Below are 126,843 nucleotides of genomic sequence, written 5' to 3' on the forward strand. Positions count from 1 at the left end.
TCACTGTCACTCCCTAAGGCGATGGCTCTGTCGCATCGGGCTCTGGCTCTCCATCCACAGTGGGCTCGGGCTCATGCTCCGCAAATCGGGGTGGTGGTTGGCTGGGTTCTGGGTCATGCTGTGAGACATCTGCGAGGTGTGGCTGGACGTTGATGTCACAGACTGCATCCGCTTTGTCCGCTGTGAGTGTGGAACCCTACCCATAGCGCGAAATTGATTCAGTGTGGATCTTCCCTGGGCATGACAGGTGTGGGAGATTAACTATTAATGACTTGATGCAGACAGGAACAGGAAGAACCAAATATGGGCAACAGAGGGAGAAACTAACACGAACAGTCCAATGGGGTGTGACAGTAACTTCAATTGTTTATTTTGATCTTCAGTGTAATTTTAAATACTGTCACAAATCCTGTCCTTGTTATTCACCATCAGAGGGCTCCACTACCATTCAGTCTATTTCCCACCGAACTTCCATAATGAGTTTGTCATAATGGCCAACATAGTTTAGTAATATTGTAACATAGTAACATTGTTTACTTGTGTCTGGCTCTGCTTGTTTTGACCATGCTCTTTTAAATAAAGCCTGCATTTGGATCCCCAACTCCGTTGCAACAAGGCCTGAGCAGTTTCCATGGCTGTGGGGGCTATTGAGGGGCAGCAGACGTCAGGCTTTAGAAAACTGATCAATTATGACCAAGGTCATGGTAAACTTATAGGGGGGAAAAGGGGTGATTTTGCCCCTCTTAATATCTAACAGTGAACTGAAATATGGTAAAGAACAGAGACCAACGAGCTTCGCAATGATTCATTATCTTGCTGTTCTTGTTGTATTCATTGTTCTTGTGATCACTTGTGATTTGAAATGGATGAATAGCTTCTTCAAGCCAGTGTCACTATTTATCATTTGCTGCTTTCATTGAGAATAGTTGTTTATTGCCGACATTATAGTTTTTTTTTTTTGTCTTTTGCAGGCATGAGTATATGGGGGGAAAAGGCACAGGGGTAGAGTTTGCCGGTTGTCCTAGATATTGGGACAGGACTGCCCCGATACCATTATCAGAGGCATCGACCTCCACCACGAAAGGCTGGTTGGGATCAGGATCCCTGAGAATGGGGGCTTAGTGAAACATGGGTGGCTTCATCATTCCACTTGAGCTTGGTGAGTTTACCTTTCAGCAGTAATGTTAATGGTGCAGCAATAAGGCTATAATTGCGGGTAAACGATCTCAGTCGAGAAAGAAGGGTCTTATCTAGCGAAATGATCAGTTATTCTCATAAAAATAATACAATTTATATAATTTTTAATCTCAAACGCTCGTCTTGTCTTACTCTCCCTGAACTCCAGGAGAGGTTTTTTTTTCAGGTTCATGACAGTTAAGGTATGTCGAAAAATCTCATGTTCTCCCTCAACTTCAAAATCATCCTATATCGCTGTCTTACTGTTTTTGTTAAGGGTGTCTGATCTTCTTTGCATGTTCACTTTGCATAGACTGGGCCGGTACTTCTGCAGCAATGTAGGATGATTTTGAAATAATTTTTGAAGTTAAGGGAAAAAATACGATTGGAGTTTTTTGACATACCCTAACTGTCTTGAGCCAGAATAAGCAGAGTTCAGGCAGATCAAGACAAGACGAGCATTTGAGATTAAAAAGTATATTGTATTATTTTTATGAAAATAACTGATCGTTTGAGTAGATAAGACCCTTCTTCCTGGGGATTGTTTACAACCGCATTTGGGATCGTTTGAAGCCGCATTTAAGCAGCATTTTGGAAGTTCAAACTTGGGGCACCATAGTTTGCCTCCTGTTTGGTGTGTCTCCCAACACAGTCTCAAGAGCATGGAGGAGATACCAGGAGATTGGCTTTTACACAAGATGACCCTGTACAGCTTTTATCTGCTCCTTTGTGCAAGGAGAAAAAGGAGGAGCAATGCCAGTGCCCTCCAAAATGACTTCCAGCAGGCTATTGGTGTGCATGTTTCTGCTTAAACCATCAGAAACAAACTCCATAAGGGTGATCCTGAGGCTGTGATGTTGAGCTTGCACTGTGCCGGGCCAAGCACCATGCAGCTCGACAGGCATTTGTCAGTGAACACCAAAACTGGTGGATCCACCATTGGCACCCCGTTCTGTTCACAGAGTTTTTTTTTATTTTTTTTTGCAGGCATGAGTTTATGGACTGCCCCGATAGCATTATCAGAAGCATCGACCTCCACTATGAAAGGCAGGTTGGGATCAGAATGCCTGAGAATGGGGACTGTGGTGCAATTATTCTTCAGGTTAGTGAAAGCATGGGTTTACCTTTCAGCAGTAATGTCAAGGATGCAGCAATAAGGCTATAATTGTGGGTAAACTGTTGGTAGAAGTTGGCAAACCCAAGGAATTTCTGAAGGTCTTTGACAGTGGTAGGCTGAGGAAATTCTGTGACTGCTTTCACTTTTGAGTCATCCATTTCAACCTCCTGATGACTAATTAACACTTTTTGGCCTTCACGTACAGTTGGTTATCTAGCAACCTTGACAAGACAGTTTCAACATGATTGATGTGTTCATACTTTGAATAAATGAGGATGTCATCAATGTCAGTGACAACATACTGATTCAGAGTGTCTCTCAAGATCTAATCGATGAAGGACTGGAACACCACCAGTGCATTGGCCAGCCCATACAGCATCACTTGGTACTCGTAGTGCCCCCTAGTGGTGAGAAACTTTCCATTTGTTCCCCTCTTGGATCTGGATTAGGTTGTATGTGCTCCGGAGGTCCAACTTGGTGTAGATATTGGCTTCACAGAGCTGTTCTAGAGCCGCAGGTACTAATGGCAGTGGTATCAGAACGGAGGGAGGGGGATGTACGCCCCCTCTTTCTTCTCTACAAAAAAACAAAAAAACAAAAAACAAAAACAGCAGCAACAGGAGATGTGGAGGAACAGATGAAGCTGGAGTTTGGAACTCCCTCAATGTATTCGTGGCTTGTGTGCACTTTTTGGAAAGTCATGCTATCAGAAAGGAATGACTATATTGCTTACTGTCAGGGCTTTCAATGCTAGTGGTGAGACATGGGTTCATGAACATGGTGTTCATACAATGAGAGTGGCAGAATTGTGACCACTGAGTGAGTTCTCCTTGATTCCATGAGATGACAGGGTTGTGAACAGATAACCTGGATGATGTTGTGGCTCAATCACACAAAAGGAGATGGCTTTTTGGTGAAACAGTACAATGTGGAGTTGCATGGGAAGAGTCTGTTGAGTGATGCCATCTCCAGTGAATTTATTTTTCACAGTGCTGATTTTCATGGGTGGAATGCATGGCTGAGTGGGAAGGTTGAATTTGCTGATGAGGTCTCAGTGAGGTCTGAATTTCACAATACTGTGAAATTGAGAAAAGTGTTTTCAATAGCAATTCGGACAGGAAACACGAAATTAGGTTGCATTGGTGGTCTTTGGGGCTTTGTGAGGACAAATGACGCTGTGATGGCCTGTCTTTCCACAGTAGTAGCAGAGGTTGTGCCTGTGGCATCATACCCTCTCTTCCTTAGTAAGCTTAGCAAAACCAAGTTGCATGGGTTTATGTTTGGACTGGATTTTTGAATGGTTGGCACTTTCGGTATAAATGGACACATATTCACATATAAGTCAGCTCTGAGTGCCATTTCATTAGATTTGTTTTATTGATAGTGACAGTCATTAACTCGCATGTAGCCTTATAGCACAGCAGGTTACGCCATGCTCATTCCCTTATCTCAGGGAACCGAGTTTACATTAGTAACTGGATCGTTCTCTATTGAACGGTTTCTCCTGCCGCATTGCTATGCATATGGGGCATGCATCCAATAGTACCCTGATATAAGCAAAAGCAGAACGAAGCTGCTCTGCAAGCCCAGTCCTGGAGCACCTGTAATAAGGGCTCCTATAAGCATGATCCAATTATGAGGCCCAAGCCACCAATGGCCTACGAAGCACGTGAAGAGCCACTCTGAGTGCTGAAATAGGCCAGAGTGCTTCTTCTTTAAATTAAGCTGGAGCATCCATTCAGGTAGTAACAGTATCTGACAGTTTAGAGAGGTTTCGTTGCATGTTTGTTGATCAGGAAGTTAAACAAGACACTTTCTTTGACATGGGTCATCTGCTAGATGGACTGCAGATAGGAGGTACGCCAGAGCAACAGGGAGAACTAAGTGTACTTCTAAAGAAGTATGCCAATGTGTTTGCAGCCTTTGAAGACGATCTATCTCATGGGAAAGGTGGGACATGAGATATTTTTGGTGGATGACACAGCAGTCTCTCAGTCCTACTGACGCATAGCTCTGAACCATCTCAAAGAAGTCAGGCAGAATAATCCCAAGTTGCTCAGAAGAGGTGTCATACACAAACCAGTTCCTGGCTGATTGGAGTGTCAGACTTTGTGTGGACTACAGGAAATTAAATACTAAGACCAGATGTGGTGCTTTCTCATTACCACGCAAAAACGAGAGCCTGTTGGATGGAGCAGATATATATATATTTTTTAAAATAGACCTTGCCAATGGGTATCACCAAGGCCCAATCCCAATTCTATTTTGTTGATTTCTGATGATGTCACATCCTGTTTTGGCGGCGCGATGGTCGGTCGCAGCGGCTCATGGCTCTCCTTTTTGGTGCTCTTTTTTGTTGTTTTTATACGTTTTTGTTGTTTGTCTGTGCAATGGCGGTTACGCGAATGCACACTATACACGTCAGGACCTCATAGATATCGGAAAACAACACCAGACATCGATATCTAGGGTTTTTCATCACGCACATAATATCCCTGACGAGATAGCGAGACCAGCGGGTTCTCCGTGGATTGTTGTCAGCTCTAGGAGGCGGCGCAGACGGAGGAGGGAGAGGAAGCAGAGACGAGGCTGTAGGTCTGGTGTTATGCTAAGGCTAAGAAAACAACCGTACAAGCCACCTCTGCCGAGTCTGTATCTCACCAACGCCAGATCCCTGGTAAACAAAACGGACTATTTAGAACTAAAACTTCCTGGAAATCGATATGTTCGAGACTGCTGTTTATTGATCATAACAGAAACCTGGCTACACCCGGATATACCCGACGCTAGCATGCAGCTAGCAGGTCACACTCTGCTACGTTGGGACAGAACAAAGGACTCTGGTAAGAGCAGAGGAGGGGGGCTCTGTGTTTATGTACATGACAACTGGTGCAATAACGGGACAATTATTGGAAAACATTGTTCCCCGGACCTTGAGTACATGTCTGTAAGATGCCGGCCTTTTTTCTTACCGAGAGAATTAACTGTTGTGATCGTTACGGCTGTGTACATCCCGCCCAATGCAAAAGTAAACATTGCCCTCTCGCTCCTGCTAAACACCATGAATGAACATCAGCGGGCCCTCCCTGATGGTGTTCATATAATTGCAGGAAACTTTAATAAGGCCAATCTGAAGTCTGTACTCCCAAAATTTTATCAGCATGTGAAGTGTTCGACTAGAGAAGAGAATACTCTGGATCATGTTTATTCTAATATCAAGCACGCTTACAGAGCCATACCCCTCCCTCACCTCGGCCGGTCAGACCATCTTTCCCTCTTGCTCTCCCCAGCCTACACCCCCCTCATTCGCAGCAACAGGCCCACTACAAAATCTGTAACGATTTGGCCTGACAATGCACTCTTTAGACTGCAGGACTGTTTCAAACAGACTGACTGGGACATGTTTAAACATCAGGATCTGGAAACATTCACAGGAACGGTGCTAGACTACATCAAGTTCTGCATTGGGAATGTGACTCTGGATAAAAACATCAGTGTTTTTTCAAATCAGAAACCCTGGATGACCAGCCAGGTCCATAGACTCCTCAAAGCCCACGATGCTGCCTTCAGGTCAGGCGACAGAGCCCTGTACAGAGCTGCCCCAGCCGACCTGAAAAAAGGTATCAAAAAAGCCAAGACGGACCATAAGAGGAGATTAGAGTCCCATCTGTCCAGCAATAATACACGAGAGGTGTGGCAGGGCATTCGTGACATCATTAACTACAAAGATTGTCATGTGACAACAGGAGACCTGAGTGTGCCGCTGGCAGAGGAGCTGAATAGCTTCTTTGCCCGCTTTGAAGAAGAACAACAACAGCACTCATCTACTCCAGCCCTGCTCCCACTCCAACCACCACCCTCATCTGGTTCCTGCACCAATCCACTCACTGTTACAGAGCAAGATGTCAGACGGGTGCTCCTAGCAGTGAACCCCAGGAAAGCAGCTGGCCCAGATGGAGTACCTGGCAAGGTGCTGAGGGCTTTTCCCCCCCAGCTTGCCCTCATCTTTACTGCAATCTTTAACCTCTCCTTAGCCCAGGCAGTCATCCCATCCTGTTTAAAGTCTGCCATAATCATTCCAGTACCGAAGAAGTCTCCCATCACCAGCCTGAACGATTATCGTCCTGTGGCCCTCACCCCAGTAATCATGAAGTGCTTTGAGAGACTGGTTCTTCGTCACATCAAGGAATATCTTCCCACAAATTTCGACCCCCACCATATCGCATATCGCACAAAAAGATCCACAGAGGATGCTATCGCCTTAGCCCTCCATGCTGTGCTGGGCCACCTGGAGCAGCAGCAGAGCTATGCTCGGATGCTCTTCGTGGATTACAGCTCAGCTTTCAATACAATAATTCCAGGCATACTCTTTAACAAACTGGACATTCTTGGCCTCCCTTCTCTCACATGTGCCTGGATAAAAGACTTTCTTACTAACCGGTCCCAGATTGTGAGACTTGGCTCTCACTTGTCGTCCACCCGCACGCTGAACATCGGCTCTCCACAGGGCTGTGTGCTGAGCCCCTTCCTGTACTGTCTCTACACCCATGACTGGAGTGCATCCTATGACAGTAACCTTATTGTGAAATTTACTGATGACACCACAGTGGTTGGACTCATTTCGAGAGGTGATGAAGTACCGTACAGGAAGGAGGTCCTGAAGCTGGCAACCTGGTGCTCAGAGAATAACCTAGCTCTGAACACCAAGAAAACCAAAGAGATCATTGTTGACTTCAGGAGGCACAGCACCGACTTAGCCCCACTCTACATCAATGGCGAGTGTGTGGAGAGAGTCCATACTTTCCGGTTTCTTGGTGTCTTCATCTCGGACAACATCTCATGGACAGTGAACACCACAGCAATTATTAAGAAGGCCCAGCAGAGACTTTACTTCCTGAGAGTTCTCAGGAAGCACAATCTGGGCTCCAGCCTGTTGCTGACCTTCTACCGTGCGTCCATTGAGAGTCCGCTGACATACTGCATTACTGTATGGTATGGTAGCTGCACCATGGCAGACAGAGAGAGGCTTCAGAGGGTAGTCAAAGCAGCACAACAGATCATTGGCTGCCCTCTCCCCACCCTGCTGGACATTTACACCTCCCGCTGCCTCAGCAGAGCTGAGAACATAATTAAGGACAGTTCACACCCTGCTTCCGATCTGTTTAACCTGTTACCCCCAGGAAGGCGCTACAGGTGCATCAGAGCTAAGACAAATAGATTTAAAAATAGTTTTTTTCCCAATAGCCATTACCATTCTTAATTTACACTTGCATTGACCTCACACATGCATATACACGGGCTGACTCGAATTACACTGGACTTATGCATTATACATTTCATTGTGCAATATTATTTTTGACAGTTGAATGTGAATATCTACCTTGAATATATTTATCAATGTGCAATAACTTTTACAATTGCTGTGCAATTTTATTGTAAATCTCTCTTGCGCTATTATAGAAACTGTTTATTCCATCTCATTCTACCCCCCCTCTATCCCCTATTTGCACTACTATGTTACTTTATTTACTGTAACTTTTGTTATGTTGTATTGTAAAATATCTTTTACATGTTGCACTGAGTAGTGAGATGCTCTTAATCTCATCGTACATGTATATAATGTACATTGTATATGTGTACAGTGACAATAAAAGGCATTCATTCATTCATACCCCTTCACCTACCCCTACTCCTACACCCACTTCTTCCCTTTGTCCCTTGAAACAGAGTGTCAAGGGGTTGGGGTAAAAATAGTCCCCTAAGAAATGGCACACCACTACTATGCTGTTACACATCATTATATGTCGTCTAGCTCCTACAAAACACACACCTGCGTACTGTACTGTACACCAATACTGGTGTGCTGGTGTGCATTAGAGTCGTGTATGCTGAGATAATTCTCATACCTTTTTGTTTGAAGAGTGGTCCTGAAATATCTTTGTTTGAAGGCGCTATCTACCCCTACAGGGGTAGGTGTGTCTCAAATCTCTTCTGGTTGAAGGTATAGGGGTAAGGGGTAGAAATGGGATTGGGCCTAAATGTCTGTACATGAGAAAGACTGCCACAAGACTGCATTTATTACCCTGTCAGGCTATATGATTATCACTGTATGTCCTTTGGGCTTTGCAACGCATCCACAATGTTTCAGCACTTTATGCAGATAATTATCATTGACCTGGTGACCTCCTAGACAATTTGTTAGTGTGGAAACTGGTAAGACTTTTCAAAAGGCTGAGAGGCTGGCATTTCCTGCAGTCGGAGGTCAGGTTTCTTGGACATTGTGTCTCAGCACAATGGAGTGAGCACGGACCCTGTGGTTAAAGGAACACTCCACTTTTTTTTTGAAAACAGGCTCATTTTTCAACTCCCCTAAAGTTAAACAGTTGAGTTTTACCATTTTCGAATCCGTTCAGCCGATCTCCTGGTACTGGCGGTAGCACTTTTAGCATAGCTAAGCATAGATCATTGAATCCGATTAGACCATGCACAAGGAAAGACTCTGGGATGCACATCTACAGACAAAAGAGTATGCTGAAAGAAAAGCAGCTGACAGAGTGACACAGAAAGAAGAGAAAGTGTATTGTCCAACAGTGGAGGTTGGACAGTATGTGTACCTCCATTACTGACCTCCAGAGAGGAACAAACGACCTCCAAGACATATGGTCGTCCTCCATGTATAAAGTGCCAGAGGCCCAGGGATCGATGTATGCCAATAGAAAGAGGACAGATTAAAAGGGTCCGGTGCCAGCACCAAGGATTCAGAAAACCACCTGTTAAGGGAAAAACCTACCTCATTCTTGGAAAAAGAGGTGTCGCCACTGGACGTAGAGTGTGTGCTGGTGGAAGAGGTCCAATGTCCAAGGAAAGCACCAGTTTTTAATGCTACCCTGGAAAGACAAGAAACACCCATTGTTGAAACTGAAAGTGGTACTAGAGCTAAGAGGGAGGAAATTGGTAATGTTTTATGATTCGAGAGTAATGAGGCTTTTAGTAAAATCTTGCAAACAGAGCCAGAGCCTATGCTCGTACCTAGAAGGAAAAGAGAAAGTAGTACTTGGATAAATGTACTTGTCCTGAGCTATTAAAGGAGAAGTTCACTTTCAGAACAAAAACATACAGATAATTTACTCACCCCCTTGTCATCCAAGATGTTCATGTCTTTCTTTCTTCAGTCATAAAGAAATTATGTTTTTTGAGGAAAACATTTCAGGAATGTTCTCCATATAGTGGACTTTTATGGTGCCCGTGAGTTTGAATTTCCAAAATGGATCCCATTGACTGCCATTACATGAGTGACAGACTGCAATGCTAAAAAGATGATAAATATTCACATGTATTAGTGTAATATTCCATTGGGGAGTAGTACAGAGAGTACAGACTGTTTTGTGATTTACAAAGAATCATGAATGATTGTGAGCTGATGTAGCACTGAATTGGCCCTCTGTGAGATCTGGATTGTTTTCATTAATGCAGGTATGTGATTATTGTTTTATAATGTATAGTATAACTATATATGTTGTACATTTTATGAAAGTATTTTGAAACGTGTGTAACTTGGATTCCAAATTCAAGACTAATCTGTGGTAAAGCTAATTGTCAGGCATTCACCACAGCCACCTCCATCTGCCACCTCACCTACAGCACTGCCCACTCGTTCCGCATCACCGGAGTTCTGATTGCGCACACCTGCACCCAATTACCACCGCCCTATAAAAGACTTTCTCCCTCATTCAGTCATTGTCTGGTCTACCGTTCACATCCCCTTCGCTAGCCCCAGACCTCATGCTACTTCCTCAAGGAATCTCCGGTGTGTGCTACTGCCTCTCTGCTCTTCCGCCTGGACTTATATTCACTCATCAACACAAAGACTATCAGATAAGAAACTTGAATACCACTTACTCCTTGCATTCTGCATCCCGCATCCCTCCAATGGGCAAAAGCTATTTGGAATTCAAACAATCCCATAATTAATTCTTTTGAACAATTCACCGAGCACTTTTCCGAAGTTTTCAGCACCGCTACAGACACGCTAACCACTTCCGATCAGCTGTTCCGTCTTCAACAAGCTGTTCCTCGGCACCTATCGTCTAGGACTCAACCCGGAAATTCGTGCCGCCATGGCGCTGTATGACGACTCCACTGGGTTGGAGTCCTTCCTACAACAAACCACCCATGTTTCCCAGCGACTAGCCACCTGCCAGCCTCCAGTAACCACTCCTCAGTCCGCTTCGGTGGCTGCTTGCTCCCCAGTACCAGAACCAATGCAAGTGGACTCTACTCGCCTCTCACGTACTGAACGAAATCGCCGTATCGCATTGGGATTATGTTTATACTGTGGTCATCAAGGTCATCTCATCCGCAACTGTCCAGTCCAACCCCCACGCCCAGTGGTGAATACCATACAATCTGACGTTGAAACTGCTCATTTTACATTATTACCTGTAGTACTTCCTACTGCTGAACATTTGCTGTCTGTCTCTGCTTTGGTTGACTCAGGATCCTCCTGCAACTTAATCGCACAGGAAATGTCTAAACCAACTTCAACTGTCACGCCGTCATTCTCACGAATATGCCGTAAAAACCATTCAGGGAAAACCACTCGGGCGTAGGAGGATCCGTCATTCATCACCCTTCATCACTCTTCAAGTTGAACTGTTTCATTCTGAGAGAATTCGGTTCCTGGTACTGGAGGATTCTACCTTAAGTATCATCCTGGGATGCCGGTGGCTACCGCAACATCTCCCCGAACTCCACTGGGATCCCTGTGACATCACCAGCTGGAGTGATCCCTGCTATGAACAATGCCTTTCCAACATCCCAAGACCACCACCCGTTCCGATTCATCTGTTATCTACCCAGGTTGAAAGTCCCGAACCTGAGTTCCCTCCAGAAATCCTGGCGGAGTATATGGCTTTCCAGGATGTATTCAGTAAACAAGCAGCCACCCATCTTCCACCACATCGGCCATGGGACTGCGCCATTGAACTGCTGCCTGAAGCTCAACTACCTAAGGGAAAAATATATCCTCTGTCCATCCCGGAGCGCCAGGCGCCAGACCATCATCACCAATCACAAGAACCTGCAGTACCTAAGGGAAGCCCGACGACTAAACCCTCGACAGGCCCGTTGGGCACTTTTCCTGACACGATTCAATTTCATCATCACCTACAGACCTGGATCGAAGAATGTCACCGCGGATGCTCTCTCACGGCAATTCTCTCCAGAGGCACCTTCAGAACCCGAACCCATAATTCCCTCCAACTTGATCGTAAGCCCCATCATCTGGGATCTGGACCGGGAAATTCAGCAAGCCACCCTCCAGGAGCCAGCTCCGCCGGATTGCCCTGAAGGGAGAACCTACGTGCCTCGCTCCGAACGTCAAACCCTTCTGGGCCCAGCTCACAACTCTCCGGGCTCTGGACACCCAGGCAGCAGAAGGAGCCTCTCGCTCCTACAATCTCGTTACTGGTGGCCCAATATGCACCGTGATACCATCAGGTACATCCAAAGCTGCTCAGTCTGTGCCAAGTCTAACTCTCCCCGTCAACTCCCTACAGGAAAGCTGGTTCCACTACCTATCCCACAGAGGCCCTGGTCCCATCTTGGAGTAGACTTCATCCCTGACCTACCTAACTCAGAAGGTAACACTTGTGTCCTAGTTATTGTAGATAATTTCTCTAAATCCTGTAAATTAGTTCCTTTGAGAGGACTACCCACGGCAATGGAAACTGCTGAACAGCTGTTCCACCAGGTCTTCCAACATTTCGGTCTCCCGGAGGAGATTGTGTCGGACCGGGGTCCTCAATTCATCTCTCATGTCTGGAAAGCTTTCTTTAAGCTGCTTGGTGTGTCTGTTAACCTTTCCTCCAGTTACCACCCACAGACTAATGGCCAGACTGAGAGGAAGATCCAGGAGCTGGGACGTTACCTCCGGGCATACTGCCATGACGACCAACACAGCTGGAGCAGGTTCCTCCCGTGGGCCGAGTACGCACAAAACTCCCTGCGCCCCCGGCCTAACACCTTTCCAGTGCGTACTCGGGTATCAGCCTCTGCTGTTACCCTCTAATGTTCCAGCTGCTGACCACTGGTTTCGAGAGAGCGAGAGAGTGTGGGACTCAGCACACCATCATCTCCAGCGGGCAGTACGGATTCACGGCGTTGAGGGGGCCGCCTGGAATACCTCGTTGACTGGGAGGGGTACGGCCCGGAGCAAAGATCCTGGGTGAATCGAGATGATGTACTGGACGCATTGCTCTTGCTGGAATTCCATTACAGCCACCCGGATCGCCCAGCCCCTTGCAGTCGCAGCCACCATTGGCGTCGTGTTAGGGCGTCGGGAGCTGCCCCTAGAGGAGGAGGGTAATGTCAGGCATTCATCACAGCCACCTCCATTTGCCACCTCACCCACAGCACCGCCCACTCGTTCCGCATCACTGGAGTTCTGATTGCGCACACCTGTGGATGAGACCCCATTTCCTTCAGGAGGGAGTTCAGCTGGGGGTGTTCTGTTCTCGCAAGACAGTCAAGATGGACACATCCCTTACGGGCTGGAGGGCTGTCTATCAAGGACGCTCAGTCCATGGAGCTTGGACAGAGGTGCATCGTGGTTGGCACATAAATCGTTTGAAATCCGCATTCTGAATTACCTCGATGACTGGCTCATCCTGGCCCAGTCCGAGGATGAGCTATTATCTCACAGATCCACTTGGTTTGCCTGGGACTCAGGGTCAGTTTTGCCAAGAGTGTGCTGTCTCCCAGCCAATAGATATCGTTCCTGGGAACAGTTCTCGACTCAACCCAAATAAGGGCCGTAGTCGTGCCAGAACGACACTGGCTATTCAGCAGCTCCTGGCCTCATTTAAAGTTGGAGCCTCTCGCCCTGTCTTCTCCGCCTGCTGTGCAGCCCGTGCCGCAGACCCAATTTCCTGTGCCATATCTCTAATATTGTCCTTCCTGCAAAAGCTGTTGGATAAGGGTCGTTCCCCTTCCACGCTCAAGGTCTATGTAGCAACCATAGCAGCTCTCATGCTCCTATAGCTGGCCAGTCAGTGGGCAGGAACAACCTAGTTGTTCTTTTTTGAAGAGATCTAGGAGGCTCAACCCGCCTCACCCCATTACCGTCCCTTCATGGGATTTGCCCACAGTGATGAGGGCCCTGAAGAGCCCCTCTCTTTGAGGCGCTTCTGACCTCCGCCCTCTGATGTTGAAAACCGCTCTACTACTGGTGTTAGCATTGGTAAAACGTATGGGGGACCTGCAGGCGCTCCCTGTGAGCCCTGCCTGCCTCAAATTCGGGCACTATTATGCTGGCATACTCCTCTTTGCGCCTAAAATGATCCATGGGAGTCAGAGCCCACTTGACTAGAGGCGTCGGCTCGTCCTGGGTTTGGTTTAACGGTGTGTCCATTGCAGAAATTTGCGTAGGGTCCTCTCTGCTTAAGATGGCCTCACTCTTGACAAAGCCAGTACTGGGCAGTTGCTTCCTTTCTGTATGCTCTTGGCACTCAGTCAAGTTCGGAGGCTGTACAATTTCCTTGGGATGATTACTTAGGCTGGGCCATCCTCTGTGAGTTTGGTCCTATTGTTTCCTGTGGGTTTCCCTGCAAAATAAGCTCCTCTGGTGCTTTGGGCGAGATCAATTATTAGTCGTTCCTCTAGCATAGCATGACGGGATTGTACTGGTTCCCTATAGTGTCTTAGCAAATGCAGTATGAGTGAAATATTGATAGGGAACGTACTCGGGTACAGGAACGAGTACTGCGTTGCTGGCTGTGCTATGTAGCTGCATGACTCAGTCACTGCTTCAGTCAAAGCAACCTGTGGATCCTATGGCGAAATGCGTGTTTATATAGCCAGATGGCCCTGCCCGAAAAAGGCTTCAGTCATCAGAGAAAAAGGAATTTTTCCATAGCATCTTAGCAGACACAGTACTTGTTCCTGTATCTCAGGGAACCGAGATTTCGTTAGTAACCGAGTACGTTTTTCACTAATCACGCATAAACATTGCTTTCTCAAAAACACAATCATGTACATACATGCTGTTTACATATTATTTTAGCACAGTTTGCAACTGAAAAAAGCACAAATTTCAGAGCATATCAAAACTTCTCCAGGCCCCCAAAACACCCCCAGGCACCAGAGGGTTAAATTGTGATCATGTAAAATACAAATTCAATCCTACTAAAATATTTTATTAGCCTACATGACACCCATATCTGTGTAACGATAATGATCCACTGGAGGCGAGTTGAATGAGATGAACCTAAGTGCAGCTTTATTGTAATCCAAATGTGATATTCAAACAAACATTAATCCAAACCATGACTTGACTTGACTTGACTTGAATGAAACAGACATAACTTGGCATTAATAAAAAAGGCATGAACATAAACATAGACTCACCAACAGCAGGAAGAATATTACGTTAATACACGGCAAGAGACAATGCCAACATGAGGGCTATATCAAATAGAAAGGGTCACATGACATGAACAAACCAATGAACAAACAGACTAGAACAACCGATGAGAACATGACACATTAACAATAGGCTACCTTTAGCTTTACGCTGGAGTTGGTTCACCCTCCGCCTATGGGGGTATTTCATGTAAATATTTTATTTTAAGGGGTTTGGCTGACATAAATGCTTGGAAACCCTTCCATTACATGAACACACATTGATAAACATAAAAACAACAATGACAGGTCTTCCAGGTTTAAAATATTTTTGTCCAAACTTTCAGAACCAACAATTACTGAAGGTCAATGGATATGAGGACGACGTAGTTGTAGCGAATTTTAGCTCAAAGGGAAATGTATATAAATAATTACAATTAATTATGATTAATTACAATTACTTATATCAGCTGCCAGTAGTAACTGTAGCAGAATCAATTTTCCATCAACTAATCTGTTCGCTCAGCGAACATTCAGTATAATCTTCAGTATAATTCAGTATTCAGTATAATCAACTCTAAGAAATGATATTTTCTTGGCCACAGAAAATAACTTTCTTAAAGTACCATTGCATTAGAGCATGTAGCTCGAATCGGAATCGTAAAGGGACATTAATTTGCAAGGCAGAATCAGAATCAAAACTCATGTAATTTGTGCACAATAGTTTATTAACGAAGGACTAACACATAACTAATCTAAACAAACAAACATGAAATCACTCATACATGGGGGAATGGTCAGTGGGAAGCAGTTAGAGAGAGAGACAAGGAAATGAAGCTATGAAAAAAAGTCAGTTAACCACCTGCTGTGAAACCATCAGTGCTGTCTACATCTTATACTAAACCTCTGTATGTTTAGTTAAGTGTACGATACTTGCATTGCCTTGGTCGTCGAACAAGTGTCCAAATGCAGTCTCTGAAAGTCTTGGTGGTTTGAAGCAGTGGTGGTTTTGGAATTGCAATCACGTTCTTCCGGGTCTGAAGAGTGATGAATTCCAAAGATGTCCTGACTCGTTGGTGACTGGGAGTTTCTTCCCATGTGAAAAGTGACGAAGAACCAAGAGCTGAGAGGGACCCAGCTGAAGTCCTGTGATCTTTGAGGAATGGAAAGACAAGGCCGCAAGGCCTGACGCACGCTTAGGGAAGTCCTGAAGAGTTCTAGCTCATCTTCTTAGGTTCTCCAAGAACCACTGACTGACTGAGGCGAGTCATGAAGATGAATTCCAGGGTTAGGTCGAACTGTCTGGCTCTTTGTGATCGAGAGCCACAGCTCTGTATGTTGGGCCTGTCGGGCCCGCCGGGCACGCCCTGTGCCGGCTCCGGCTCCCAGTGGGTTCCTCCACACGGGCAGCAATCGGAAGACGTTGCAGACGAGTGAGAAAGTGAAGAGAGAGAGAAGAGAGAGGGGTCGATGCCTTTAAACTCTCTGGAGGCTGTGCCTCCAGGAGGTCCATGAATCAATGGTAACTTTCACCTTTGGAGAGAAGGTTTAGGACTCTTTGTCTGTGAGCATGGTAATCTGCATATGTAATTCGATTGGGTGTTGATGCAAAAACTACTAAGGTTTCTTAAAACACTAACATGTTGCAAAGGTATCAACATCTAATTTACACCATCTTTTAGATCATTAAAATACGAACTCAAAGAGTCCAAGCATGACATAGGTGGGTTATACTACTAGTCATCTATCATAATACATGCATAAAACAGTAGAAAGACAAATACAAATACAACAGACAAAATTAAAATACATTGCAGTAATACTGTACACAATAACCTGGGCTATGTGTGATAGGAAGGTCAAAGAAAGGTTTGTCTGTGAATGAATAGGAAGGAGTCTATCTCTATAGGCACTGTGTCTTTCCTATGGCAAATGTAGCATGGGCAGATGTGCATTCCTTGAAGCAATAAAACCTGTGGTATCAGATCGTTGTCCTGGCAACTGAGCCCTTTTGGGGTGTTAGTTGCTTTGGGGGGGTTTGTCTCCAGAGCTCCAGCATGTAGCTGGCCTGTTGTGTTTAAAGACTATTTGTTAAATGTAACAATTAATGTATGTCTGATTGGTCCAGACGCTACATAGTGTTTAGTAAGTTGCATAATTATTTGTTTCATACATGGTCTAATACAGGGGTCTCCAAACTCTGTTCTGGAGGGTTGGTGTCCTGAAGAGTTTAGCTCCAAGTTGCCTCAACACACCTGCTTGGAAGTTTCTAGTATGCCTAGTAAGACCTTGATTAGCTGATTCAGGTATGTTTAATTAGGGTTGGACCTAAACTCTGCAGGAGACCGGCCCTTTAGGACAAAGTTTGAAGACCCCTGGTCTAGTAACTTGAGAGGTGATTTTTTCCCCCCAAAATCAGAAGCATGGTTTGCATTTATTTACATGACATTTGTGAATATAGTCAAAGCTGAATGGTTTGACACACAGTAGGATTTTTATAAAGGAAAATTTACAAGAAAGAAAAAAGAATTAGGGAAAATCTTCTAATTAAGATTTGAAAATAACCAGAAGATTAACTTGTTTTTGAGTGTTGTTTATTTCAACCTCCTTGTTTTTCTGACCTAAGGGACTTAACATTGAGTCACATTACCATTACGATAAAGCACATGAGAATATGGCAACCCCCTAATTGCATACTCAACAACAATATAAGATCATGTTTAGTTTGTGCATCTACAGAAAACGTAGAGAGATATTCCAGAGGAACACACTTGATATTTTTGATGTGCAGACTTTTTAACAGTAGGCAACACAGATCAGTCTTCTGGATTCCTTGATGTCACCTTAGCATCATCGACTGCAGTGTGTCTCTGTTTTGCTTTAAATTGCTTTCCTAATTATAGCTTTAAATCATTATATTAAACTATATCATTTAATTAACAGGATATTTAGTTAAAAAAATCTTCACGATTGTGAAATGAACAGTTCAGAATTGAACAAACGCAAAGACTTTTTTGGAGAGGCTGTTTTCAAAAACTTCACTGTGGTCTTGTTTGGTATCATTATCAATTGTATTAACAGTTTGCTGGTTTATACTTTCTTCAAGAACCCTGTCTTTGCTCAAGAGCCCCGCTATATCCTCTACATGCAGCTGATCATCAATGACATGGTTACACTGTCTTTCACTGTGACTTTGTTTGTGCTTTCTTACACACTACCAGGCTTTAATGTTGCTGTCTGCTGCATCATCATCTTCATTGGAGGCATTGTCTACAAGAACACACCACTAAACCTGGCCGGCATGGCTACTGAGCGCTTTGTGGCCGTCTGCTACCCTCTACATCATTCACGAATATGCACCATCCAAAACACCAAAATCCTGATCTGCATCATCTGGCTGGTGGGAGCCGTGCCTGCCGTGGTGAAACTCATGTAATTTGTGCACAATAGTTTATTAACGAAGGACTAACACATAACTAATCTAAACAAACAAACATGAAGTCACTCATACATGGGGGAATGGTCAGTGAGAAGCAGTTAGAGAGAGAAACAAGGAAATGAAGCTATGAAAGAGTCAGTTAACCACCTGCTGTGAAACCATCAGTGTTATCTACAGCTTATACTAAACCTCTGTATGTTTAGTTAAGTGTACGATACTTGCATTGCCTTGGTCGTCGAACAAGTGTCCAAATGCAGTCTCTGAAAGTCTTGGTTTGGAGCAGTGGTGGGTTTTGGAATTGCAATCACGTTTCTCCGGGTCTGAAGAGTGATGAATTCCAAAGATGTTCTGACTCAATGGTGACTGGGAGTTTCTTCCCATGTGAAAGTGAAGAAGAACCAAGAGCTGAGAGGGACTCAGCTGAAGTCCTGTGATCCTTGGGGAATGAAAAGACAAGGCCGCAAGGCCTGGCGCGTGCTTAGGAAAGTCCTGAAGAGTTCTAGCTCATCTTCTTAGGTTCTAAAAGAACCACTGACTGACTGAGGCGAGTCATGAAGATGAATTCCAGGGTTAAGTCAAACTGTCTGGCTCTTTGTGGTCGAGAGCCACAGCTCTGTATGTTGGGCCTGTCGGGCCCGCCGGGCACGCCCTGTGCCGGCTCCGGCTCCCCGTGGGTTCCTCCACACGGGCAGCAATCGGAAGATGTTACACACGAGTGAAGAGAGTGAAGAAGAAGGAAGAACAAGAACAAGGGAGGCGGTCAACCGTTTGCCTTTAAGCTCTCTGGAGGCTGTGCCTCCAGGAGGTCCGCGAACCAATGGTAACTTTCGCCTTTGAAGGGAAAGTTTATGACTCTTTGTCTGTGAGCATGGTATTTTGCATATGTAATTCGATTGGGTGTTGATGCAAAAACTACTAAGGTTTCTTAAAACACTAATATGTTGCAAAGGTATCAACATCTAATTTACACCACCTTTTAGATCATTAAAACACGAACTCAAAGAGTCCAAGCATGACATAGGTGGGTTACACTACTAGTCATCTATCAAAATACATGCATAAAACAGTAGAAAGACAAATACAAATACAACAGACAAAATTAGAATACAATGCAGTAATACTGTACACAATGACCTGGGCTATGTGTGATAGGAAGGTCAAAGAAAGGTTTGTCTGCGAATGAGTAGGAAAGAGTCCATTTCTATAGGCATTGTGTCTTTCCTATAGAGAAATGTAGTGTGGGAGATTCTCTCTACATACTTGCAGGTTGTAAAGTTTATCTGATCTGGCCGAGGTATTCTGGTGTCCATGGTAACCAGGGGCCTAGTGGGCCATTGGAGACATCTCGGCAGACAGTGTTGTGGATTGGGCGAGGGGGTCTGTGATTATTTGTTAATTTAATGAATCATTGATTTAGCGAATCAAATGAACCATTGTGTGTCTGATTGGCCCAAACGCTACACTTCAGTCTTTTCTTTAAAAAAAAATAATGTCAGTGCAGTTCATGTCAGGAACCATTATTTGTAGAACCAAATAATACCTTTCAAGGAAGAGTTTTTAGGTTTTATTTGTTCAACTTCAGTGTTTCCAGAACCTAAAAATAACTTATACAGAATGTTCCCTATTGGTTATTTTTGGGGTGTTATTTTTTTAACCATGTACAGTAAAGTTCCAGCGCTGTGCACTTGTGTAATTAACAAAAGTAATGGTTGTTTTGTTTTTACTGGCTGACTCTTTATTGAATATTTACTTATAAAAAGTGGTTTTTCTCAACCACTTTGCCTCATTTTTTGAAACCGTCTTAACATTCTCTAAACTGTAAGTGCAATTTTCACAGCGGTATGCATGCATTGTTCACTTGCAGAAAGCAAGCTTGAGGTGCAGAGCCAGTGGTTGTTTTGTAGGCAAACATCAATGCCTTGAATTTAATGCAAGCAGTTATTGGTAGCCTGTGCAAAGTTGATGAACAGAAGTGTGACCTGTTCTTTTTGGCTCATTAAAGACTACTCTGTCTGCCACATTCTGGATTAATTGCAGAGGTTTGATAAAACTGGCTGGAAGACCTGTGTTGCAATAGTCCAGCCTGGATAGAACAAGAGCTTGAGTTGTGTAGCATGTTCTGATAGAAAGGGCCTGATCTTCCTAATGTTGTATAAAGAAAATTGGCAGGATCTGGTAGATTTAGCAATGTGGTCTGGGAAATTCAGCTGATCATCAATCACAACTCCAAGGTTCCTGGCTGTCCTTGAAGGAGTTATGGTTGATGTGCCTAGCTGGATGTTGAAGTTGTAATGAAGTGATGGGTTTGCTAAAACCACAAACAGTTCGGTCTTATCAAGATTAAGTTGAAGGTGATGGTTCTTCATCCAACATAAAATGTCTGTTAGACATGCTGAGATGCAAGCAGCTATGGAATGAGAAATAGAGTGAAGTGTCATCAGAATAGCTGTGATATGAAAGCCATGTTTTAAATGACAGAACCTAGTGATGCCACATAGTTCTTGGTCCAAGAACTGAGCCCTGAGGCAACCCAGTAGCTAGATGTTGTAACTCGGACATCTCACTCCTCCAATATACCTTTAAGGACATATCTGAGAGGTGAGACTCAAAGCAAAGCACTGTATGTGTTATGTCAGGAACCATATTGAGTTTAAGTGAGCAGGAAGTGATCTGACATGTGCAGTGGAGTAACTAGCACAAGATCAGTGGAGCAGTGTTGTGTGTAAATAAGGTCCAGTTGGTTATCTAATTTGTTAGTAGCTGCTTGAGATCAAAAGAGGCAGGCAGAATGTAAAAGTCTGCAGCCTGAGGTTTATGTAGGTGGACATTTAAGTCTCCAAGGATAACTAGAGAAGTACTGTATCATCTTCAGGGAAGTTTGAGCATAACACATCTAACTCATTCAAGAAGGTAACTAGTGGACCTGGGGGTCAAAAAACAATTACAAAATTGGTTTTAAGAGGGTGGTAATGGTAACAGAATGTGAAAAGTTATAGTCAGGGGATGAATAAAAAGCAATACTTATGTCGCTTGTCTGAGTCCTCGCTCAGTGGAGTCACGCATATAGAGTCACTGTCTTATACTCTTCGGTCTTCACTCGAGGGCTGCTGCGACCGCTGCCATGGTATACCGACCTCTCTTATACCCATCTTACAAACTGTAATTAAATTCAGCTAAACAAGCTTTACTTTTTATCACAACAAAGGGCCAAGCAAGCACATTCCTGTTGTGAACTGTGAATTTTCAATTTACACATAACACGTTTCTAGATATAAATGTACTGTACAAATAGAAATGTATTTATACAGCATTGCCATAGCTGCTGATCACAGCTTGTAAATGCTTTTCGTTGCCTGACTGAAGTAATTCTGACATGATGTGAATGCAGGATTATTTTATGACTAGTTTATTCCTTTGTCACAGTTCCAGAGGGTGCAAATCTGAATCTGGTTGTGTGTGGGAGTAACAGAGAATTAAAAACCTTCATATCAAACCTGATCCTGAATCAGAGCGAGAGAAGATCAGAGCTCAGCTCAGAGTGTGTGAGGAGAGACGTGGAGCTTCATGGACGTCTGATCAGTCTGGTGGAGCTTCCAGCTCTGTTCAACACTCAGCTCTCAGAGGAGGAAGTGATGCGTCAGACTCACCGCTGTGTGTCTCTCTGTCATCCTGGAGTTCATGTTTTCATCATCATCATTCCTGATGCTCCACTTAATAATGAAGACAAAGCAGAAATGGAGAAATTAAAGAGAATATTTAGCTCAAGAATCAACAAACACATCATGATCCTCATAAAGCAGAATTCAGAGCATCAGACAGAAAAACTGAATGAAGAAACACAGTCTGTCATTCAGAGTTTTGGAGGACGACATCAGTTCATTGACCTGAACACACAAGTGTCTGTGTTGATGGAGAAACTGGAGCAGATTGTTGAGAAAAATAGTGGTGTTTGTTTCTCCACTGAGACATTGTTTGAAGCACAGATGGAAAAACTGCTGAAATCAGATGAAATGAAGAGGAAAATCCATCCATTAGAGACATGGTTTCAGTCACAAGGTAATGATCGGAAAATCTAAATGGATTAAACATACTCTTTGTAATTGCTAAAGTCTACACAGATGTGTGAGAGAATAACATTATTTGCAGAGATCAGAAGAAACAATAGCACATGAATTCTCAGTATAAATTGCATACATCATTCTCTGATATTTAAATAATTGACAATCTTCATTTGAAATGTAACTTTTCTTTGATCTATCATTAGACTCAAGAGAAAGAGAAGATGAACTGACGATTGTGCTGCTGGGAAAAACTGGAGTTGGGAAGAGTTCAACTGGAAACACCATCTTAGGAAGAAAAGCATTTAAAGCAGACATTTCTCAAACATCTGTAACTAAAGTGTGTCAGAGAGAAACAGCTGAAATCAGCGGCAGACGCATTACTGTGATCGACACTCCAGGACTGTTTGATACTGAACTGACTAAAGAGGAGATCCAGAGAGAAATCACCAACTGTATTTCCATGATCCTGCCTGGACCACATGTGTTTCTCTTACTGATACCAGTAGGACGATTCACTGAAGAAGAGGAAAAATCAGTAAAGATCATTCAAGGTACGTTTGGTGAAAACTCATTAAAGTATATCATAGTGCTCTTCACCAGAGGAGACTTTCTGAAGAACAAAATCATTGAACAGTATCTGGGAGAACCTGGATCTACTCTTAAAAACCTGACTGAAGCATGTGGAAACAGATTTCTTGTGTTCAATAATGAAACTGGAGACCAAACACAGGTGACTGATCTACTGCAGAAGATAGACAACATGGTGAAAGCAAACGGAGGGAGTTACTACTCATGTAAGATATTCAGAGAGATGGAAAGACAAATACAAGAACAACAAAAGAACATACTGATGGAGAAAGTGGAGCAACTGAACAGAGAAAAAGAAGAATTGATGATAAAACATGAAGAAGAAAAAAAGGGGTTGATAATGAAAATGGAGGAAGATCATGACAAAGAGAGAAGGAGAAGAGAAGAAAAATCTAAAAGAGACATTAAAGAAAGAGAGGAACAAGAGAGAGAGATACGAGAGGAGATGAAGAGAGAACGAGAGGAATGGGAGAAACAGAAACAACAGGAAAGACAAAGAAGAGAAGAAGCGGAGGAGAAATGGAGAAAGAAAGAACATGAAATGTGGGGTGAAAATTATCAGAGACTTAAACAAGAGATAGACAGAATGAAGATGAGGATGGAGGTAGAAAGACAGAATCATGATAAAGACAGAAAGAGAAGAGAAGAAGAGGATGAGAGAAAGAGAAAGAAAGAACAGGAAACATGGGATAAATATTACCAGAGACTTGAACAAGAGATAGAGAGAATGAACATGACAATGGAGGAGGAAAGAGAGAATCATGATAAAGAGAGAAAGAGAAGAGGACTTTAGAGAGAGAGAACCGTATAAAAAAGATACATTAATGACACTGAGAAACAAGAGAGAAGATGGGAAAGGATCTGAAGAAAGAACAAGAGGAACAACAGAAATTACAAAATAGGAGAAGAAATGGAGTAATAAAGAAAACGTACAGGCAATATGGGATGACTTAGGAGAGAAAGTTCAAACATGAAGACGAGAGAGTTCAGATAAACCTGGAATACACTTAATAAATGCACTTAAGTTGCTTTTTGGTATTTAATGTATTTGCTCTCTCTCTCTCTCTCTCTCTCTCTCTCTCTCTCTCTCTCTCTCTATATATATATATATATATATATATATATATATATATATATATTTTTTTTTTTTTTTTTTTTATTGTACTAAATGCATATTAAATGTCTTATTTTGGAACAACTTACATATGTTAAATATAGAGGTCAACTGATTAATCAGTTTTGCTGTTTGGTTATCGATTAAAATCCATACTAATTATTTTTGCCGGGTTGCATGTGTAAACTCTGTTTTAATTTGATCTATCCAATAACAGTGTAAAGACTTCAATTAAGTAATAATTGTGTATAGTAAAAGGGATAAAAAAAATACATATCTTTTCTGCAGTGGAGATCAAAATTATAGAACAGTCTATAAAAAACACATTTCCTCCTCCACCTTTCACTGACTTCTTTACGCACTGGGGGTTGAGTCTTTCCCCAGTTTGAAGCTGAACATAATGTTTTCCATCAGACCCAAAAATATTAAACTTGCTCTATTCACTAAAGTTGAATGTTGGATGAGTTCTCATCTGTCCATGCAACACTGGTTCTCAGCAAAGGTGAGTGTAGCCTTTAGATTCTTTCTACTGATGAGAGGCTTCACTGCACTGCAGAGTGTGCTCTCAGTCCGACTTCTCTTAAACGTGCCAAAAGAGATCCTTATCTTGTTCAGCGCTGAACTGGCGAGCAATTCTAGCTGCAATGTTAAACCGAATCCTCACTGAGATTCTCCTCATTATGATGCCTTCTCTTGCATTTGTCTTATATGGACAACCAGCCTTATTGGGGGACTTAAAAAAATCACATACTGGAACAATCTAACTTCTTATGACTAATAAGATATATATATATATATATATAAATATAAAACAGTGTCCTACTGTGAGATTTACAATGAGAATGAAACAGGAAAGGGTCCTCTAAGTTAAAGATGACCATGATATTGCCTGATTTTTTTTCTTTTTCAGAATTATAAAAAAAAATCCTGCCAGAGTTGATGCAAAGTCAAGTCACAACTTTTTTTTTAATAGAAAATAAAATTAAAGATTTACTCTTTGTATTGTTTGATATGTTACAGATATCTGCCTTTCAAATGTATATATTTTTTTAATTTGTTGGATTTTAAAACTTTGGCAATTTTATTTTGTGACCTCAACATAAAGAGGGCTTTTGTGTCTAGGACTTTTGTCCCTTATCTCAAGAATCTGTGATATACAATTGAATACAAATCTATTGTTGATTTTAACCTTTAATAGTATAATAATGTAACAGATGACTGGGTTTCCTATAGTTTACAGCATTAGCCAAGAGTTTTTTTCTTGAGAAAAATAAGCATGTACTGTACATGATATGTATTGCAGTCAAATCACAACTTATGAATTCAAATTGTGAAGTGTCAATTCGCAGCCCTAATAAAAACACAGTACCGGCCACTGTAACAGCTGGACTTTTGCTGAATTCTGAGGAGGACAGAAAACCTGGAAGAGACTGATCTGGTTACTTGGCTCATTTAAAAGTCATTTTCAAAAGCTGAAGTGATTTTCTTGTTTTATTAGTTAGAATAAACTTGAACAATCTATTAATGCCTACTGATTACCAGTGAATAATATGTTATTCCAATTAACCATTCTAACAATGGTTAAATAAATTGATTATTAAAATAATCACTTGTTACAGCCTTACACTTGAGTTTGCTGTATGGCCCCAGGACACAAAGTGTTGTTAATCTGGTCCTGTCTGCAGGCGGTATGCAGGATAGTTCTTGTCTTTTAGCATTTTTCTTTCAGTTTTAATTCTGAAGGTGTATGTGTTGAAATGCCGTCAGGTTCAGGTAAGAATCAAATTAGATACAAATATTTGCAGCAAAGTTTCCTTAATGATTTATGAAGTACTTATGAAATATTAGCCAGCAGTCTTTCTTTGTTTAGTTTATTAAATTATATTTCACTGAGCTCTTACATTTATGTTTAAAAGTTACCCTGAACACCAGGAAGAAACTAAACAGGTTTTCTGTAAGGGATAGGTTTACGGTTAGGGTTGGGTGAGGGGATAAACAGTATCATTTGGTCAGTATAAAAACTATAGAAGTCTATGGAAAGTCACCACAATTCACAAATACAAATGTGTGTGTGTGCACCTGGTATTTATCACGTTATGGGACCAAATGTCCCCACAAGGATAGTAATACCAGTAAATTCTGACCTTGTGGGGACATTTGTGAGGTCCCCATGAAGAAACAGGCTTATAAATCATGCACAATGACTTTTTTTTCAGAAAGTAAAAGTGTGCACAGTCTCCTGTAAGGGCTAGGTTTAGGTGTAGGGTAGGTGTAGGGCGATAGAAAATACGGTTTGTACAGTATAGAAACCATTACACCTATGGAATGTCCCCATAAAACATGTAAACACAACGTGTGTGTGTGTATGTTTTCTATAGCAGTAGCAGATCTATAGAAATCTGATTGTCCTAAAAGTAAGTACACTAGCAATGATATTAAAATGTAACTTGAAACATTTCTGTTTTCCCTTTCATGATATAGGTAAATCTCTGAAATGATCTTTGAATAATATTGTCATTGCAAAAATGCAGTGTTGTTGCAGTTAAAGTTTGGGAGTTATGCACAACAGACTTCCGTGTACTGTAAAACAGGTCTCGTCGCATTCAGCTTTCAGTATGTATTAGCTCTGTTAAATATAGAGCTGTTTTACTCAAGATGCCTTCAAATGAGATACCAAAGATGATATGATGATCATAACCAATACCAATCATATGCTAATTGATATCTGAATTTATTTTTATTCATTATTTTTTTGATGTCTTTATTAGTAAGTTTAAAGATGGGTATATCTATGTGGCTTTTGTAAGAATGAGTCAAAATTATTTTGAACCCAAGTTTCACTGTTTATTTTTGATATGTTATACAAATTTGTTATGATATCAGTTATCAGTTACAATGGTCTTGTGTAACTGGTTTATTGGAGATGGATAATATAATTTAAATTGTTATTTGGTAAATACCATATACACAAAGCAAAATACATGTCTACTGATCAATAATGGTTCTAATCTCAATACAGAACAATCATCCTTTTTTTTTTTTTTAAGAGAATTCATTTACTGAATGTATAACTGCTTGTTTTGAACAGATGAATCTATATATCCTTCTGTTGTTAAAAAAAAAAAAAAGGCAGGAGAATGCTTCAAACTTTGTGTCAGAAACTGCATACTGAATGAGTAGGTACTTAATTTCAATAACTTGTTTAACAAGTGCTTAAAGAGTACGTACTCTACAGCCAAATCTTAAAGTGGCCCTGAGCCTGGTAACCCTTTGAAAATGAGATTTGTGTTTTTTTTTTTTTTTTTTTTTTTTTTTTTTATATAATATATGCTGGGATTGTTCTCTAATGTATCTATTCCTATTGATGCGGGATTTAGTATTAATGGGAACTTGTGAAATTAGTTTGGGAGCAGTTTTTTTTCTCTTTCCCCTATTTCACCTTTAAGTTTTGGTAATTTTTTTTTTTTTTTTTTTTTAACATAGTAATTGAAGTAGTTGTTCAGTTTAATTCAAATTTATTTGTATAGCGCTTTTCAAGATGCATATCATTGCAAAGCAACTTTACACCAAATTAACGTTTTTACAATATATGTAGTAGTAGCTTGATGTACATATGGCAGAGATGTGTGGTAAAGATCAATTAATGACATAATAAAACATAATCAAACAGACAAAGAACACTATAAATTAGTAGCAGAATTCGGTAGTGCTGCATGTTGTTTCAGGGTTGGCATCATCTGAAGTCCTCTGTGGGGTTGGCATCATCTCTTCTTAAGTGTTCTGGATTCACACTGGAGCTAGAGAAACTCTGGGGGGGCAGCCGTGGCCTAATGGTTAGGGGGTCCATTCATAGGCATGAAGAATGGAAGTCGGGCTTGTAACTGAAAGGTTGCTGGTTCGAGTCCCAGGTCCAGCAGGGATTGAGGGTGCACCGTAAAAAACAATTTGTTGAGTCAACTTAAAATAATTTGTAACCTGGCTGCCTTAAAAAAGTTTTTAAGTTAAGAGTCAACTAAGTCAACTAAAAAAAAAGTTTATTCAACTTGAAATGTTAAATTATGCTAAGTGACAACTTAGATATTTGAGTTGAATCAACTTAAAATTTTAAGGCAGCTGGGTTACTTACCCATCTGTTAAGTTTAGCAAACACAAATATCTAAGTTGTTACTTAGTACAACTTAACATTTCAAGTTGACTGAACTTATTTTAGTTGACTGAACTTAAAATTTTAAGGCAGCAGGGTAACAAATTCTTTTAAGCTGACTCAACAAATTGTGTTTTTTTTTTTTTTTTTACAGTGTGGGGCAAGTGAATAACCAGCGCTCTCTCCACCCTCAATACCACAACTGAGGTGAGTCCCTTGAGCAAGGCACCGGTCCCCCAACAACTGCCCGCAGTGATAGGAGTATGGCTGCCCACTGCTCTGGGTGTGTGTTCACTACTCACTACTATGTGCACTTGTGCACTTGGATGGGTTAACTGCAGAGCACAAATTCCGAGTATGGGTCACCATACTTGGCCACATGTCACGTCCTTTCCTAAAAGTAGAGCATGTTTGACAGAGGGTGTGCTTCTAAGAGCAACTCAGAGACTTGATGCTTCTAGAGGAGTTTAAAAATTGTGTCCGAGAGGCTCTGGCCACCTATTTGAATAAACAGAAAGTTTTGTGATACATCGCATTGTGATAAACTCACTGTTGGTTTCTGGTCAGGTAGTGATAGGGTGTACAGCCCTGTTTACCAGTTGAGGGAGTTTCCATCATTTTGGGTAATGATTTGGCTGGTGACAAAGTTATACCAAACCTTCAAGTTACTAAAGTGCCTATGTCTGGTAAGAGTGTCGGTGAACTGCTTCAGTCCTTTCCTGATGTTTTTTTCGGTATGTGCTGTGACTCGTGCAATGGCTAAACAGACCCCTGAGAACATAGATGAAAATAAATGTGTGAATTTTACCCTAGCCGATACCTTTTTGGTGGGTTCTGAGAGGAGAGATTCAGATAAAGAGGGGTTTGTTGACTCTTTAGTAGCAGCAGGTAAGGGAGGGTTAGAAATATCTAAGGAGAGTTCTTCCATTGAGACCTCAATTATGAGGGACCAACTCATTGTGGAGCAGAGTAAAAATTCTACTTTAACTTCTCTGCTTGATGAACTGAGTACTGAACAAGAATTGAAAGAGCTGGCTTCAGGGTATTTTCTGAAAGAAGGGGTTCTGATGCAAAAATGGCACCCTCCTTTTTTTGTCTAGGCATGATGACTGGGGCGATGCTTTTCAGATTGTGGTTCCTCAGGTTTTTCGTGAAGAGATTCTTAAGCTAGCACATGACTGTAGCATGGCAGGACATCTTGGGGTGAATAAAATCTGTAATCGAATATTGCAAAATCTACTGGCTTGGTCTTAAAAGGATGCGGTGGCTTATTGTAGGACCTGCCATATTTGTCAGATAGCTGGTAAGCCAAACCCAACCATACCTGTTGCTCCTTTGCATCCTATTCCAGCCTTTGATGAGCCATTTGGTGGAGTTCTGGTGGACTGTGTTGGCCCTCTACGTAAAACCAAGCATGGTAACCAATATCTATTGACTATTATGTGTGCTTCAACTCGTTTTCCTGAGGCTATCCCTTTAAGGAAGATAACTGCCCCTGTGATAGTGCAAGCCTTGTTGAAGTGTTTCTTTTTTTGTTTTTTTTTTTTTTTGTTTTTTTCAGTGTTTGGGCTTCCTAAAACCATTAAGTCAGAATCCTCTAATTTGCTGGACTATGTTAGTAATTTTCGCTATCAGCTTAGTAAGGCCTGTGATATTGCTCATTCTAATCTTACTGTGTCACAGAAAAAGATTAAATCAGGTTTTAGCTTTGCTTCCTGTCTATGGTTCTTCGCCGCAGGTACGTTATTCCGGGCCTTACACAGTTGAGCGCAAGGTGGGCGAAATGTCGTTTCTACACCAGGCAGACGTAAACGTCTCGGTTACGTATGGTAACCCTCGTTCCCTGATGGAGGGAACGGAGACGTTGTGTCGAGTAGTGTACAACACTAGGGGGTCGCTCTTGAGAGCCCAAACACCTCTGACAGTATAGAAAACAGGCCAATGAAATTGGGTGTGCAGATTTCACAGCTGGCCACGCCCCGGCCATCCGGGTACAAGTAGGGCAGCCTGTGCATCTGCTCACTCGTTCTGATCTGAGGAGCCGAGCGTCTCAACTCACTCAGAGGCGGTCCAGAGTTGTGGCATGGGAGACACAACGTCTCCGTTCCCTCCATCAGGGAACGAGGGTTACCATACGTAACCGAGACGTTCCCTATCTGTCGTACACTCCGAGTTGTGTCGAGTAGTGTACAACACTAGGGGTCCCCATCAAATCACGCCACAAGTCTGGCCGCGTCACGAGTGACCGGGCGCAGATAGTAACAGGCCAGCGTGTTAACATAAGTGCGACTCACCTCTTCGTGACCTTCCAACATCCAAGAACTGACCTGTTACAGCAGTGTCCTGCAGCCGGGCCTGCCTCAGTGGAGCGGCTGAGTGTCTTGGCGGACGTTGGGGAAGTGACTATTTCCCGAAGGAAAAAGGCACTACGGAGCTCACAACCTGCCCAGAGGGGGGGTATAAAGTGAATATCATTAGATATGGGACCTGATGTGGGTCTCACGCTAGGGGAGACTACCAAATTCAGATCCTAGAGACAAACCTGTCATTAGGGGAAACACCTGGAATTCACCGGCCCGAATTCCAGGCACGAACGTTGATGGAGAGGGCTTGAAGGTTTCCCACTCTTAACAGGGGTGAGCACTACCGGGGGGGCCGTCTCACAGAGAGGGCACCGAATCACCCAGCTGAGGGCTCAACGGGTCTTACTGTAGGCCCGAGGACCACAGATAGACCAAGAGGGGATGTGCCCCACCGATCTGCCTTCTACCAAGTCATGGTGGCTGTACACGGACCCTGATATAGAAGCAGAAAGGTGCCTATTCAGGCCTCCTTGGAGGAGGGATAGCACAGATTTGATGCCGCAACTCCGTGGGTTCTACCCTTAGGAAGAACCTCTGCGCCAACCCCAGGGCATGCCACCGTCTGGCTCAATCCCGTATAGGGTGCTTCCCACTGTGGGTGGAAGGTTTCTGGAGGCTTCCTGGTCGCATTTAGGGACCAAAGAAGAAGCTCCAGAAATCTGGGCGCAGGTGCCAGATTGTGCCCCTCCCCTGAGGAAGGAGGTTCCTTCTCAGGGGGGGTGTGTCAGGAAGGCAACGATGGTAGGAGCACGCGCTCCGAGAACCAAGTTCCGTTGGGCCACACCGAGCTACCAAGAGAATCCATTTCGAAACCTTCCTGACATTGCACCGTGTCTGTGCAACAAGGCTTACTGGGGAGTAAGCCGTACGGTCTGCTGAGTATTAACGGACCTGAACCGAGGGAGTCCTTGGTCAGGCCGTATACCCTACTGCAATGAGTGGATTCCGGTGAGACACAGAACCCCTGTGCCTGGCCGAATCGACTCTAAAACAGCCGGACCGTCTGAGGGTGGAGCCCCCCCACTCACCTCGGGGCGAACCTGTCACCCGGACAGTGAGTGGCGCACCACAGCCTGAGGCTCCAGGGCAAGAGATGGCGGGTGAGTTGTGATATGTGAAAGTAGCGTACACCTTCCTAGTGTATGCCACAGTCACTGTGTTGTCAGCGCCGACCAACACACGTTTGTCATGACCGAGGCCGAATCCCTTCAGGGCCCAAGTATTGTCAACAACTCCAGGCGATAGAATGCCCAAGCAGCCGAGGGCCCAACCGAACCCTGAGGCTGCAAACCCGTTGCACACGGCACCCCAGCTTGACTTGGAAGCAACTGTTGCGACACAGCGCGTCTAGACACCTGTCCCAGGGGCAACCTGCCCGCAGGACTAGCTTGTCCCCAAGGGCTGAAGGTTTGCAACACAAAGTGTGACGTACACACGATGTGAGCTTAGTGCCGCGTCCATCTCGGGACTCGGTATGAAGTCAGTGCTACAGCGGTTTCATATGGATCAGGTCAGCGGCGTAACTGCGGCTGAAGCTGCCATATGTCCCAGGAGCCCTGGTACATGAGGGAGACCGCTGTGGTGAACCCGGAGTGCACCCACGCACAACAGCACTGACTGTACACAGTCCTAGGCAAACGCGTAGAACAGTGACCGAGTCTATATGGAGAAAAAGGCAACCCGCGTCCTTCAGGTCTATGGCCACAAACCAACCTTGAACTCTGACACACGTGAGAATGTGCTTGAGGGTTAACATCCTGAACGGGAGCTTGAGCAGGGCCCGATTCAAGACCCTCAGATCCAAGATTGGTCTGAGACCGCCACCTTTCTTGGGTACAATGAAGTAGGGGCTGTAGAACCCCTTCTTCATCTCGGCTGAGGGGACAGCCTCTATCGCACCCTTCGCCAGAAGGACTGCGATTTTTTGCTCGAAGAACCGTGGTGTTGGGGCCCTGAACCGACATAGTGAGAACACCACGGAACTTGGGTGGACGCCATCCCAGAAGACCTGAAGTCCCAATCCAGCCAGGTGGTTGAGAACCACATCCCTGAGAGTGCAAACCGCACCTCGTGAGTGTGCTAAGACAGCCAGTCACAGAGATAACTGAGAATGCACATGCCCTCTACCCCGGAGGGGGGGGGGGCGAGGGCAGCCCCCTGACCTTCGTAAAGGTGCGGGACGATAGGGATAGGCTGCAGGGGGAACCTTGTACTGATGAGCCCGCCCTTGAAGACAGAGTCTTGGAGGGAAAGGCATAACAGTATGCGTCCTTCAGGTCCAACGCCACCGACCAATCTTAAACCCTGACCACACAAGAGCTATGCCAGCCCTATATCCAGGGCTAACATTTGAATTTCAAAAACTCTTGTTTCAGATTGGCATGCGTTGACCACCCATCCTGGTACAACGAAGTAGGGGCTAGAACCCCTACCCTCATTTTGGCTGCCGGGGTAGGCTCTATCGCACCCTTCCCAGGGGGGGCTGCGATTCCTGCTTAAGAACCACAACATTCTCGCCCTTCTCTGAGTCGATATTGAGAGAATGCCATAGACTTCAGCGGGTGCCTTGCAACCTGAGTTGCTTAGCCAAGTCAGTTAGTTCTTGAGAAGCTAAGGGAGGGATCGCACCCACGTAGGGACTCAGCTAGCAGTCTCAGTGAACTATACCCGATGTACCAGGAATGGGGATGTCGCTGAATAAGGCAAGGAGCATCGTGCTTGGAGAAGAAGCCCCAAGGACACGGTGTGTCTTTGCCAACACGCAGAAACCAGGTAAGTGCCCAACCACCCTGGTCTGCAGACTCAGCACCTAGCCGTCAATGGAGGGCTATTGCTGCAAAATCACCGGGATAACCGGGCCTATATACTGACCCGGCAGTGACTGACTGTGGAGACAGACAGTCAGAACCGTTGTGCCGAATCCACCTCTCATCCCCGGGTCGAGAGTGGATCTGGGTGGGTCAGTTAGGCCGCCTGCTCTGCATTGCTTGTCTGAGGACAAGCTAGAAGCCTAACGAGGGTTCTAGCCAGCCTACTGACAAGCTGGTGTTGCCACCTTCCCACAAGAACTTTGACCGTTGGGCGGGTCTGGCCGGAGGCCCGGCTGTCGCGGGGCCTCAGGAGTTCTATAGGGGGCCGTCCGTGGCGACGACAGACAGGAGTAGTCGGGGGGACAGGGCCGAAGCCTGACCCACAGCTGCTCCTTAACCACCGTGAAGGACTTGCGTGCAAATGCTATCACGGTGTTGCCAGAAGGACCGACCTGGGAAATGGGGGGGGAGCGAACTTCCAATTTCCCGCATTTCCGACAGGTGAAGCCACAGGTGGCGTTCCTGGACCAACAAAGTGGACATCGCCCTCCCCAGAGCGTGCGCCACGACCTCATAGCTTACCGAGCGTAATCGGTATCGTACGCAGTTCCCGCAGCTCTAGGTTGGCACCACCCTCGTATCGAATCGCAGCAGGCGGACGCAGCTTGTCCAGAAGCCATGCAAGCCTTGCCCGGAAAGAACTTACAGACTCTGGACGGGGGTCATGGGAGGAACCCAACAAGCGGCGGCGTATTGAGGGCAGTGCCCCTCAATCGCTCCCTCCGCCCTGTGAACCTCTGAAACCCCCTCGCTGGACCCCCATCGAGGATGGTGTAGGAGGAGAAGTTGGACTATCACGTCCCACCCGTTTTCTCTTTTTTTTAAACGGACTTTCTGCGATACCATCAACCTCTCGTGCACCTTCGGAAAACAGGCACTGGAAACGAGCATACCGGTCGTTACCCAGATGTCTATTAACCAGCCCTTCCATGACCGCCATATTAGCGTCTGCCTCCAACTGAGAATCAACGCTCCACAGAGGTTTGCTCAGCTGAAGCTTCAGCTTTAAACAGTACACGCCCTCCTAGCGATGCTGCCGCTAACCTTTTCCGCCCATTTAGAAGCTCCGAATAAGAAAGTCAGCTGTACTGAGACAGACTAACAAACTCGTCCGAAAGCTCGACCGCGGGACGCGAGGAGCGAGAGGTTCGCGGGGTTTTCACCCGGCGAAACCATCCGTGCTTCCTAATACTCGCCACTGACGCCCCTAGCAACGGCCTCGTACCCGGAGATAGAAGGACCGTAGCGGAAAGCAGTCAGGGTGAGCCGCGGCTTCGTGAAAAGCACACGGCTCGCGAGCAAGCGCGTCCATGATCATGTTCTCGCCAGCAAAACATGAATCAACAACAAAGGCTGTATCAGCGTGAGCATAACTTCAGACTGAACACAACCGTCGTGTTTGATCGTACGGGAAGGTAAGCCGCAACCAGGATGGCACGGAGGGAAAGATATGTTAACCAACACACAATCCCACCGCGCTAGCTCTTTCAGAGAAATACCTTCTTAGAAGGAAGATTCCTCCTCAAGATCGCCGTCGACGCACGCAGGGGAACTCTCACAACACTTATCTGTGTATGAGAGGGAGAGACCGCTGCCTGTGCTGCTGATCCAACGACGAAAGAGGTGAATGTTGCCGCTTCTCACGCAGAGACGCTGCATTCGGCTCCGAAGAACAGAACGAGTGAGCAGATGCACAGGCTGCCCTACTTGTACCCGGATGGCCGGGCGTGGCCAGCTGTGAAATCTGCACACCCAATTTCATTGGCCTGTTTTCTATACTGTCAGAGGTGTTTGGGCTCTCAAGAGCGACCCTAGTGTCGTACACTACTCGACACAACTCGGAGTTTTCCAACTGCATGTCAACTAACACTCCTTAGAGCAATGATTCCCAACCACGTTCCTGGAGGCCCCCCAAGACTGCATGTTTTCCATGTTTCCTTAATCAAGCACACCTGATTCAGATAACTGGCTCATTAGTAGAGACTCCAAGACCTGAAATGGAGATGCAAAATGTGCAGTGTTGGGGGGCCTCCAGGAACGTGGTTGGGAACCACTTGGTGATTTAAAAAAAAAAAAAAAAAAAAAAAACGTTTTTGCCAATGCATGTTTATTCAGGTCTTTTTATAAAAAAACAAACAAACCAAACCAAAACAAAAGAAAACAAAAGAAAACAAAAGAAAACAAACAAAACACACACACATGTTTGTTTTTGTGAATCATGGGGACTTTCCATAGACTTAACCCCTAAACCTAGCCCTCACAGAAAACATGTTTACATCGTTACACTTTCAGATAAACACCATTTACTATTTTTAATCATTTTTTAACATTGTGGGGACCGCAGGCCAGTCCCCACAATGTCAAAAATTTCAGGTTTTACTATCCTTGTGGGGACCAAATGTCCAAAACAAGTACAAACACACACACACACAAATGAATCTTGATATCCTCTACCAAAGACATAGCATAACGTATGAATGAAATATCATTTGAGGTTTTTATTTACTTATTTATATTATCTGCAGAAGAGGGAAAATAGGAAGAAACGGCACTATTTCAATTTGTGATCTGCTAGAAGGAAGAAGGAGAAAGCAGGTGTGTTTGTGCATTACATTTATGTCCAGTTGGTGGCGGTGATGCACTAGATCTTTTGGTAACTAGACTTTGATTTTCTCCGAGATGGTGCAGGAGCGCACAGGTGTGTTTAACAGCGATTACAAATCAAAAGTGTTTAAAAGACTTCTGGATTCTGCTCCTACAGCACAAGATCGTCTATAGTATTGCAAGTAAGTCTGAATGCTTTCACAGTTATTCAGGAGAATGATGAACGGGTTATATATAATATATAAGTAAGCGTGGTTTAAGATATAACTCATACCTGTGGCCAAAGTAAACGACCGAGAAGCAGAAAGATATTGCTAGAACTACCGTTTAAGACTACTCATGTTAAAACATTTTTACAAGTCTGTAAAAATATAGCATTAAGAATAATTCTAAAAGGGTTATTTTATATCTTTTCCCCTTTTTCTATTTTAAGACGCGAAGCCGAAAGTATTCTGTGGTCAAACCTGTCCTCCCGAATAGACAGGTCGATAAACTCAATCAACAAATGAATGTTCTTTTAAACGTATTAATGTTCCGAAAGTTGCTGCATAGTACTGTGCATGTAAATAAGAGCATGTGTTGTGAGTAATCTGAATGATCTAAAGAGATTATGACTCAAACATTCTGCACTAGGTATTTTTCTTCATCTCTGAACCATCATGATATTGATCTCAGTGACACATTGTCATGTCCAGGTCATGATGAGCGTCTGATCGTCTTCAGAGACACAAAGTTCCCAGTGTTGATCAGTTTATCTGCAGTATGTCAGAGGAGAAAGGAAAGGACTCCCCTTCTGAGATGAGTCTCTCACAGAAACAGAGGTAAGACAGTTTTCAGAGGGGAAAAAAACAAACACTTTTCAACAAGGAGTGTTTTCTCTCACCATTGTCATGTCAAATGCTTTACAAAACAAATTAGAACTTGCTATAAATGTTTTCACACTGGTTAAAAACAGCTTAAAACTCGTTAATTGTCTAATATAGGCTACAGGAATTTTTAGCCTAGTTGAATATGATTTATATGATTTAAATCTGATTTATCATATATGATAAGTCCTGTACAACCCCAAAATTAAAATGTTTTACATATTGGTTTCAGGTTGCACATTTAGTTGACAGAAATTGTAAAAATATATATATATATATATATATATTTGGTAACTTAAACAACTCAAAATAATCATGGCAAACTGAAGTATCTTTTGCTGTAAAGTGTTCTCTCTCTGTCACTTTAAATCTATACAACACAGATTGGCAGTGCCGGTTGTGGGGCCCTAGGCAGGATAATGAATTGACAAATGAAAAGAAAGCACATCAAATAACAATTCTAATATTTAAATGTAAATGTGTATTAATTGTAACCAATCCATTATTCAATTAATGCAAAAATATGTAAACAGATTAAAAAGAATAGAAGTGCAGGTGAACTTGAAAAATAAAACTATAGAGATATACATGAAACATAAATAAGTCTGGAAAGAGGGGAGACCTGTGTTTTGTTTTTTTTTTTTGGCAGGGAGGATAAGGGAATAGACAATTATTCAAGGCCTGGTCCTACGGGGTGCTAGAGGATGTTGATCACCCCCAGATGAAGCTGTAATTGTAGCATATTGGTGAAAAAGATTTGGCAAACACTACATTGTGTATTTGTGTTCACGCCCTGGAGTAGCCAATCACAGTCATATCTGTTGATTTCTTTAATGCAGAGGCCAATCAGATGCATTCAAGTTAGAATCCACACTCAAAACACTGTCACTTTTCTTCAGTGTTGAGTCCTGCTTGCTTATGAATCATCTCATTATAACAGTGTAAATATAATGCAAATAAGAAATTAATTGTGCTGTGTAGAGAGTTTGATTTATTGCAATATAACTTTGTGAGATCGCAAAGAACTAAAACTACTGATAGCTTTTTAGCGGTTATACAGGAGCAATCTTTGCGCCATAGCAATGAATGGCAAAAAAAAAAAAATAAATAAATAAATAAATAAAAATAAATTAAATAAAAATAACATTTGAAGTTAAACCCTTTCATCAAAATTGTTCTAAAACCAAAACAATACCCATTCGTGTCTTAGGACAACGTTGATGAACTTTTTGATCCACTTCAAATGTTGAATACTATATATAATATTAAGGCTAGATAATCCTCAAAACTAATTTCAGAAGCAACCTCAGAGATTTGATTCTGGAACCGGGTCTGTAATTATTTAACGCTAAATGTGGCTTATCCTAAAAAGGAGAAATCATAGAAATCAGATGTTTTTTTTTTTTTTTTTTTTTTCTTTTTTGTTTGTTTGTTTTTTAAACTTGACTTTTATTTATTTATTTATTTATTTTAAATACTTGTACCCCCCAGGATACCATGCCCCTTTGGGGGTATAAACTCTCTGAAAACAGAACACTTGTTTATCAATGCTTGTTACAACATGGTTGTAATTCCTCAATGCTGAGGAATGATTAAAACAAAGACCTAAGGTTAGTCTCTTTTTAAAGAAGATAAATAGCAGATTATTGCTGAAGTGAAATTATTTATAAATATATATATATATATATATAGATAGATAGATAGATAGATAGATAGATAGATCTTTTTTTTATGCAGTTTTCTGTCATAAATCGATCATTTTCTGTCACAATATTTCTTTGACTACAAAACAGTTACCAAGTATGTAAATGTGACTGTCAGACGTTTCCAATGATGTGTTTTGTTAAGATTACAGAAAGATTTGATTTTCTAAATCACAGAGTCTTCATATATCTTTTTATATCATGACTTATACCCCAATGTGTCCACTGAGATGCTAACATTTCAAGACAGATTACAACAAAAGTATGCATTTAATTAATAAAATTTCAATGTAAACCTAATAAGCTAATGCTACACAACAGCTTTTTAAAAAGGTTGGTCTCCTCCAATGTGTAAATATGTGAACTAGATCAACGCTTATTTGACGGTAAGTAGATTTCCCACTACAGGCACCCATGCGGTTTTAAATGCTGGTGGTGAGCTAAACAAAGAATGTAGAAACAAAGAATACAGAAACAGTCACATCATCTAAATATTCACTACAAACACCCTTTCAAAATGAAACCAAGAAATAAGACCTACAGTTTCACTGCTTCTCACCACAGCTTCTCAAATGCTTGTATGCCTCAGGATATGTTGCCCCTTGTAATTGTCCCTCATATAACAAGTCCGTCTGTGATCATGGGCATCACTGCATTTATAAAACAAGTACTAATACTACAGGATTAAATATTATGTATAGAAGTGAGATTTTTTTTTTTCTCAGCTTTGTAAAGATACTGTTTGTATTCCATTTCTACCACACCTTCACTTTAATCTCTTTCTCATTCTTTCATTTCAATTTAATTAAATATAACATTGATGTGTAACGAGATTTCATGATGTTATGAGAGGCAATATCCAGTGAATTCCAAAATCTGAACCAACAAAATCTGCGCACAAAATCTGAATTGTAACAAAAAAAGGTTTTCAGATGAACCTTTTTCTTTATTTGCCAAATATTATAAAGAACACGTAAAGTTTGTTGTGTCTGTTTGTAGGGCTCCACAATTTGGCCAAAATTTTAGTTTTTTGTTTTCTGATTATTTTTTTTATAATTAAATAAAAACTTTAAAGAAAATAATTATTGATAATGATTATTATCAGTATAGTTTACAGAAAACTGCAGTGTGACATGTTAACATGCAGGAAGCCTACAACAATAAGTTTTTAGAAAGGTCTAAGGATCTATTATAAAATAAAGTATTATGATTAAAAATCTTTAACAGTAATCTCCTAATTTTTTGTCAGGAAATCATATGCATCTACAGGTACTGGGAGAGAGAGAAAACTCTTTTAGAAAAGGATAAAAGTTTAGAGATTTTTACCCAAAATAAGGTGTTGTGAGCATTAGTGAGTGCACACACAGAAGCAAATATGCAATATGATGTTATAGGAAATCCCTAGTATAAACAAAGGCTGTTGCTGTAGCTGTATCACTGTAGCTGAATAAAAAAAAAAACACATTTTAACTGATGAAACGATACAAAAAAACATACAATTGCAACTTGATTTATCTCTATTCTTAAAGCTGTGTTGGGTATTTTTAGGGACCAAAACATTTTTTCACTGTTAACTAGTTGCTTAATACAGTAGCATGCATTTTACTAGGAAATTGGCTATTCATTAGTACTTCGCACATAATCTGCAAGACCAAAGTTCAACATCCCTAATCCTACCCAATACATAAACTACCTTACTAAGCAGTAATTAAGAGTTTAAGGTGAAAATCATAGTTAATAGTTAATTGATAGCAAGAATTTATAAAATAAGGTGACCAATTCATAATGCAGTGCTAATCGACATTGCCTTTATCACTGTATAGAATACTATAAAGTAATGATTTCTGTGACATGAAATCACATCAGATCCCAAAAGGAAGTTATTTCAAACACTCGAGTGATGTTATGAAATACATTTTTAGCAAAAACATCATTAAATGTTCACTTTGTTGGTTTGTAAACAGGCTCAAACCCATGTCCGCATGCTACTGTGGTATATTTATTCATCGTACAGACCGTCATGCGTGATACGAAGTTAGAAGAGGTGTGTTCGAATTGAAACAATACTGCACCTAAACACATTGGTGTTTGACATCAAAGTACTGCAAGAGCAATTTGAAAGCATGCAGAACTGTCTTGAAAAAGAAAAGTATTGAAAAAGTAAACCGTATTGTACAGAATGGCATTGTTATACAGGATGCGTTCACCCCCGTAATGCTGCTGCCTAAACCAGCACTCCAACCTTTCATTAAAGATGAACTGTTGCTTGTAGAGCTTTCAAAACATGCTAAAGTAGTGTCCCAAATGAAAAAGATCCCGCTTGACTGTAGATCACTGAAGTTTGATTTAGATGACAGGTTTACGTGGTCTTGAAGTATGATGTAGATGAATTTGATTTTGATTATTTGGGTTTGTTTAGTTGGTTTTTGCCTCCTTTGATATAATAAGAGGGCCACATTAGAAGTGTATGTGCTGAGAAATTTAATGATGCTGAAACAGAAAAAAATTAAAGGATTTGTGGGAGTGTTAAAGCTGGGGTCAGTGTCACTATTGCTAGAGAAGATACGAATGAGGAAGGTGGGAGAAGTGAGACTACTAAGACGGAGAATGGAGGTGAATAGGTGCAGACAGAGTAGAAATGAAACTTGTGTGTTACATGAGGATGTTAATGCTGTCGCAGAAGAGAGCTTGCACACTGACATTTTCTGAACTGTGATGGAAGGGGACTTATACTTTTCTCTTTTTTTTTTTTACACTGAGGTATATATTGTAGTTTCCTTTTAGAATTTAAGATTGATTGTATTAAATAAACTTTGAAAAAAGCTCTCCCTCTCTTCTTTGTGTCATTAGTGGAAGATCAGGCTCACATGTGTCCAGCTCTGTGTCTATGCATGCAGAGTCAATGGGTGGACCACCAGGTTTGAGTGAGGAAACGCCATCAATTAACAAAAGGTATTCTTGTTTTGAGTTATATGGCACTAGCTGATTTCTCTACTAGGATATTTGTGATAGAAATTAAGTAAATGACACAATAAATCACACACGTTCTGCTTCCTTCTTCACTGAACTGTGTCTAGAGCATCTTTTCAGTATATAGTACAGTTAGTAGGCAGCCACTAGGGAGCATAAATTCACTGTGGAGTAGAGATCGGATGAGCTCAAACGTCACCCGAATCCGCAGCTCCAAATAAATGATCCGCCCGCACCTGTATTTTTCTCTGATTTAGATAACCGCACCCGACCTATTTCCCGATGGTCATTTACAATTATTCTAATTCTTAGTTTTGTATGATGATATGATGAATGTGATGAACACTTATAACCTTAATCACTCGTGCTTTTAAGCCAAATCCACGCTAAAAAGAATAACGTTAACTGATATCTGGACGTGACGTATTGTTTTCGGTATAATGTACTGATTCAAATTAGTAATCAATAATAATTTTTATTTTAATACTGTGCCTCTTTTGACATGCTCTCGCCCTGAACAGGCAGCAAATGTGGTGCTGGCGCGGACGGAGCTCCTTCCTTCAGGCGCAATGATAAAACATATTTCAAAGGAAGCCGGCGCTAGGGTCCAAATCGTCTTTGCTGTGTGTTTTGAGCGAATATTTGCATTTATTCACATAAAATTTAGTTAGAAATGGTGGCCTGTCATGATTTGGGCTAATGCAGGACACTACTGAATGATGAAAATCAGAGGGAATTTAGAAGTGGGTATACGCAAAGCCGACTGGAAAAGAAATGGGTATACGCGGGTTCTACACACCACTGCATATTAACCTTATTCCCTATTTAAAACGTATGTTAGAAAATACAGTTAATATTTGCGTCATTATTGATTTATCTCATCCACCCGCGACCCACCCGCAAATAATCAGAATGCAGTTTTTTTTAGTATACCCGCGGATTATCCGCAGGCAGCCACTATAACCGCCATCCGCGCATCACTACTGTGGAGCAATCAGAAGCAGGAGCAATCTTTGCACCATAGCAATGAATGGCAAAAAAAATAAAAATAAAAATAACATTTGAAGTTAAACCCCTTCATCAAAGTTGTCCTAAAACCAAAACAATACCCATTTGTGTCTTAGGACAACGTTGATGAACTTTTTGATCCACTTCAAATGTTGAATACTATATATAATATTAAGGCTAGATAATCCTCAAAACTAATTTCAGAAGCAACCTCAGAGATTTGATTCTGGAGCTGGGTCTGTAATTATTTAACGCTAAATGTGGCTTACACTAAAAAGGAGAAATCATAGAAATCAGATGTTTTTTCATTAGTACTTCGCACATAATCTGCAAGACCAAAGTTCAACATCCCTAATCCTACCCAATACATAAACTACCCTACTAAGCAGTAATTAAGAGTTTAAGGCGAAAATCATAGTTAATAGTTAATTGATAGCAAGAATTAGACCTTAAAATAAGGTGACCAATTCATAATGCAGTGCTAATCGACATTGCCTTTATCACTGTATAGAATACTATAAAGTAATGATTTCTGTGACATGAAATCACATCAGATCCAAAACGGAAGTTATTTCAAACACTTGAGTGATGTTATGAAATACATTTTTAGCAAAAACATCATTAAATGTTCACTTTGTTGGTTTGTAAACAGGCTCAAACCCATGCAAGCATGCTACTGTGGTAGATTTATTCATCGTACAGACCGTCATGCGTGATACGAAGTTAGAAGAGGCGTGTTCGAATTGAAACAATACTGCACCTAAACACATTGGTGTTTGACATCAAAGTACTGCAAGAGCAATTTGAAAGCATGCAGAACTGTCTTGAAAAAGAAAAGTATTGAAAAAGTAAACCGTATTGTACAGAATGGCATTGTTATACAGGATGCGTTCACCCCCGTAATGCTGCTGCCTAAACCAGCACTCCAACCTTTCATTAAAGATGAACTGTTGCTTGTAGAGCTTTCAAAACATGCTAAAGTAGTGTCCCAAATGAAAAAGATCCTGCCTGACTGTAGATCACTGTAGTTTGATTTAGATGACAGGTTTACGTGGTCTTGAAGTATGATGTAGATGAATTTGATTTTGATTATTTGGGTTTGTTTAGTTGGTTTTTGCCACCTTTGATATAATAAGAGGGCCACATTAGAAGTGTATGTGCTGAGAAAATTAATGATGCTGAAACCGTAAAAAATCAAAGGATTTGTGGGAATGTTGAAGCTGGGGTCAGTGTCACTATTGCTAGAGAAGATACGAATGAGGAAGGTGGGAGAAGTAACACTACTAAGACTGAGAATGGAGGTGAGTAGGTGCAGACAGAGTAGAAATGAAACTTGTGTGTTACATGAGGATGTAAATGCTGTCGCAGAAGAGAGCTTGCACACTGACATTTTCTGAACTGTGATGGAAGGGGACTTGCACTTTTTTTTTAGGTATATACTGTAGTTTCCTTTTAGAATTTAAGATTGATTGTATTAAATAAAGTTTGAAAAAGCTCTCCCTCTCTTCTTTGTGTCATTAGTGGAAGATCAGGCTCACATGTGTCCAGCTCTGTGTCTATGCATGCAGAGTCAATGGGTGGACCACCAGGTTTGAGTGAGGAAACGCCATCAATTAACAAAAGGTATTCTTGTTTTGAGTTATATGGCACTAGCTGATTTCTCTACTAGGATATTTGTGATAGAAATTAAGTAAATGACACAATAAATCACACACGTTCTGCTTCCTTCTTCACTGAACTGTGTCTAGAGCATCTTTTCAGTATATAGTACAGTTCCACAGGCAGCCACTAGGGAGCATAAATTCACTGTGGAGTAGAGATGCGCGGATGAGCTCAAACGTCACCCGAATCCGCAGCTCCAAATAAATGATCCGCCCGCACCTGTATTTTTCTCTGATTTAGATAACCGCACCCGACCCGCACCCGATGGTCATTTACAATTATTCTAATTCTTAGTTTTGTATGATGATATGATGAATGTGATGAACACTTATAAGCTTAATCACTCGTGCTTTTAAGCCAAATCCACGCTAAAAAGAATAACGTTAACTGATATCTGGACGTGACGTATTGTTTTCGGTATAATGTACTGATTCAAATTAGTAATCAATAATAATTTTTATTTTAATACTCGGCGTGCCTCTCTTGACATGCTCTCGCGTATGAACAGGCAGCAAATGTGGTGCTGGCGCGGACGGAGCGGGCGCGGGCGCATCAGGCGCAATGATAAAACATATTTCAAAGGAAGCCGGCGCTAGGGTCCTTACCGTCTTTGCTGGGTGTTTTGAGCGAATATTTGCATTTATTCACATACGATTTAGTTAGAAATGGTGGCCTGTCATGATTTGGGCTAATGCAGGACACTACTGAATGATGCGCATCAGAGGGAATTTAGAAGTGGGTATACGCAAAGCCGACTGGAAAAGAAATGGGTATACGCGGGTTCTACACACCACTGCATATTAACCTACTCGAGTATTTAAAACGTATGTTAGAAAATACAGTTAATATTTGCGTCATTATTGATTTATCTCATCCACCCGCGACCCACCCGCAAATAATCAGAATGCAGTTTTTTATTACCCGACCCGCGGATTATCCGCAGCGAACGCAGATATAACCGCCATCCGCGCATCACTACTGTGGAGCAATCAGAAGCAGGAGCAATCTTTGCACCATAGCAATGAATGGCAAAAATAAATAAAAATAACATTTGAAGTTAAACCCTTTCATCAAAGTTGTCCTAAAACCAAAACAATACCCATTTGTGTCTTAGGACAACGTTGATGAACTTTTTGATCCACTTCAAATGTTGAATACTATATATAATATTAAGGCTAGATAATCCTCAAAACTAATTTCAGAAGCAACCTCAGAGATTTGATTCTGGAGCTGGGTCTGTAATTATTTAACGCTAAATGTGGCTTACACTAAAAAGGAGAAATCATAGAAATCAAATGTTTTTTCATTAGTACTTCGCACATAATCTGCAAGACCAAAGTTCAACATCCCTAATCCTACCCAATACATAAACTACCTTACTAAGCAGTAATTAAGAGTTTAAGGCGAAAATCATAGTTAATAGTTAATTGATAGCAAGAATTAGACCTTAAAATAAGGTGACCAATTCATAATGCAGTGCTAATCGACATTGCCTTTATCACTGTATAGAATACTATAAAGTAATGATTTCTGTGACATGAAATCACATCAGATCCAAAACGGAAGTTATTTCAAACACTTGAGTGATGTTATGAAATACATTTTTAGCAAAAACATCATTAAATGTTCACTTTGTTGGTTTGTAAACAGGCTCAAACCCATGCAAGCATGCTACTGTGGTAGATTTATTCATCGTACAGACCGTCATGCGTGATACGAAGTTAGAAGAGGTGTGTTCGAATTGAAACAATACTGCACCTAAACACATTGGTGTTTGACATCAAAGTACTGCAAGAGCAATTTGAAAGCATGCAGAACTGTCTTGAAAAAGAAAAGTATTGAAAAAGTAAACCGTATTGTACAGAATGGCATTGTTATACAGGATGCGTTCACCCCCGTAATGCTGCTGCCTAAACCAGCACTCCAACCTTTCATTAAAGATGAACTCTTGCTTGTAGAGCTTTCAAAATGCTAAAGTAGTGTCCCAAATGAAAAAGATCCCGCTTGACTGTAGATCACTGTAGTTTGATTTAGATGACAGGTTTATGTGGTCTTGAAGTATGATGTAGATGAATTTAATTTTGATTATTTGGTTTTGGTTAGTTGGTTTTTGCCTCCTTTGATATAATAAGAGGGCCACATTAGAAGTGTATGTGCTGAGAAAATTAATGATGCTGAAACCGTAAAAAAATCAAAGGATTTGTGGGAATGTTGAAGCTGGGGTCAGTGTCACTATTGCTAGAGAAGATACGAATGAGGAAGGTGGGAAAAGTGAGACTACTAAGACTGAGAATGGAGGTGAATAGGTGCAGACAGAGTAGAAATGAAACTTGTGTGTTACATGAGGATGTTAATGCTGTCGCAGAAGAGAGCTTGCACACTGACATTTTCTGAACTGTGATGGAAGGGGACTTGCACTTTTTTTTTTAGGTATATACTGTAGTTTCCTTTTAGAATTTAAGATTGATTGTATTAAATAAAGTTTGAAAAAAGCTCTCCCTCTCTTCTTTGTGTCATTAGTGGAAGATCAGGCTCACATGTGTCCAGCTCTGTGTCTATGCATGCAGAGTCAATGGGTGGACCACCAGGTTTGAGTGAGGAAACGCCATCAATTAACGAAAGGTACTTCTTGTTTTGAGTTATATGGCACTAGCTTATTTCTCTACTAGGATATTTGTGATAGAAATTAAGTAAATGACACAATAAATCACACATGTTATGCTTCCTTCTTCACTGAACTGTGTCTAGAGCATCTTTTCAGTATGTACTACAGTTCCACAGGCAGCCACTAGGGAGCATAAATTCACTGTGGAAAATAGATCTTGCATCAAACATGAAGGCGTTTATCTATCTACAGAAATGACCATTTGCAACATTAAACCTTTTCAAACAAGACTGAAGAACTCATGTGATAGTTTTTTTCCTGTTCTTTGCATCATTCATTTTCTACTTATAAGACAGAAAAAACTTACATTTTCACTTAAATAGAACTTTCTCTTTAACAGAATTAACTTATAGCTGCAGCATTAACAGCTGATGCGGTGTCTTAAAAAAAAAGCAAGAGGTTTCTGTAATATTTTGCTTTAACTACATTTCATTTTATTCACCATTTTAACAGGCTGCAATGTGAGACATTAGATTCACACAGGAACAACAAGAATTTTGCAGACAAACTCCTAGAAATCTTCCAGGTAGAAAAAAATATTGTCCTATCCTAGCAAACTACACAATAATGGAAGGCTTATTTATTCAGCTTGCAGATGATGTAGAAATCTCTATTTTAAGATCCTTATGACTGGTTTTTGTGGTCCTGGGTCACAAATATGGATGTGGATTTGGATCAGTTTTGTTCTTTTGTCTTAGTTTGTTTTGCTTTGTTTGTAGGATCTTGAGAAGAAAATAATCACATTTCTAAAGAATGAGCTGGATACATTTAGGAAAGTATTACAAAAAGAAAACATGCAATCCTTTGTGAAGGACTTTAATGAGAACAGACGCAATATCAAAGAAGCAGCTCTTGATCTTACACTCTACTTCCTGAGACAGATGAAGCAAGATGAAGCTGCTGATACTCTAGAAGGTAAGAGACTCTGTTAGCTGCTTCCAGCAATGTGCCAATCTGTTTTCTCTTCCACAATCACTGTTATGACTTACTGTGTTTTTCATATTATGTGTTCATAACCTGCCCTGTCTCTTCCAATTACAGACTTCCTTTAGATTTCCACATTCTGTTCTGCACATAACAAACCCAGAGACTAAACAATCTGTATATTTTATTCCTTTGTTTAGATGAGCTGATCTTCATTCATCAGCTAAAATGTGGCCTAAAGAAGAAGTATCAATGTGTGTTTGAAGGAATTGCAAAGCAAGGTGACTCTACACTTCTGAATAACATCTACACAGATCTCTATATCACTCAGGGTGGTAGTGAACAGATCAATACTGAACATGAGGTAAGACAGATTGAAGTTGCTTCCAGACGTCATGAATCACAAGAAATACAGGTTGAATGCAAAAATTTGTTTGAAACACCTGAACAAGACAAGCAGATCAGAACTGTACTGACAAAAGGAGTTGCTGGCATCGGAAAATCAGTCTCTGTGCAAAAGTTTGTTCTGGATTGGGCTGAAGAAAAAGAAAGTCAAGATATCAGCTTCATATTTCCTCTTCCATTTAGAGAGATTAACTTAAAGGAGCAAGAAAAACTAAGTTTGATGGACATTATAACTCAGTTTATCCCAGAGACAAAAGGACTGAACCTTACAAGAAGGAACCAAAAAGTTCTGTTCATTCTTGATGGACTGGATGAATTCCGTCTTCCTCTAAACTTTAAGGATAATGAGACATTGCATGATGTATCTTCACCAGCCTCTCTCGATGTTCTCCTGACAAACCTCATCAAGGGAAATCTGCTTCCTTCTGCTCTCATCTGGATCACCACCAGACCAGCAGCTGCCAGTAAGATTCCTCCTGACTATATCGACCAGCTGACAGAGATACGAGGATTCAATGATGCACAAAAGGAGGAGTACTTCAGAAAAAGAATCACAGATGAGAATCTGGCCAAAGAAATCATTGATCATGTTAAAAAATCAAAGAGTCTCTTTATCATGTGCCACATCCCAGTCTTCTGCTGGATTTCAGCCACTGTTCTCCAGAACATTTTAGAGGCAAAAAGAAAATATGATGTGAAAAGAAATCAGGCTGGTGATGCCTCCAAAACACTACAGGAGTCAAATACTGAAAACACTCCTAAAACTTTGACACAAATGTACACACACTTTCTTAGATTTCAGATCCAGCAGAGCAGACGAAAGTATGATGGAGAATATACACCAGATGTTTCCTGGGATAAAGATGCCATCCTTTCACTGGGTAAACTGGCATTTCATCAGCTGGAAAAAAACAATGTAATCTTCTATGAATCAGACCTGGAAGCCTGTGGTATTGACGTCTATAAGGCATCAGTGTATTCAGGCATGTGTACCCAGATCTTTAAAGAGGAAACGGGGATTGTTCTTGGTACCATGTACTGCTTTGTTCACTTGAGCATTCAAGAGTTTATTGCAGCCCTTTATGCACATTTGTTTCTAAACATCAACAAGAAATGTGTGTTTGATCAAAACTCTACAGAACAGGAAAACAAAACTACAAAGAGTGGTAGTGGTTATCTGGACATTTTCCGTCGTGGACTGTCACTCCAGTCCAAAAACAACATGATTGATTTGCTCAAGACTGCAGTGGACAAGGCACTAGAGAGTGATAATGGACACCTGGATCTTTTTCTTCGATTCCTCCTTGGTTTGTCACTCCAGTCCAATCAGCGACTCTTACAGGGCCTGTTGACACAGCAGGATGGAAATGACCAGATCAAAAATGAAATAGTTCAGTACATCAAGCAAAAATTGGAAGCTAATCTGTCTCCAGAGAGATCCATCAATCTGTTCTACTGTCTGAATGAACTAAACGACCAAACTCTGGTGAAAGACATTCAGACCCACCTTAGCAAAGGAAGTCTCTCATCTACTGATCTTTCACCTGCCCAGTGGTCTGCTTTGGCCTTTGTGTTGTTGACATCAGAGGAGGAGCTGGAGGAGTTTGAGCTTCAGAAATTCAAGAAATCAGATGAGTGTCTCATTAGATTATTGACAGTCATCAAAACCTCCAAAAGAGCTCTGTAAGTTAATCATTTTTGGTTTCATCTGAAAAATACATGGTAACATTTTACGGTAAGGGTACAGGAATTATTATGAATTCATGCATAAATTCATGCATTAATTATGCACTAATTCATGTATTAATTATGCACTAATTCATGTATTAATATGTTATGAATTATCAGGAACTAAGATGAATTCAAAGCATTTCATTCATGACTTAATGGATGAACAACACCTTAATTAAGACATTAACTGTGATGGGTACATGATCATGATTTATGATTTATTACTCATGATCATAATGTTTTCTTTGTTCACAAAAAATTAATGAATTAACCTTGTCCGACAGCTTATCAGAATTTTCAGCTCAAGTCCGACCCAAGTCTGTCTTTTCCCCCCCTTTTCGCAAAACAGCTTATACTACTGTTTCAGCTATTAAAATAGTTAAGTTTTATTTGTAATGGCAAAGTGATTTTATTTCTTTTTCCATTTTTTTATTAGCTTAAGTTAATTTAGAAAATCATTTGAAGCATTTTTTTTATTTAGTTATATATATATATATATATATATATATATATATATATTGTTTTTTAAAGTAACGACCGGTTAGCAGAAGACTGTTCATAGTCTGTTTAATCAATCATTCTTAAATCATCACGACTTGCCTAAAATATACAGTTCAAGCATAATACAATGTTAGTTTAAATGTTAAACCTAGATAAATGTGTGCTATTAGGCGCATATTCAATTGTTTGTGTGGAGAGAAGTTAATGCTTAATTAATGATGACTAATGAATTTGGATGTCAACAGAATTCACATGCTGTGTGCTGCGATTGGCCAATGTTGGGGTCTGTCCATTTACCTATTTGCTTATTTATTTTTTTTGTGAAAAAAGAAAACATTATGATAATCTGTAATAAATCATAAATCATGATCATGTACCAATCTTAGTTAATGTCTTAATTAAGATGTTGTTCATCCATGAAGTCCATGAACATGAATGAAATACTTTGAATTCATGTTAGTTCCTGATAATTCATGACATATTAATGCATGAATTTATGCATTAATTCATGGTAATTCATGTACCATTACTGTAAAGTGTTACCAAATACATTTATCTAGGGTTCCCATTGTGGAAGACCTGGACAAGTAATTACTGATTTTTTTTAGTCCTGGAAAATGTGTGGAAAAATGTAAAAATATAAACACGTCATGGAAAACCTTGTTGTTCTGGAAAATTGTGATTGTCTTGCTGAGAATGAAGAGTTTCCATTCTCATTCTCATTTCATTCATTTTCAATGAAACAATTAATGTTAGTAGCAACAAATGCTTTATTCAGGGATGCTGAGGTTTGACATATGAGAAAAGTATTTTGAATTATGATGGTTAGTCCATCAAATGTCCACTCAGATGTTTGCAGTAAATGCCAACAGATAATCAGCTAACTAGTGATTGTGATTTATTTTAATATATAATTCCAGCCTTTCTGCAGTACCAGTAGTACCAAATATTAGGTCAGTGTGGTACCCATTGATAGGCAGCTGCTTTCAAACATTCCTGTGCATAGTTTTTGTGAGGGCCCTGTAAAGAGCATTGTGTTTTTACAACATGTTTTTACAACATTATTCATTGTAGCCAGTGTTGAGCACATGATCACAATGGTTATGGTGTTTAATCAAAATTCACAATGTTTTTCCTTAAAACCATAGAACTAGCACTTGTATAAATCAAATGTATAATGCATTGTAATTAAAGCTACAGAAGAAATAATATAGTAACTATTTGTATTTAGCAAATGTATTCAATCTAATTATTATGTTATCTTAATTCCCTTACAGGCTAAATGATTGTGGCTTAACAGACAAAAGCTGTTCAGCTCTGGCTACAGTTCTTGGATCAGATACCAGTCTGAAAGAGCTGAACATGAACAATAATAATCTACAGGATTCAGGAGTGAAGTTGCACTGGACTGGAAAATGTGAAGTGTCATTTGGAGATACTGAGGTACGTTGTGTGACAATAGACAAAAGTTGAGCTCAACAAAAACATAAGGTGAAAAACAGACATAGATAATGAAGAAGTCTGTATGCTTTGCTTTTATATTTATGCCTGCCGTAGTGTTCATTTTTTATTTGGTCTGTCATTGATACTCCTAAGGCGATGCATTTTGCTATACCATTTACAGAATGTATTTGGTTATGTTCAAGGTAGGTATTATGGAGATAATATAATGCCATAAAGATTTGCATGTGAAGAGTATGCATCGTACAAGTGTACATAAGACTGTAAGCGTAAATTAAATTTGCATGCGCAAGAGAAGCTTTGTAGGGCAGGGCAGCCCTATCTTACCCCAGTAATATTTACTATTTACCCCTGTTAACCTTCAAATCGATGGAGAGAAGAAGGTAGGAAGAAGAGAAAGAGGAAAAAAAAAGAGAGCAAGAGGAAGAATAATAACAATGTATTATTAATTCTGTGCATTAATGCCGTATCTACGTAAATTTACATAATCATACATAAACAATTCATATATACACACATACATATACATACATACATACATACATATGTATATATATGTATGTATATATATATACATACATATACCTACACGCACACATTACGTATAGTCTCTATTACGTAAGTCTCCATTTATAAACTATGATATGATCCATACTGTATATTTCATATTATAGAAAGAAGGTTATATATCAAATATGTAACTTTCTTTCTATACATATAGATACAAATGCGTGCATGTGTAATTATAAAATTACATAATTATATATCAAGTTAAGTAGATTAAGAATATACTAAAATGTGGTGTATATATATATATATATATTATATATATGTATGAATATGTATGTATATGTGTAAAATAGTTATGGGACCCTAACATTTCTTCTTATTTTGTAGTTTAGGCCATCAATTCACTTTTAGGTATTTAATATAGTATACATAACAATATGGGATACAAAATAAAAAATAGATAGATGATATCTACATGTCTAGAAAGGAGAGGAGAGGTGTGAATTGTAATGTAAATGTGTCCAATTGGTTTTTAACTACAGTGGTTTGTCTTTCATCACCTATGTGTTCTTTTAATAATTGAAACCATTGTGTAACAGAAATTTGGTTTTTATTTTTCCTAGTTTATAAGAATTGTTTTCTTAGCGATAGCTAGAGACAAGAGTAGTGTGTTCTATTGTGGTGGATAGGACCACTATCGTTAAAATGATAGACACTTAGCATACAGTTTGGTTTGGCGGTATGGTTCTGTTCTGAGCAGCAATAATAACCCCCCCCAGGGTAGACAGAACAGAACAAAGCGGATATCATTAATGTACTTAATGATATTTAAGTGTAAGACATTATTTAGATTAGACCCAGATTAATTAAGCTCTGATAAAGAATTCATGTTCATTTTTCTTCTATTTTTATTGAAATTTTATGTTATGTGTAACAAAAGGCTTTCTATGCGTTCAAGTTTGACTGATAATGCAAAAATTGAGAGTTCACATACTGGTTTAAAAACAAACAAATAAATAAATAAAATAAACTTGACCAAAAGTAGTATCTGAGAATGTCTGGATATATATCCAAATCTATAACCTAATAAAAGTAAGCAAATATATCTAAAAACCTCCAGTCTCTCTTGAAGCATCTTGAGACGTTGCCACAGTTCTTCTGGATTTAGTCTGTCTCAGTTTGTTCGGTTTCTTCATGTCATTCCAGATGGACTGGATGGTGATGAGATCAGATCTCTGTGTGGAGCACTGGCTGTTGTCAGACTCCTTGTGCAAACAATAATCTGACCAGATTATTAATATGAATAGCAAAATGTTTGGAAATGTAAAGTGATATTTCCTACAGCACAAGAAATAACTGACTTTTTAGCTGGTGCAAATACTAGTATCTTAAGACTATTGCACAGCACTATATAGAACAAAAATACATTTCAAAGCTTGAAAGTGACTGTAAGATGGAGATACTACAGTAAATTGATGTCTAACAATTTAAATTATGTTAGGGATTTACATTGCTAAGGTCATTTCTAGAATAATTGATTAATCATCTGAATGTGACATCTTCATTCTGGTTCTAGGCTTTCAGACTGCAGTATCACTGAAGAAGCTTATAAAGCTCTGGCTTCAGCTCTGAGATCAAACCCTTCACACCTGATAGAGCTGGATCTCACAGGAAATGATCCTGGACAATCAGGAGTGAAGGCGCTTAATGATTTACTACAGGATCCAAACTGTCAACTCAAGACACTGAGGTGAGATGTGATGAAGTAATGCAAAATTATATCCAAGTGAATTATTTATAGAAATATTATTTATAAATTCTACATTTAAATTTTGTGTAGTTTCAGAATCAGATGCTGTTTTCACCAAGTTTGGTTAAGAACTGAATTGATTCCTGTTTTATCATCTCTTTGCAGGTTTTTGGGTCCTGCTGCAGATGAAGCCTGTCAGTATGTGACTGGAATTGTGGGTAAAAACCCGTTACTCCTGAGAGAGCTGAATCTGAGTGAACATGAACTAGGAGACACACGAGTGAATCAGATCGCTGCTCTACTGCAGGATAAACACTGTAAACTCAACACACTGATGTACGTTTTTTTCACTGTTACAAGGACACATTAAATTCTTGCTGCTGGGTGTTTTTTATGTGTCTTGTATAAGAAATTGCTGACTGAAAAACCATATGTGACTTTTTTAATGTGATTGTCGTCATCATCATTATCACCAGTGTTTGTCAACTGTCGGGTAAAACATGCTGGTAAATATTAAGATTAAAACTGAACTGTGTTTTCTCTTTATGCAGTCTGAATAACAACTGTATCACAGAAGGAGGTTGTCGTGCTCTGGCTGCAGCTCTAAATTCAAACCCTTCAAATCTGACAGAGCTGGATCTGAGTGAGAATAAACTAGGAAACCCAGGAATGAAGATCATCTTGAGACTGTTTGAAAATATACAGTGTAGACTGGAAAAGCTGAAGTAAGTATTTAAAAAGTGTATCTCTTTAAAAGAAGCATCTCAAAGCGCTTAGTTTTTTTCAGTCAACTTAATTCAAAGCAAAATTGATGCCACTTTGTTCATTCTTTAAGTGAACACTAGTGATTAGATTCACTGTTTTAAACTACTGCCTTGTACATCAGAATAGAGTACAGGATGACACATCCAGTCTGTAATGCCTGTGAGAGTCACAGCACTTGTCACTGGAGCTGCTGGAGACAAGACCTCGATTTGGCTTTTTTAAAGGATGACAGTGGAGTTCAGTAAACAGATTTTGTGAGGAAACAGATCACTTTATCAACTGACAGCCTCTCTGTTAATCTTTAACAACATGTTTACCACTAAACATTCACTTTGGACTGAGATATATTTAGAAATAAATGCAGTTTTATAAGATAACCCTAACAACTTTCAAGCGACTGCTGAAAACTCATCTCTTTCGAAACTATTTGACTTAAAAGAAAAAATCTTTATTCTACTCTTTTCCCTTTCTAGCTTGTACTTATCTGAACAATGCCTGTTTTATGGTATTATGAGCACTTCCTACGTCGTAAAAGCGTCTGCTAAATGAATAAATGTAAATGTAAGATAAGATATGGAGAATTGTTTTATTTTTATTTTGTTTATTTCTATCTCCAAACAAAATCAGACTATCGTAAAACTGAAAGAATTCAGTGATTCAGAATCAGGTTTAAAATGAAATATATTTTATTCTAAGATGTGGTTTTGGTAATCATAATTTATTTCTGATATTTTTGTTTTGGCTAGTAGAAGTTTTGAATGGCTGAGTTATTTTGAGCTTAAAACATGAATTTGGAAGGTTCACTTAATTTTATGTTCATGTAATTTTCAACATTTCTTGGCAAATTACGTTAACAGATTTCACCAGATTTGTGTTTATAAACCTGTTGTGATCTAAACATAGAAAATTAAAGGTCACTGTGTAGTTTTCCACCAAAATAAAAGCCTGAGGGCTTAACAATCAAAAGTAAAGAAATTAAGGCATAAATATTACAATAGTAAATTTATCATTCCATCCTTCAAAACTGAAATCCTTCTCCAAGCTGCTTGTTCTATGTAGCGTTGTAAGTATGGTTTAGGCTTAAGAATTGTACTGTTAAATACAAAATATTATTATAATTATCTTTTTTTGTTTTTTTTTGTTCGCAGTATAATTATAAAAACCTCATATTGGTGGATAAAAGTAGTAGCTAAAGCTGCTACTTGTATAATTGTATGTATAGCTTAATCAGTTTTGTTCTCTCTTCTACAGGTTAAAGTGCATCAGCATTACAGATGAAGGTTGTGCTGCTCTGGCATCAGCGTTTCATTCAAACCTTAGAGAGCTGGATCTGAGCAGGAATTAGATAGGAGACTCTGGAGTGACAGAAATCTCCAGTCTGCTGAGAAATTCACAGTGCACACTACAGATACTCAGGTCTGAATTTGGTTAATCTAAACATGAATGTTGTCACGAATCTGGTCGGTGTCCCGCTGTCCGCTCACCACCAGATGTCACTCTCGCCCTTTCACACACAGACTGTTGCACCACACCCCGGACTACATTTCCCATCAGCCATTACACTTGACCCACGACCAATCAGCGGCGCTATAAAAGCCCCTGTATTTCGCCGTGCTAACCACGGATTGTTGTATTGTTGTTTGCTAGCGTTTTCCTGTTTCCAAGTTCCTAGTTCCCGTGGTTTTTGACTTCTCGCCTGCATTATCGTTTACGTCTGTCTAGCCGCCTGCCTTGTGGATTATCGCTCTCGTTTCCTGGACTATTCTTTCCTACTGCCTGTGTTATTCCTGTTTGCTCCCGTCTCGACCTTGCCTGTACGACCATGTCTTTGTCTCGCCCAATAAAAAGCTTGCATATGGATCCGCTCGCCTCTCGTCTCGTTCATCCTGTGACAGAACAATCCGTCCAAGCACAAGCCTACTCCAGAGCCCCCGCCAGTTGGAGAGGCCGCGCCAATGCCTCCTGAGGTGTCAGCTTCGGCTGTGGATCCTCCCGTGGAGGCGGCGTCCCCCTACAGACTCTCTGCCTCTCCCCATATTCTCTCTACCTCCTCTGTCTCTGCTGTTTCCAGGTCCCAGGCCATAACGCGGTTTCCTGCTCCGCCCCAGCTCCCGTCTGGTCACAAGCCTGTTCCAGAGCTCCCGTCCGGTCACAAGCCTGTTCCAGAGCTCCCGTCCGGTCACAAGCCTGTTCCAGAGCTCCCGTCCGGTCACAAGCCTGTTCCAGAGCTCCCGTCCGGTCACAAGCCTGCTCCAGAGCTCCCGTCCGGTCACAAGCCTGCTCCAGAGCTCCCGCTGGGTCACAAGCCAGCTCCAGAGTGCTCGCCTGGTCACAAGCCTGTTCCAGAGCTCCCGTCTGGTCACAAGCCTGCTCCAGAGCTCCCGCCTAGTCACAAGCCAGCCCCAGAGTTTTCGCCTGGTCACAAGCCTGTTCCAGAGTGCCTATGTCACGAATCTGGTCGGTGTCCCGCTGTCCGCTCACCACCAGATGTCACTCTCGCCCTTTCACACACAGACTGTTGCACCACACCCCGGACTACATTTCCCATCAGCCATTACACTTGACCCACGACCAATCAGCGGCGCTATAAAAGCCCCTGTATTTCGCCGTGCTAACCACGGATTGTTGTATTGTTGTTTGCTAGCGTTTTCCTGTTCCGCCCGGAGGGCGGCTAGGGCGGCTTCGCCTCCTGTTCCGCCCGGAGGGCTGCTCTGCCTCCTGTTCCGCCCTGGAGGATCGCCCCCTCCTCCTGTTCCGCCTCGGATTCCGCCCTGGAGGGCTCCTGCGCCTCCTGCTCTCCCTCCGGCTCCGCCCTGGAGGGCAGGAGGCGCAGGAGCCCTCCAGGGCGGAACCGGAGGCGGGACAGGCGACGCCCGAGCCTCCGAGGCGGAACAGGAGGCGGGGCGATCCTCCAGGGCGGAACAGGAGGCAGAGCAGCCCTCCGGGGCGGAACAGGAGGCGAAGCCGCCCTCCGGGGCGGAACAGGAGGCGAAGCCGCCCTCCGGGGCGGAACAGGAAAACGCTAGCAAACAACAATACAACAATCCGTGGTTAGCACGGCGAAATACAGGGGCTTTTATAGCGCCGCTGATTGGTCGTGGGTCAAGTGTAATGGCTGATGGGAAATGTAGTCCGGGGTGTGGTGCAACAGTCTGTGTGTGAAAGGGCGAGAGTGACATCTGGTGGTGAGCGGACAGCGGGACACCGACCAGATTCGTGACAAATGTAAATGCTCCAGCTGGTCTGTAAACTGGTGCTGTATCACAAGGAATGGGTCAGTAATGTGAAATTGGTGTGTTGGTGTAGATACATTTATAAAACTGACAAACAGATTGCTGTTTTGAGATGATGGAAAATGTTAATATCCTAATGGTTTAATAAATGTTATTGAAGTCTTTTAATGTGTGTGTACTTTAATTAATTAATTAATTAATTAATTAATTAATTTATTTATTTGTTTATTTTTGTCTTTCTGTAGACTTTCAGATTGCAGTATCAATGAAAAAGGTTATAAAGCTCTGGCTTCAGCTCTGAGATCAAACCCTTCACACCCGATAGAGCTGGATCTCACAGGAAATGATCCTGGACAATCAGGAGTGAAGAAGCTCAATGATTTACTACAGGATGGACTCTGTTCATTAAAAATCTTCAGGTGAAGGAAAAAAAAAAAACTTAACATATTTAAAAATGAACCACAGATGTGAAATCAGCTGTATGAAAATAGAAGGGTCAAATGCACCATTGTTGAATAAGAATGACATGAACTGGAATTAAATAGCAGTTCAGAGAAATTCAACACACACAACAGAATTTGTGGCAAAAATAATTTAAAAATACAAATGATCTGAAATCCTTATCTTGTTCCTGTAGGTTTTTGAAAAGTCCTGCTGCAGAGGAAGCATGTGAGTATCTCACTGGAGTTCTGGGTAAAAGTCCATTACTACTGAAAGAACTGGATCTGAGTGGAGATAAATTAGGAGATCTGGATGGGGAGAAACTCTCTGCTCTTTTGATGGACTCTCATAGCAAACTGGAGAAAATAATGTGAGTAAACATGATTTATACATTGAAACCTCTTTGTTTATTCATTATTAAAGACTGTCAGTCACATGTGTAATCAGATATGAAGAACTGTTGATCTGATGTGTGTTGAATATGTGCTGAATAATAATAATCAAGCGTTGTGTTAGTTCAGGCAGAACACATCAGTCAAGCTCACATCAGCTGATAGTCATCTGTTCCTGTCGTGTACCAATCCAGTCTTGACACTTATCACAGTGGTCCATTTAATTCCATTTTTTCAGCATCTCTTCTTTCACATCACTGCTCACAATCAAACTCCGTCCTCCAACCCCAACTCCACCCAACTCAACCTGTAATCTAATCTGACTTTTCTTTCTTTCTGTATCAGTTCACTACATTGCAAGCATTCTCTACCATGTATTTGTACAACTTATGTAAATTGTAAATATGTATGGCATATACTGGATCTGTTCTGTACCCCAGATGGATTTGACTTGCTGCTCTCCCCACTCTGTTCAAGCATGGCTGCATGTTTTGCCTAGAACAGAACCATACCACCAACACTAACAGTGTGCAATATAATTGTAATGAATATATTTGATGAAAGTGGTCCTGACTGAAATGCTGTTTCTGTGTTCAGGCTGAATAACTGTAAGCTGACAGAGAAAAGCTGTTCAGTTCTAGCAACTGTTCTCTCCTCCAAAACCATCCTGAAAGAGATGAACCTGAACAACAGTTGTCTGCTGGACTCAGGAGTCAAAGAGATCTGTGAGGGACTGAAGAACCCTGTGTGTGAGCTGAAGATACTGAGGTGAGTACATTTCACCAACAGCTACACTCAACACCACAGCAATGGGATTAGTATTGCACGCTGGCTGATTGTGGGAATAAAAATGCAAATTGTTATATATATATATATATATATATATATATATATATTTAGCTGTTCCTGTCATCATATATATGTGTGTGTGTATATATGTGTGTGTATATTTACATTAGAAGATTGTTTATTTTGATGCAGAATGTCTTTACAAACACATTAAACAGGAGACTTTTCAGACACTCAGCACCAGGTGCTGGTCTGTGGCCTGTATCATTTCATATTAAAGTGTGAAAGAAACTATGAGCATTCAGTGTCTAGTTACAGTTGAAATCTATAGTTTACATACAACGTGCAGAATCTGCAAATTGTTAATTATTTTGCCAAAATAAGAGGGATCAATTTTCTCTTATGTCCAGCAAGCATACGATAATGTCGGTATTTTCACGTCCTTTAATTGGATGATGGCCAGAGAGCGTACTAGTAGTCAGAGCTAGCAAACAGATATTTTGACAGTATTATTACTGTTTCTAAGGTTTCTTACTGCATGATATTGTTTATTTACTACTGACCTGGATAAGATATTTCACTTAAAATATGTTTATATACGGTCCACAAGAGCAAATAATAGTTGAATTAAAAAAAAAGAACCCCATTCAGAAGTTTATATACACTTGATTATTTTTTATGATCAACATTTTTATTCAGATTTAGTTTAACATCAGAAACGTATATAACAATTCACATTTCGACGTCTGAAGAAGCATATTTATTTATTATATTTATTATTATAATATTATTTATCATTATTTATAATATTTACTATATTTCTGAAAAAAAATGGTGTGTTTGTGTAGATACGTTTATAACATTGAAAAACAGATTGCTTTTTAGAGATGATTGAAAATGTTGATATCCTAATGATGTAATAAATGCTAATCAAGTCTTTGTTTGTGTGTGTGTGTGTGTGTGTGTGTGTCTTTTGTCTTTCTGTAGACTTTCAGACTGCAGTATCACTGAAGAAGGTTATAAAGCTCTGGCTTCAGCTCTGAGATCAAACCCTTCACACCTGATAGAGCTGGATCTCACAGGAAATGATCCTGGACAATCAGGAGTGAAGGAGCTCAGTGATTTACTACAGGATCCAAACTGTCAACTCAAGACACTGAGGTGAGATGTGATGAAGTAATACAAAATAAATGATATGTAGGTGAACTTTTTCTTTTTTTACTTATATAATATGTTGAACAACCTGTTGCTGCATCGGAGTTAACGAAGAATAAATAACTAGGCTTTTAAGTAATATTTTATCAGAATCACATTTATTGCCAAGTAATGTAGGTATACATTTATGAGAAATTTGTCTTGGTAAATTGGTGTTTGACAAACCCAACAGAAAATCATTAATAAATAAGAATAAAGAACAATAAACAATTAAAGTAAGGCAAGTAAGCTATACAGTAAAATCAAGAAAAAAAAATTAGGAAGGTATAATAAAATGAATTATGTTGTCCATTATATAAAGATGAATTGAATCTGGCTTCATCTTCTCTTCTGCAGGTTTCTGGGTCCTGCTGCAGATGAAGCCTGTCAGTATGTGACTGGAATTGTGGGTAAAAACCTGTTACTCCTGAGAGAGCTGAATCTGAGTGGACGAAAACTTGGATACCCACGAGTGAATCAGATCGCTGCTCTACTGCAGGATAAACACTGTAAACTCAACACACTGATGTATGTTTATTCATTGTTACAAAGACACTTTTAAATTCTTGCTGCTGGGTGTTTTAATGTGTCGTGTATAAGAGATTGCTGACTGAAAAACCATGTGTGACTTTTGTAATGTGATTGTCATCATCATCATCACCATCACCAGTATTTGTCAACTGTCAGCTAAAACATACTGGTAAATATTAAGATTAAAACTGAATTGTGTTTTTTCTTTATGCAGTCTGAATAACAACTGTATCACAGAAGGAGGTTGTCATGTTCTGGCTGCAGCTCTAAATTCAAACCCTTCAAATCTGACAGAGCTGAATCTGAGTGAGAATAAACTAGGAAATCCAGGAATAAAGATCATCTTGACTCTGTTTAAAAATGTACAGTGTAGACTGGAAAAGCTGAAGTAAGTATTTTAAAAGTATATCCCATTAAAAAGTGCTGGCCGACCTCCTCAGTGCCGCAATCCTGCTCAGCATCGAGGGCTCTTCTTACAGCGTGTCCCTCCTTCCTCCCGGGTTTCGGCACCATTTTAACATAATTTGTAGAACGGAAAGAAGCAGGTGGGAACCGGCGAACATTTAAAGAACATTTAAACATTTGTGTGCGGCAGTCGTCCATGAGGGGCTGCCACTTTACTTTTGTGTTTATTTTATTATTAAAGTCTTTAAATGTACGCCGGTTCCCGCCTCCTTCTTCCCGTTTTACAAACTATGTTACAGTTGTATAAGGCAAATCTACAGGACTGGGTTGTAGTAGTGATATGATCTGTGAAGCTTACCTGATCATCAGTCACAACTCCAAGGTTCCTGGCAGTCCTGGAAGGCTCTATGGTTTATGAACCTAGCTTTATAGAGAAGTTGTGATGAAGTGCTGGGTTGGCTGAGATCATGAGCAGTTCTGTCTCAGCAAGCTTGTGTTGAAGGTAGTGGTCTTTCATCCAGTCAGAAATGTCTGTCAAGTCGCCTTTCCACTATCTCAGACGAACGACAAGTGACAGACCGGTAGTCATTAATTTCCAATGGAGAGTAGTGCAGGAGCTGCGTGGAGTTCTGATAATATACATATGCAGAAATTTTGGATCCGATTTGAGCTGCGGGTCCGTTAAAATATTTGAACTTCTGTGGTTAGATGTATGTGACCACTGACCGGATGTGATGTATTCTATTAAAAACAATAAGCATGCGGTTAGAATTACCAATATTTGTTCACTTTAACATTATTCATTAAACTCTATTTCTGTAAAATGGTACTTTGGTATAATTGGCAGAAATAATTATTTTATCATTATTAAATCATTATTTACATTGATTAGCCCCATAAAACCTACTACGTTTTTATTTAGGGGTCATATGTTTTGTGACAAAACATTAATACATTGATTATATTTATTCAAATCATCAATTTTACCAAGGTGAAAATGCTGAGGTAAGGGTTTGAAAAGTTCTGTGCGACTGCCACTAAGGGGAGAAATGCGACAGTTGTGTCCAAATGTTGTGTGTAGTGGAAAGGCGACTTCAGACAGGCTGCAATGCGAACAGGTACTGTTGGGTGATCTGGTTGGAATGAGAAGTAGAGTTGAGTATCATCAGCATAGCAGTGATAGGAAAAGCCATGCTTCTAGATGACAGATCCTAATGATGACATGTAGATGGAGAAGAGAAGTGGTCCAGGGACTGAGCCCTGAGAAACCACCACACATTTAGTAGCTTTTATCCAAAGAGACCTACAATAGAAGCAATCAGAGCAACAAGAGAGCAACAGTATCCAAGTGCTGTGATAAATTTCAGTTAGTCTAACAGTATATCTTGCAGGAGTTTTTTTTTTTTATATATATAATTTTTAAACTAGACAAAAACAAATAGAATAGAATACAATAGAATAGAATAGAATAGAAATAGAATTGTGCTAGTATCAATTGGTCAGGTGCTGGCAGAAAAGATGCGTCTTTAGACATTTTATGAAAATGGCTAAAGACTCAGTTAATCGAATTGAGATGGGCAGGTCATTCCACCAACTGAGAACGGTCAAGAAAATTGTACGCATGGTTCATTTGCAGAACGCAAGCTTCTGGAGGGCACGTAAGTCTAGTTATATTGTTGCAGTGCCAGTGGTTTTCTTGTAGACAAACACCAGTACCTTGAATTTGATGCGAGTAGCTATTGGCAGCCTGTGCAAACTGATGAAGAGGGGTGTGATATGATCTTCAGCTTGTTAAAGACCACACTCACTGCTGCATTCTGAATCAGTTGCAGAGACTTGATAGTGCATGCAGGAAGGTTACCCAAGAGCACATTATTATAGTCCAGTCTGGAGAGAACAAGGTAATGGATAAGGAATTGTGCAGCCTGCTCTGATAGGAAGGGTCTAATCTAATCTAATGTTGTATAAGGCAAATCTGCAGGACTGGGTTGTAGTAGCGATATGGTCTGTCAAGCTTAACTGATCATCAGTCATAACCCCAAGGTTCCTGCAGTCCTGGAAGGCTCTATGGTTTATGAACCTAGTTGTATAGAGAAGTTGTAATGAAGTGCTGGGTTGGCTTTCATTCAGCCAGAAATGTCTGTCGGACAGGCTGCAATGCATCGGATCATCTGGTTGAAATGAGAAGTAGAGTTGAGTGTCATCAGCATAGCAGTGATAGGAAGAGCCATGCTTCTGAATGACAAAACCTAATGATGACATGTAGATGGAGAAGAGAAGTGGTCCAAGCACTGAGCCATGAGGAACCCCCGTAGCAAGAAGCTGTAACTTAGAAACCTCACCCCTCCAAGACACCTTGAAGGACCTTACAGCACTTGAGAGGTGAGACTTGAACCACTGGAGTGTGGTACCTGAGATGCCCATCTCCAAGAGGGTGGAGAGGAGGATCTTCAGGTATAACTGAAGAAAAAATGGCGTAAAAAAAGTGCGTAGGGATAGGATCTAGCAGACAGGTTGTAGGATGATTAGAAGAGATAAGTTTGGAAACATCAGCCTCTGAGAGTGGAGAGAAAGAAGAGAGAGTGTGTATTTGTTGTTAAGTTTGTGTCTGTATATGGTGTGGAGAATTGGCCACTGATTGATGTTGTTTTATTCATGAAGAATGTTGCAAAGTCATCAGCTGTAAAAGTCGATGTAGGAGGGGGAGGAGGAAGACAAAGAAGAGAAGAGAAGGTTTTGAAAAGTGTGCAAGAGTCAGGACAATTGTTAATTTGGTTGTGGTAGTATGTTGTTTTAGCAGTGGAGACATTTGCAGAGAAGGAAACGAGGAGTGACTGATACACACTAAGGTCAGTAGAGGTTTGTGATTTGTGCCACTTCCTCTCTGCAGCCCTAAGTCTAGAGTGATGTTCATGTGAAATTAATACAGCCATTTCAGGAATTTTCTCCATATAGTGGACTTCAATGTTGCCTGCGAGTTTGAACTTCCAAAATACAATTTAAATGAAAAAAAAAAAGAGAATCTTTTCTAGTGAAACACTTTTATTTTCTTAAAAAAAAAAAATACAATTGTAATAAATGCTAATAAAGTCTTTGTGTGTGTGTGTGTGTCTGTGTGTGTGTCTGTGTGTGTGTGTGTGTGTGTGTGTGTGTGTGTGTGTGTGTGTGTGTGTGTGTGTGTACTTGTTTTTGCTACATTGTGGAGACCAAATGTCCCCACAAGGATAGTAAAACCTGAAATTTTTGACATTGTGGGGACCGGCTTGTGGTCACCATGGGTACAAAAGCTTATAAATCATACAGAATAAGATTCTTTGAGAAAGTAAAAATGCAGAAAGTTTTCTGTAAGGGTTAGGTTTAGGGGTAGGGTTAGGGTAAGGGGATAGAAAATACAGTGTGGACAGTATACAAACCATTGCGCCTATGGAGAGTCCCCACAAAGATAATAAACCAGACATGTGTGTGTGTGTGTGTTTTGTCTTTTTGTAGACTTTCAGACTGCAGTATCACTGAAGAAGGTTATAAAGCTCTGGCTTCAGCACTGAGATCAAACCCTTCACACCTGATAGAGCTGGATCTCACAGGAAATGATCCTGGACAATCAGGAGTGAAGGAGCTCAATGATTTACTACAGGATGCAAATTGTCAAATCAAGACAATGAGGTGAGATGTGATGAAGTAATACAAAATAAATGATGTAGATGATTTTTTTTCTTTTTTTACTTCTATAATAAGTAGACCTGTTGCTGCATCAAAGTTAACAAAGAAAAAAACTATTTATAGGCTTTTAAGAAATATTTTATCAGAATCATGTTTATTGCCAAGTAATTTGCTTCATCTTCTCTTCTGCAGGTTTTTGGGTCCTGCTGCAGATGAAGCCTGTCAGTATGTGACTGGAATTGTGGGTAAAAACCCGTTACTCCTGAGAGAGCTGAATCTGAGTGGACATGAACTAGGAGACACACGAGTGAATCAGATCGCTGCTCTACTGCAGGATAAACACTGTCAACTCAACACACTGATGTATGTTTATTCATTGTTACAGAGACACTTTTAAATTATTGCTGCTGGGTCATTTTTTGGTCTTGTATAAGAGATTGCTGACTGAAAAGCCATATGTGACTTTTGTAATGTGATTGTCATCATCATCATCATCATCACCAGTGTTTGTCAACTGTCAGCTAAAACATACTGGTAAATATTAAGATTAAAACTGAATTGTGTTTTTTCTTTATGCAGTCTGAATAACAACTGTATCACAGAAGGAGGTTGTCATGTTCTGGCTGCAGCTCTAAATTCAAACCCTTCAAATCTGACAGAGCTGAATCTGAGTGAGAATAAACTAGGAAATACAGGAATGAAGATCATCTTGACTCTGTTTGAAAATGTACAGTGTAAACTGGAAAAGCTGAAGTAAGTATTTTAAAAGTGTATCCCATTCATTACCCAGACTGTAGTGACCCACCACAGTTTCATGAATTAAAAAATATTTTTACACTTGTCATCAGGACTGCACAATTAATCAGAATGAACGCAAAATTGTGATATGAGAGTGCAGTTATCAAATCACAAAAGGCTGCAATTTAATTAAATATATAGTCTGCAGTGCCACATGCTTAAGAGTGAAGTGCATTTACATGTGAGCAGATAATGAGTTAGCATCAATAAATCTTATCCTTCAACCAGTACCATCCAACATTTAGCATCAGCACACTGGAAAAAATAACCATGTCAGCTACAACACAACTCACATTAATAACAACTTTTATTTTATATAGTGCATTTAAAAGAAGCATTCCAAAGCGCTTAGATTGGCAGCTTCGTTTTTTCAGTCAACTTAATTCAAATTTGTGAGGAATTGGCTAATCACTTTATCAACTGAAAGCCTCTCCATTAATCTTTAACATGTTTACCACTAAACGTTCCTTCTGGACAGAGGTATATTTGGAAACAAATGCAGTTTTATAAGATAAGTTATGAAGAATTGTTTTATTTTCTTTTTATTTATTTATTTATTTTTTTGTATCTAAAAAAACAAAATTTGACTGTCATAAAAAAACACTGAATGCATTCAATAACTCACAATCAGGTTTAAAATTAAATGTAATGTAATGTAAATGTAATTTAAGATATGTTTTGGTAATCATGATTTATTTCTGATATTTTTGTTTTGGCCTGTAGAGGTTCTGAATGGCTGTTAATGTAAAAAAAAAAAAAAAAAGTGAGTGAGTTATTTTGAGCTTGAATTTGGAAGGTTCATTTAATTTTTTTGTTCATGTAATTTCCTACATGATTTAAAAAAAAAAGATTTTTTTGGCAGATGATGTTAACAGATTTCACCAGATTTGTGCAATAAAGTGTTTATAAACCTGCTGTGAACTAAACACAGAAACTTAAAGGTCACTGTGTAGTTTTCCACCAAAATAAAAGCCTGAGAGCTTAACATTCAAAAGTAAAGAAATTAAGACAATTATTATTATAGTAAATTTATCATTCCATCCTTCAAAACTGAAATCCTTCTCCAAATTGCTTGTTCTGTGTAGCATTGTAAGTATGGTTTAGGCTAAATAATTGTACTGTAAAATACAAAATTTACATTTTTTATTTATATATATTTTTTTATTTATTTTACAGTATAATTATAATATCAAATAAAAAAAATCAATAATTATCATGAAAATCTCATATTGGTGGATAAAAGTAGTAAAGCTAAAGCTGCTATTTGGGTAATTGTATGTATAGCTTAATCGGTTTTGTTTTCTCTTCTACAGGTTAAACTGCATCAGTATTACAGATGAAGGTTGTGCTGCTCTGGCATCAGCATTTAATTCAGACCTCAAAGAGCTGGATCTGAGCAGGAATCAAATAGGTCACTCTGGAGTGACAGAAATCTCCAGTCTGCTGAGAAATTCACAGGGCACACTACAGATACTCAGGTCTGAATTTGGTTAATCTAAACATGAATCAATGTAAAGCTCCAGCTGGTCTATAAACTGGTGTCACAAGGAATGGGTCAGTAGTGTGAAATTGGTGTATTGGTGTAGATTCATTTATAAAATAATGACAAACAGATTGCTGTTTTGAGATGATGGAAAATGTTAATATCCTAATGGTTTAGTGAATGCTAATGACGTATTTTAATATGTGTGTGTGTGTGTGTTTATTTATTTTTGTCTTTCTGTAGACTTTCAGACTGCAGTATCACTGAAAAAGGTTATAAAGCTCTGGCTTCAGCTCTCAGATCAAACCCTTCACACCTGATAGAGCTGGATCTCACAGGAAATGATCCTGGAAAATCAGGAGTGAAGTTGCTCAATGATTTACTACAGGATGGACTCTGTTTATTAAAGACCATCAGGTGAAAAAACAAAAACAAACAAACAAAAAAAAACTTATAATATTTAAAAATGAACCACAGATATGAAATAAGCTGTATGAAAATAGAAGGGTCAAATGCACCATTGTTGAATAGGAATGACATGAACTGGAATTAAATAGCAGTTCAGAGAAATTCAACACACACAACAGAATGTGTGGCAAAAATAATGTAAATATGTAAATGATCTGAAAACTTTATTGTCTTCCTGTAGGTTTTTGAAAAGTCCTGTTGCAGAGGAAGTGTGTGAGTTTCTCACTGGAGTTCTGGGTAAAAGTCCATTACTACTGAAAGAACTGGATCTGAGTGGAGATAAATTAGGAGATCTGGATGGGGAGAAACTCTCTGCTCTTTTGATGGACTCTCATAGCAAACTGGAGAAAATAATGTGAGTGAACATGATTTATACATTGAAACCTTTGTTTATTCATTATTAAAGACTGTCAGTCACATGTGTAATCAGATATGAAGAGCTGTTGATCTGATGTGTGATGAATATGTGCTGAATAATAGTAAAGCATTGTGTTAGTTCAGGCAGAACACGTCAGTCAAGCTCACATCAGCTGATAGTCAGCTGTTCCTGACGTGTACCAATCCAGTCTTGACACTTATCACAGTGGTCCATTTAATTCCATTTTTTCAGCATCTCTTCTTTCACATCACTGCTCACAATCAAACCTCGTCCTCCAACCCCAACTCCACCCAACTCACCTGTAATCTAATCTGACTTTTCTTTCTTTCTGTATCAGTTCACTACATTGCAAGTATTCTCTACCATGTATTTGTATTTTCTACAGGTTATGTAAATTGTGAATTGTAATTATGTAGGCATATACTGAACCTGTTCTGTACCCCAGATGGGTTTGACTTGCTCCTCTCGCCGCTCTGTCCAGGCATCGCTGCATTTTTTGCCCGGAAAAGAACCATACCACCAACACTAACAGTGTGCAATATACAGTCATGTGAAAAAGTTCAGACACCCTATTGAATTTCATGGTTTTCTGTATCAGGACATAATAAAAAAATTATCTGGTCCTTGGCAGGTCTTAAAATTTGGAAAATAAATCCTCAGATAAACATCATCACATGACATATCACACTGTGTCATTATTTATTTAAGAAAAATACAGCCAAGAGGGAAAGGCCATGTGTTCTGCCTGTAGCAGCAATAACTTGAAGCATTCATTTTCTATATGACTTTATCAGTCTCTCACATCGTTCTGGAGGAATTTGGACCACTCTTCTTATTCGATGTTGCTCCAGTTTATTGAGGTTTGTGGGCATTTGCTTATGCACAGCTCTCACCACAGCATTTGAGTCAGGGTGAGCTCTGGACTTGGACTGGGCTATTGCAACACCTTGATTCTTTTCTTTTCAGCTATTCTGTTGTAGATTTGATGGTGTGCTTGGGATCACTGTCCTGTTGCAAAACCCAGTTTTGGCCTAACATTAGATGTCGGACAAATGCCTTCGCATTTGACTCTAGATACTCTACTTTGATATACAGAGTAGTTCATGGCCAACTCAATGACTGTGAGGTGCCCAGGTCCTGTGGCTACAAAACAAGCCCAAAATGATCAGCCCTCCTCCAGCATGCTTGTCTTTTGGTATGAGGTGTTTGTGCTGATATGCTCTTTAGGTTTTCACCAAACTTGGCGCTGTGCATTATGACCAAACATCTCCACTTCACTCTCGTCTGTTCAAAGGACATTATTCTAGAAGACTTGTGTTTTGTTCAGATGTAACTTTACAGACCTAAACTGTGCTGCATTGTTTTTTTTTTTTAGATAGAAGATGCTTTCTTCTGCTAAGCCTTCCAAACATGCCATTTTTGTCCCATATTTTTCTAATGGTATTGTCATGAACTTTATCATTTAACATGTTAACTGAGGCCTGTAGAGTCTGAGGTGTAGTTCTTGGGTTGTCTGCCATTTCTCTGAGCTTTACACGGTCTGATCTTGGGGAGAATTTTCTGGGACATCCACTCCTGGAATGAGAGGTGTCTGTTTTAAATGTCTTCCACTTGTGAATAAACTTCAAATTGTTTGGAAATGGCCGTATTACTCCTCTCAGATTGATGGCAGCAACAATTGCTTCTCTAAGATGATTGCTGATGTCTTACCTCCTTGGCATTGTGTTAACACACACCTGAAGGCTCCAGACCAGCAAACTGCCAAAGCTTTTGCGTTTATAGAAGCTCTCAGACTTGCTGATGATCAGTTAATCAAAGGTATTTGATTAGCAGTGCTTGACTGTTATTTAGCCTCTTAATTCCAGTGTCAGGGTGTCCTAACTTTGTCATACATAGCTTTTCCATTTTGGCTTTATTTTTGTTCAGTAAATAATGACACGGTGCAATTTGTCATGCGTTGTTCATCTGAGGTTTTATTTTCTAAATTTTAAGAGCGGCCAAGGACCAGTTTTGTTTTAATGATGTCCTGATTCAGAAAACCATGGAATTCAGTATGGTGTCCTAACGTTTTCAAATGACTGTAATTGTAATGAATATACTTGATGAAAGTGGTCCTGACTGAAATGCAGTTTTTGTGTTCAGGCTGAATAACTGTAAGCTGACAGAGAAAAGCTGTTCAGTTCTAGCTACTGTTCTCTCCTCCAAAACCATCCTGAAAGAGATGAACCTGAACAACAGTCATCTGCTGTACCCAGGAGTCAAAGAGATCTGTGAGGGACTGAAGAATCCTGTGTGTGAGCTGAAGATATTGAAGTGAGTACATTTTACCAACAGATACACTCAACACCACAGCAATGAGATTTTAGAATTAGAATTTAGTTTATTTTGATGCAGAATGTCTTTACAAACACAATAAGCAGGAAACTTTTCAGATGTGCACTCCACTCCACCTCAGCACCAGGTGCTAGTCAGTGGCCTGTATCATTTCATATCAAAGTGTGAAAAGACTACAAGCATGCAATGTCTAGTTAGAGTTGAAGTCAAAGGTTTACATATACCTTGCAGAATCTGCAAATTGTTAATTATTTTGCCAAAACAATTTTCTCTTGTGGACTATATGTAAATGTAAGAAATTATATCAAATTTAATTATTCAGTTGGGAATTAAATCTAAAGGATTCTGAATCGACTTGATTAACTGATTCAGAATTAATAGTTTACACATTATTAACTGTTCATCCACCAAAAGTTTAACTTAGTATATTTTACGAATTCTGGGTGTTTATATTATTTCCATAGCCATTGGATTATACTATAAACAAAGTACTAGGTTGTTATTGTGAGCTAGGTAGCAAACTCTAGAGCAAATACAATAACTTAGTGAGCATAAAAGAAAAGACAATGTCCTTTTCTATGAAACAAGGATTTATTGAACTACTGTAAGATACATAAACTAAACTACAAAAATACATACACACATACACACACTTACACATACATGGATACGATTCAAGGAATGAGAATTATGGCGTTTGAATGGGATCCCAAAATTGGCTTTAGTGTAACAGCTGTGACTTGACTTGGCTTGGCTGGAACGGCTGTGACGTGACTTGGCTTGGCTGGAACGGCTGTGATGTGACTTGGCTTGGCTGGAACAACTGTGACTTGACTTGACCTTGCAGGAACAGCAGCTGGTGCAGGTTCAGGAGAAGCAGACATGACGTTAACAGGCTGTGGCTTGGCTGACGTGGCGTTAGTGGTCACTGGCGTGGCGGCCATCTTTGCGACAGGCTCTGGCGTGGCAGCCATCTTTGCGACAGGCTCTGGCGTGGCGGCCATCTTTTGTGCAGACTTTCTAAGGGTGGCCATCTTGTATGGTGGTTCTGGGCGCTTGGGTGAAACCTTGCTTGACCTTGAAGGAACGATGCCCGTGACCTTGCTTGACTCAGGAATGACAGCTTTGGCTTGACTGGACTTGGAAGCTTGACTGGACTTGGAAGCTTGACGGGACTTGGAAGCTCGACGGGACTTGGAAGCTTGACTGGACTCTGGAGTGGCAGCTATGACTCTACTTGACTCCGGAAACACAGCTGCAACTTGACTGGACTCAGGAAACACAGCTGCAACTTGACTGGACTTGGAAACTTGACTTGACTCTGGTGTGGCAGCTGTGACATAACGAAGCTCTGTTTTTCGCCACCATTTTGTGAACAGGCTCCTCCGTTGCTGCCATTTTGTGCATGGGTTCCGCTGTCACCGCTATTGCTTGAGCGCGCTCCAGCGTGGCCACCATTTCACGAATGAGCCAAGCGGCCAGCGTGTCCGTGGCATCACGCTCTCACGCGGCCGCCATTTTGTGAGCGGGGTGCGTGGCCCGCACTGACACCAGTGGACCAGTCGCATTTGAGTTTTGATTTTAGCGGTTGGTTAATTCCCTCAATGAAAAAGTCAATGTCCAGAAACTCTTGAATGTAGCCCTCGAGCGATCATGTGCCCTGCTCGAGGGCTAACAACAGTCTAGCAGTGTCCGTACCTGTGAAATGGCTGTGATGAAAGCTGCTGGATCCTTTGTTGATGGAGCATTCTGTTACAGTGGGAGTGAGACGAGAGGCGAGAGGATCCATTTTCAAGCTTTTATTTAAGGGACGAGACAAAGACATGGTTGAAAACAGGCATGGTCAGAACAGTAGCAAACAGGTGTTCGTAAAGCAGGCGTGGGTCAAACAGCGGCGAACATAATCCGTTAAGGGGCTAGACGAAAGGGATAAATCCGAGAAAACAAGCGAGGGTCCAAAAGCCAGGCGGTAAGATGGACGAGACGAGATGGCCAGGCAGGAACGCTAAACACAGGAACTACACTAAGGATAACTACACAATGAAACAAAGGATAACTACACAATGAAAACTATACAATGCTCCATGACCAGAACATGAACATCCGGGGCTTTTATAGAACGCCTGATTGGCCACAGGTGTATGGCGCAATCAGTGCGGTGGGTGCTGGGAGATGTAGTCCGGGGTGTAGTGCAACTTTTCTTCAAGATTTTGTTAATCACTTCAGTAAGTGTAGTAATGCAAGCATCCTACATAATATATCAACTTTTCATACACGTCAACATCTTGGAAATAAAACAAGCTCTCATTCAACACCAAACATCGGATATCTTGCACACACATTAATAACTTTGTCTACCTAAAGGGGTTATGAGCATTGGCTACTTTATAGGTTACATTATGCACATCAAGCACATAAAATACATAGACAACACATAACCGGAATTATTTGCTCTACTAGCAATGGTGATAAATGATTGTCTTTTTAGCATTGTTTATATAAATTCATGTATTCTTTGTTGGGGGGAAAGAACATTTGGAAGAACATTGGTCAGGAGAGTGTCATGTTGTCAGTGTCCAGTGAGCCCTGCAGACTGGACGTGTCAGTGTAAATCTGTCTTTCCTGTTTATTCGATTATGAATTTATGCATGGCTGGTCACCAGTTGCCCTGACCATCTGTTCTTGAGATGGCCTCAGACGAGAGGGAAAGTTCCTTCTCCCCAGTTAGGGGAGCCATGTTATCACTGTTTTATTGTTCTATGGGCCTGCGGCATGTCTAGCAGATCTCTCTCCTCTTCCATGTGTAAGCAAAATGGGTCAAACGAGCACCAATAACTATTTAGTTTGCATGTTTCTAAAGTACAGAGGTATCTTGTCCCCTGCGGAGATAAGCACAAATGATCCAGACAAGGAGATGTTATTGCTGGGATCAGAAGATTCCAATAGCCTCTTGAGGGGCCGCAGGGATGGCCATTAATGAAGTTTATTGCTTAGGCTGGTCAGAGGGGAAACTTTAGATTCCCCTGGAATGTAGTGATGCTGTGGTTCTTCGGTGATTTGTTCGATGGAGGTCCTACATAAACATGTGGACTATATGCAAACCGTTGCTTTAACCAAACAGATTTCATGTTGGCAACACTGGGGCCATCTTGCAGGCATACAATATCATTGCCATTTTCACGTCCTTTGATTGGATGATGGCCAGAGAGTGTACTAGTATTCAGAGCTAGCAAACAGCTGTTTTGACAGTATTATTACTGTTTCTAAGGTTATTGTTTATTTAGTACTGACCTGAATGAAATATTTCAAAAGATGTTTACATACAGTCTACAAGAGAAAATAATAGTTTTCGAAAGTTTACATATACTTGATTCTTTTTTTATCAACATTTTTTATATTTAGATTTAGAAACATATGGCAATTGACAGTTCAAAAGAACTGTGTACAAACAAATGCCATGAAGCCGTCCACTTGTACAAAAGGAGAGGAAGAAAAATAGAAGAAATAAAAGTCAGATAAGCATAATAGGGACATCACAACATTACAATTTCCAAATGAGTAATTAGAGTATAGTTACAAGCATGCGTTACTGTTGCATTACATCATTGCCGACAGAATCTGTTTGATCATCTAAATTGTAAATAAGGTGTTGGCTAGCACACGCGACGTCCTCTACATGAGACCTACTTTGACTGGTAAGCGCCTGCGAGGTGGATTCTACCAATGACAACAAAGTAAGCATGATGTACGCGTTCTGTAGCTGGAAATGCAATCATTATTTTTAGTTTATTTCTGTCAAAGGAAAGAACATTATTGTGCATTGTCAGATGGGAATAAAATCTCTTAAACCGTGAAAAACACTATATCCATTTTAAAACACCTGAAAGAGCAGCACGGCACATTAAAAAGTCTTGAGAATGTACCGGGTGCAGAGAGCAACACACCAACTTCCATTGTCTTCACATGAGTCATGCGGGAAGCAATAGAAAAGTTGATTTGGGGGACTCCCGCAAAATAGAAATATCTAAACATAAAATATCTAAAACAAATGAATTGCTATTCATGTATTGCACAAAAGCAACAAGAACAATTAATATAAAACAAAAACGATTAACACGTGTAAGCATAGGCAGAGTTTCTACTTATAACATGGTAAACAATGTTGATTTCTGGAATGCAATAGACAATCAGAGAATCCACTCACCGCTCAAAATGCCATGCATTCTGTAACCACACACGCAGCAGCCTATTGGTTATAGTAAAAATAACAGTGGTTTGTGAATGTTGATGCTTTAATAACAAATATTTTATCGGGAGCCTTTATGCTGGGATGTAACACACAAACTTACTATTTCACGTAAAGTTTGTGGATGTACATAAAAAAGTAATGTAACATGTAATGTAACTTTTGAAATAAATCATAACAAAAATAATCAGAACCGTAATTTGATTACTTTTAAAAGGAGTAATCAGTAATCAGTAATTTAATTACATTTTCAGAGTAACTTGCCCAACACTGATGATAGCCAAGTAAAAGTTGCGGGAGTTTTGGTTCTATCCATAACTTTAAAATAGTATTTTTGGCAGCAGTACTTGCAGCTTAAAAGGTCCTTTTTTAGATGAACAGTCAACTGGAGAATGGAATCGTCTAACATTAGAAAAAATAGCGGATCTCGAGGTATATCCAAGTGCAGAAAATCTGAAAGAACAGAACATACAAATTTCCCAAAAAAAGACCCACCACTGGGTGTTTTCAAAACGTGCAAAAACCTACTGTAGATTTATTACAGTATTAAATGACAATAAGGATCAGATCGAACTTTAATCTTATATAGTACACTAGGATTGATTCATTTATTATATATCATCTGATGTGCAAGGTTCTTAGAAGCAGTGAAAAGTCTAGTCCATACCACATCCCAATCGGGTTGAGCAAGACCTTCCCTTTTTCAGGAGTGGATAGCTGGAATATAAGTATACTGCAGTGAAAGGACTGAATTATAAATCTTAGAAACTAAACCACTAGGAGTAGTATTAATGTCCAACTACTCCCTGAGAGGATGTGACAGCACAGTGGTGGCCCAAGGAACACTGTAAGCCATTAAAGCTGACCTCAGTCTTATATACAAAGAAAGAAAATGCTGGTAAAGAAAACTCTGCACTTAAGTTTGAGGCTATTACAATAAATGCCATTCAGTGTATGAACACCAGCATTACTTAGTGTAATGAGGAGTCAACGTGATTGGGATCCATGTGCAACTTTATTAGCGTCAAACTCATAAACAGACAGATCAGGGTCAAACAGGAACAAACTGAGCAATGTAGACAAACCAATAACAGTAACAGAGTCCAGGCAAGAGATCGGGGCAGGCGGCTATCAAACAGAGTAATTCCAAACAAACGAAGCAAGGGTCACAAGGCAGGCAGCAGGCAGACAGACAGAGTTCCAAGACAATCGGGTTGGCAATGAAAGATCAGGAAATAACCCTCAGAAATGTTAGCAGTGGCACAACAAGACTTTGCGGGGAACTGAGCGTGAGCGTGCTATTTAAAGGGTCGGTAATGGCTGCTACCTGTGCCGGTGATCAGCCCCAGGCACGGGGTTGTGGGAAATGGAGTCCAAATTGAAACTAATACTCCGGTAAGGGGTCCCTCTGAGTTCGTGACATTTAGTCTATGGGCTAACATTTTTTTTGTAGCCCAGAGTTTTGCATCTGTAGTTCTTAAACCAATAGGCCAATAACTGGCAGATTCTAAGGGATCTTTGCCCTTCTTGAGTAAAAGGGTTATGAAAGCTGTGTTTTGATTCCTGTGACAGGTTCCATTTTTAATCACGAAATTAAGAGTTAAGAATAAGTGACAATACTTCACTGACCAAAATTATAAATGGAACACTTTTGTTTTTGCCCCCATTTTTCATGAGCTGAACTCAAAGATCTAAGTGATCTGTGGTTGTGAGGCCGGTTGGATGTACTGCCAAATTCTCTGGCTTATGGTAGAGAAATGAACATTCAATTCACGGGCAACAGCTCTGGTGGACATTCCTGCAGTCAGCATGCCAATTGCACGCTCCCTCAAAACTTGTGACATCTGTTGCATTGTGTTGTGTGATAAAACTGCACATTTTAGAGTGGCCTTTTATTGTGGGCAGCCTAAGGCACACCTGTGCAATAATCATGCTGTCTAATCAGCATCTTGATATGCCACACCTATGAGGTGGATGGATTATCCTGGCAAAGGAGAAGTGCTCACTAACACAGATTTAGACAGATTTGTGAACAATATTTGAGAGAATAAGCCTTTTGTGTACATAGAAAAGGTCTTAGATCTTTGAGTTCAGTTCAAGTGTTGCATTTATAATTTTGGTCAGTGTATATCCTAGATGGTGGAAATTAATTCAGGGGGAATTCAGTCACTACCTTTAGCTTTGTTTTTTGGCATGGAGTCTAGAGCCAGCTTCAGTTCATCTAGTTACAGTGAGCAATTGCGCATCTAAGTGATGTTCATTAAATTTGGGGAGGGGAAACTGCTGAAGAAGTATATAGTTCATAGCAAGATTTAAAGAATGAGTAACCAAATATTAGCTGGTCCACCATGACTTGATGGGCAAAAAAAAAAATAAATAAATAAAAATAAAAATAAATAAACAATACTATGGGCCAGCAACTGTTTGGTTACCCACATTTTTCAAATTAACATTTATGTTAAGCAGAAAAAAGAACACAAAACACAAGAACTGGTTTATTTTTACATTTGTTCATTCAATTTCTTAAATGCTGCTGTACCTAAAGCATTGGACTGGATCCGGGGGGACTGCAGTGACTGTCTGATCTGGATACAGACTGGATCTGGTGGTTAATGTGACCTCGGAATAAGAAAGAAACAGACTAATATTAGCGTAGATGCCATTCTTCTGACGATGCACTGAGTATGTCAGGTGTTATGGGAAGTATTCCTGGTTCCGGTTGACCTATTTAATGCAGCCTAACAATCCTTTAACAGATTTGAATTATAGGAATATGTTTATGTGTTATGTGTAAGCCAGGTTAAATAGATGGGTCTTTAATCTAGATTTAAACTGACAGAGTGTGTCTGCATCCCCAACAGTGTTGGGTAGATTGTTCCAGTGTTTGGGTGCTAGATAAGAAAATGATCTGCCGCCCGCAGTTGATTTTGATATTCTAGGTATTATCAGATTGCCAGAGTTTTGAGAATGCAGCGGTCATGAGAGACTATAATGTCATAAGAGCTCGCTCAGGTACTGAGGAGCTAAACCATTTAGGGCTTTATAAGTAATTATCAAGATTTTAAAATCTATATGATGTTTAATAGGGAACCAGTGCAGTGTTGACAGAACCGGGCTAATATGGTCATACTTTCTGGTTCTAGTAAAAAACTCTAGCTGCTGCATTTTGTACCAGCTGGAGTTTGTTTATTAAGTGTGCAGAACAACCACCCAATAAAGCATTACAATAATCTAATCTTGAGGTCATAAACGCATGAATTAACGTTTCAGCATTTGACATTTGCAGTTGTGCAAATGCTAGAGATGTGGTTTTCAAAAGAAAGATTTCCATCAAATAGCACACCTAGGTTCTTTACTGATGACAAAGAATTGACAGAACAGCCATCAAGTATTAGACAGTGTTTTAGGTTATTACACGCGGAGGTTTTAGGTCCAATAACAACACCACTGTTTTTTTCAGAATTTAGCAGTAAGAAATTACTTGTCATCCAGTTTTTTTATCTCAGCTACACAATCTGTTAGTTTTTCAAATTGGTATGTTTCACTTGTGATCGATATAATACTTCTTCATTTACTGCACTACCACTAATGCCAACATAATTTTCAAGCCTGTTCAAGAGAATGTTGTGGTCAACTGTATCGAATGCACCACTAAGATCCAGTAGCACTAACAGAGAGACACAACCACGATCGGATGATAAGAGCAGATCATTCGTAACTCTAATAAGAACAGTCTCAGTACTATGGTACAGTCTAAAACCGGAAATCCTCACAGATATAATTTTTCTGTAGGAAGGAAGATAATTGTGAGGATATTACCTTTTCTAATATCTTTGACAGAAAAAGGAGATTTGAGATTGGTCTGTAATTAATTAATTTGTTGGAGTCAAATTTTTTTTTTTTAATGAGAGGCTTAATAGCAGCTAGTTTGAAAGTTTTGGGGACATATCCTAATGACAGTGATGAATTAATAATATTCAGAAGAGGATCTATGAGATCTGGAAGCAAGTCTTTTAGTAGCCTAGATGGAATAGGGTCTAGCATACAAGTTGTTGATTTAGATAATTTAACAAGTTCATACAATTCTTCCTCTTCTATAGTAGAAAAGGAGTGGAATTGTTCCCCAGGAGATCTATAGGACACTATCTGATGCAATACTGTAATTGATGGCTGCATGGTGACAATTTTGTCTCTAATAGTATCGATCCTGGAAGTAAAGTAGTTCATAAAGTCATTACTGCTATGCTGAGGGGCACAGTCAATGCCTGTTGGTTCTTTATTTTTTCTTAATTTAGCCACTGTATTGAATAAATACCTAGGGTTATGTTTGTTTTCTTCTAAAAGAGTCGAAAAGTAATCAGATCTTGCAGTTTTAAATGCTTTTCTATATGATAGGATACATCCATGCCAAGCAGGACAAAAAAAACTCTAGTTTTGTTTTCCTACAGCTGCGCTCCATTTTCCGGGCTGCTCTCTTTAAGGTGTGCCCATTATACCACGGGGTTGGACTGTTTTCCTTAATCTTCCTTAGGCGCAGATGAGCGACCGTATTTATAGTCCTAGAAAAGAGAGAGTCAATAGTTTCTGTTACATCATCAAGTTTTTCTGAGCTATTGGACATGCTGAGGAATTCAGATAAGTCAGGAAGATTATTTAGCAGCCTTTTGTAGTAGAAGTGATGGTTCTACCATACTTGCAATAAGGAGTTGAATTGACAGTTTTTCTTATTTGGAGTATACACAAGACTAGATAATGGTCTAAGATATCATCACTTTGCTGCAGAATTTCAACGGCATTAACATAATTTCCATGTGACCCTATTAAGTCTAGAGTATGATTTTGACAATGATTGGGACCTGACATGTGTTGTCTAGCTCCAGTATAGTTCAGAATGTCTATAAATGCTCCTAGTGCATCATTTTCATTATCAACATGGATGTTAAAGTCACCCACTATTAAGACCTTATCTGTAGCCAACACCAACTCAGATAGAAAATCAGCAAATTGTTTAAGAAAATCTGTATGGTGCCCTGGTGGCCTGTGTACATTAGCAAGTACAAACATCACGGGGATTTATAATTAACACTTGTCTCACTGGATAATGTTATATGAAGCACCATTACTTCAAACGAGTTATACTTGAAGCTGCTCTCTGAGAAACACTGAAAATATTGCTATAAATTGTAGAAACACCTCCCCCTTTACCTTTTAGATATGGCTCATGTTTATAAGAGTAATCATGAGGGGTAGACTTGTTTAAGATAAAGTAATCATCTGGTTTTAGCCAGGTTTCTGCCAAACAGAGCACATCAAGGTTATGATCAATGATCATATCATTTACAAAAAGCATTTTTGTAGAAAGGGACTGTCACACCCCTGGACTCTTTAGTTGGTTTCTACCATTTCCCCCTGCAGCTCTGTGTTTTGGTATCGCCCTAATTGTCTGCACCTGTGTTTGTATCAGTCTGTGTGTATATATAGTGTGTGTTCCCCTCTTGCCTTGTCGGACGTTGATGTTACTACCCTGTGTTCCTGTGTCTCCTGTGTTCCTCGTTGGATTTATTAAATACCTTTTGTTTATTTATGTCGTTGTTCGTGTGCTTCGTCTGAGCATGACAGAACGTCCGACCGAAACAGTTTTTTCGTACCTTCCCCTCCGTTTTATTTTCCGTTACTTTTTCCTCAGTTTTTTGTTTCCGTTGTGTTTCCCCTATGGCTTCCTTACTCTGTCCAGAATTCATCCTCCTTCAGCTGAAGCAATAAAAAAAAAAGAGCTGAAGGAATTTGCGTCTGACCAGGTGCGAGAGCCGGCCACAATTCCCGCGACGGTGGACGTTCCTGATGGGCGTGAGGGTGCTGAGGACAGCACCGCCCACTGCACCACCGCTGAGAGTGAGCAACGCCTGGATCTGGGACAAATTTTTCTGGAACAAGATTTGACTAATGTCTTAGAAGATATATATGAAGACATGCCCGCTCTTCTTCCACCATCTAAACTGCCTGACAACCTAGAACAAGATCTGATTAATTTCTCTGAAGATGTATATAAAGACATGCCCGCTCTTCTTCCACCATCTAAATTACCTGACTGCCTGGATTTCCCACCCACCCTCCCTCTGTCTATTGTTTCTGCGGCCTCAGTCCCGCCACCGCTGTCTCCTGGCAGCCCATCTGCTCACCCTCAGCCCACCATCTGTGCGGTGAGTTCGCCACAGGTCTGCCAGTCTCCATCGGTGTCATGGCTGGAGGATCCCTCATCTTCGCCTCCAGCCTCTGAGTCCTGGACTCCACCTCGGCCCTCCGACCCTGCGGCTCCACCCCGTCTCTCAGCTCCCTCGTCTCCACAGTCGCCCAACGGTCCACCAGCTCCACCGGGCTCCATCGTCCCTCCGGCTCCGCCCTGGTCAGTCGTCGCCCCACCTTCGCCTCTGGACTCTACTCCTCTGGCTGCGCCTCGTCGCTCCGTCCCTCCGGCTCTGTGGACCTCCTCCCTCCCACAGGCACAGCCTCGGTCCTCTGTCGCTCCGGCTCCGCCGTGGACCTCCGGATCTCCGCCTCCGCCTTGGTCGCCAGAGCCTTGGGCTCCGCCTGGGCCCTCCGGATCCTTGGGGTCGCCCAGGATCATCGGCTCTCCGTCTCCGCCTCGAGCTCTACCACCACCTGCTCCGCCTCCGTCGGTCGGCCCCATGGAGTCGTTAGCCTTTCCTCCACCTTGGCTCCTCCCTCCATCGGCTCCACCGTGGGGCTCCATTATGGCTGCGGTCTGGGTCTCACCTGGCTCCTCCTGCTCCAGCCCCCTCCTGTTGTCACCTCCTTGGCTCCTCCCTCCGTCATCACCCCCATGGAATATCCCATCATCACCCTGGACTCCATCTTCTGCCCTCCTCCCGGGAGTCCGTCCTCCGCCGAAGCCCCCTCCTAAGACTTTGTACATCTTGTTTTCTCTGTTTGTCGGCACGAGGACGCGCCTTCCGGGAGGGGGAGGCTGATTTCGGTGACGTGAGGCAGCTAGCAGACGGTCGGTTTAGCCAGTCTGTCTGCTTCCTGACCTGGGCCCCAGTTAGTCAAGTGCAAACTCTAAGACTATATGCCATATTACTAGTAGAGCAGCACCACCCCTGGAGGGATGAAGACCATCTCTTTTCAACAGGGCACCACTTAGACATCCAGCCATTTAGTGACGACAGTCTGCTATGTGTATCGTCACCACAATAAGCAGGGAGGGGACCAAAGCAAATTACAGTGTCTGACATCTTACTTGCAAGTTCACACACCTCTTTAACATTATTTTTAGTGATCTCAGACTGGCGAAGTTGAACATCATTTGTGCTGACATGAATTATAATCGTACTGAATTTACGTTTAGCATTAGCCAGCACTTTTAAATTTGCCAATATGTCAGGCGCTCTGGCTCCCGGTAAACATTGGACTGTTGTGGCTGGTGTCTCTATTTTCACGTTCCGTACAATAGAATCACCAATAACTAGAACACTTTTGATCAGGTTTCTCAGTGGATGCGTCACTGAGTGGGGAGAACCTGTTTGATGTTCTGATCGGAAAGGGAGGAGCATGTTTTGACCCGTGACTATGCCGTTTCACAGTCACCCAGTTGCCCTGCTGCAAAGGCAAAGTTACTGGAACCGAACAATGTATAGGATTCCCTGAGCTAGTCGCATCCAAAGCCGTATCTAAGGCCCTCACATTCTTATTATCCTCGATTAAAGTTTGGATGCATGTCTCTAGTCTTAACCGTAACTTCAAAAACCCTTGGAGAAACCAAGGTAGAGCACCTTATAACACCAGTTACTGCTCTTTGACTTTGTTTGGAAGGCTCAAATTGAGTTAGGGCGTTTTGCCTTTGTTTAGCCACGCGTCAGTATAAAGTTACAATGCTGACTCTTAGTTATATGGTGTTTTGCCTTTGTTTTACTGTCCATTAAAATCTGCCGTGTTTTAATTACGGTGTAGCTTGTATACTTTCATACATATGATCTGTCACTGAAGCATTAGACAAACGAATTGGATAGATCGCGATCGGCCAGACAGCTCCATATAATAACGCAACAATATGTAAATGTGAATAATCTTTAAAGATTTTATTTTCTTTCTTTTTTTTACTTTTTATAATGCAGATTATTCAGCTAGTTGGATGCATGTGGAATCGAATGCCGTAGCATGTAGCATGATCAATTATAAAATCAGTAGGCTAGGAAAAGTTTGCAATTAAATCCATATCCTACCTTTTCTTGTAACCCGATAAAATCAATCCACAAGCATTCTGGCCATTCCTGGTTGCTGGCATTCACATCAATCCATAAGTCCTTCTTTTAGGTTAAGCTATTTCATTCACATCAATATAAAAACTATTATGCTATCTCTAGCATTCTCTTACGTTACTGAGCATAGCAAACTGTGATAGGAGTACCAGTAGTGGTACTCAGGCTCCCTCTAGTGGTACACAAAGGAAGTTACCACATTTTGCCTTGGTGTGATTTTTTTTTTTTATTTTTTTTTTAATGTAGATACTTTCCATTGCTAAAGCATCTAATTGCCAAATTTCCAGTGTCCTACCTATAATTAATTTGGCTGGACAAATAAAAAACTTTAAAGTCATTTTTCTCATTTTCACACTTGCCTTGCCTTTGGTAGTGCTGCAAACTACCAGAAAAGGAGAAGAAGCCATTACTTACCGTAGTTGTAGAAGGATTTCAACTCACCACTGTTGTTTGATGAACTCGTGAAGAGAAAGGCAGGGGGAGAAAACAACAAGGGTTGTAGATGCAGATAGAAATACAAAAATAAAAGTAAATGGCAAGCTAACTGGATAACATGCTGCAGGCACACTGCACTCGCGGTTGTAGAATAAAAACGAGCGTTCAACTAGAGCGAAGGAAAAAGGAAAGCGGTAGTAGACGTGAATAGAAACATGAGTGGAAACGTGAATGGCAGGCTAACCGGCAAACGGAATGCTAACACACAGCACCTAGCATTCACATCAAGTCTATCATTAATGTGAATAAAAGAACAAAAGAAAAAGAGAAATCGATTGCTCTAGTCGCTGATTAACTTTTGTAGCTTATAAATAAAGTTTATGAATAAAGATTAATCTGTATAGTTTATGGATATGAAATTTATAGTTTGTGTGGAGATTGTTTAAATATCACTTAAATTAAAAATTTCAGAGCCTATTAAATGTTAAAAATAATGTCTTTCAGTTATACTGTAATGTTGAATGGTTATAATTAATAGGTAAATTTGAGGGAAAATGCATTTAATAGAGACAAAAACTGTAAATGTGTTTAGTCATTGTAGTAAATATGTTGTAAATATGTTTAGTCATTGTAGTAGTAATAACTGCCTGTTTTTGCAGTTTCATGGCCGGTAAAAAAAAAATACAAAAAAATTGCGGGTAAATTTTATCACGTCACAGGCTTTTGGCAGGTGTGGCAAAAAGTTAGTTTTAAGCCGTTAGTATATATATTTGACTGTTTTTTCATTTGTTACCATTAGCTATTAAAAATATTTTGACAGCATTTATTAATCTGTTCATGTTAGTTTATGTAGTTATTCATTGTTCATGTCAGTTTACAGTGTATTTACTAACAGAAAACTTTTTTAAATGCTAGTTGTTCATTAGTTCATAAAATCATTAGTTCATGTTAACTAAACTAAATAGTTAATGTTACCCAGTAAAACCTCTGAACTTGGATAAATAGCTCACATCATCTTAATGGGTAATTTTCAACCTTTCCAGACCTTTTATAACATTTGCGTAGTTTGTAGTATATTTAAATGAACAACATGTAGTCGTTCTCCAGTCTTTCTCTGTCAGCAAAAGGCTGTTGGAAGATGAAAAAAATAAATAAATTTAAAGTTGATCATCATAGATCTGAATGATTGTTCTTTCTCTTTCTGTTTTCAGTCTGTGTGGATGCAGAATTACAGAGGAACAGTGTCTCATCCTGACTTCAGCTCTGAAATCAAACCCATCACACCTGAGAGAACTGAACCTGAGTGAGAATGAACTAGGAGACTCTGGAGTGAAAAACCTCAGAGATCTACTGATGAACACACAATTCAAGCTGGAGAAACTACAGTTAGTAGTTTTCTAGTAGTAGTTAGTAGTTAGTAGTTTTCTAGTAGTAGAGTTAAAGTTGATTTATTTTAAGACAAGTGGTCTTAAAATATATTGATTAAAGCAGTGCCCTGATTTTGCCATATTGTTTAATTTGCAGCATTTGATACAATATTCTAATTGTGTAAATGCAGAAAGCTGTCTTTTATCAGAGAATAAAGAATAGAGGCATTAAATAAATAGCTAAAGTCAAGTAAAATAAGTAAGTAGAAGCAGTACCTGCCCGCATACAAAACTAATGTGACTCAAACTATTAGAAACTAAATACCTGCTGTAGCTCTTCAATATTAGGATCATCATAGATCCTGAACCTTAGTTTGAATTAAATAAAAAAAACACAGGAGTGAATCACTTATGTGATGTACTAAAGGATTTACACTGTAAACAGAAGAGATTGAGGTCAGTAACATTCACATAGAATCAAGAAACAAGATGATAAATGTTTTTGCCATTGCAGGTTAAGCTGCTGTGAAATGACAGATGAAGGTTGTTCTGCTGTGACTTCAGCTCTGAAATCAAACCCATCACACCTGAGAGAACTGAACCTGAGCAGGAATAATCTAGGAAACTCTGGAGTGAAAAACCTCAGTGATCTACTGATGAAAACACAATTCAAGCTGGAGAAACTAGAGTTAGTATCATTATACTGTACAGCAGTTACAGTGAGATTAAAGTTCACTGTTTAGTTTAAGACTGCTGGGTCTTGTCACATCATTTCCAGCGCTGCACTTTCTGGCATTTCTCCATCTTGATTCATCAAAGATTCAGGAATACTATGTTTTTATGTGTATCTGTAAAACAGCATGAAACTTGTCAACAAAAAACAGTCTAACAAATCACAGATGTTTCTGACAATTAGATTTATACTGGACTAATAGTATATTTCACTATTTATTATTATTATTATTATTATTATTAAAGGAAATGTGTATTTATGTAGTTATAAACTATGCTCTAAAATGGCTTGAAAAATCAAAAAAAACATTTGATTTGATTGATTTGATTATTTTCTTCCATTAGAAATGTGAAAGTAGACCATTTAATGTTGTTAATTTATTGTTTCTATATTGATTCTACATATTAATTTGCATTGGTAAAATTCACTTATTTGTTGACTGATGGATTGTAACTAGTCTCCTCAAATTCCTCTCTTGGTTTGTTTATTCATATGTTAGAAGTTTCCATGATTTTGCTGGTTTATTAGTGAAAGTATGACATTTGCTCATGATGCATCATAGATCTGATTAATTGTCTTTTCTCTTTCTGTCTTCAGTCTGTGTGGATGCAGTATTACAGAGAAACAGTGTCTCATCCTGACTTCAGCTCTGAAATCAAACCCATCACACCTGAGAGAACTGAACCTGAGTGTGAATCAAATAAAAGACACAGGAGTGAATCACTTATGTCATGTACTGAAGGATTCACACTGTAAACTGGAGAGATTGAGGTCAGAAACATTCACATACAAGAATCAAAATGATTAAAATCACTTTAACAGTTTAAACCAAAACACTTTGTAATAACTAATGATACAGACAACTTCTTAAGTGAGCCTATCCAGTAATTAAAACTGTTATAAAGAGTGTGGAATAAAGAGTTAAGGGGGGGAGGGGGGGGGGCCTTTTTGTTCTGACAGTGTATGATTTATATAAATATTACAGAATACAACATGATCAACATGAACCTTTAACATTCAATTTTAATAAATGTAATTGCACAAACTATGTAGGCTACAATTTGAATTTGTTTATTTTGAAATAACTCAGACATAGGCTATGTATATATATATATATTTTATTTTATTTTTTTATTTATTTTTTTTTTTTGGTATTGTTCTGAGCTGCCTTTCCCAAAAAACATCAACGTTTTATGATACTTTTGGGAAATGCAGCCCTGTTTGAATGCAATGTCAGAAGTGAGTGAACGCTCTTTGTGATTGTTTGGTTCTGTCTTGCAACATTTGTATGCATTCAGATGTCAGATGAGCAGGAAGATAGTTCTTTCCTACACAATTATTTGCTAACATAGGTTATTCGTCAAACTAAATACATATTGCATGCATTATTTTTTGTTAAATAAACAAATAAATAACTTTAATAAATGTATAAATTATAATAAATACATTTACAAAATTTACTGGTAAATAAAGCACACCTTAGTATTGATATTTTGTATTTGAGTATCGATACTTTCGATACTTGCATCAGTACCGTTATATCGATACTTCAGGATTGATACGCCCATCCCTACTAAAAAGTGTACAGTTCATTTATGGAGTAACCTTCCCATCACTTTGGGATATTTACAGCACTAGGGTCATCATGAGGGCCCACAACATCAACATTTGAATCCACAAGCCATCAGACTCCAGAACAACCTTTTGCGCTGTGAAGTCGAGACAGAGAACACATACAGCTTCAGGTTTAGACGGTTTCATTTTGCTCCCATTGAGTTAAAAACACAAATAAATGCACAGCCATTTGCACTCTGTATCAAAAACATATATATGAACATGCTGGAGCATCTCTAATAACATTTATAACTTTTGCAGCGTTTAGAAGTCTTTTGATGGGTTGCATTAAAGGAGCTGTGAAACCGGTTACACTCACTAAATGAATCACATTTATGCCAAACTCTTACAAAGCAAAAACAAACATTCTCTCTCAATCCATGAATGTTTCTCACAGTTAATGTATGCAGTCTCACAGTCTGAAGTGTCTGTCACACATGCTGTTATGAATAATTAAGCAAAGCGTCTTCTCATTGGATAAGACACAAAGTCTTATCCAAGAATAATTATGAGACACTGATGTGTCATTGAAGTACTATAGTCCTTTGCCACAACTTATTATTATTATTATTATTATTGTTGTTGTTGTTGTTGTTGTTGTTGTTGTTGTTGTTGTTGTTGTTGTTGTTTGTTTGTTTTTTGTTTTTGAGACACTTCCTCTGTTTCATTTTATGAAGAAATATTTACTTTATTAAATCATTTTCTTCTATCTTCTCTCTTTCTCTCAATGCAGGTTAAGCAGTTGTGATTTGACAGATGAAGGTTGTTCTGCTGTGACTTCAGCTCTGAAATTAAACCCATCACACCTGAGAGAACTGAACCTGAGCTGGAATAAAATAGGAGACTCTGGAGTGAAAAACCTCAGTGATCTACTGATGAACCCAAAATGCAAGCTGAAAAAACAAGAGTTAGTATCATTTTACTCTATAGCAGTTCATTTAAATGAAACAGAATAAAGTGTGACCTTTCTCATTTCTCTCAATGTAGATTAAGATTCTGTGAAATGACAGATGAAGGTTGTTCTGCTGTGACTTCAGCTCTGAAATTAAACCCATCACACCTGAGAGAACTGGACCTGAGCAGGAATAATCTAGGATACTCTGGAGTGATAAACCTCAGTGATCTATTGATGAACCCAAAATGCAAGCTGGAGAAACTAGAGTTAGTATCATTATACTCTACAGCAGTGACAGTGTGATTAAAGATTACTGTTTACTTTCATGAAGCGACCATGAAATTAAAGTTGATTATTATTTTTATGGAATATTGCAGTGCTTAAATGATTTATCCATGCACATAATGTATTTCTAATTTGTGTGCCCTTCTGATCTTTCATCGTTTTTTTTTTTTTTTTGTTTGTTTTTTTTTACATTCACTCAGACATACTGTAAAATTAAGAATGACAGATGCAAAAATGTTATTGACAATAAAATACTAATTATTAATTATTAACTATACTCTTGTCTTTGGGTAAATTGCAATTCAGAAACAGATTTTTCTTGATTTCTCACATTTAAACTATTTTTTTACATTTTAATGTTATTTTTAAGTAGTTCTATAGTTGATTTTATATCTTAATCTACTTTGTTCATCTTTTTTTTTCTTCCCTTCTTGTTTATGGTCATATAAGGTTTTTGGCAATGTTTTAAAGGAGAAGTCCACTTCCAAAACAAAGATTCACATATAATGTAGTCACCCCCTTGTCAAACAAGATGTTCATGTCTTTTTTTCTTCAGTCATAAAGAAATTATATTTTTTGACGAAAATATTTCAGCATTTTTCTCCATATAATGGAGTGATATGGTGCCCCGATTTTCAACTTCGAAAATGCAGTTTAAATGTGGCTTCAAATGATCCCAAATGTGGTTGTAAATGATCCCAGCTGAGGAAGAAGGGCCTTATCTAGCGAAACTATCGGTTAATTTCATTAAAAAAATACAATTTAAATACTTTTTTAATGTCAAATGCTCGTCTTTTTTCCCGGTTCATGAGAGTTAGGGTATGTCGAAAAACTCCCATTTGATATTCTAGTTAAGACCCTTCTTCCTCAGCTGGGATTATTTACATCCGCATTCGGGATAGTTTAAAGCCGCATTTAAACTGCAGAAAAATGCAGAAATGTTTTCCTCAAAAATATATAATTTCTTTACGACTGAAGAAAGAATGACATGAACATCTTGGATGACAAGGGGGTGAGTACATTATATGTGAATCTTTGTTTTGGAAGTGGACTTCTCCTTTAATTATTGCACAGTATTGTGTTAACACATGATTAATTAACTTGACACTTGTCTGATTCATTGTCTTTTCTCTTTCTGTCTTCAGTCTGTGGAGATGCAGTATTACAGAGAAACAGTGTCTCATCCTGACTTCAGCTCTGAAATCAAACCCATCACACCTGAGAGAACTGAACCTCAGCGAAAATAAAATAAAAAACACAGGAGTGATTTACTTATGTGACGTACTGAAGAATTTACACTGTAAATTGGAGAGACTGAGGTAAAGAACATTTACCAAAATGAAAAAAAAAAAAAAAAAAAAAAAAAATTGACCAAAACTTAAAAGTTTTTTTGTTTTTTGTTCATGTTTCTCCCAATGTAGGTTAGAATGCTGTGAAATGACAGATGAAGGTTGTTCTGCTGTGACTTCAGCTCTGAAATCAAACCCATCACACCTGAGAGAACTGAACCTCAGTGAGAATAAACTAGGAGACTCTGGAGTGAAAAACCTCAGTGTTCTACTGATGAACACACAATTCAAGCTGGAGAAACTACAGTTAGTATCATTATACTCTACAGCAGTGACAGTGTTATTAGTTTACTGTTCAGTTTAACAGTTTACTGTTCAGTGAGTATGTTGGGAGCATAATTCACTTGCTTGTTTGGTGTGAAAATGCTTAATATTAAACTTTGACGCCAGGTGAAAGTTTAATGGTGTTTAATGGGGGAGTTGTGGAATCAAGGCTGCCGATTCCTAGTTCGGAGAGAACTAGTGTTGTCTTTATGTGAATCCTGTAAAGTGTGTTTGGAGAGAGGATTATCTCATAGAGAGCAGATTGTGAGAGATCTTTTCGCTGAACTTGAGAGAGTGCGTGTTTAATCCGGTTAAGGATTTTGTTTTTCATTTTGTTGTAAATATTGGGGTTTTGTTTCACTGTTAGGGTTTTTTTTTTTTTTTTTGGGCCCAGTAGTTCAACGGATGTTAAAATGTGCATATGTTGAAGTCTACTGTAGTGTGCATATGCTGAAGCTTATTGTTAATGTCTATGTATTGAGACCTACTAGAATGCGCATGTGTTGAAGTCTGTTATAATGTACATACGATGAGGTCTTCTATAGTGTGCATATGCATAAGACTACTGTATTGTGCATGTGTCGAAGGCTGTTATTTCTGTTTTGGGTATTAAAAGGTAAATGTTCCGGGGCCTGGAAATACTGTTTATTTGCTTGTACACCTATTGGATTGTGATAATAAATTGATTCGAAGTTAAATAGATATGAGTTACAAGCTATTGCCTGGTTGTTCTTGACTAAATTTAATAATACATCTTAAAGAGCAGGTTTACTGATTTTTTTTATACCCCTGGTGCCCGAGCCCAATAATGTAAGGCAAAATACAGCTGCATGATTGTAGACTTAGGGATGAAGTGTTATTTTATGTGTTTTTCTGTAAAGGGAAATGCATAATTATGAGTGAAACTGCTTGTTTAAAACAACAACAATACAATACTACTACTACTACTAATACTACTACTACTACTACTACTACTACTACTACTAATAATAATAATAATAGTAAGTCCTCAGTGAGTGAGTGAATGAATAGTCATTTGTTCCCACATAAGATTTTGTTTGACCAATGTAGTAAAGTTGAGCTAACCCAAACTAATGTAGATTAAATGAATGTAAACCAGCTAAATTGTGTTGACCCAACTAAACAATTATCATTTGAATTAAATAAATTAAATTGTAAAACTTTCTTTAGTAAAATTAAATGAGCGTAATGAATTTATTATTATTTTTTTTAATTTATGGCATTTACTTATGATGTATTTATTCACACATAAACCTTACTTGGATCTGATTCATTGTCTTTTCTCTTTCTGTCTTCAGTCTGTATAGATGCAGTATTACAGAGAAACAGTGTCTCATCCTGACTTCAGCTCTGAAATTAAACCCATCACACCTGAGAAAACTGAACCTGAGCTGGAATCAAATAAAAAACACAGGAGTGAATCACTTATGTGACGTACTGAAGGATTCACACTGTAAACTGGAGAGATTGAGGTCAGTAACATTCACACACAAGAATCAAAATGATTAAAATCACTTTAGCAGTTTAAACCAAAACACTTTATACTCAAAATCTCATGATTAGTTCACATTATATTTGTAAAAAAAATTTTCAGCATAATGATTTGTTTGTAAGATGATTTTCCTCTGTTTGTCTCTTTCTAGTCTTTTTGACTGTGGAATTACAGATGTTTCTTCTTTAACTCAGTCTTTGACAAACACAAAAGCACTACAGTTTCTAAAAGAGCTTGATCTGAGAAACAATATGATTAGAGTCTCAAAGCAGCAGCTCATTGATGTGCTACGAGACTCAAACTGTAAACTGAGGTGAGTAAACTTCACTTTCTGATATTAAAGAGATTCATTTACCTCTAATATATGAACAAATATATACTTTCAAATATTCATAAAAAAGAGTTTATCATCAAGCTTTATTTCAAAGGGTTTGTGTCAGAATTAAATGTACAGTTGATTAAAATGTTGAACACAAAGGAGGAAAGAGAACAAAAGCACACTGTCAGAGCTTTATACAACAACACCTGCTTTATTAATGACATCAGTAATAGTGAATCATTACAGTTTGAAATAGATTTGGTCAGATTGTAGGAAAACACTGGTAAAATCAGATACCAGCTTCAGCTCACAGCCGTCCAGCATCACATGGGGGGAGACTGCAGCCTCCAGCCTCAGTCCCTAGAGCACCACTTGAGATCAGGGGACTGAGGTTTACCTGCACGGCACCTACCCGCTGGCCTCCACCTCCAAGAGATGTCACAGCGGTCAGTGCTGATTTTGAGGTGGACATTGCACTGAGAACACTACGGTCTATGAGACAAGCTGATGGTGTGAACTAGGGATGTCACAATACTCAATATAATATCGAACCATTCGGTACGACATACACGGTTCAATACGTGCTTGTGAAGTGCGGTTTTTCGGTTTTGCATTTAAATAACTTTCTTGTTTTATTTCTCTCGGAATTTGCTGTATGTTTGTCCACGATTTCACGTGCTGAAATGAGGAAGCGCTTCACCGCTTGTATTTGAAAAAGCAACACAGGCAGAGCAACTTCAATTCTAATGACATGCAATGATAAGCCTTTCTAAACCTCTTGTCCAGCAAAAGTTAAAAAAACAAAAGTTATACAAACATTCTAACTCATTTTTAATTCACAACATCAGTCGAGTGTTTGAAATAACTTCCTTGTGTGATCTGATATGGATTCTTATCACAGAATGAGGCAGACAATAAATTCTACACTCATATTCAATGTATGTCGATTAGCATTGGCTTATGAAAATACCCGAGATGGCTTAAAGATAAACCATATATTATTGCAGAGGAGTGTTTATTGTCCTTACTTTTCATCATTCAAGACGTTGAAGGTTGAAGGTTTTTAATCAGATACAGCAATAGCGATGCCTTTATTATTATTTTTGTTTTGTTTTGTTTTGTTTATAGCGATGCCTTTATCCATATTAGAGAAGCAGGAACAGAATGTCATCAGTGCTACTTCTTTGACACATATGTGTTTTTTTTTGTGTTTTTGTTTTTTTGCACGAGGGTGCCCTCTGGCATCCAGTATGAATGAAACCAATTCTATTTTGTGTAAAAAAAATAAATAAATAAATAAATGAAGCAGACATATACTAAACCACACTTTTTCCAGTGTACAGAGGTTTACGGGAGTAAAAAAAAAAAAAAAAAAAAAAACAACGGTTCAAAACCGAGGTACGTATTGAACCGTGGACTAACTGTATTGTTGAATCCCTAGTGTAAATGCAAAATGCATGAATGAGGAATTTGTTCAAGGGTGTAAAAGTGTCTCAACCAAGTGACGTAGACCATCAAAAGGCAGATGTATTTCATGAAGGATTTTTCGTTTCCCTGGTCGACAACATTGAGCGCAGGCTGGATGACGATGGAATTATTTCTGCTGCAGCTGCTCTAACTCGCATCCTATTTGGTGATGACAAACTTGTCACAATACACAAGAATAAACGTCTCCATGCTGAACAACCTACTGTTCATTTAAGTAATGGACCAGAGATGTTTTTTTTGTTTGTTTGTTTTTTTTCCACAAATCGCACCCTGGGTATAATGTACATCCAGCTATCCAGGACATCCAGTTATCACAGAATAAACCCAACATGGTGCTCAGGACTTGTATCATCCTGAAGGGGTTTATTCTGTGATAACAACCGGTTAAATGTGCACCATCCCACTTATTATATGGTTTCTTGCCACATAAGTGAATAATTAGGCATAAATTATTGATTTCAATTGAATTATTGTTTAGCTCTTTAAATGCAAAGCTTCTGCAAAGAAAAATATTTCCTAACAAATGACTGTGAACCTGGAAGTTCAGACAAGATGCACATTTAAGACATAATGTACAGTCGCTGTATGAATGTATATAAAACTGTTTGTACACAGCAGATGTTTTCCAGATGAAGTGATCTTTTAACAGAACGTACGTGTGCTATCTGGGGTTGTATCATTAATTACACATCTTTTCACCGCATAAATAAAGATGAGGACATGCAATGTTATTTGAGAAGAAAACCTTTTAAAAAGACACACCCTGTGTTGGAAATCGCCCCCATATGCTTAAATAGGGCACTTTTTGAGTGGACAGTGCACTTAGTGTCTGAATTCACTCATTCGTTTTCATTCACTCCAACTGAACTGTGCTAGTGGCCTAATGTTGGGAACAGTGAATGAGGGTATTTGGACTGTGTTTGAATAAAACGAGTGACAAGTACCCAAGACAAGTAAACGAGCGCTTAAATACCCATTTAAATACCAGTTCAAATTCCTGTATGACTGCGTATTATTCTGCATTGCTAATAAAATTATGACTGACAAATCAGAATCAAGTATTCCTGGTAGCTGTGCAATAATATCAGTTGTGCATAATGTGTTTCACTTTATTTTGACTCTAGAGACAAACAGAATGGATTTTTTGTTCTAAATGTATTATATTATACTATTTTAAAAATACATATTCAAAATCAGGTATAGCCAGTAATTAATCTCTTTAGAGGATTTTAAGCTAACTTTTTACTCGAGAAAAAAAAAAAATGCGTGATTAAAATATAACAACTAATTTGTACTTTGTTCCACTGAACTCTGATTATCTTTTTCTGTTCTATCTTACAGTATAAATAGAGATCCATCACCAAAATATGATAAATGCTGTATATCATAATTTGAAGTGGTCTTGAGAGGAGCAGTAAACATCAGGTGAGGATCCACAGAAGAGCTTCACTACTGTGTCTATGAGGAGAAAGAAATGTGTGATAAATGTGTGAATGTGATCCATACAGGTGAAGAGACTCAGACTTTACAATCAAATAATGCAGCATGTGTGTTAGAAACGTGATATTGAATGATTAATGTTGCTTTAGTATTCAAGCAAATTATCATTTTGTTTGGATTTGTTTGGTGCAGCACTTAAATGTATCAGAAGATATAAAGCAAATCTACGATGTAAAATTTCCATGTTGCTTAAATGTTCATGATCTCGCTTACATTTTATACACATTGTTATTCGATTTAATTGTATATTAAGCTAACTATGTGTCTGTCTGTTACTAATGTACACATGCACAAATCCTCTTATTACAACAAAGTAGAAACACAATGTAAACAAAAGATGGATTGTGCAGTTTTGACCTATTCATTGATTAAAACAGGAGTTTTCACACACAGTGAGTTTGTGCTGAACTGACTGACAGCTTTAGTGTTTATAAATGCTGTGTCTTTTACTTGCTGTTTGTGTAACTTTAGCCGCAATTTGAAGAAAAGTTTTTTTTTATCACAAGACTTTGTGACTTTTCATACATAAGTAAAACATTTCAAACATATTTTTAAATGTTATAATGGTGATTGCTGGTCACTATTCTTCTGACTATGATGGTAATTCAATGGCCTCTATTTTAACGATCTAATGCATGGTCTAAAGCACATGGCACATCCGAATCCACTTTTATCCTTTTTAAGGATTGGAAAAACAGTTGGCGTGCCCAGCGCATGATCTAAAAGGGTTGTTCCTATTCTCTTAATAAGTCATGGGTGTGTTTTGGGTGTAACATGCATTAAACCAATCAGAGTCTCATAGCATTTGCTATTTAAACAACGTGGCACAGGATGTGAAAATGATAACTGCATCGGGCTGAAACTAGCAGTAAACATTTGCGTCGCATCTAGCGCTGCATTGCACCGGGTGCAAGATGGGACAAAATACTCTAATATCATCTGATTTTGTGTTGTTTGATTTTTAAAGAACTTTTCTCCTCACTCCTTTTTATTTGTAATAAATAATAAATATCACCCAAGCAAACAATAAATAAATACTTTTTTAGACATTGGTTTGGGATGGTCAGCTGTTGAATAATGATTTTTGAGTATTAATGAACTATGTCTTAAATTTAAGTGTCATATTTCAGCTCTAGAATATTGTATTGTCATGAACTCTGTCTCTGCCAAATTCTGCCAAAATATAAACATGATTATCACTTTCTTTTTGTTTCTAAACTCTGGTCAGATATAAATAAATATGGAATTTCTTAATAAAGTTGAAGAAATCCATGTTATAGTAATTATTTGATATTATTCAAGTAATGACTTTATTAGTAAGTTTAAAGAAGGGTTCTGTTTCATTCCTACTGACCGCCAGAGGCAGTATGAATACTTGGATTAATCGCAGCGCCAGCCTGATAGGTCGAGAAAATATACCAACAAAGTCACGTAGTGATGTATGCTGAGCTCTGAGGAGTTATAAGCCACAGCAACTCAGCACTCCGCCTCTTTCGCTTTCTTGCCTGTTTGAGATAGGTCGTTCTTGAATAAGTTATATATATATATATATACACACTGTCAAGTGCAGCTTGCAAGAGCAGCGAGATATCGTCCTCACAAGCTGTGTCAGCGCGCTTCTACACCTTTGTCAAAGGATTTGGAACTATTCAGCACTATTGGTGAGTTTTCATTATTTTTCGTCGGTAACACCCTGTGTCTCTCGGTGCGATCCGGTGGCTGGTGTTATCCACGCCTGTAAGTTAGTGGTCTCCCGTTAACGTACTAATTATAAATTCCGTTGTTTCGAGTGTTTTCTCCTCGAATTTGGGTTATACTCTGTGCCCTTGGTTCAATCCATCGGCCATCTAGATATATATAGATATATATTTTTCTCTTTGACAAGTTTTTTTGTTTGCACTGCCTGTCGGTTTTATCCGGAGGAATCGTATTTTTTTTATTTTTTCTTTGAAGTATTTTCTTTCTTTTTTCTGGACTTGTTACGTGTTTACCATCTCTCCACTTGACTTAAACCTTACGGTGATATCCGAGGGTGTTCATAGCGAGGAACTATGGCTCACAGCTCGATTGCCACTGGTTTCCCCTTGACGCGTAAGCTGTGCCCTAATAATCTTTTGCCGGATGACGGTTATGAATTCTGCCCATCCTGCTTGGGTGTTCAACATCTCAAAGAGGCTTTCACAGACCCGTGTCTGCATTGCAGTCTCTTACCCATGTCTGAATGACAGCTCCGTCTTGCTGAGTTGGATCCTAGTACAACAGTGAAACTTGGGCAGTTAGATGCAACCCCTCCATGATCCAAGAAACGCAGGGTGTCTGCGGCAGCCGGCACTGCCCCACCGTCTAAGAAGAAAGCCGCATCGCGAAGTGACGAATATTCGCGTATGGGGGAAACTTCGCTTTCTAAGACGGTTTCTGTGCTTTCTTCAGAGATGGCAGAACTGAAACACCTGCTTCAGTCACTTCAACCTGTTACATGTGCTAGTCCTGTGAAGACAACACAGGAGGATGTGAATGTTCAGAATCAAGGTGCTGGGGAGGAATCTCTTGATTCTCCTTGTTTTTCTGAGCTGGGTAATCTAACAGCCACGCTTTTGGCAGCCCGCTGCCAAGTGTGGCTTGCCCAAGCACGACTACCTGAGGACTGTAAGAAAACCTTGAGAGATCTTCCTTTTGTTCCAGGGCATCTCTTTGGGCCTAATGTTCCAGAACTATTGGAAAAGAGGGTAAAGCTGTCTGAAGCCACTCGCCAACTGACGCAGGTGCAACGCAACCCTACTTTTAAGATACCAGCAGCTCAGAATCGTCAGAGCTATGCCACAATGGACCACTGTTTCCGCCAGCATGCTGCACCTCAGTCACAGCCCAATCAAAGGCCTTGTGTTACTGAGGATGCAAGAGTTTCTCGGCCACCTCAGCGACAGTTGCCAGGAGGACCCCGTCAGCGTCCCCCCATGACCTCTAAAGGTCGCACACATAAAGCCTGAGATATACAGGCCGGTGGTCGATCATTTTTCAACAGAACAGCTAGAGTACTGGAAGACCAACACAGCAGACCCATGGGTCTTGTCAACTCTAAGCAGGGGGTATACGCTACAGTTTCGATGCCGGCCTTCCAGATTTTCAAAAATTGTTCCGACGGTTGTCAGAGACACAGTTTGTTCACTGGCTCTTTCTCTGAAAATTCGAACTTGTTCTCTGGAAATTCGAACTGAACTTGTTCCTGAAGGTCCTTCCTTTTTGAATGCTTCGCACGGCTAATGTTCTTCGGTCTGTGGCAGCAGACGATTGGTTTGTGAGTGTCGACCTGAAAGATGCATACTTTCACGTCCCAATTGCTGTTCATCACAGAAAGTTTCTGCGTTTCAGTTTCCAGAATCAGGCCTACCAGTTCAAGATTCTTCCTTTCAGCCTTTCTCTCGCTCCCCACGTCTTTACAAGGTGTGTGAGTGCAGCTCTGTCTTCTCTTTGGATGAGAGGCATGCGTATCCTCCCTTATCTGGACGACTGGCTGCTTTGTACCCCCACAAGACAGCAGGCCATGCAAGACTCCAAGCTGCTTCTGAGGCACATGCAGAAGTTGGGTTTTTCTGTGAACGAGACAAAGAGTTGTCTGATTCCAGTACAGACCACTGTGTTCATAGGAATGACCCTAAATTCATGCCTAATGTCTGCCTCCCTGTCTCAGGAACGTGTGACAAACATTCTGCAACTCTTGGCTCACTTTCAGCCAGGGGTGTCTTTGCATTACCGGATGGTCCTACGACTAATAGGGATGCTAACTGCTGCAACAGTGGTGATTCCCCTCGGTTTACTCCACCTCAGGCCACTCCAGTTATGGAACAACAGTTTAAGACTCATCTCCCGACATCTCCATCGACTGATTGTAATTTTTCACAATTGCATACGTGCATTGAAGCGGTGGAGACAGGAGGAGTTTCTGAAGGCAGGAGTGCCTCTGGGTGTTGTTCCCTCTCGACAGGAGTTGGTCACAACCGACGCTTCCCTCACGGGCTGGGGGGCAACGTGGAATCGGAGGGGTATTTGTGGGCGATGGACACCTATTCAGGCCAAAGAACACATCAATCTGCTGGAATTACGTGCAGTGCTCATGGCTCTAAGGTTTTTCTTGCCAGTCCTGGCAGGCCGCCATGTTCTTGTTCGGTCCGACAATACCTCAACAGTGTTCCATCTGAACCACCAGGGTGGCACAAAGTCCCACAGGTCTCTGCGGCTTACTCACGAGATCCTGACATGGTGTCAGCCGAGACTTGCTTCACTGAGGGCGGCTCATATTTCGGGAGTATGCAACCAGACAGCGGATGCTCTTTCCAGGAATCGATTACATCCGGGGAAATGGAGGCTTCATCCAGATGTAGTGCGGGAAATCTGGCTATGGTTTGGAAGGGCAGAGGTGGATCTCTTTGCTTCAGAGAAGACCACTCATTGTCGCTTATGGTTCGCAAAGACAGAAGCATCCAGTCCCTTGGGGCAGGATGCACTGTCTCACGAATGGCCGAGCTGCCTACTATATGCGTTTCCTCCAATCCCTCTGCTATGGGAGACGATACACAGAATCTCCCTGAGCAAGCACAGAGTGCTACTTGTGGCACCATGGTGGCCAGCCAGACCATGGTTTCCTTTGTTGCTGAGACTTCTGACAGGCAATCCGGGCAGCCTCCCCCCAGAAAGGACCTCCTCTCCCAACTGGAGGCCAGCATCTGGCACCCAGCTCATCTGCAGATCTGGGTTTGGCCATTGGGATAAATTCTCCTCTGGAACATTGTGATCCTGCAGTTATTCACACTATCTCTAATGCTAGGGCTTCTTCCACATGCCAGATTTATGCTTCACGTTGGGAGCTTTTCTCTGCATGGTGTGAGGAGCATGCACTTAATCCTGCAACATGTGACATCCCGAGTGTCTTGAGGTTTTTTCAACGTTTACTGGAAGAGGGCAAAGCAGCTGCCACGTTGAAAGTGTATGTTGCTGCGATTTCTGCGCATCATGTTCCAGTTGAGGGGTCTTCTCTTGGGTCTCACAAACTTGTCTGCAGTTTTCTAAAGGGTGCACGCCGCCTAAAGCCTGCTCGGAATCCTCATTTTCCATTATGGGATCTGCCTACTGTGCTCTCGTTCCTTTGCTCATCCCAATTTGAGCCCTTGCAGAGCAATGACATCAAATGGATATGCCTGTTGCTTCTGCAAAACAGGTTGGTGAGTTGCATGCGCTATCTGTTAATGAGGTATGCTTGCGTTGGTTGCCAGACAACACCGGGGAGGTCCTACGACCCAATCCTTCTTTTCTACCGAAAGTCCTTCTTCCTCAGTTCATAAATCAGAATATTGAACTGGCCTCTTTTCAGACTTCTTCAGGTTCTGATTCGGGTACTCACCTTTTGTGTCCCGTTCGTGCCTTGAAGTGTTATGTAGAGCAGTTCAGACCAGTTGTTTGTCTGCTATGGTGGTGTGAAAAAAGGTTCTCCAGTGTCGAAGCAGAGATTGTCGAACTGGATAGTGGAGACTATTATATTGGCTTACAAGGCAGCAGGGAAACCATTGCCCTCTGGTTTAACTTGTCATTCCACTAGGGCCATCTCATCATCTTGGGCTGTTTTCAGAGGAGTTTCCTTGGCGGATATCTGCACTGCCGCTACCTGGGTTTCTCCGTGCACATTTGCCAGGTTTTATAAGGTCAACGTTGCTGCTCATCATGCCGTTTGTTCTGCGGTTCTTCAGGAGCAGCCTTAATTTTTTCATCAGGTAGGTGGCATTCCTCATGACTTTGTTGGTATGTGTCATCCAAGTATTCATACTGTCTCTGGTGGTCAATAGGAATGAAACAGAACTCTAGTTACGCATGTAACTGTGGTTCTGTGAATTGCGGATGACTGCCAGAGTTCTTCGTCACTCCGAATGTGCAAGAAAAGCGTGCCGAGGCGGAGTGCTGAGTTGCTGTGGCTTATAACTCCCCAGAGCTCAGCACACATCACTACGTGACTTTGTTGGTATATTTTCTCGACCTATCAGCCTGTTGCTGCGATTAATCCAAGTATTCATACTGCCTCTGTTTGTCATCCATTCACAGAACCACAGTTACATGCGTAACTAGCGTTTCCATCACCATGTGGTTTTTGTAAGGAGTGAAAATAATTTTGGACCCAAGTTTCACTGTTTATTTTTGATCCGTTTTCCAAGTTTGTTATGATAACTGATACAGTGGTCTTGTGTTACTGGTTTATTGGAGATGGATAATATAATCAAAATTCTTATTTGGTAAATACCACATACACAAAGTAAAATACATGTCTACTGTACTAAATTGTAGACTGTTTTCCACTGATTTTCTAATTTTAATACAGAACAATCACAAAGTTGTTAAAGATAATTTATGTATTTAATGTATGACTGTTTGTTTTTCTTTGTTTTATTAGATGAAAATCTTTGTTTTAATTTTTTTCAAAACTTTTTATGTCTTTATATTCTACTCATAAAAAAGGCAGGAGAAGTGCTTCACACTCCTGTCCAGTTGGAGGCACCAAAGCTGTTTGTCTGTGTCTGAAGCTGTATACATATACATACACTCACTGTATACAATGAGTAGTTACTTAATTTCAATAAGTACTTACTTAACAAGTGCTAAAGAAGTACCAACTCATTATCTCTTGAATGCTATTAAATGAAGTTTCAAACATGGGTTCGGAAGGAGCCTAATAATTCAGTCCTGTCATTCATCATTACAAGCCTATATAAGCAGCTCTCATTGCACCGTCCCAGCCTCAGTTCCCTATCAAGTTCGGTCTTTTGACACTGTGTTAGTTTACGCTTGGGCAGTGTTGGTAACGCAAGTTATGTAATAATATTACTTTTTTCAAGTAACTAGTAAAGTAACACATTACTTAAGAATTTCTAAGAAAATATCTGAGTTACTTCTTCAAATAAGTAACGCCAGTTACTTTTTTCCCCATTTATTGATTGACAAGTCTCCTGTCGGGAAATTGGGAGTAATCATGATGTTACTGTATTCTAGAATAAATATGAACATGTATTAATTACTGTAGCCTACGTCTTCGCTGTGTTCACCCCTCATCACGCCGCAGCTGTTGCCTCCAGCGAAAATGAAGCACATTAGCACATACTTTATAAAACGATCCTGTTGCCATTTTCATTTGAAAATTTAACTTTCAATTGTTTCTAGTGCATGTGGCAAAGAGGTTTGCATACTTCAGCTAAGGAAAGAGGCTTGTACTAGAAATGCAAACAGTAAAATTTTGTGAGAAACAGGTCAGAAAGACTTGTATTTAGCTTATTTAGTAATCAAATGGGCAATATTGCAATAAGTGTAGTATACCACCCCTATTAGTCATAAATGTTTTATTTATTTATTTTTGTTATTATACCCTCATTGGGGGCTGAGCCCCCCTAAAATGAAAATCCTAGAATCGCCTCTGTTGAACATTATAACCATTTGCTTTATTTACCGGCGTTATTTATAAATGTAATAACTTTTGTGCTTATTTGTGTTTAACCTAAACTACAAGTAGCGTTAATGTAGACTTACATACCGGTATGTAAGTCTACATTAACTAAATATCTAAATATGGTTTCTAAATTTGATTTTATAATTTTATGCTATATTGAACTACCTCATTAACCTCCACTATAATGAGCAGCAATAAACTACATTTTGGTATTTTATAATGCCTATTCATACTTCTGTGGATATTTTGGTGAAAGTAACTCAAAAGTAACTTAAAAGTAGTGTAACACATTACAATTCAGAGAAAGTAATATTGTAATGTAACTAATTACTTTTAAAAGACAGTAACTACTGATATATAATGTATTACATTTTGGAAGTAACTTGCCCATCACTGTGCTTGGGGTTATCCCCCTCCTCTCAAATACTGAAGCCTGATTGCATCACGCCGGTAAACTTTACCAGCCAATGACGCTCGGGTGCTCGACCTAGGGGCGGAGCCACCCCCTATATATAGGTCAGGCTGAGCATCATTAACTCAGAATCTTTCTCCTTCACGAAGCAAGCATCGAAGACTTCTACTCACCATTGTTAACTCTTCCCGCCATTGACAACGCCCTAAGAGGACGCCTTTTGCCTCAAGTTCCCCTTTGGCGATCCGGCAAGAAGATGAGATGCCGCTTAAGGAGTGCTGTGCATGCGGGGGCCCTGTTGAGCTCCCTGAATCACGACATGTGTGTCTTCTGTCTGGGCCGAGCCTACTCAGAGGCCATGCAGGATGGGTCTGACTGTCCTTTCAGTGAAGAAATGACAGTCAAAACTCTCTGGGCCAGATCCATTGCCTCTGCCCCCCGTCGCCGTCAAGCTGCGGGAGGAAAGGCCGAGGCAGCCACATGCAGAAGGCCCCTCTGATGAATGCATGTCAACTCTATTCCTACATGCTCATCACTCAAAAGAGCCACCTTTTTCATTCACAAAGGCAAGCCTCTGCCCCTGGAATGACGTGCGGGATCTGGTCTCGTTTGGTGCTACAGAGGATGAAGTGGATGACGACGACGATGCCATGTAGGTGACTCGTCCGCCTGCCAGGAGTCGGAAGCTTCCCACAGTGTGGTGCGCGAGCCCCCGGCCCTGATTGACGAGGAGCTGTTGAAGATCCTGTCTGAAGCTGTACAAGATTTGGGTCTTGATTGATCCCCCTTTGAGCAACCAACCAAGAACAGATAGGATATGCGGTATCTGCAGTCGGGCCACCAGGTTGCCGTCCCCAGAGACCCGCTTCCTTTTTTCCTGAAGTACATGAAGAGATCTCGCGGTCTTGGCGCTCCCCCTATTCTAGAGCTGGAGGGCGTCATTCTTCCCTGAGTGTTCTATGAAGCAGTTAATGTGCTCGGCTCTATTGGGTCTGTCTCATTAGACTCTTCTCACCAGGTATGGGATTACAACACAGCGGGATTGTATGCGTTCCCCAAGCGTAAGCTAATGCAGTGTCTTGAGACCGAACTTGATAGGGAACGTCTCTGGTTATGTATGTAACCTTGGTTCCCTGAAAGGAGGGAACAAGACACTGTGCACGCTGCTGTGTTGTAATCATCGTCTTGTACCTGTTCGAACAGTTGAAAGATTCTGAGTTAATGACGCTCAGCCCGACCTATATATAGTGGGTGGCTCTGCCCCTATGTTGAGCGCTCGAGTGTCATTGGCCGGTAAATTTTACCGGTGCAATGCAATCAAGCTTCAGTATTCGGAGGAAGGGGATAACCCCAAGTGTTGGCTCGCTGCATCAAACATCCATTTCCCACAAAAACAATCAGAAATTCCGCTCTGCTTACCTTATCCATCGCTTCTTCCGATCCAGTCACTGCTCTGAGTGATATCACTTTACATCTCGAAAGCATTTAGAGTGATCTGATTCTTAAGCGGTATTTCTAAATGTATAATCTTATTGCATAACTTAAATAACAAATAATGAGCATGTAATAGCTCAGTGTCCTGCGCTCCTATTCTACAGCGTACGGTGATGATAGTAACGTCTCCACTCACTGCATCATAGATCAAGCTCCCTTTGGTTGGGTTACTGTTGTTTTTCAAATTATGTTTTTAATTTTGAATCATCATTGCGGGCAAACCTGATCCCGGAAGTCTCAGCTTTAGTCAAATAGCATGCCACCTTTATATTGTAAATAGGCTTTAAAAGTGTGATTATTATGCCTTATATTTTGTGTTTTGTGAAGTTATAATCTATATCTATAATCTATAATATAATGTTTTGTGAAGTTATAATCTAAAACTTTGCACAAATCGAGGGTTTACCATTTACATTAATGTACATGGCACTTTTTATAAACTGTTTGATCTCCAACTAAATCAAATTTACTTGGTGCATTATTTATCCAGACTATCCATTATCATGTTTTTTTCAGATCTCCATCAACTAAAGTAGTAATCCCCTTTTTCACGCCATGAAAATGAAGCCCTTCAATATGTTATCAAATCCGAGTAGGATACAGTTTCAGTTATCAGTATGGTTCTTTAAACTGTGCATTGTGAACACAAATGGCTGCAAGCTTACTTAATATAGTTCAATTCAGCAGGTCATCAGATGCTTCTGTTCAAAGTGATTATTCTTCATGGCTGCTTCTCCTGGCAGATTTCTACAAAGTACGTTGACAACATACATTTTAGTGTAAAGCCCACAGCAAGATATTTAACAATTTTATTAAACCACTGTAAGAATATTTGCATGTGGATGTAGTATCAGCGCTACCACATTTCTCATGTCAGGCACTCTCCTACAGAAGCGATTTAGTTTGTTAGCCCCTCACCTGCCTTATATAAACGTTTTCTCTACTTGTATCACAAACTACTCGCAGTTGATTGCTGAGCTTGCTCTGTCTCGTAAGCACTTTTTGGGGGGTGGTTGAACTCCGCACTCAGGCCGAGGCTCGGGTTCGAGCCTTTACCATTGCCCATCAGGACTGGATGGGCAGGCAAACTCGTGAAATGAAGTTTCAAACGTAGGTTCGGGAGGAGCCTAATCATTCAGTTCTGTTAATCATCATTACGAGCCTATATAAGCAGCTCTCATTGTACTGTCCCAGCCTCAGTTCTTCCGGCATCCCTCCACCTCCCCTTCTCCTCCTCTATTTCTGTTATTGTCCAACTAGGTAATATCGCAATGGGGGGTTGAACTCTGCACTCAAGCTGAGCCTTGGGTTTGAGCCTCCATTAAAGACAGCAAGCCAAGTTTGTTTACCATTGCCCATCAAGACTGGATGGGCAGGTGAACTTGTGAATTTCTTTATTTAATGTGCAATTTTTTTCTATAAGTGCTGCATTCAAAGTGGGTTTCTTAAGTAGTTGGGCGATGCAAGACTATTTAAACGCTGACGGAAAAATACAAGTGTGAAGAGATGTGTTGATGAGTGTGAGAGCAGGTATAACTGTAGAAGAAATAGCTAGAAGGAGATGCGATGGAATAGGATGAAGTGGACAAGTTATAGGATAAAAGGAAAGGGTAAGTTTGGAGTCTCCAAGGATAACTAGAGAAGTATCATCTTCAAGGAAGTTTGAGTGTAACACATCTAACACATCTAACTCATCCAAGAAGGTACCTAGTGGAACAGGGGGTTGAAAAACAATTACAAAATTGGTTTTAAGAGGGTGGGTAATGGTAACGGAATGTGAAACAAGTTGTAGTAAAGAGAATTAATAAAAAGCAATACTTATGTCCCTTGTCTGAGTCCTTGCTCAGTGGAGTCACGCATGTAGAGTCGCTGTCTTTATACTTTTTGGTCTTCACACGAGTGCTGCTGCGACCACTACCATGGTAAACTAACATCTTTCATACCCATCTGACAAACTGTAATTAAACTCAGCTAAACAAGCTTTAATTTCTATCACACTGACAAGATACGTGATATAGCACGAGACCAAACCTGACTTCAGCATGTCTCAACACAGTAAACAAAACAAGCAATGACAACTGCGTTAAAAACTAATGAGAAAACAGATGAATACACTTACAAGCTGCTTTTAACTTTTGCTGATTGACTGCTAAGTATGTCTTTACACAGTTTAAGTCTTTTTGTTGGCACTTGAACACACTTTACTGTTTAACACAACAAAGGGCCAAGCAAAGAATGAAACTGACCAAGGTATGTGTGGCGGGACGAGCAAACGTCAGACACAGTGGACGTGACGCCAGGCCTTGGAGAGGCTTTTATTGAACATAAATTGTCCAAAATGGGGGAAAATAAAGTGTCCAAAATAAATAGGGGATCTAGTGTCCTCGTCGTGCTGGGGGTTCTGTGAAGGAGGGGCAGTGTTTGAGAAGGAAGGGTCCAGGTAAGGGCCGGAGTCTGGCAGCCACACACGCTCCCCTCTGAGGTCCGCAGCACAGGGGGCAGCAGCTTCATCTAGTAGCTTCATCCACCTTGGCCAACGGCACTTCCTGGAGATTAAACAGCCCGGCCTCCTGGCTCGCACCCATCTCACGGGTGCGGTTCACATTCAGACCGTGGGTCCAGCAGATCGTCACTTCAGCGACGCTCGATCCCCCTCAACGCTCCCTTCCTGGACCCACGAGGACAACAGCATGCATGCGCAGGGCAAACACCAGTCTCCCAGGGAGAGGAGCGCTCCACATTTCAACAGCGGCAGTGATGAGGCTTCATTTACATCAGGTGTGCCTCATCAAACGCTGCCAGACCTCCTCTCCCACACGCCCACTCCTGTCGGGAGCCTGGTGAAGGCCAGTGATTAAATGTGTCAAAACAGATCCTTAACTTGTTCAGTGCTGAACTGGCGAGCAATTCCCCATTGAAATTCTTCTAATTATGTTGCTTTCTCTTGCATTTGTCTTCTGTGGATGACCAGCCTTCTTGGGGGACTAAAAAAACAAATCTGAGTTTTATTCAGAGTTATTCTTCAAAATAACTGCAGAGATTTTAACATTGTATAAATGATATTAAAAAAGATATATAAAACAGTGTCCTACTGTGAGATCCACAAAGAGCAGAAAACAGGAAAGGGTCCTTAAAGTTAAATATGACCACGATAGTGCTTGATTTATAAAAAAAAAATCCTGACAGAGTTGACGCGAATATCAAGTCACAGCTTTGTTTTTGTTTTTTTGTTTTTTTCTGTTTGCATTGCTTATGTTACAAATCTCTGCCTTTCAATTTAAATGTGTATATATATATATATATATATATATATATTTTTTTTTTTTTTTTTTTTTTTTTATTTGTTGGATTTTTAACACGTTGTTTGGCAATTTTATTTTGTGACCTCAACATAAAGAGGGCTTTTTGTGTGTAGGACGTGTTTTGTCCCTTATCTCGGGACTCTGTTACATGTAATTGTATACAAATCCTTTGTTAATTTTAACCTTTAATTTTATAATCATGTACCAGCGGTTCCCTATAGTTTACAGTATTCATTGAGAGATTTTTTCTTGAGAAAAATAAATGTACTGTACATGATATATCGCAATCAAATCACAACTTATGAATAGAAATCGAATTGTGTTCAACGTTTGTGTCAATTCGCATCCCTAAAAAAAAAAACACAATACCAGTCGCTGTAGCAGTTGGCCTTTTGTTGAAAACCTGGAAAAGATTGATCTGTTCACTTGGCTCGTTTAAAATTCATTTTTAAAAGCTGAAGATTTTCTTGTTTTATTAGTTAGAATAAACTTTTTTTATTAGTTAAAATAATCTATTAAAGCCTACTAATTAACCAGTGAATAATATGTGATTCCAATTAATCTTTGATAGCCAATTAATCATTCTAACTATGTTTGGATAAATTGATTATCAAAATAATCACTTGTTACAGCCTTACACTTGAGTTTGCTGTATGGCCCCAGGACACAAAGTGTTGTTAATCTGGTTCTGTCTGCAGGTGGTGTGCAGGATAGTTCTTGTCTTTTAGCATTTTTCTTTCAGTTTTAATTTTGAAGGTGTATGTGTTGAAATGCCGTCAAGTTCAGGTAAGAATCAAATTAGATACAAATATTTGCAGCAAAGTTTCCTCAATGATTTCTGGAGTATTTTTGAAATATTAGCCAGCAGTCTTTCTTTGTTTAGTTTATTAAATTATATTTCATTAAGTTCTTACATTTATGTTTAAAGGTTACATTGAACACCAGGAAGAAACTAATGACCTACATAAAGGGTACTTTTCACATATAATTTTTCAGTACACATTAAATTTATCTATGTGTACTGCTTTATTCTTTCACTTTTCTCAAAATAATCATTCACTTTGACAAAATATTATGGGAGATTTTCTGCTCTCAGGTATTGTGCTAGTTGTGTGGACATTTCCTGGCATTGTTTTGTGTGTTGCTGATGGCCTTTTGTATAAGAGATAATATGTGAGGCTTTTAATTTTTATCTAAATTCCTTTATCTTGTGTTAGCAGACAGTTTATTCATTTTTCACATTTCAGTCTTTTTTATGTAGGATGTAGATTAGGGGTGCAAGTTCCAACCTGTTCAACACATCGACCTATAGTTTTCAAATAAGCCTGAAGAACTTGGTTAGCTGGATCAGGTGTGTTTAATTCACCCTTTAACTGTCACCCCCCATTTTTTTTTAAATAGGCATGAAAGTGCACTATCCAAACTTAAATTGTTGTAATTCATGAACACTTTGGAATACAGATCTAAGGTTGGTCTGTTTTTAAAGAAGACAAAGAAGTAAAAAAAAAAAAAAAAAAAAAAAAAAAATTAATAAGTTATAGAAGTTTAAATTTATTAAAAAGAAAATGCACTGTACCATTTTTATTGAATTTTATATAAAATACATATTTTAGATAACAGGTTTTTGAATTGAAGCCTTATGTCTAAATAAGTTATGTTCCAAATTAGAAGTTGACAATGAAAAAAATAAGGTTCCTGTGAAAGTTTGTTTAGGGCGTTATACCACAAACAGCCACCGGGTGCCATACAAACTCTATGGAATTTTTTAAAATGCATCACAAAAAATTTAGACAATCACAAAAGTCTAAATTTCTCTGTCAATTTTACTTTTATCACAAAATAAAATGAAATCCTGAGACCTTTCCAATGACATGTTTTTTCTAAAGATGAGGAAAATCAGCAGTTAAATTGGTTTTGATCTGTGTATCATCAGCACACTGTACTGTACTCAATTATATCCAATTAGTAATTGCAAACATTGTCACAGCTTTTCCAGTGTTGTTGTTATTAATTTATAATTGCTAAACCACTTGTTCTCTCTCTGTCTCACGCTGTATGTATGTGTGTGCGTGATTTTCTTTTCTATAGCAGTAGCAGATCTATAGAAATTGGATTGTCCCAAAAGTAAGTACGTTAAATCCCTAGCAGTGATATTCAAATGTGTCAACCTGAAACATTTTTGTGTTCCCTTTCATGCAATGGGTAAATCTCTGAAATGACATAAAAGATCTTTAAATAATATTGTTATTGCAAAATATGCAGTGTTGTTACAGTTAAAGTTTGGGAGTTATTCACAAAAGACTTCTGTATACTGTAAAACAGGTCTTGTCACTTCCAGTTGAAGTGTTTTGTATGAGCTCTGTTAAATATGGAGCTGTTTTACTCAGTTGTTAACACTTTCTTTGACAAGTGAATGCGATGAGACCTGTTTTCTGTCTTGGTCAGGTGACGCTTGACATATACCTCCATTAGTTCACCCAATAACCAAAAAGTTTATAACACTTCATTACTACTTTTTTTTTTTTTTTTTTTTTTTGGTGTCACACTGAGGTCTTGACATTAATACCCTCCAACCTGTCAAATGTCCACCTGCTCACTGCTCTGATGTGATGTTTATAAAAAAAACAAAAAAACAAAAACAGGAGTAATGGGACAGGTGCAGAACACAAATTGCAAGTTTAGGTTACCATACTTGGCCTATACATTACATTTAAAAAGATCAGTCCCCTGAAAACTAAATGTTCCCTTTCAATTGGGACAGTTATTTCCGGGCATAAATCATTTGTCCAACCTGCCATGAGTGAACTTGCGCTCATTTCTAGTCTCTCTATGGCATGGGCCATAATCTTCGGAAGTTCTTCATATATGAGGCAGGCTGGCTGGGAAAGCTCACCAGCCTCTAAGCCCTCCTCAGCCACATCCTGCTTTTCTTTCAGCACAATCTGTTGGATTAGATGACGCAAGTGATAGCGCACCCTGATCCAGCAACTCGCTCGAGACAGATCCATACCTTTTAAAACTCTTCACCCATCTCAACTTGCAACCCCCACAATCTCATTTTCCACCTTGCATCAGCACTCACAGGTCCTGAGCCATGGAGTGCAGATGAGGAAAGGGACAAACGTACAGCAGTTAGCACATTCCTTCCCTTCAATGACTGAATGTGCATTCTCCTCCTCCAAGTACATAATGTACAAGTCATGTGTGTCCTCAGGCATACTTCAGAAACCAGAAACCAAGATTTGTTCCTCGTTAAGAAAAAAAGAAGGACTAAGAGACAAAATTTTTCATGACAACATGCAGTGCTAGATTTCATCGAAGCTGAACCAAACAAATCCAATTGTATTTACTAAGTTGTTTACCAGCTTCAGCAAAGCAATAAAACCTTTTTAACGTATGGCTCAAAAAGCCAAATTACAATTTCACATTACCAAAAACCTGTTCTTTCTCTCTCTCTCTCTCTCTCTCTCTGGTGATTTTGCACTTGGAACATAGACCTCAAACTCTACAGTGATCTAGCTGGGAATCAGCATGCTGGTTCAACATGTTGGTTGTTTTTGTGCAATAACAATCATCATCAAAATGCCTTTTTACCTTCAAAATCGGTCACAATGTGGAGTTCTTTAAAGGTTTGGGGGACATTATCTGGAGAACCTTAACAGAGCATTCAGAATGTTCTTGGGATGTTTAGGGGACCATATTTTAATTGGAAATCTGACGTTCCCAAAACGTTCCCAAAACGTTCTCAAAACGTCCACGCTGGTGTCAAGGATGTCACCTAGTAACGTTCCCAGGATGTTCTGAGACAATCATGCTGTGGAGTTCTTTAAAGGGTAGTTCTCTGTGGAATTCAAAACAAGTTTTATTTTTCTCCCAGAATATCAGAGATGCTGTGTTTCAAGAGTTCGCGCTTACATATAATTAGCCGGAGTATAATAATGCATATTTGGCGTGCTGTCCGGGGATGGGCTCCGAGCTCGGGAATGGCCCGAACCCAGAGAACCCACCTAGGTGTAGTGAGAACTCTGAGTGAGGTGATGGGGTGGTGGAGGAATGCTGAGAAACAGTCAAATGGATAGAGGCAAGTCAGCTGTATTTAAATTTGTAGCATTGATTAGCTTGAGTGAGCTCCCCTTTGCGATAACTAGGCCAGGTATCTGATGCACTCCTCCCGAACCTTGTTAATAAAACATCATTTCATAGAAAGAAGGTGGATACTGATCTTGACAGATCTTGGTCACATTCCAAGTCTTCTGAACCTATATGATAAAAAGATAAAGTTGGAGGAATTATTGAAATGATTGAGAAAAAATATTGGATGGCGAAACACCTAAAATCCTAATCACCACCCCTAACACATACACTAAGCATAGCATCCAGCCTTCTTGATCCATATAATATATATTCCAATGCAGTATTTTAAGGCTAATTAGCATACTACATCCATGCAATTCCTAATACAGATGAATAAATCCTCCAATAAAAACTCCATCAAGTTTACTGACAGTTGTAGCCTAATGGTTAGAGAGATAGACTTGTAATCTGAAGGTTGTGGGTTCAAGTGTCAGTGCTGACAGGAAATGTGGGTGGGTATGTGTATGCATTCGGATGGCATAAATGCAGAGCACAGAGTATGGGTCACATTTCTTTTTCAGTTTTCACTTACTGTACTGGTTACTGTACTGAATCAGTGTTAGCGGCTCTCTGGTGGTCACAGAGCTCTATGTAGCTGCCATTCTTTTTTTTTTTTTTTTTGTGAACGAAAAAGGGTGGTGTCCAAGTAATGATTATCCCAAGAGTAAATCAGTAAACATTGTGCGTATGTAAGAGAGAGCTCAGGGTAAACCTTATGTTGTGAGGACCCAATGTCCCCACAAGGACAGAATAACATTGACCTGATTTGGACCTTTTTTTGGTCTTCATGAGGAAAACTGCTTATAAATCATTTTATTGGAAAAAATGCCAGTACTTTTAGTGAGGGTTGTGTTTAGAGGTAGGGTTGGGGCAAAGGGATAGAAATTACAGTTTGCATGATAGAAAAACCAATATGTCTTTGGAATGTCCCCTTAACATGAAGACCCAACATGTGTGTTTGTGCTCTTTTTCAGTGAGTAATTTGAGGATTGTTCTGTTAGGAAAGAATCAATCAGAAAACAGCCAATTGGGAAACAATATTTTGGATACAACAGCATTTTACAGTGAAGCTCCATCTTATTTGCAGCAGCACAGTGTGAGAATCAGTGGAGAGGTGGAGGAGAGACACATTACAGTCACCAACACTCACCTGCTCCAGCCACATCTCTCACAGCAACAGTTAATACAGGGAGTGAAAGAGTGTGTGTCTCTGTCTGCTCCAGGACCTCATGTGATTGTACTCATACTGCAGTATAAAGACTTTAGTGAGAATGACAAACAGACAGTGAAATATGTGCTGAACTGCTTCAGTTACCAGGCCATTAAACACACTATAGTGGTGACTAGTGATGAAGAGCCACGTGGATACATATTTACTTCTAGGAATAATGCTGTTCATGATTTAATAAAGGAGTGTGGAGGACGACATCTTCAGTTTGATACAGGAAACCCAGGATGGCGATCAGAGTTGTTCAGAAAGACAGAGGAGATACTCAAGAAAGAACATGGAGAATTTGTTATTGGTAACATGTATGAGGATGGAGGTAATGGATCATCAGTGGATGAAGATCCGAGCAGATCTGGTGGTTCAGTCAGAGGAGACAACGAAGAGGAGGATTCTTATCTCAAAGAGAGCACAAAAACAGAACATGATGGAGGAGGTTTGTCAAAGACCTTTTTTCTGGATAATACCTCTAAGAATGTGATCATAAATTACTCTTTTGTCGATTAACAGTTACAGTGAAAGCAGAAATTGAAGCATATGGTTTATAAAGATGGTGTTTGTTTCTCCACAGAGACACTGTTGAAGGCACCAATGGAAAAACTGTGGAACTCATTACATACGTGGTTTCGGTCACAAGGTAATGATCAGAAAATCTGCATGGATTTTTCAGATATAAATAACATCACATGCCGGGATTTAAAAAAAAAAAAAAAATCCCTTACCAGAAAGAAGTACACTTTATTTTATTAAGTATACTTATGTAAAGCTGTATATGTTTTGTATACTTTATGTAGTAAGTATACAAATATCAGTGTATTAGTAGTATACTTCTAAGAGTACTATTTCAATACTCCTTGGGACTAAATTGGCCCTCTTTCTAGTATATAAAAGTATACTTTTCAGTATACTTTACATATAAAAGTAGTAAACTGTGAGTACACAACTAGTTTGCATCTATGTTTTTAGTTTGTACTGCAACTGTACTAAAAGTGAACTTATAGGTATACTGATAGTTTACTAATTAAATACTTGTAGCATTTTTAGTACACTTTTAAGTGTAGTATCAGAAAACTATTAGTTTAGTAGTTTTATACTGCAAGTATACTCATACGTTTTCGTTAAGTGAACTTTACATCATCATCATGAAGACAATATTAACATTTATACATAGTCTCTGATGACATGTTAATTTACAATGTTAATTTGAAATTCAATATATTGTTTTTAATTTTTATTTGATCTACCTTTAGATTCAAGAGATAGAGAAGATGATCTGAGGATTGTGCTGCTGGGTAAAACTGGAGTTGGGAAAAGTTCCACTGGAAACACCATCTTAGGAAGAGAAGCTTTTATATCAGACATTTCTGAAAAATCTGTTACTAAAGTGTGTCAGAAAAATACAGTTGAAATCAACAGCAGACACATTACTGTGATCGACACTCCAGGACTGTTCGATACTGATCTGACTAATGAGGCGATCCAGAGAGAAATCGGCAGCTGCATCTCCATGATTCTGCCTGGACCACATGTGTTCTTCATTGTGATCAATTTGGGACAACGATTCACTCAAGAAGAGAAAACATCAGTGAAGATCATCCAAGAGACGTTTGGTGAAAACTCTTTAAAGTACACCATGGTGCTCTTCACCAGAGGAGATGATCTAAATGGCAAAACCATAGAACAGTATTTGGGAAACCCTGGATCTGCTTTGAATCAGCTGATTGAATTGTGTGGAAACAGATTCCATGTGTTCAATAATAAAGACACTGGAGACCAAACACAGGTGACTGATCTACTGCAGAAGATAGACAACATGGTGAAAGCAAACGGAGGGAGTTACTACTCATGTAAGATGTTCAGAGAGATGGAAAGACAAAAACAAGAAAAACAAAAAAAGATACTGATGGAGAAAGTGGAGCAAGTGTTCAGAGAAAGAGAAGAACTGATGAACAAACATGAAAAAGAGAAAAAGAAGATGAAGATGAAGATTGAGGAAGAAAGACAGAATCATGAGAAAGAGAGAAAGAGAAAAGAACATGAATTTACTGAGAGAGAAGAACAATATAAAAGAGACATTAAAGAAAGAGAGGATCAAGAGAGGAAGATACGAGAAGAGCTGAAGAGAGAAAAAGAGGAGATGAAGCGAGAACGAGAGGAATGGGAGAAACAGAAACAACAGGAACGACAAAGAAGAGAAGAAGAGGAGGAGAAATGGAGAAAGAAAGTACAGGAAAAGTGGGATGAATATAATCAGATACTTACAAAAGAGAGAAAGAGAATGGAAAGAGAGAAAGAAGATCTCCAATCCAAACATGAAGAAGAGAAAAAGCGAATTAAGACAATGATGGATGAAGAAAGACAGACTCATGATAAAGATAGAAAGAGAAGAGAAGAGGAATTTAGGGAGAGAGAAGAACAATATAAAACTGAGATGAAAAGAGATCGAGAGGAATGGGAGAGACAGAAACAAGAAGCAAGACAAAGAAGAGATGAAGAGGAGGACAGAAGAAGAAAGATAGAACAGGAAACATGGGATGAATATTATCAGAAACTTAAACAAGAGCGAGAAAGAAGACAGAGAGAGAGAGAAGATCTTCAGTTCAAACACCAAGAAGAGAGAGATAGAATGATGATGATGATGGAGGAAGAAAGACAGAATCATGAGAAACAGAAAAAGAAAAGAGAAGATGAATATATAGAAAGAGAAGAACAATATAAAAGAGACATTATAGACATAGAAGAACAAGAGAGAAAGATAAGAGAAGAGCTGAAAAGAGAACAAGAAGAATGGGATAATCAGAAACAACAGGAAAGTCAAAGAGAAGAAGAGGAAGAAAGACATATATTTAATGAACTTAACACAGAAACTTCTGAGGGTCAGTACACAAACAGCAACTCAAAACAACCAGTCAAATTAGTTAGCAAAGAATCAAATATTTGGGTTTATACAATGGTCTGTCTAAATACTTAATTCTGAATGAATGGTAGGTATGCAATAAAACCGTCTACTGCACAATTTTATATTAATGCACTGCTTTTACTGACACACACACACAAACACAGAGCGAGATCGGAGGTCTCACTGCACACTCACAGAAACATTAAGGAGCACAGAAGCTTGTTGTCAACTCTGCCTTGCAACTTTAATTAATAAAATAGCCTGTATATTGGATCACTACATGATGTTTGATAACAAAGTTCAGGAGGAGCATGATCAGATAATTAACTAATTTGGCACAGGTGCAACTCATCTAGGTAATCATCCAAACTAGCACAAGTCATATATATGCACACAGCCGATTTACCTCCGTCATTCGACTGTTTGTCGGCATCCCCCCTCCACCCCAACTCCTCACTCTTAATCTATCCTCATCCTATACTTGGGATGGGGGGAGTTCTCTGGGTTCAGGTCATATTCCGGGCTCGGAGCCCTCCCCCAGGGCAGCACGCCAAAATATGCTTATTGTTTACTCAACCAGATTAGATGTAAGGGTGAACTCGTGAAATTATATTTCTCACCGGGTTGCGGGTTCGAGTCCCAGGTCTGGCAGGGTGGGGAGTGAAAAACCAGCACTCTCTGCACTCTCAATACCATGACTGAGGTGAGTCCCTTGAGCAAGGCACCAAACCCTGATAGCAATATGGCAGCAATAGCAATAAATTAAATGCAGAGCACAAATTCTGAGTATGGGTCACCATACTTGGCCACACATCACATCCTTTCCTTCCTTTCCTTTCCTTTCCTTTCCTTTCCTTTCCTTTCCTTTCCTTTCCATTTGATTGATCCAAGCATCCAGCTCTACTGGTTCCACCCAGCTACAAGACTCCTTCATCGCAGTTTGTCCTGCTCAGCTCCACGTCTCCACTGCCACCGCTGGTCCCACCCAGCTAGTATACCCGAATACCCAAGTATTCTTTGCCTGTGCTTTTCATACCCAGCTACAAGTCACCTTTGTCACAGCTGGTCATGCTCAGCTACAGCTGTCTTTGTTGGTGCTCATCCCACCCAGCTCCAAATCTCCTTCGTTGCTGTTGATCCTGCCAGGCTTTAAACATCCTTCTTCTGCCAAAGGCATCCTTATATCCACTGTCACCCTTCAGCCTCATCTGCTCCCCAGATTCCATCTCAGCCCTACACTGCAAAAAATGCTTTTCTTAGTTAGATTAGTCTTGTTCCCAGCCAAAATATCTAAAAATTCTTAAATCAAGAAGGATTTTCTAGACAAACAAAAATGACTGTCTTGTTTTCAGAAAAAAAAAAAAAAAAAATTCAAAATTGAGTGAGTTTTTGCTTGAAACAAGCAAAATAATCTTATTTCAAGCAAAGTAAGATTATTTTGCTTACCCCATTGGTAGATTATTTTGCTTGTTTCAAGCAAAAACTCACTTAATTTTGACTTTTTTTTTTTTTTTTCTGAAAACAAGAAATCATTTTTGTTTGTCTAGAAAATCCTTGATTTTTAGAATTTTTGTATATTTTGGCTGGAAACAAGACAAAAAATCTAAGTAAGAAAAGCATTTTTTGCAGTGTATGACCCATCAGCTCCACCTTGGCTCAACGCTTTCTCGGCTCCACCATGGACACCATGGCCATCACTCAGGTTCTGCTGGTCTCTGGCTCCACCTTGATCCATCATCGCTCTGGCTCTGCCTCTTCTTCTGACTTCCAGCTGCACCTCAACCCTCCACCCCTCTGGTTCTGCCAGGTTCCTCATTCCTCAGGATTTATAACTTGTTCTTCTGTGAGAAACAGAGAGGAGAGCTTATAATGTTTAGATCAGTGCAGTGAGATTTTGTACATGGCAGGGGCGGATCTACCGGGGTGGCATGGGGTAGCAACTGCCACCCTAGGTAAAAGCTGTGCCACCCCACCTGCGACCCCAGAATTATGACAGAATAAAATATAAATGTAAGCAGTGTTTCATGTGCTATTTTTTAGCCGCAGCGATGACAGCGTAAAGCGAAATAATGGCAAAAAAACAGGTCTTTCAATAAATTGTGCACAATGGTTGTACGCGCACGCAGCGCACCAAGTGTAGTCGGCTTCATTAACAAATGACTCTTATGAACCGGTTCTTTTTGAGTCAAAACCACAAAGCGTGGCCCACTTCACTAATGAATTGTCATACATTTGTTAGTGAATCAGATAATTACTGCTTCTCGGCTAACTCAGAAGTCCTCTGAGAAATCTAATCATGTCTGGATATGTCTGAGATTCATCGTGTAATTTTTTGATCCGATTCTCTGACCGCTCACTCCACTTTAATCGTGGATATAGGCCTTTTGGCCGCATCCGACAAAACAATAGCATGAAATCAATAAGAAGATGATGATCACGGAAACTAATAGCAGAGTTAGGTAGCATCTGGTCGTATTGCAGTTGTAACGGTGTGAGTGAGACGAGAGGCGAGCGGATCCATCTGCAAGCTTTTATTAATAGGACGAGACAAAAACATGGTCGAACAGGCAGGGTCAAACAGTAGCAAACAGGTATGTCAAAGGCAAGACGTAGGGATTAATCCGAGAAACGAGCAAGAGTCCAGTAGGCAGGCGGCGAGATAGTCAAGACAAGAAGGCCAGACGAGAAAGCTAAACACAGGGAACTTCAGCGCACTGAATGACGGGGAATGTAGTCCGGGGTGTGGTGCAACAGTCTGAGTGTAGTGACAGGGTGAGAGCGACATCTGGTGGTGAACGGACCGCAGATCACCAACCAGATTCGTGACAGCAGTTTTCTTGATTTTTAGCTGGCTCAAATTCCCAAACAATTCATTCAGTTCTCAAAACACAGACACATTTCTCAAAAGGTTTAACAATGAGTAAGTTAAACATTAAGTAGCAATGTGTAGCCTATTGCATTTTTGCAGAACTGAGAAATGACTATACCCAGAAATATAGTCTTATATAATGTCAGGAGACCAAGAAACTGTTATAGTACTGTATACTGTAATGAAATTTAGCCAAATGTGCAGAGGATGCTGAATTTACTTTTTTAATTTAATATGTTACTGTATTGTATTGTGGTGCATACCAAGTTCATATACAGTTCTTTGGTATTTGAACTTTTCTAGTGCGTTTTTTTATCTGCTGCAAGATTACTTTACAGTAGTAAAATGAAAATAATTTTTCCCCAATAGTTCCCCATTAAATCATTGACATTAACATCTTAAACTTGCACTGAACATGATTTATACCATCTAAGTAGTAACTGAATAGAATCGCATGTCTTCTTTAGTGCTACAAGCTCAGAAACATTTATAACCTGTTGAAGTTTTCTTATATTGTTTATTGACTTGGTGGCATGATGGATATTGAAATGTTATTTATTTTTCATTTTTTTTAAACAGTATAGATGATTAGGCTACTTAATGGTAATGTGATATTTGTGAACACAGTTGTGTATGTCAGACTATAAATCCCCAAAAACTACGCATAGGGGCTTGCTTTGGTGTTGCCACCCCTCATAGACTCCAAGCCACCCCTTTGCCACCCTACAAATTATTTTCTAGGTCCACCCCTGGTGCATGGGCATTCAGGCACCATACACAAACAATTTTTGCATGGTTAATAAATGCATATGATGTCTTCTGAGAGATGCCACATTGTTTAGAGAAAAAAACATTGTGGGTTTTGTGCTGGCAATAAATACAAGCTGTACATTTACAGTCTATAGGGTAATGGGGTAACGGCAAGCAATTACATAGCAAATTAAAAATCACAATGATCTGACTGACTTTAATGAAACCCATACATTTTTATCTGCAAGGTTCTTGTGTGTGGCTGTCTTTCTCCGAGAGGCAAAAAAGCCTTTCTGTCATTTGGTCAGGTTTCACACTTATTTATATTCATTTATTTATTTATTTATTTATTATTATGTGTTTGGATTTACAGTAACTGCTGTATTGTAATGGTACAAAGACACTGTTTCTCACAAATAGAGTAACAAACTGTAGTAGTAGCAGAACTAATGAGATGGACTGTTTGCATTTTTTAAATAGTTTATAATTTAGATTTGAGTTCAACATTCGTTACTCTGGGTCAAATGTATCCAATTGTTGTTAATCTCTAATCTCTATTATTGTCATTTTCAGATGATGAAGATTCATCATCAGATTCAGGATGTTTGAGAATCTTGCTGTTTGGGAGAACAGGAAGTGGAAAGTCGGCCACAGGAAACACTATCCTCGGAAACGATGGGTTCCACGATGAATCCAGTTCTCAGATAGTTACCACTGTTTGTCAGAAGGAAGTTTGTGAAGTTGATGGCCAATCAGTAGCTGTTATTGATACTCCAGGACTCTTTGACACAACACTAAAAAAAGAACAAGTGCAGGAAGAAATAATGAACTGTATTTCACTGTCAGCACCTGGACCACATGCGATCATCATTGTGCTGAGTGTGGGAAAAATTACTCCAGAGGAGAAAGACACTTTAGACATGATCAAGATGATCTTTGGTCCAAAAGCAGCAGATTTCTGCATTGTTCTCTTCACTAGAGGAGATGAACTGAAAAAACAAACAATTAACCAATATTTAGAGAGAAGTAAAGATGATGAACTTAAGAAACTGATCAGTGACTGTGGAAACAGATTCCTGGCTTTTAGCAACACAGAAACACAAGATCAGACTCAAGTTACTCAGCTGGTAGATATGATAGAAGAAATGAATCAGGGCCGACATTTTACCAATGAAATGTTTGAGGAGGCAGCGATCTCTATTGAACAGATAGAGAACACACAGGAATTGATAAATGAGAATGAAAGACAAAATCAGACTCAAGTTAAAGAATTAAAAGCCAAATATGACATGACATTTGAAAGAATGAAAAAGAGACTAGAGGAAAAAAAACCAAAGGACAGTTGAGGAAAAAGAGAGGCTGAAGAAGAAGTTCAGAGAACAAGAGGAAACACTCAGAAGAGAGTTTAAGGAGAAAGAAAAATCAGAGCAGGAGAAACGAGAGACAGAGGATCAGAAACGATCAGAAGAGGAGAAAAAGCAAAGAGCTGAATATGATCAAAGAATAGAGGAGATGAAGAGAGAGATTGAAGATCAGAAAAAACAGTATGAAGGAGAGCTAAAAGAAATAGAAGAAGAAGAAGATAGAACAAGAGATGAAAAATATAAACAAGATCAAGAAAAAATGAAACATGATCATGAGCAGATCATGACAAAGCTAAGAGAAAAACAGGAAGAGGAAGTAAAAAAGCGAGCTTTAGGGGAACAAATGAGAAAAAAACAAAAAGAGAAAGAGAGAGAAGAAAGAAAGCAAAAAATAAAAGAGACTGGAAATGACAAAGAGACTCAAAAGGAAATTAAACGACAGCAGCAGAGAGAATGGGAGGAGGAGAAGAAAAGACAGATGAGAGAACGAGAGGAAGAGGAAAGCAAAAGAAAAGAGAAACACGAGAAACAGCTGAGAGAAAAACAAGAAGAACTGGAGAAAATAAGGAAGAAATTTGAAACCAGGAGAGAAGAAGAACAACAGATGATAGAGAAGGAGAGAGAGAACCAGGAGAGAGAGAGAGAACAAAAGAAGAGAGAATACGAAGAAAGGGTAAATGAAATGAAGAGACATTATGAGCAGCTGGAGCGAGAGAGAAAAGTGGAGTGGAAGAGAAGAAAACGAGAGGATGAAGAAAGACGAGTAGAGAAGAGAAAGAGATGGGAGAAAATGATGGAAGATCTGAAACAAGAGCAAGCGAAGGAGATCAAGAGAAGAGAAAGAGAGGAGAGGGAAAGAATAGACAGAGAAGAAACAGAGTGTGATGAAATGAAACAGAATCTTGAGGAACAAATAGAGAAGATGAAGAAGAAACATGAAGATGAAGCCAGAAGACAAAAAGAAGAAGTGAATAATTTCAGAGAAAGAAAAGAGCAGCACATTCAGGAGCTCAAGGAGAGACTTGAAGAGATTCAAAAACAAATGAATAAAGTGAAAATGTTAAGAAAGGAGATAGAAGATAAATGGTCATGTCATGTCATGTGAAAAATGCTTTAAACATTAGCGATCAGCCAAATAAATGACACAGGTCTTTTGTAGTTTTTCTATATTTCTCTTTCTGTCTGTTCATATAATCAGGGTTATTCCCATTTGCTCCTGATGGCTCACTGTCATACAGTGTTTAATCACTTACTGTACATGCCTTCAGTTATTAAGGGATCATGTAGACCTTGATGAAGGGTTTGATTTAAGTTCTGCTGGAGCCAATTTGTATAGACCTGAACTAAAATGATCATACAATATTATATTTCTTTTGGTAGATTTAAAATATGATGAATTATAGCAGACAAAAAAAAAGACTGAAAACTGATGTCAACTGTTCATGGACTGGAAAATCATGGTGTAGATGATAACCTGAGATGCTGATCACAATGATACCATAACAATGACAGTTTTTAAAGGGTGTTAAAGGAAGTTTTTATTTACTTGGCATGTTCTCATTTCATTACTTCTGGCATCATCATTGTAATATGAACATTTTTCTGAAATTACACTGTACTTTGACATATTCTGTTAATCTGGTGGCTAACACTGAAAATAAAGTTCCTTATTCACACAGATCATGTGCTGTTGTTAATCCTGAACAGTAAAAAACAAACAAACAAAAAACACTAAACTGAGTAAAACCCAACAAAACTTCTGTGGATCTGTGGCAGAGTTATTTCATGTATTTGACATTTAATCTATTATAGTTACTAGGGGTGTAATGGTTCTCTGTAAAAAAATCAAAGATTAAATTAAATTAACATTAAATTAAGTTAAGTTCAATTACAAGTGCAAGTAAAATCGGCAAACACTGAGGAACCAATTAAATAAGAAACAACCTTTTTTTTTTTTTTTTTTTTAAGAAAAACATCCAATATCACCTTAGATAAATGACAAAAGTCATGTTGCCAAACAGGTGCTTTTGCATTTTGTTTTGAAACTATATTGTCTTGTCTTTCTCACCCCTCTCTTCTTGTCAGTCAGTTCGACTCACTCTCCTCCTGTGATTAATGTGATAAAAGCCCAAAAAGCACTATTTATTTTTTTTGTGTTTTTATGCTGTTGTATTTATTTGTGCTGTTGCTTGTTTATTTGATTATTTGTTCTTAATTTCTTTATTTTTATTTGACAGTACAGGTTTTTCTTTAAACATACCGAACCGTAGTAAAACCGTGACTCTAAAACTGTGATACAAACCGAACTGTGAGTAAAGAAACATCACCTAAAGCTCCAACTCTGACTCTGCTAAATCCCATAAGTAAATTTTATGTCCAAGGCTACCTTTACAAATTTTCTCCAATGGATTGATAATGTACTTAACAGTAAAATATCTTCTAGTTCATAGAATCTTTAAATGTGATGTTTCTTACTCACAGTTCGGTTTGTATCACAGTTTTAGAGTCACGGTTTACTACGGTTCGGTATGTTTAAAGAAAAACCTGTACTGTCAAATAAAAAATAAAATTAAGAACAAATAATCAAATAAACAAGCAACAGCACAAATAAATACAACAGCATAAAAACACAAAAAATAAATAGTGCTTTTTGGGCTTTTATCACATTAATCACAGGAGGAGAGTGAGTTTAACTGACTGACAAGAAGAGAGGGGTGAGAAAGACAAGACAATATAGTTTCAAAACAAAATGCAAAAGCACCTGTTTGGCAACATGACTTTTTGTCATTTATCTAAGGTGATATTGGATGTTTTTCTTAAAAAAAAAAAAAAGGTTGTTTCTTATTTAATTGGTTCCTCAGTGTTTGCCGATTTTACTTGCACTTGTAATTGAACTTAACTTAATTTAATGTTAATTTAATTTAATCTTTGATTTTTTACAGAGAACCATTACACCCCTAGTAACTATAATAGATTAAAATGTCAAAAAAAACATGAAAAAACTCTGCCACAGATCCACAGAAGTTTTGTTGGGTTTTACTCAGTTTAGTGTTTTTTGTTTGTTTGTTTTTTACTGTTCAGGATTAACAACAGCACATGATCTGTGTGAATAAGGAACTTTATTTTCAGTGTTAGCCACCAGATTAACAGAATATGTCAAAGTACAGTGTAATTTCAGAAAAAATGTTCATATTACAATGATGATGCCAGAAGTAATGAAATGAGAACATGCCAAGTAAATAAAACTTCCTTTAACACTTTTTAAAAAACTGTCATTGTTATGGTATCATTGTGATCAGCATCTCAGGTTATCATCTACACCATGATTTTCCAGTCCATGAACAGTTGACATCAGTTTTCAGTCTTTTTTGTCTGCTATAATTCATCATATTTTAAATCTACCAAAAGAAATATAATATTGTATGATCATTTTAGTTCAGGTCTATACAAATTGGCTCCAGCAGAACTTAAATCAAACCCTTCATCAAGGCTCTACATGATCCCTTAATAACTGAAGGCATGTAACAGTAAGTGATTAAAACACTGTATGACAGTGAGCCATCAGGAGCAAATGGGAATAACCCTGATTATATGAACAGACAGAAAGAGAAATATAGAAAACTACAAAGACCTGTGTCATTTATTTGGCTGATCGCTAATGTTTAAAGCATTTTTCACATGACATGACATGACCATTTATCTTCTATCTCCTTTTCTTAACATTTTCACTTTATTCATTTGTTTTTGAATCTCTTCAAGTCTCTCCTTGAGCTCCTGGAATGTGCTGCTCTTTTCTTTCTCTGAAATTATTCACTTCTTCTTTTTGTCTTCTGGCTTCATCTTCATGTTTCTTCTTCATCTTCTATTTGTTCTCAAGATTCTGTTTCATTTCATCACACTCTGTTTCTTCTCTGTCTATTCTTTCCCTCTCTCTTTCTTTCTTCTCTTGGACTTCCTTCGCTTGCTCTTGTTTCAGATCTTCCATCATTTTCTCCCATCTCTTTCTCTCTTCTACCGCCTTTCTTCATCCTCTCTCGTTTTCTTCTCTTCCACTCCACTTTTCTCTCTCGCTCCAGCTGCTCATAATGTCTCTTCATTTCATTTACCCTTTCTTCGTATTCTCTTCTTTTGTTCTCTCTCTCCTGGTTCTCTCTCTCCTTCTCTATCATCTGTTGTTCTTCTTCTCTCCGGTTTCAAATTTCTTCCTTATTTTCTCCAGTTCTTCTTTGCTTTTCTCTCAGCTGTTTCTCGTGTTTCTCTTTTCTTTTGCTTTCCTCTTCCTCTCTGCTTCTCTCATCTGTCTTTTCTTCTCCTCCTCCCATTCTCTCTGCTGTCGTTTAATTTCCTTGAGTCTCTTGTCATTTCCAGTCTCTTTTTATTTTTTGCTTTCTTTCTTCTCTCTCTTTCTCTTTCTCTTTTTTTTTTTTCTCATTTGTTCCCCTAAAGCCTCGCTTTTTTCCTCTTCCTGTTTTTCTTAGCTTTGTCATGATCTGCTCATGATCATGTTTCATTTTTTCTTGATCTTGTTTATATTTTTCATCTCTTTGTTCTATCTTCTTCTTCTTCTATTTCTTTTTAGCTTCCTTCATACTGTTTTTTCCTGGGATCTTCAATCTCTTCATCTCCTCTATTCTTTGATCATATTCAGCTCTTTGCTTTTTCTCCTCTTCTGATCGTTTCTGATCCTCTGTCTCTCGTTTCTCCTGCTCTGATTTTCTTTCTCCTTAAACTCTTTCTGAGTGTTTCCTCTTGTTCTCTGAACTTCTTCTTCAGCCTCTCTTTTTCCTCAACTGTCCTTTTGTTTTTTTCCTCTAGTCTCTTTTTTTCATTCTTTCAAATGTCATGTCATATTTGGCTTTTAATTCTTTAACTTGAGTCTGATTTTGTCTTTCATTCTCATTTATCAATTCCTGTGTGTTCTCTATCTGTTCAATAGAGATCGCTGCCTCCTCAAACATTTCATTGGTAAAATGTCGCCCTGATTCATTTCTTCTATCATATCTACCAGCTGAGTAACTTGAGTCTGATCTTGTGTTTCTGTGTTGCTAAAAGCCAGGAATCTGTTTCCACAGTCACTGATCAGTTTCTTAAGTTCATCATCTTTACTTCTCTCTAAATATTGGTTAATTGTTTGTTTTTTCAGTTCATCTCCTCTAGTGAAGAGAACAATGCAGAAATCTGCTGCTTTTGGACCAAAGATCATCTTGATCATGTCTAAAAGTGTCTTTCTCCTCTGGAGTAATTTTCCCCACACTCAGCACAATGATGACGCATGTGGTCCAGGTGCTGACAGTGAAATACAGTTCATATTTCTTCCTGCACTTGTTCTTTTTTAGTGTTGTGTCAAAGAGTCCTGAGTATCAATAACAGCTACTGATTGGCCATCAACTTCACAAACTTCCTTCTGACAAACAGTGGTAACTATCTGAGAACTGGATTCACGTGGAACCCATCAAGCTTCCGAGGATAGTTTCCTGTGGCCGACTTTCCACTTCCTGTTCTCCCAAACAGCAAGATTCTCAAACATCCTGAATCTGATGATAATCTCACTTACCTGAAAATGACAATAATAGAGATTAGAGATTAACAACAATTGATACATTTGACCCAGAGTAACGAATGTTGAACTCAAATCTAAATTATAAACTATTTAAAAATGCAAACAGTCCATCTCATTAGTTCTGCTACTACTACAGTTTGTTAGCTCTTTTGTAAATGCTTTAAAAA

General features: G+C 39.6%; 4 protein-coding genes across 4 annotated transcripts; all 4 read left to right on the plus strand.

Moving 5' to 3' along the window:
* Positions 1-21,483: 21,483 nt before the first annotated feature.
* LOC127159029 (GTPase IMAP family member 4-like) lies at positions 21,484-23,862 on the plus strand. Its single transcript, XM_051101974.1, has 2 exons — positions 21,484-22,187; positions 22,396-23,862. The coding sequence occupies exons 1-2, from the start codon at positions 21,764-21,766 to the stop codon at positions 23,571-23,573; spliced, it is 1,602 nt and encodes a 533-aa protein (XP_050957931.1). The 5' UTR covers positions 21,484-21,763; the 3' UTR covers positions 23,574-23,862.
* Positions 23,863-35,955: 12,093 nt separating this feature from the next.
* LOC127159030 (NLR family CARD domain-containing protein 3-like) lies at positions 35,956-49,765 on the plus strand. Its single transcript, XM_051101975.1, has 6 exons — positions 35,956-36,057; positions 36,571-36,696; positions 46,605-46,706; positions 47,203-47,275; positions 47,469-47,664; positions 47,874-49,765. Exons 2-6 carry the CDS (start codon positions 36,638-36,640, stop codon positions 49,763-49,765), a joined length of 2,322 nt encoding a protein of 773 aa, XP_050957932.1. The 5' UTR covers positions 35,956-36,057; positions 36,571-36,637.
* Positions 49,766-51,090: 1,325 nt separating this feature from the next.
* LOC127159027 (protein NLRC5) lies at positions 51,091-95,162 on the plus strand. Its single transcript, XM_051101972.1, has 21 exons — positions 51,091-51,098; positions 51,588-51,753; positions 53,222-53,238; positions 53,858-54,031; positions 54,197-54,367; positions 54,583-54,756; positions 60,639-60,812; positions 65,634-65,804; positions 67,966-68,139; positions 68,372-68,545; positions 70,712-70,882; positions 85,072-85,245; positions 85,742-85,915; positions 86,558-86,731; positions 88,308-88,336; positions 88,591-88,735; positions 89,900-90,073; positions 90,176-90,349; positions 91,687-91,860; positions 92,032-92,193; positions 95,029-95,162. Exons 1-21 carry the CDS (start codon positions 51,091-51,093, stop codon positions 95,075-95,077), a joined length of 3,003 nt encoding a protein of 1,000 aa, XP_050957929.1. The 3' UTR covers positions 95,078-95,162.
* A 13,477-nt stretch (positions 95,163-108,639) lies between these two features.
* On the plus strand, positions 108,640-121,197 carry LOC127159028 (uncharacterized). The gene is made up of 7 exons (XM_051101973.1): positions 108,640-108,661; positions 108,804-108,846; positions 109,967-109,999; positions 112,984-113,670; positions 113,806-113,871; positions 114,485-116,110; positions 120,326-121,197. Coding segments are annotated over exons 3-7 (3,153 nt in total). The 5' UTR covers positions 108,640-108,661; positions 108,804-108,846; positions 109,967-109,998; the 3' UTR covers positions 121,099-121,197.
* The last annotated feature ends 5,646 nt before the right edge of the window (positions 121,198-126,843 follow it).

The sequence above is a fragment of the Labeo rohita genome, unplaced genomic scaffold (genome assembly GCF_022985175.1).
Source record: "Labeo rohita strain BAU-BD-2019 unplaced genomic scaffold, IGBB_LRoh.1.0 scaffold_186, whole genome shotgun sequence".
Taxonomy (NCBI): Eukaryota; Metazoa; Chordata; class Actinopteri; order Cypriniformes; family Cyprinidae; genus Labeo; species Labeo rohita.

Bases quoted from the DNA above. Each gene is read 5' to 3' on its own strand.
- LOC127159029 (XM_051101974.1), top strand. From the start codon at position 21,764: ATGCGTCAGACTCACCGCTGTGTGTCTCTCTGTCATCCTGGAGTTCAT. The intron at 22,188-22,395 runs GTAATGATCGGA...ATCTATCATTAG, and splicing joins GACATGGTTTCAGTCACAAG to ACTCAAGAGAAAGAGAAGAT.
- LOC127159030 (XM_051101975.1), top strand. From the start codon at position 36,638: ATGTCAGAGGAGAAAGGAAAGGACTCCCCTTCTGAGATGAGTCTCTCA. The intron at 36,697-46,604 runs GTAAGACAGTTT...TTGTGTCATTAG, and splicing joins AGTCTCTCACAGAAACAGAG to TGGAAGATCAGGCTCACATG. The intron at 47,665-47,873 runs GTAAGAGACTCT...TCCTTTGTTTAG, and splicing joins AGCTGCTGATACTCTAGAAG to ATGAGCTGATCTTCATTCAT.
- LOC127159027 (XM_051101972.1), top strand. The intron at 65,805-67,965 runs GTATGTTTATTC...GTCTTTCTGTAG, and splicing joins TGTCAACTCAACACACTGAT to ACTTTCAGACTGCAGTATCA. The intron at 68,546-70,711 runs GTGAGTGAACAT...TTTTGTGTTCAG, and splicing joins AGCAAACTGGAGAAAATAAT to GCTGAATAACTGTAAGCTGA.
- LOC127159028 (XM_051101973.1), top strand. The intron at 113,671-113,805 runs GTTTGTCAAAGA...GTTTCTCCACAG, and splicing joins AACAGAACATGATGGAGGAG to AGACACTGTTGAAGGCACCA. The intron at 113,872-114,484 runs GTAATGATCAGA...ATCTACCTTTAG, and splicing joins TACGTGGTTTCGGTCACAAG to ATTCAAGAGATAGAGAAGAT.